Below are 120,401 nucleotides of genomic sequence, written 5' to 3'. Positions count from 1 at the left end.
TCGTCTTTGTTTGACATTTTTTTTTGTAATTTAATAGTTCCAATTAGTTTTTCGTAACAGGAAAAGCAGCATACTAGTTTTTGAAGCATATCTAAGTGAGAATTTGCCCATTAGCATGTGACGATTACAAGGAATATTTGTATTGATACAGTTGTCACACCATCTTACATTTTTTTTTAAACATTTAATGCTATAAACAGAAATAAAATAAAGGCTATCATTGAAACGACGTCTCAATATCCAAGCTGATTATAATTTAACCCTCGGCTCGAGTCGATTGAATCCTACCTATATTTTTATAACAAGGGGTGCTGCAGAAAATCGTATGCTTATTCCGGATAGTCTCTGGCACGTACGCACAGAGTAGTGCTGAGATTAGGAGGGACAGATACTTTTTAAAATAATACGAATGGGCCGTGTGATATGAATGTCACATTTGTACGACGTTTCCTATGGATAATAAATTGACTACGAATATTATCGCATTTGTTATGAAGTACTTTCTACTTAGAACAAATCTTTCACTAACTGTGAGTATTTCATATTTGCTACGAAAACGCAAGTTACAATACATTCTACATTAATTTAATAAGAATACCCCATTTGCAACTAATATCTTATTTACTTCAAACAACCAATTTGCCACGAATGTTTGGTCCGTCTTGCTTCATTAGCAACCATTGTCCCATTTTAACCATTGAACATTTTGATATGAAAATTAATTTGCCAGCATAACCTATTTCTTACGAATATACTTTTTTTAGCTATTTGGCTATACCAATAAACTCAGTTTTAGTTTACGTTGATAATATGAAAATTTTATTCTGTATATTGCAGCCTCTGTTTCGTAAGCTACTCTATTCCGGTTACAGGTGCATATTGGTGCAAATTGAACATACCTGACTCGGGTGTGTATGCCCGGATTTGAGTAGGATTACCGTTCCATGCACTTGATTGTTGGCTTATTTATATTTATTTAAATCTTTGCTTCACCTTTGAGAAAATAAATAGCTTTGTTCTTGGTCCTGTTTTATAAAAAAAACTTTTTGCACAATACCTACATGCTTTGGTTTTCTCTTTGAAAAAGAAAAGATTTTTATGTACCTTTTTTCTGGTTTTGCTGGTGCGTTAACGCCTTTCCTCTTAATGGTTTTCGTTATTTAGTTTATTCATTTTATCATGTCGCACTTCTTAAATAAGCACCTTGGTTCATCTTCTTGTTTACGTTACAAATAAAGTAAAGATGAGGTGCAAAACGAAAAACAGTATTAACTTCTTGCAACTATTTGGTTAGATTTGGAACTCAATCTCGTGTGTAGGTGTAATTAATATCACTAGTTAATAATTATTCCCAGTTCCTTCCTCATGTGGTTGTCACGAAATTTAATAACAGGGACATAGCGTGGGCGAAGTGACCTCTAAGTTCGTTCATATCTCTATATAGGAAATGTCTTTAAACTAGAGTCATTAGTTTGATGGGACTATATATCTGTGTGTCTATTATGTCTCTGTGTGTGTCAATGGGATCGATCGTGATTTTGATTTGGTTTATTTTTTGTTTTTAAGGTAAATTTGTTGGGAGTGTATTTAGCTAGGTTTCATTAAACTTTATCTAGAATCGACTCAACGAAGTGCCACCGAAACAATAATATTTTTTTTTAATTCGTTTTTACTTCCATAATTGTACTTCATTCATATTTACTTCATTAATATTGATATCTAATGGAAACAAGTCCAGGGTGTCGTAGGTTTTTCAAATTCAACGTCGACATGTTTCTCTCTATAATATTCTGTCAACTCTGCATTAGACTATAGTTGTCGGCTAAAGGAGTCCTACGTTGACTCATGAGTGACAATGGTTAAACTGTATTAATTTGGAGTCTGATATGTGTTCATCAAGCAAGAGTAATTGTAATTTCTGTATACTATGTTTTCACATCTGAGTAACAAGTTCTTTAGTTCCCTTTGAAATAAGTTAATGTAAGAGTTTGCCTCATACAATAAGAAAAAAATGCACAAACGAAAACTAAGACAAAACTTGCTTATTGGCACGGTACTAAAGTGCATGAATGAAGTACAATATCCAACAAGAACTTGCTTAATAGATTTCAAAGAAATAATTATGAACGAGAATAATTTCAAACTGAACCAAACTACAAAGACAAACTTCGATTTTTCACATCTTCTGTTTGTCAGCAAAAATTAAAAGCGAAACTACTTTCGCTCGCTTTAAAATTGCTAGTTCGAAGAAGTTTTTCTCTTAGCTCCAAGACTCCCAGCATGCAGAAGAGGCCATCAACGAAGTTATCTTACTTTTATACAAAGAACAAGCAACGCCAACAAATCACAGAACGCCCGTTATTAAGTCCACAACATAATCTTGTTTTATCTTTCCAATAAAAGTTGCTAAGAAAAATACAGAATCATAAGGATAAACACGGTTTTATCGTTCATTAGATCGTTCTGTAACTACCCATTGTTTCCGAGACATTACACTAGCAATAATAAGATAACTGACAAACTGTATTGATCAAACTGCGCGATATAACGTTCTTCTTCGAATTATTGCAATCAATTTCGTTTTAGTGTGAATTGTTTCGTTTTTCCGGAATCGTTTTGTTATTGAGACGCTGTGTTGCTTGAGTTGATTCATTTTTGCACTTCCACTGAACAAATACCACCTTATTTTTTCTGTTTTATACATTATGGGGTTTTCATATAGATAGGTATAATTAGTTGACTTACATAATGAAAATTCAGAGTCTGATCGATTTTTAGTCCCACGCCATCACGACAAGAAAATAAAGAAAACCTTATGATCCTTGTAGGTATTAAAGTTAAGCACTACTCTTGACTACTGCTTACACTGCTTACCTTCCAATTAATTGTCACGGTTGTCTTTTTCACCATAGCAAGGCTGCTCCCATTCAAGCTCCAGTTTCCGCTGCCTGCATTACTCTGAAGTTCACCGTAGCCTTTTTACAACAGGAAAAGTACTACTTCAAAAGATCATATTAGCCGTAGCCGAGTGACATTTTTATAAACTTTCTCGTTGTATAATTCTATAAAGCGGAGACGCTCAAATCTATAGTGATGACCAAAATTTGTAATCTCCATAAATATAAACGTTTGATATTGTCTTAAAAATGTAGAAATTCCACTTGGTTGGACTTGCTTTTCATAGTAATCTCACAGTTCCTTTATCGTCTCACATACCTGCATCCATCTTTCCAGTCCCAGAATCTCTTGGTCCTTAACTCTACGTATGGTCATATAAATTTCCCATACACTTAGCATACGGTAATCGTATTGCCTGGCTTGGCATGGCGCAGCTCCCTGGCGTCGACCACAACCGCTAGCTTGTCACGCCGCGCGCCGCCGCCTTGGAAGCCACAATACCGCGACAGTTTATGCCATGTGATAGCTAACTAAGTTATGTCACACGTAAGTTTTAAGTCTCTGATTTGATGTTATTTAGGCCTATAAATTAGTCTTGTTCACTAAATTAACACGCAAAAGCGTCTGATGTTTAAGATAAGCCTTTAAGATAATCATCATAAGCCTAGCCTTTTTCCTAACAATATTGGGATTGGTTTCTAGTCTAAACCGGTTATAGCTGCACTTCTCACCCCAGTAACTTAGACAACACTTTACCCATTAGACCGGTTGTCAGACTTCATAGCTTCAAACCATCTGTTATGACTGTCAAACATGTATAAATAGCAGCCTGAACTCACAATTTAATAAACTTCCAAAATTCGAAGGAACTCATTATGCCGTAGATTGTCACTCATCGACGCACCGACTGTATCTAGCATTACTTAACCTATCGATCAACTAGTGGAGTTGTAGGTTAAGGTAATCTGAAATTATTTGATTCCCAAGTTGATCGTTACCCGTTGTTTATTAAAAAAAGATGGCTGCAACTTTTTTTACTTCTCCTTTCTCATATCTATACTACGTTCTATTCTATATAAAGTGATGTAAAAACCTAACCTACAAGCACTTATCAAGCTTTACATCGCGGAGGTCCTTGTTTTCGCATCCGCCATTAATTTCACCGGAACACAAAAGGCAGACAGCGATTGGCAAAGTTTGCCTTTTGATCAAACTTTCCATATTAATACTCGTTTGGTGTAGTAAAATGTGTAGTGTCTTTGGCCTTATTCGATTATGCCTTTTTAGCGAACTTAGTGGAGGGTATACGTTATCTTATGTTTGTCTTTTACTGCGTCTTGAGGTTCCTTTAGGAATTGTTCGGTACTATGATTTTCGCGGTTAATTTTGTCAAGTACTCTCTTTCTGTAGATATGTATTTTCTCATACTAAAATGGTTTTGGTGCGTTCTTTTCACGTGTTTGTTAGTAGTATAGTGAAATTCATAATATAATGATGGGTATAGGCCGTATAGCCGTATAGCCTATAGTCGAGTATAGGTCACCACGCCAAACCCACTGATTCTCGCAAAGGACAAGACAAGGATTTGTGTAATCCAAGAATGCATATTGCAAAGTTTGGGAGGTTTTTGCAACTAACTGCAGCGATATTTACGTAAGGCGGGAATAGCATGTTTAGAAAAAAAACTTATTGAAATAAATAGACCAAAAGCGAACAATTTTGCACATTATTTCATAAAAGCTGTACTACTTTTATGACAAAAACGTAAAAAATCTACTCTACTTAAAAATCACCTTACAAAAATACTGACACAAAATTACAATTCCACCATACAATACCTTTCACCATAATTACACCACCAGCACCATGCCAGCACACAAAGCAACGTAAATCGAAGTTGCATGGGGTATAATAAGGCCATTGTAATCTGACCCCATCGCGACAGGTGCCGAAGGACCGCAATGCGCCAATCCTTTTGTCTCGAACCTCCGGCCTGTCATATAAATTGGTATGTTGATTCAATTTCCTCATTACGTTCAATAATTTATTTAAATCTGCTTTTGTTGGATATAATGTGGGAAAAGGAATTATATTTTCACGCCGTGAGCTGTTTTTTTAAGTTTCAGCTACGATCTAAACTCGTTTACGAGTAAACGATCGTGATATTTAAAAATTGGATCGAAATTCCAACTTGTCATGAATTTCTAAAGCACCTAGTCGTACAATTCTTCTTTTGCTGCGTTTACCTTTCCTATATGGAGAGAGGCTTGTGCCCTTCAGTAAGATATTAAAATGATCATGTTATGTTTCGTTATATATAATGTTAGCATAACTTTAAGAAATAAAGTCTACTAGGTACATCCCACAACGTACGCGGAGTTCGAGCATGTATAAAAATTAAAAACAATTGATAAAACATCCATCTAATATTATAAACGCAAAAGTTTGTATGTATGCATGTACGGATGCTTGTTCTTCTTTCACTCAAAAACCTCTGAACGGATTTAGACGAAAGGATAGTTTTTATCCCAATTTTGTGTTCCATTTGTAGCGGACGGGTCCGCGGGCAACAGCTAGTTTCCTTATAAATTTTCCAGTTTTCACCTAACACTAACAATAGTTGAAAGCTGTCTTACCACCTAATCCCTTGTCGACTCACACGATGGTATTTTAGTTTGGAACTAACTCTAGCTCCACTCCTCAGCGTTACGAGGAAGTTTGTCTTAGAAGGCACATAGGAATCTCTCATGTCGTACCTGAGCTGAGGCGAAAACATTATACGAAGAGCACTGTGTTATAGTTTATGTAAGGAGGTTGTCTGTTTATGAAATATCCATTCCTGGGTAAAAAAATGTACGAAAATTATTGCTCTATAAGATTTTAAACCTAATACGATATCTACTATAAAAAAGTTACTGAAATAGAAACAAGGCAAGTTTGGTGCGATTTGGACTCGCGACGAAGAGTGTTCATCCATCACATTTATGATCGGGCCAATCATTGCTTAACCTTTTTTTTTTTTACTATTTCCTATAGAGGCATCTGGTATCGATGTCGATGTATGATTTGCAGTATAATCAATTAGCTATGACAATTCTTGGGCACCTAGTGGCAGAGAGATGGACAGATATTAGAGCCTTTCTTTGGATACCCCAAAAAAGTGGAAAACAAACGACGTCTCCATGTCTCTTTTTCTTTTAAACTGTAATTCGTAAGATTGATATAGTTAGGAAGCCGTACTGCTAGAGAAATGCCTGTCCGTGTAGATAAGTAAGAAATTATAAATATTAAGTTCCATACAAAATAATCCATCAGAGATCCTTTAATACATTTGTGACATATACAATAAGAAACACGTATTACATGTGTGAAGTAAATAAGACGTTGATGCTCTTGGAAATTCTCCAAGCTCTGACGGATCGTATTCCTGAGAAAGCTTATCCGCCTTCATACGTAGGTTTCAGCCATTGTACCATATAGGTATGCACTTTCTTTGATCAGAGAATATAGGGGAAAATTCCCTTACCTACTTTATGTTACTGGCTTATGCTTGAGGCTTTAGGTACCTGAGTTTGTAGCCATAAATACACCATATTCATAAAGTCTTGCATTTGTAATATGAATGTGGTATAGCAAAAATTACCAATTAACGAAATTTCAATCGCTTCTTGGAATCCGATCGAAACGTAATTTTGCGTAGGTTTCCGTTTTTGTTAGGTGAGAATATTACATCACTAGCTCTTGCCCGCGATTTCGTCCACGTGGTTAGAATTTTCCCCGTTTTTTCCACATTTTCCATTGTATCTTCGCTCCTATTAGTCGCAGCGTGATGTTATATAGCCTATAGATTTTTTCAATTCAAACCAGTAGTTCCTGAGATAAGCGTGTTCAAACAAACAAACAAACTCTTCAGCTTTATATATTAGTTATATCATATTACAGTTGAGATTGTCTGATGGAGGAGGTGGCCATAAGAATATGGATTATGACTGGGTTTAAATAAAAAGTTCAAGTAAAAATCTATTTTGTCTCTCAGTGGGGTAGTTAATTAATCCATTATTATGCATTCAACTACAAGACGGATACTGAAAAAAGTTTTCATCCCTTTTCTGTAACGAAACTTGTGGAAAATTTTTGTTTATCTATTCATGTCAAAATAAATATAATAATAATGATGTAACATCACCAATAACTGTTCATTAAAACCCTAATAAAATCAATGATGTATTAATTTAATTACCATGAAAATCAATGTTCTAATATTAGAGGTATATCGTTTAGTATTTAGTTATTCTACTCAAAGTCCCTTTTGTTGTAGAAACCGCAAAGGGGAGCCAGACTTCAGTAACTTCCTTGGGAAATATTAAGATCTAATTTTCGTCTATAAACTAAACGGAGTCTCCACTATATCATAACTTGCAAGACGTAAATTCCCTCATAATTCTACCGTGCGGTGTGAGCTGTAAAGCCTTATTTACTTAACTAATTTTTAATGTAGAATAATTTATAACTGTTCGTTTTTAATTATTGGTTTGAAAGCAGTTTGCCATGACACTTGGAGGGATATTGGAATGAGACAAAAAGTGTGTGTAGTGGTAGAAGGGTGCGAGGGAGATCTTTTTTCAGCAATGGTTCGATATGATGGAAACTGTTCCTGTGCTAGTCGGACTCGCGATATAAGGCTTCCATAGAAAAACAAATTTCCGACTGCATAGATATCCGAGTAGTAGAGGTCGTGAGGCCAAACTCACCGAGCGCGACGTGTCGTGTAAAAATAATATAAAAAGATCTGTATTTTTTTGGAAATAAAGAGTAATTTAAAGCTTGTTTATCAGAAAACCTTAGATATATGTGAAACTTCAGACAGAAAGCGGAACCTTAGTTATGCAAAAACAAATCTTCACTGATAATGTGAATCAAATCTATTCTTCTATACTAATATATAAAGCTGAAGAGTTTGTTTGTTTGAACGCGCTAATCTCAGGAGCTACTGGTTCAAATTGAAAAATTATTTGTGCGTTAAATAGACCATCGAGGAACGTTTTAGGCTATAAACCATCACGCTGCGTCTAATAGGAGTGAAGATACAATGGGAACTGAGAAAAAAACGGGGCAGACATAAATCATAACTTATATCTTCTAACCACGCGGACGAAGTCGCGGGCATCAGCTAGTATCTCAATCTTATTAATATCACAAATAAAATAAATAAACGGTAGCTGATGACGTGAACAACAAATATGCAAATGATGATTCAAAATACTAATATCGTCATTGGATTCATCACCAGACATTTACAACGACACTGAAAACCGAAAACTTTACGAGAGCAATAAACACCATTCTCGTATCCCATCTTAATATCCAGCTAATAATCTTGGAAGTATCTTCCCCGGATAATATCCATGCAGATTTATACCCGGCTTATTCTAGTGCACATATTGCGGCCTATTTTAACCGGGTCGAGATACGTACCGGGTGGATTTCCAAGGCTTACCTACTGCATATCTTGTCTGTATTTCAAGTTGCAGATGTTTCTAAAAGAATATTTAAACGGTTTTAGTTTTAAGGGGTTTTCTTGATCTTAAAATAGTTAATAAATTATATGTGTCAATCTGTTGATAAAGGATTTTTAAATAGAAAAGTAATTTTTCTTTTTTGGTTTCGGTTTGTTTGGCAAGAGGTGTTTTTAATTGGTTACATGAAAGTAACAAGTTATGAAATTTAAATTTACTTTTTATATTGTTGTATTATTTATATTATTCCATTGTTAACTTTACTGTAATACGATTTCATGTTGCAATTTTGACTACATTTACAACAAAAACAACACATAAAACAGAACTACAATTACCTTATAATTAAAACCCAGTAATTTTGATAGCACGGCTATTTCAGGCGTATTTTCAGGAAATAATCATAAAATTCACACAGCCGTAGGTGTGAATACGGGGAAAACGTAGATAATACGGGAGGCTGCATTATATACGTGGAACTACGTATTAACGGCGTCGGCGTGTGATTGCAGGCTATTGAAAACACCCTCCTACGCCCCGAGGTGCGGCGCCGGCTTTTAAATAAAAATAGAAGTTTTGAAATCCCCCTTTTTCATAATTAAAAGATTTTTTGTTTAATAGTGTGAATGTGGTCGTATTTTGTTTATTATAAATAGATAAAATAATCTAGAATGTCCTTTGCACTATTTTGAGCCTAAAATTATAATTATAAACATATTTCGCAAACAAACTAAACAATAAATACAAAATGGAAGTACAAATTTATGATAAGAAAGAGTTGTGGACTGTAAACTATAAATTATTTTATTTCTAGAGTTATAAATCAAAGGAAACTACTTGATCTACAAAACGCAGCACAAATAATTTGAGGAGGTTCCAAAGACAGTACATAATAAATCAATTCATTTAGCAGTTTCAGGCAGCTAAGCAAGCGATGTATAATTTAAAATCAAAACGTTTCGCTTCTTTCAAATTTTGAACTTATTCTTAAGGTACTCGAGTATATAAGCATTTATTTTTTTCCCAGATAATTCACAAGTTATTCTTTCTAATTGAAGTCAAATATTGGCCATAGACATGAATACATGGAAGGAGGACAGGTAACTTTTCTAATGGAACAAAAATCAAGTAAAAATGAAAACTCTTTTTAGTGTCGCAATAAAATATAATGTGTATCATCATTGGCCTAGCCTTTTCCCAACTATGTTGGGGTCGGCTACCAGTCCAACCGGTTTCAGCTAAGTACCAGTGTTTTACAAGGAGTGACTGCCTATCTGACCTCCTCAACCCAGTTACCTGGGTAACACGACACCCCTTGGTTAGACTGGTTGTCAGACTTTTTCAAGCTTCTGACTACCTGTAACGACTGTCAAAGATGTAGGAATAACAGCCGGGACCCACAATTTAACGTGCCTTCGAAACACGGAGGAACTCGTTATGACAAAGATGGTCACCCATCTACAGACCAACCGCGTCAAGCATAGCTTAACCTGTGATCGAATCACTTATGCGGTTATAGCTTAGCCACGAGCTCCTTCAATAAAATATAATGTGTATACATATATTATATACGTAATACAACAAATAATTCATTTTTCAATTCAATTCGAACCATATTAAATGCCTCAAAGATTTATTTTCGCAACACATTCACAGCTTACAGAATTATATAACAAATTAAGTTCGTCAAGTGTCGGTCATATAAGGTAACAGGTGAATTTTCCCACATCTTGAGATCTTGGTAATTACAATTGTTTAATGTGCCACAATAAAGTACAATTGTTGCCTGTCAAAAGGTGTTTTCAAGTTTACGCGGCTTAATTTTGATGAGGGAGGCAGTTGTCAGTTAACATTGCATATGTATTATAATGATATATATATTAGGTACTGTTTTTCGTCATATTTTTGAGTTTAACATTCGTGTAGTTTATGGTTAATTTCATCATTATGTTGTTTTTTCTGAGCCTTGGTGTGTTTGTACGCGTGATTTTAATGTTTGTGAAACCCCCGCGAAAGAAGCATTAAATGCCATAACTCGAGAGCATCCAGAACTTTCGTGATGATCTATTAATTAACGCAATAGAACATCAAAATGTTTTTATTTTTATTACGCCTCAAAAAGCGGTTAATTAGCGATGAATTACAGATCTTTTACCGACTGCCGCTGCACGGTTGTCATTCTCATTGAGAAGAACCAGCAAGAAACTTCATTGTCCAGGTTTCTCTACATTTTATATGGTTAAAAACTAATTGCCATAATTAATTTATTCTTGATCAGACGCGTGAATGAAGAAGTACTTCTATATTCTCTATCGTACTCACTATCTTTATGAAACAAAAGAATTTTCTTTAGGCGAAAATGTGCAAGACAATGAACTCACAACGTTAACTCATAAACAAAATTATAATGAACTTAATTGCAAACATTAAAAAGTATTTTAACTTGTCACTGCTAAAGTCAACTTAAGTGCACACGCCATTTCGTTAATTATATATTAATTTTCTAGTGTTTAGACGGTGAAGTTTTAATTAAATTATCATTCGTTTTTTGTAACGGGTTTTTTGACTTTCGAGACTTGTGCAAGTGTTTTGTTTTAAAAAATTCGTAATGTGAACAGTGTATTTTGCTGTTATTATTAAAAATTGCTACAAAAATGAAGCTTAAATAGATATTTGCTGTAAACCTGAAAAACGACTTATACATACCATAATCGGGTATTTTACTAAATCTAGTAGGTATTTTTAGTACTTACCACAGACAGATTTTCCAAGAATTTAGAATATGCTTTTTACATTTTCACTACATAGTATAAAACAAAGTCGCTTTTTCTGTCATCATGTTGTATGTCCCTATGAACGCTTAAATCTTTAAAACTACGCAACGGATTTTGATGCGGTTTTCAACAATAGATAGAGCAATTCTTGAGGAAGGTTTTAGTGTATAATAAGTTTAGGTTTTGTGTAAACTGACAATATTACAACGATATTAGTTAAACATGTCGAAAAAATTAAGCCATTCCAAAACTATGTATGGCGGGTTTGTACCTCTTTAATAAATCTACAAAAAAGTCCGCGGTGGTATATGTCTATCTTCCAAGGATAACCCACAATAACCATTTTTATGTGTTTTCTTAATACAGTAAAATTATGGGTTATTTACGAACCTATTTTTAACAATACAGTATTAATCCTTATCCAAATAAATAAGTTAGATATATTATACATGTAATATAGAACAAAATTGCCTTTTACACTACACCAAAAAAGTGAATAGGTAATGAGTTATCGTAATATTAAAATCTCCGCGCGAGAAATTAAAAATCGATGAAACGTAGCGAAGATATCGTTGGCATCTATATACTAATATACTTATACTAATATATAAAGCTGAAGAGTTTGTTTGTTTGAACACGCTAATCTCAGGAACTACTGGTTCAAATTGAAAAAATATTTTTGTGTTGAATAGACCATTCATCGAGAGAGGTTTTAGGCTATATATCATCACGCTGCGACCAATAGGAGCGAAGAAAAAGTCATAACTTATAATTATCTTCTAACCACGCAGACGAAGTCGCGGGCAACAGCTAGTATTTAATAAATTAAGGCAGATTGAAAGCACTTAAGATATTGAAAAGTGTGGTTGTGAGAGCTAGAAACACCACTTGCTAGTGAAAAGCTTACTGGTAAGTGACGTCACACGAGATTTGAAATCACTGATCGATAAAAGCAAAAATACGTATCCAATAGTTTTTGCGATTCTGACTGATGGCCTAAACAGTTTTTTTGGCAAATAGTCTATAAGAATTAGTAAGGGAATAATGAGGAAACAGGCTAATCAAAAACAATAAGATCGTGAACATTTTGATTACGCTTCAAATTCGTATAAAAGCAATTTAATTTCGTTTATTACGAACTTCTTATACTTCATAAAGTAACTTTAACGATATACTTTAATAGTGTCTGGTACTGCGAGGCAGGTGTTAGCGGGTAACTGGCAAAGAAACGCTATAAAACATTATTTCAACTGTTTTATATGAATTACCTGTTTATTAAAGTTTTAGAAGCCGCCGTTGAAAGAACTTCGTAGTGTTTCGTTATTTTTCGTAGTAAGAGGTTTCTTGGTAAGACTGTGGTCTGGTCAGTCTTAGGATATTTTTGATTATTTGATCATATTTTTGAACTCCTTTATTTCTAATAATTCTTGTATTATTTAATATAATGAACCAATTTTATTTTTTATTGGAAATAGGCTCTTTTCCAGGCACCTTGAAAACGTTACAGTAAAGGCTCAAGGAGCACAGTTCTAAAATGTCATTCCCATGGAGAAGAAACGGTAATAAACTCCATGAGATTACCTTTAAAAATATATAGTAAATAACTCTATATTTCAGAACCAATTAAGATTTTTTTCTAAACACAAGTATTTCTAGAAACTTTTATTTATTTACTTTCACCAGTGCCTTTGTCTGCAATCAAATCTGGCAAGTTCTGAACATTTCCCAATTTCCTATAAGTTAAAATTTTACATGTGTATGTATATTGCCTGAAAATTTAATATCGATGTCATGAAGCTTACTTAATACTAAATGATGAATCCGAAAGGTGCAGGTGCTCTACTGTAAAATGACTGACCCCTAGAGTTTGACCTCGTTTGAATAAAAACAAACACAAAAACATCCCAAAGACAGGAAGCTAAAAAGGGCCATCTTATAAAATGTTTTTCTTTTTTTATATTCCTTGCTCACCAAGCGTCACTGTGAATCTCTCACTGACCATTAACAAAAAAAAAATTATTCCGTGTATCCGTAAAATAACCAATTCAGATTTTGAATCTGTTCGATCTAGACACTTCTGAACCTGCTTTTATTTGTCTGTTTTTGATGGCGTTTCCGAACAATGAGGTCCCAGCATCGTTGATTGAGGGAAGCGTCTGACCGTCCTCTGTGAATATGGAATATGGAGATTGTTGCACGTTTTTCTGTTTCGGCTTTTATTACGAAAGTTTCAAGCTCCGGTCTATATGATAACTGAGATATCGATTCAAATCGAAATTGTTTTGTTGTATCATCATTGTAAATACTACTTTCTTAACTACAAGTCTGTCAATAAGTGTAACAATGAGTATCTCGCATAGATTTTGTTTACGATTGTCGCATTAAGGTGTTCATCGTCAAAAAGCTGGCCACTTGAAGGAGTAACGTTTTACATCTTCCTTGATCTTGTGCTATCTCTTTCACAATTTTAAACATATTTAAGGGTCCGAAATTAGTTGGGCGGTCCGGATAAATTCGTTAAGTAAACCGTTATCAAATAAATAATTCATTTTACTTTCATCTTGCCACTTTTGCCTTATCTCTTATGAACTTGCCTCTAGGTATTTGAAAATTTAATATAATAGAAGAACGAATAGAGGTTCAAAGAAGAAGAAGAATACCTAAAAAGAAATACAAAGACCAAGAAGTAATAGAGAATACAATTTATCCTAGAGTACAATCAGGATAAAACTATAAGTGTATAGAGCGACAGTCTAGTTTGCTTAGTAACAGACCCGTTGGACGAATCGTTGAACAAATCAAATTATTTGTAGAGGACTTCAAATAAATTAATATTTAAGTAGGAAACAACTAAAACAAATAACTTTGTGAATTGGACAACATATTGATTGGATATTGGTCTTAGTCGTCCCTTTTCGGGTAAAGGCTGCACAGATAAAATGAACATAAGAAGAAAGATACGTTTTCTTGTTATTTTTTAAATAACTGAAATGAAATGAAATGAAATGAAATGAAATGAAATGAAATCATTTATTCTGTAAGTAGGATATATCATCACTTTTACATGTCTTCTTATTTTTTTGAGAACGCTGGAGTCGACATTTCCTATCTGACTACCCTGAGAAGAAATGTCGAAACAAACTCAAGGGGTCACAGTCTCTTTTAAAGTCCAGACAATTTCAATGCGAATAGATATGTATAAACCAATGCACGGTATTTTTTTGGACTGGCGATATTAACTGTCAATCCTGCATTATTTATGATGTTATGTGACGTATTCGTCAGACGTTTGGACTTTGGTTTTTAATTAAGTGGCTTACTTGTTTTAAAATTCAGTGTTCAATCTGATTTTACACGAATTTGCAAAACATTGAATAATTAAATTTTACTCACGGTTTATACAATGGAGTGGTTAAATATTTGTAAGAAGTTTTATCCTTTTTGAATAATACCTGTTTGAGCCATAACTGGTCTATAATAGTTTGCGAATTGGGGTTTCTAATTGTATCGAAAGCTATCTAATACATTAATTAATTAATTATGAAATTAGTTCCTAAACTTTATAGAAGTCTACATATAAATCCGTTTATAGATGATTTGATCACTCATAATAGATTCGAGTTCAAATAATAGTATCTATTCTATAACCACATATACACATACACAGTACCGTTTGCCCTTTCACATCAAACAACGATGGTTGATGGTCCCTTTGACCAATTCATCAGGTCAATATCATATAGCTCCATTGTCCATTCACAATAGCTAATAACTCACACACAGTGGCAGACATGCGAATTCATGCGATAAATACAACTTAACCCGATTAACAGGACCATTACCGGGCGTTTAGACTGGATATAACTGGTTTTGAGCGGCTGTAACCAGTTGTAACCGGTCCTAACCAGCACATGCGACCGTGTTGCATCGTAATTGGATGTGTTCTGTTAATTCAATTGATTTAGGGTTCAGGTAATTGGGGTATTTGTGGTTGTTGTGTTCATAGTGCGAAATATATCCTGTCAATTTTTTAGTAATTTTAAATACATAGTTTACATCTCTTGTCACTAGAACTATTTAAAAAAAAATATAGTGAAAAATTTGAACCAGCAAATTTGCCGATACTACCATCATGCTATTTTGTGAATAACTGGCTACTTACTGGTATTTATAATATTACTCATTTTCCTTACTACCATTTTTCACACTTTCAAATCGAGTTCAACGACCTGGCCATCCACGTTCCGACTTGAAAGTTTTTCAAAAGTATCCAAGCGTCAAAGTCGCAAGTAAAACACTTACCTAGCCGCTAAACCTTTAAAATTCTACCAAACGCCCAATATTTCCTACTAATAGCAACAAACAAACGAACAAACAAACAAGGCACTTAAAAGCCGCGACAAAATAAGCGCTCTACGAAGCCTCTCAAATCTCAAAGACTAAGCTGAAATTATATAAGATGGCGCGCGATATGTTTTGCATGCGAGATGCATAATGTTGCATAATATGCCCATAAAGATCCCGTGAAGTGGCCTTTGCCGGGTGTGGGGAGACATCACACCGAAGCGTCACAATAGGAATGTCGTAGTAAAAAAATAGTCAAGAATTCCGTAAAGTATGTTAAGATGAAAAGTTGTTGAATTTATGTGGGAGTCAAAAAACATTAAAGAAAGTAATGCAATAAAATCATTGGAAAAAGTAGCAGTTTTAATTGATGGTTTTCCTAGCCTGTGCAAGCTGATCTCGGTTTTCCTGTAGAGAACTGGTACCATGAAATAGTATTGTTAAGGACACGCCATTTCTTTGAAAAAAACAAAGAATTCTGTGATAAGACAATAGCTACTGGGTATGAGACATTAAGCTGGCATGAGAATGAAAGGTTTGCGTTTAATAAGTAGGTTTTCGCTCATAAGCACACGAGCACACCACATGAGCACCTCACGACTTACCTCATAAGCATCATCATTCCCCTGTCCTTATCCCAATTATTATTTGGGGTAGCGCAACATGTCTTCTTCTTCCACACCTTTCTATCTGACGTCATTTACAGGAAAAACTCTTTGCAGCCATATCATCTTACCTCTTAACCATCGCACATAAAAAAACACGTCCTATTCCCAAAATTTGGCTGTTACCCTCCGGTGTGATAGACATCCAGTAGTTCCAGTTAAGAGTTCCGAAGCGGCGGCCTAAATGTGTAGTGGCGCAAAGCGGGGAGGTAACGACTTCCCTCAAATTATTTTGGAGCGCTATATTAATATTATGACAGGAACTTTATGACGTAAATGTGTGTTAACTATCGTTTTAATAGCGGTTGCTTTACGGATTCTTTTGCTGTATTTTTTTTAATATTAGCTTTACTTTTCATTTTCAATGGGAAATTTCAGGGGGAAGTTCTTTTGGGATGCTAACCTTTTTTCTACTTTGCTGTATCCACAATTATATATATCAGTACTATAAACAGAAGTACCAGCTATGGGAAAAACTAAGCTTCAACAGTAAAGATGAAAATTGTTGTACTGCATTTTACGAATGCTCTCGAAAATATTAAGCCCGGCCCTGAATCTACGGTAAAACTTTCAAGCCTTCAGATCAGGCTGCCTACTGCCACGTCATAAATGAATACTATTGCGGGTGGGGAAGAGAGATGCCACTCTACACCGTGTATCACTCTATCGCGCTGTCACTCTTCCACAACCATAATGATATTAAATTAAGACGTGGTGGTAGAACTTCAGTAGACCCTCAGGGGGTATGCTACCGCTTTTTAAAGTTCTAGTTGTAGAAGTAAGACGTCGTAATATATCGGATCTCTCGGACAGAACGACTTAAGTAATAATACTACGTTCTCGATATCAGTAATGACCGATGTGTTACCAGACTTGATGGAAAGTGATCTCTATGTTGGGCAAACCCAACACAGTTTTCAGTGATGAAGTAGGATTGTGGTCTGTGTTTTTATTTTCTAGGAACCGTCAAAAAAGTTGAGACTGCTTAAATAAAATGAAATGATTTATTCTCTAAGTATGATATACTTATCAACATCTTTACATACGTCTTATTTTGAGTTCGCTGGAGTCGATATTTCCTTTCTATCTTGAGTCAAAAAGTCATCATGGAATAAATTAATTGTGTTATTTTTACGAGAAATTAAACTGACTCAAGGATCGCTATGAGAATAATACGAGCATAGAATGTCTTAACAGTTCCTTGAGGTCACAAACTCGAATAAATATCAACTACAACTACAAGAGGTACTTCTACCACTGATTACACTACAGTGGAAGTATATATATTTTTTTTATTCAGAGTATGGACAATGCTGAATCTTCTATAAAACGAGTGCCTATCACTACGACACAATCAGGGTGTTATAATTATCATGAATACAGTATCAATTCCCCACACAAAAGTAACTACAGAATGAATTCTGTCATGTAACGGTAGGACATTTTAATCATTCCTTTTATTTCAATCTCGACTCACTCGATACACTTCAATTTGTGACGTAATGACACAAAGGCATATGTTGAATACATTAAACGTAACTTGTAACTCTATACTTGATTACTGATCAAAGGAATTGAGAACAGAAGCTTTTGTTCTATGTTTTATTTGTATACATGGTTTGGTAATGGTTTTTTGGAACAATTGGTATAGAAAACCTTCTCTCTTAACGTGATTTCCTATTTCGTCTATAATATTTATCTAGGTAAAGTATACGAAATTTTGTATCTTCTCAAAAGTGTAACTTATGTTATTCTCTATAAGAATGAGATTTCAGCCACGAAATTGGTTTTGTAAGTTTTTGATTTCTGTTATTTTTAATTGAAAATTATTTTCTACGATCTGAGCTATATAAACAAGTGTTGTGTCTTAAAATGTGCATGCACATCCGCTTGCTGTATGAAAGCGACAAGTCCAATCCATCTCAATTATCAGAAGAAATCCCATAAATCCCATACATGCTTTTTTGTATGGGTCCATCTCCAATTTCAGCAAGAAGCTCTTAGTTGATATTTCTTCCAAGACCATTGCAACAGCGAAGAAAATCTTTGATACTTCCCTTAAGCATACTACCATTTCTTTTCTTCTGTTCAATCTCCAGTTAACCACCTACATCATGAGTTATTCGCGAAAAGATATTTCGGCGTCCCATTCAAATAGCCAATACCATATTACCTTAACAGAAACTTGCATTCGTCTCCAACCACCATGCCTCCATACAAGTCCAAAGCTATTTCGTTTTTAACTCGTCCTTCAAAGCCTCACTCCTTTGTCTCTTACACAGTCTTATTCAGAAAACTTTTGAATTCGACATTTATCCGTAGGTACACGACAGAGAGTAATCGGAGTGAATGCGAACGAACTCACACTATCACTGTTAGTATATATAAGTGTGTAGTGTAATGTTCTTGGGATCGTTGCCGCGGTCGCCCGGTGGTGAGACGTTTCAATTTATTCTGCTAACGTTACCGTTCTAACATGTCGCGACGAGCTACGAAACTTTGGAGCTGGGGCTGATGTTGATGATATTGTTGTAGGCTTGGTGAACAGTTGACGTAACGAATATTACACTGCATGACGGATAAAATGAAGGTACAGGATGTATTTGAAGATGTTTAAGAATCGAAATGTTTTTTATGCAATTAATTTTAAGTTTTATCCAAAGCGTGGCCATGGCCTAAAATAACAACAAAATTAGAAAGCTCTCTAGGTGTCTCAATTTTTTAAAATGAATTCATAGATTGCATTTTAGAACAACAAGCGTTAAAGAATTAACAAAGCCTTATTTCTTTTAAATTTATATCTATCCATGCGGTAGCGTGACGTCAAGCTAAGTTCAAGTCAGAAAGCTGGCTTTTACCAAGATCGATAAATTCAAAATCGTTTATTTGAAATAGTTTTCAGAAAACCACAGACCTGGATTTACAGCAAGATCTCTAAATTTCAATTCCTCACGACTAAGCAAGCAGAAAATTTAAAATATATCGCCTCAAAATGCCGCATCCAAGTACTGGTTCTAATTTATCATTCCATGTGTCCGAGCGGTATACAGTGAAACGTTTGCGTGCGCCAACAGTGTTCTATGTAAGGAGCTCTCTGTTCCCGTACGGCGAATTGAAAATAACTACGAGAAGCTAATGTGGATTCAGTTTAATATCCTTTTAGATTGAAGCCTGGTCCTCGTCCTGAGTTTGTGAACAAGTTTAACACAAGCCTTAGTGCTTTTTTTTCTTTGTGAAATGGTTTTTGGGATTTAAAGTTTTAGGGAAATGGTGAAATGTTTGAGATCTGTTTTGAAAAGAATATACGTGCAGGGTTTGACGCAAGTTGTCTGATTCTTAAATATTATTTTCGTGTGTTAATTTTTTAAGACGATTTGACGTTGAGTATGTTTCCCATAAGTGATGTCATACATTTTTAAATGTAAAACGTTTTATCATTCAAGAATTAATTAGCCTCCCAAAAGTTGTATACAATTTCCTGTTGAATATAGTATATTTATAGCAGATTTTTTCAAAATTTGCAAAATCTCTATCGCCTGGAGTTTGAAGAGTGGTTATTGATTATCACGAAGCAACGTCGTAGAACTGAGCCTAACTTTAATCTCTAAAATACGAACATAAAACTACGAATTAGCTTTACAAAAAGCGAGCAGAAAATAGCACTCAGTCGAAATACTTTACCGCTAAAAGTATCATGACTGCGAAGGGCGTAAGTGAAAACTTTTCAAACATTCTTGCGTGGAGCGTCGTAATGAAAGTCCTTGTGCGAAAGTTTACAAGCCACCAACTTGTGCGAATACAAGCACGCGGGACCCAAGGGTGGGGACACAGTGGATGGATTGGTGGTGAATGGGCTTGGTTTAATAGCAGTCAAATATCAGATTAAAAAAAATGACTCCTGCATTATGAAATTTAAACCTTGTATATTGTTACACAAAATTCCAGTTACATGCTCAAAGTCACTCAGACACAGGACAAGCAGTTGTGGATCACATAAATTCTTGTCCTCAGAGGATTCAACCCGCGGCACGTCGCGCTGAGTGGATTTGACGTGGTTACCCAAACCACTCGTATCAGTGCAGTCAATAGAATAGTTAATAAGAATAGGAGCTAATATCATGGTAATTACATTTATTTGGTCAAGCCGTTTGTTTGTGAAGAGATAACAAAAAAGTTACTGTATTTTACTAATTAAGGTATGATTCGAGGAATACTGCAGAATTCCATCAACTCACAATGTTTATTTCGAGTTAACAAAAATCCATTTTGATTGTGTTTACTATTAGTAACTTAATCAATTATCCTTTGATTCGAGTAATCCTTTTAAATTTAAACAATACTATAATTAATTAATACCCTCCCAATAATTAACAAACATTCCATACTAACAATTTTAAAGAGCGTAACGAACAAAATTACTGCCACACAAATAGGTGAGTTCAATCATAATTTTGCATCTACGAAATAATTCCACAACACAATGAATCCAAAATACCAACGAGTATTAAATCGTTTAATCACGAACGCAATTTATTTAACAATAATATATTTTTATTACAATCCAATTCAATGGATTTACGTTCGGGTACGTTAAACCAATTTACAATTTCCATGGCGTTTACTATTAAGCTAGTGGGGTGAACCAATTTATTGATGCAGTCTTGTTTGGCGATAAACTGACATTAATTGGGTTGTGTAGGATTTTCGGGGATTATGTTATTATTAGTGAGTTGTAATTGTAAATTTGCTGTGAAAACTGTATGTTGTTAATCTCTGTTTGTTGTTGTGACTGTAAGTGGAAGTTAACTGCGAGTTGAACAAGTTGTACCAAGAAATGTTCTTTCATCAAATCGATGACCAAACTAACCGCTGCTCAACCCCGTTGTTTATTTTCAATTTTCCACCTGTTATAGTTTTTGAGATACAGCCTGCTGAAAAGCGGACGGACAGACAACTGAGTCGCAGTAAGAGGGTTCCTTTTGTGGCACGGAAAATCTAAACTAATAAAACCAGAAATATTATATGATTAAAAAGAATCACATCAAAGTATACACAATACACTTAAAAGAAATATAGACTGCTATTTTACTTATGTTTACGCAAACCAAGCATTCCACGTTTACTGTTATCAACTATCACCTTATGTTCTTTATTCTATTTATGCGATGAAAATCTGTTTCTTTTCCAAAACCACTAACCTTAATTAGATCCTCGATACTTCTCCAAAATTAGACTTAAACGGTCAAATAATAAATGTTAAAATCGCTCAGCTCATTACCTAGGTACCTGCTAAGGAATCCGCGAGAGAACAGTACCGATCCAATCAAAATGAACGTATCTTGTTTGAAAATAGTTTACCGTTTGCTTCGACACATCAATGATGAAACACATGTAACTACGTGACTACTAGTAACATTTTAGACCAAATTGTTATTTAGACTGTGTCTAGGTGAAGTTGAAAATCGAATAAGTATTGTACAGGAGCTTTTTTATGTTTTAGAGAAATAGCTTTATTGAAACTTAGTTTAAGAAATTAATACAAGATATTTCATTATGTTCAATAATTTATAGTCAACTAGCTTTTCGCCCGCGGCCTCGCCCGCGTCGAGGTCGGTTATATCGCGTTTCCAAGAGAACTCTTCAAAAGTCCGGGATAAAAACTATCCTATGTTCTTTCTCAAAGTCAACTCTATATCTGTACCAAATTTCATAAAAATCAGTTCAGTGGTTTAGACGTAAAAGCGTAACAGACAGACAGACAGACAGAGTTACTTTCGCATTTATAATATTAAGTTAGTATTAAAGATATAACATTGCTACTCGTAACAACTTATTATGATTTTTAATATCGTATATAGTTACGACGACCTTTTTTGTTTAATTTCGTATTAGTATCGTCTAGATAAAGGACCAAATAAATAAATACACTTTATATTCAGTCTTCATACTGCTTACAACGGAGAATGTGACTACCAAAAACCCATCTGCCATACGCCATAACGTGTACAACACCTACATACCCAGACGTGCGGACACATTCGTGTACTAATGCATTATATTCCTATCTGTCTGTTCGTACCTTTATGTTCTCGCACAGGAATTTCATAACCGGTATTACGCGTTGATAGTTGACGTACAGTTACAGCAACAATATCTCACTGTTACTGTTGTATGAATATGTGTTGTTAATGGGAATTGAGTTTGGAATCAGAAGGCTTATTCCTGAAACTGGTAATGTTCAGTTTTTGATTTTGATTTTTTGTCGATTTGGTAATGAAATAAAACTATAATGAGCAAACCAAGTTTGAATAGCGTTGAGCAGCTTTCAGCGTCGTTAGCTGTCGATTGAGTAGTTGCAACTTGTGCCACAGAAAGAATTGTCCTAAATAAACACCCTAAAGACCTGGTGATCATATCTTAATGGATGATTTATCATGTTAATCTGGGTATGGCACGAGAGTGTTAAAATCATAATATGAATATTTAAATTCGTCAACTCCCTACATATAATTTGGTATTCTTTTGAAGATTTATATTTCTGATAAAAAAAAAAACAATTAAATGTATAATTGTAGTTTTGCATTTGAAATGTACCAGGCTAGGTTAGGTACTAACTTTCTCGAGGATAATTAATTATTAAACTTTTTACAGTTTACTCACGCGTTTAATCGAGATTGCCCGACTAGTTTCACACCCAACCGAAGTCCTTAATCACGGGGGTTCGCAAGATAAAATTGCAACGTTGCATCATTTAAAACTTCGATATCACCTCCAAACCCCGAACCCAAAATGCTAGTCAACAAAACCCCTAAACAAACTACAGGCGATCACTTTAATTACAAATCGAGTGTGACAGTAGCTCAGCTAGTTAATTATGTAAATCAAAAAGTTAGTATCGCTACAAACAGATCAGTTACCGTCGCCGAGTTCTAACAGTCACTGTGGAACAAAATTAAAATGTAAATTTCTTTTCGTGTAGTACAGGAAGATGATACGGTTCACGAATTGGAGACTGACAAACGTCTGTTTAACCAATGTTTAATAAAACCAACAGACAAACTATGTCGATAATTTTGTTGACGTTGCACCAGATGCACGGATATCCGAGTGGTAGAGGTCACCAAGCCAAGCGCGTCGTGTCGCGGGTTCGATCCCCGCGTAGGACAAGCATATGTGTGATCCATGAATGTTTGTTCTGAGTCTGAGTGTCATTGTGCATGGAATCTGCACAAGGAATTAAGTTCCTTACTATGGGAGTTTTTAATAGAAAAAATAAGATTGCCACTGCTTGTTTCATTTCTGCAAGTTGAGCTTTCGCCAAAACCGTAGATCGAATTTATAAAACCCACTTGATTTCCAAGCGACTTCAAAAAGGATTAGGTTCTCTATTCATGTGTATTTTGCTGTTGGTGATAATTATGTCGGACTGAATGAATCGATTTTGTTGGTTTTTTATTTATTTGACGTGAAACAGCTGCTTATTTCATCAAGTTTGATTCAGTGGTTTTTATTTGAAGTCAGTTGTATGTTTATTGTATGTTTTATTGTTTTTTTTTTTTATAAATTAAAAACACAAAATGACTCTTTATTGTTCACTCCCGACAGGAATAATTGTAATCGAATAGCATCTTTGCAAAAGCCTCGAAGCATCAAAGGTTTGTTGAAAACTGTTTATCCCGTTGCCATGACAACTTCAAAGATATATGTGACGTATATTAAACAGACCCAAACTACTTTTGATTGTTCATTGCGTATTCTGATTACGTAATTCAGGCTTGTAATCAGTGTGTTCGTGCAATCAACGCAATGTAAACAACCATTGAATTTTGGCCGCAATATGACATGCCAGTCATTATATGAATACTTACCTATTCATATGCTGTTGTTACAAAAGGCTAGTAGAGTCTGGCTTCAAGTTAAATATTGCTTTAAAATATCGTTTTGAAAGATTTTTTTAAAGATTTAAAAGGTCATAATATTATCTTAATTATTTGCTCAGCATCAGAGATTAAAGACTAAAATTTTCAAAATATATATCAATAAAAGACATATAAATGTATGCCATGTATGTCTGGTGACATTAAGGGATCCGGAGAAATAGGCTACAAACTACTTTGCTAAAACGAATCATTACTCATTAAAATTATGACTGTATCAGCCGTTGCTTAACCTCAATTGGTAACTGCTGTTATAGCACCAACATAACATATTTAAATACATGACTGTGAAAAATTTACTGTCACCGGCAACACAGAGACCGATCGAAGACAGATATTAAATAAAAGGTTTCATAGTAATAGGGTTTAAATTTTTGACGGGCCTGTTGGTCTAGCGGTTAGCAACCCTGACTGCTATACCGGAGGTCGTGGGTTCGATTCCCGCCCAGGACAAATCTTGTGTGATGAGCATGATCATTTGTTCTGGTGTCTGGGTGTAATTTATCTAGAATATGTATGTATTTATGTTACACATGTTTATACAAATAAATATATCTTTATCTTTATCTTTATCTTAGAAATATATAAGTAAGTTTATCAGTTGTCTGGTTACCATAACACAAGCTCTGCTTAGCTTGGGATCAGATAACCGTGTGTGAGTTGTCCCAGGATATATAAAAAAAAAAGATATTCTTTAGTTAAAGCACACTTAAAACTCAACAGAATATAAATAACGAGAATACCGAGTAGTCCGTGTGTTCTTACAGGATCTCCGGTCGCCTCAATTTTCGTACCGCGCGTTTCTTAATTTCAGTCGCAAGATTGCAAAGTCAACGTTTTTATCAAAAAACAAACCCTACGGATAACTGATTGCTTTATTTTGCGTCTTCACCTTCCCAGCTCCTGTTTACGTAAACAAAACTTTTTTTACCGAAACTTTCTAAAGAAGCTTGATTGTTGTTCTTTACTCTATTCTAACTTTTGTCAGATAGATAAATATGTATTTTTAGATGCCATCTGCAAATTGATGGAGATAAAATTTGTAGCAAGTTTCATTTTTTGTGATTTAAGATTACCTATTTACTTTAAGTACAATTTATGATATAGTAAGTTAAAGACATGTAATATTTAAAACATCTATATCATATTTATCGGGAGTGCGATAGCGTCAGCTCATGATTAAGGACAAGCAACTTGTCGGGCACTCCCGATAAATACGCGTGAAAACCTTTACATCATTTAACATCTAACTAACGAAAGTGTTAAAAATAGAATAAACCCTTTTATATCCAAGGCATCGCAAGCTTTCGATATTAGAAGATGTTTGATATCTAAAGGTTCTCAAAGCGACTACTGCCTTGCAATCTCATATAGATCGAACAAAGGCATGCAACGTTGCAACACAAAAAATTGTAGGTCGATTACATTTTATCTGTGGCAGTAGTAGAGTTGCTTATAAGGCAACCTTACTAGAGTAGGCGTGTTTGGGGGTCTTATTGAAATTTAGCGTTTACTTCAAGTGACTTCGTATAGAAAATTGAAAAACGAAAACAAATCTTTTTCTATGAACAAATTTTAATTAGAAAAATAGGAATGGACAAATTAATTTGAGTCGCGGTTGAATAATTTTGTAGCTTCGAGATGTCGCTACCGTCTTTACTGCTGAATGCCTACTTGACGCGCTGTTTCGGTAGATGGCGTTGTGAGTAATACAGCCTGGTTCAATAACGAGGCACTGTAGACGTTTAGCAAATAGGTGACATACCGTCTTTGTAATTGACGATATAGAGAGAATTAGTCATTTTAGAACGTCACTTGGCTTACTAACGAACGTTACTATAAGTCGGGAGGTCGCCATTGGTAGACCCCTACCGTCGCTATGTCCGTTCGGGCGGTCCTCACAATCGTGACGCTACCACACCATACCTATACAGGTATCTTCCAAAATAACGGAGTCCGATAAGAACTTTCGTTTCCACGGAAGGTGAGGATGCGCCTCGGCACCCAATTACTCACTCTTCAAACTAAGGTTAGGTGCTCTGGGTTGCGACAGTCGCTCTTTCCATATCGTCAAGAGATCGCGCCAAAAGTCTGTATGTTCAGCGCCAATTTTCATTTCAGAACTAAGGGGTCAACCCCTTAGGGTTAACCCCTTAGTTCTGCTCAGATGCAAAAAATATTTTTAATGTAATTTATTATAAATATATAAATAAAGCAAATGTAATGGTACAAAAAAAGAAAAGTGGAATCATACGACGTTGAAAAGGAAGTAGGGAAGTCGGCGTGTGATCGCGCGGAAAGCATCCAAGTCAATCAGTTGACTCCCATTTCCTCAGGGGAAATAACTTGTCGAACTGTATAAGAAATCGACGAATTTGCTTATACCGGCACCATATTTATTTATATTTTTGTTTGTTAACATTATTTACGTTCAATTCTCTTAATTTAATGTAGATAGTTTTTTTTAGTAAATCATTTTTACGGCAACTCAAGTGCAACATAAACACCAGAATGGATAGAGCGTTGATGAAAACAGTTTTTTTTTCCATAAGGCAAAAATGTAAGGTACTGTTCACTCAGATTTTTGCTCACTCTACGTGCATGTGACGATGGTGATATCCCAGCTAATTTCGGCAGAGCGGCTACTTCACTCATTAGGTTCCTGTGGCTTTAGTAACGAAACTTCTTAGAGAAGATTTACGCACCGAGCGGGCATTTCAGTTTCCCATATAGTTCACATATAATAAACAATTGCCGATATGAGTGTCTCAGCTGGTATACGCAAAAAAAAAAAATTAAAATGAAACTTACATAAAAAGTCACAGAAGCATTCATATCCAGACATCCTCGTTAAACGATACCCTTGATTTGGAGAACAAATTCGACATTCATTTATTTTAACAATCGTTGTAAAGGAACACTTTCTTAAGAATTATAGCAACATCTACAATGAGAATGTTGTGTCGTCAATTTTAAGCCGACACAGTTTATTTGCATCGCTCTAGCGATGTAAACATCGTCGTACATGACGCTTAAGATTAACGCATTATGGATAAGAAATTTAGTAGAGAACTTTAGGTAATTGATTTTACATCACTTACGGATAAAAAGCTACTCCGTTATTTTTACCTTTGCGCATGTTATTCCATTATAATTTTGAATGTTTGTTAACGACTCCTGCTTTCAGGTTTCCCTAACAAGTCACATGCACAAAGATAAAGATTCAGGAAAAGATTAGAGGATCACACAAACTCTTGTTCTACGCGGGGATCGAACCCGATACCTCGGGCACAGTTTGTACGGCTTGGTGACTTCGACGACTTGACTGATAATTTATAAGCGAAATATAACTTGCCCTAGGTAGAGCATGCAATAATTTTACGCGGTAGAACAGAAATAATATTACACAATATAACACCAAAAAACACAATATATCCATCACAAAGCAACCAAGCACCCAAATACAATATGAAAAACAAAAAACAACCAAAAGGCATCAAAGAAACAATTCCTTATCCAGCTTTCATAAATCCGGGGAAAACGCGACGAGAATCTTCAATTTAAACGCACGACGTTGTTTATACGAGTGTACATACATTTGATCACCTGAGTTTGTTACTCGACATAATATAGTCGAGTTTAATACTCAACCCTTCACTTTCCTTCAACATTTTGTTTTCGAGAACATTTTGATTGAAGTTGCTTTTAGTTGTTTTGTTTTAAGTTATTCATTTGTACTTCTTGTACTTGGAAACATGTGCCAAGGAGGTATAAATGCCTTAGGCCTTCTCTACTAGTCAATTCTAGGTGTAATAAGAAGTAGTTTCATTGGCAAGGTTTGATGTAGGGATGGTTTTTGTGTTAATAATAAAATTGCTAAGAGGATTTGTCTTTTATTGACTTTGAAGTTTATTGGTTATACTACTCAGTCTATAGTTGCTAGTTTATTGAAAGGGATGATTTTTCCGTCCTTTTGGTAGTTAAATAGATGTAGTAGTTATTGAAAACTACCATTGCACATGATTTAATAATTATAAATAGTTACATGGTCTGACAACGTTACGGATTTTTTCAAGAAAAAATATAATTTGAACTTTTAAGCGCATTTCTTTTTTATATATTTTGATGCATCAGGATATGTGCTCTATAGCAAAATCGGCTTACTTAAAAATACGTTTAAAAATAAGACAACAATTTATTTAGCACCCATTCCAACAATTAATTACATTAAACTGCCTAAAAACTCAAAAAATGCCGGAAAAATGTATAATTCAGCTGTACCCGTCGGAATGGACATAATATTACAAAATGTCAATGGCTGACATAAAAAATATTGCTCCCAATCTGTTAGAGTATAAATCATCTGACATCTGCTGTTTCTTTAGCTAGCACTTATGTATAGCCGGGATATTTGGGATTGTTTCCCGCTTTTTTGGTTCATTTTATTCTTCTTAGGTAAAAACGTGTGTAATTTTTGAGCTAAGTTAGTTTTAAGTAACATATACTACTTACATCTTCATTTAAAAACAATATCATAAAAAATGTTAAATGAATTTTGTACAAAATTTCGAAATTCCTTTGGTTTTATAGACATAAAAGCAAATTATTTTCCAAAAATAAATAATTTATTTTGTTAAGCGGAGTCTCGTGGCGTTTAACGCTTTATTACTCGATAATCGTGTTCTTCAAAAAAATACTCGAAAATCGTTAATTGTGACATCGAATTTGTTTATATTATGAAACTTTTCTTACCAAGCCCCTCGTGGAACAGTTTTTTACTCACTTAAAAATAGGGATCAACCTCAATATTGGTGTATTACTGTTCCTTTTTTTATATAATTTCTTCATCCTCCTGATTCGGAAGCTTTCCATTTTACAGTAACCCATTTCTTTAACAATCTCAGTCATTTTTCAATTCCACTTAGGAACAAATGCTCCAGGTACACACCAGTATAAAAGGTCCGCCACCTCAAGAAAAAGGGGTACGGAAAGCCATAAAAAAGCAATATCTCCTTTAAGAAAACGTAATAAAATATAAATTTGCGTAATGAAACGTATCCAAAGTATACAGCCTCGTAAAACGTTATGCACGTTCTGTTTTTAATGAACACATTACAGCATTTATAGTCAATATCGATTTTACTATGTATCCCGGCAGCCATTAAAAATAATGTATAGGTACCTACTCACTTGCGCTCGAAACTGTTTATGCAAACAGGCAGAAATAACAAGGTAGGTACGGAGTGCAAACATGAGTTAAAAGCGGTGACTGTAGCACCTCTTTGGTATACCGTAGCGTATCTTGAATAGAATGTACTAATCGTTAATTGCCGTCTCGATAGCATCTCACCTCAGATAACTGTAATTATTTGTTGTTACTAATTACATATTGTATTATATAATATTGCAGGTGTACTGTGTTCATAGATGTGATTATTAATTTACAGTTTCGTTAATATTAAACATAACTTAATGATGTTGAGTTCACATAAAAAAGTGAGATAGAGCATCACTATAATAGCAGTCCATTCAGCGCAGCACAAATATTTGTATGATCTACATATGTTAGTTTTGAGTTGACTTATTTATTTACGAGTAAATTGAATGTCTGAAAAATCCACAGCTATACAAAAATTTAAAATAAATAGTTTTATCAAAAAACAGATACCTACTGAATCATTACACTATTTAAAATGAGTTTATAAACTTTCCAACCGAAACTACTTTGATAATAGAACAAATAATGTTAAAGCTACACGCTATAGGCTGTGTCTATCAGGGGCCAAGCGTCAAATCTAATAGTAAGACTTTTCAACTGTGGAAGCAAGACAGCGCACTTCACAGCTGATAGTGCCATCTCTTTCCCACATTTGCAACAGAATTCCCCCTCAGAGGTGGTGGTATTCCCCCAGGCCCATTGACCTCACAAAAACACAATCTATTCTAGTATATCTAGTTATTTTTGCAGTTTATTATAGACATAAAGTAAGCTAAAGTTAAATTCAAAAACTTGTTACTATGACGATAATGGATCTCGTGTGAACGAGTTAATTTAAAAAAGATGCTTTTCAGTAGAAAATTAATGTTTATTTGATTTTTAATGGATCTTGAAGATTTCATTATAGATAATAATATTTATAAGCATAGTAGTCCTGTGGTTAGTAATTTTCTGATTTGATGGAAACTTGAATTGTAAACAAATATATTCATCAGTTATTAGCTCTACAATAAATTAAACTAAACTAATATTTACATTTTGAACAAATATAAATAATTAAGCTCATATAAATAAAGTCTATTTCTCGAAAAAAAAACATACGTGATCAAGGTTTTCATAAAAAAGTTAACCGATTTTTACAAAGTGTAACTTTTTTTTTAATTATACTATTTTTTATAATTATACCATACAAGAAAATTTTGTATATATATATTCCTAAAGATAATTTTCAGAACAGGAAACTAAGATGAGTTCGTCTCCCTATCTTTTACGCGACAAAGCAGAGTACACACTATACGCTGTTATAGAACAAACATTGAATCCACGTCTCAATTTCATAGTTCAAACAGAAGCGTGTCGTGTGTTCCAACCTTTATGCATTTGTATAGAAATATTTTTATATTAAATACATAAAAGTATGAAGTATTGGGATTCAGTGAGATCTTTGGGAGAACTTATTTTCGTCGAATTCGTATTTTTCTTTGGATTCCGTACCAAATGGATAAAAAGGGAAAACTGTTAAAAAAAGTTTTATGGAATACATAAAATGTTTGTTGTAACTACATACTTTCTCAGTGAAATCTTTCGAGGAAACGCGAAAGGAAAATTTGAGGTTCTTTTTATTCATCGGCCTAGCCTTTTCCCAAGGAAAAAAAATTGTTTTTTTATTAAAATATATAAATTTTAGTTTCTTTGTAATCGAGGCAATGTCTCCGATGCTAGACTAACGTAGTTTCGAATACTTAAAATCTATTGTTAAACCTTAATATTTAAAAGCCACTTAGAACATGGTCATAAAATCTCAGAAAATGCAAGCGAAATTAAGAAAACCCATTTAACATTTTATGGAATATGAAATCGTTTTCATTTTGATCAGACAATATCCAGTTTACCCCAAAAGGTTGGTGGCGGGAGATATAAAGGGAACCCAAAACTGCTATATTCACAGGCCGTTTCGTCGCCCGCTAAGCCGATGGGCCTGTACAACTGAAAATTTACTTAAGCTCGTATAAACGAACGCATCTTAGGAACTTATTCATAGTCTCTATTTTTCCAAATAGATACTTGTGGTAGACATTTTGATTCAAGACAAGCTTATAAAAAAATGAGTTTGGTTTCTGGACTTTTAAAATATGTGCACTTTAAATTATTATTTATATAAATATTTTTTAGTAATTCAATCAAACACAGTTATTTACATATCTTAAAACATGTATGTTTTTCTTTGACTACACTTTGAATACACAAACGACTTTAATATAAGTCCTTTCACCAACTACTTGACAGACTAATTCTGCAGTCAAAGTTAACATCGCTTCCCAAAGAAATATGTGCAGACTTTCTTTTATTTACATCATCTATACTAATATATAAAGCTGAAGAGTTTGTTTGTTTGAACGCGCTAATCTCATCAACTACTGGTCCAAATTGAAAAAATATTTTTTTGTTGAATAGACCATTCATCGAGGAAGGCTTTAGGCTATAAACCATCACTCTGCGACTAATAAGAGCGATGATACAAAGGAAAATGTGAAAAAAATAGGGCAGGTACAAATCATAACTTATAATCCACTACCCACGGGGACGAAGTCGCGGGAAACAGCTAGTAGAATATAAGACTTTTGAAGTAATTCTGAATGTAGGCCATGACATAAAAACTATACCATGGCATGTTTGCACAACATAAAGGACTGCTTTATGATGTGATAATATAACGGGCGTCAGTTACGTCCTGTAATAACTATTATGTACTCGAGTAACCTATTCTTTAGAAAATTAACATTTACGTGTTAAGTACTTAAGGCAGTAATAATAGTAACAGCGGTAATACTAATGGTTTGTAATTAAACACGCTCAGAAAAAAAAGAAAAGGAAATACGAAACAGTCGTAAATGCGTGCTCTAAGTTGTTGTTTTGAAGCTTGAATTACAATTCAAGCTGTTTACATTCTTTTGAAATTTATACTAGAATATTTTAGTTAAACGCTTGATTTTATTTGTCAAATATAATATTACGTTATCGTGTGGTTAAATGTTTTCCTACTTGTTAATATAAAGAGTTGATTTGTATAACAAAAATATGACAGCCAATTTTTTCATTTATACTGAATTACCCTCTTAAAATTATATGTTTTATTTCAATTTGCAAATAAATTAAATTTTAGGAAGAGTAGCGTTGATTAAATCCCTGAAATGTATGAACGAGAGTTTAATGAAGTTCATTTTCAGATTGTACATTGTTTTTTTAATTTTAGAACTTACAATTCAAACTTGACATAACAAAAATTACAATGCTAATGCAGAAATTTAACTCCAAAGCTGGAAGACCACTCCATTGCTACCTGTAAAGCCCACCACTAGTTCCCTAAGATACCTCTCTTAAGATCAACAAATAGCAGTCAAGACTACACATACGGCCCCAACCGACTCCTATTTATCCGTGGCGCTACTCAGAATTAATTAATCTGAAACCAGAATCACCTTCATTGTGTAAAGTGCGTAACTATTCGAGGACAAGTTTACACATTTGAGAGAAATATGCTGGCGCAACACTATCTTGTGCTTTAGTGATGGGACTATTCGTTTTCGGTGACCCGATATTTGATATTTTTTTATGAGAAAACCATTTTCTGTTATTGTTTCCCGTTGCTTTTTAGAATGGCGTTTGGTGTGTTTTTTGAATAACAATTGTTGAATTTTTTGTTTTAATTCTGGCGATTGACGCACAGATAAATGTGGTCCTTAGGTAATATTTATGTTTTTAATAATTGTCGTGCGACATTCAGACAAGTGTCGTTCTTGCGTATGTAATTTTGAAATATATGCTAAGAAATGTGAAAATGCATCGCTAATGAGTATTGTCAAGTAAATTGTCTAGGAGAAAATAAAATGTTGATGTCTATTTCATAACTTGTCTATCTAACCGCTGGGATAACAGATTGGTTGTGGCCACCACTACATATCCACAGTGCGCGACGTATCGAGGGTTTGATCCTCGCTTGAGACAAGTTTTGTCTGATTTACGAATGCTTGTCCTCAGACAGGGTCCTTGTGCATGGGACTTGAATGATTAAATATTCCCCGAAATACAAGGATTCAAAACCTTAATGCGGAAGTCGTTTTTAAAAAGACTTGTCAAAACCTCAATATATCCATACAAACATAAACAAGGAATCGCTTCGAAGATTCCCATCACTACGGAAGATATTACTTGCAGGTTTAACTAGATAACGCAGTTAGCGTGGAGTTCGCTTCATGCCCCGAAGATATGAAATGGTTCTCAAGATTTGTGAGCACTATATTGTTTGGGGTAACTAACTTGTACCTCGAGTTCCCTATGTGTGGTAACGTGTAACGAGAGTTTTAAAGAGATGCTACTTGCTAATTTCATTTGAAGCTAGACTTGAAAATTTGTTTTTTTCACTAGGTGGTGAATAAAACAACGGAACCGAGAAGGCCCATTTTTTAATAGAGTTTGATTACAAACTCAGAGTTTTATTATTTAGGATGGACGCGGTATGTCTACTTCTTCTATACCAGAAAAAATCCATATCTGACGTCATCTCACAAGTCTTAGCAGCTTTTCATGCATTTCAGCAACATTTCATGTAGCATGGGATCAGGTCTTTTGTTAGGCTAAACCTTTTGATCTATTTAGACCTGCCGTCTGATTTTCAGCTGCAAAGTCTTTTGAGATGTCGTCCGATATGGATTTTTTCTGGTATAGAAGAAGTAGATATTATTATACTGCGTCTATCCCAAACAACAAATAGTGATAAGGACAATGAGGAATATTGGGTAAGGGGTTAAAAATAAACTAAACACGATTCTTTAACTACAGCAAGTATATTTTGACTATTAAAGATACATTTCACACTGAGAAACTGACATAATAGTCAGTTATCCATTCGCGTAAGAAATATATAACCAGGGACGTAATATATATACATGTATGACGTAGTAAACATATCCTAAGCTAGATAATAACCGGTAAGGACGCGTTCGCGGGCGTACAATTTGTTGCTCACAATCCGTTTCCGATTGCTCTGTCATGCGGCTGATTGATGGTGTTTGTGTAAAACGTCTTAGATTAGCGGGGGACACGCACTGGGCCAAGAAAACGCTACAAATATACTGGGTGTCTTTGTGCATGTGATTTGTATATTTGTGAAACAGCCGCGACACAAGGATTAAATTCCTTACTGTGGGAGTCGTTAATTAAAAAATATATATATTAGTGCAATACTTGATTTGCTGTCTTCGAGTCACAATGAGGTATAAAGTTCTTGTGGTTGTCGGAGTTAAGTGTAGCTTAGAAACGAAAGTGAGTTGTAGAAGAGTTGGTGGCCAGATCAGTGCCTGAAAAATCTCATTGAAGTGGTTTTGACTTGAATGTGTAACAGATGGACGAAGTTAGATTTGCATTTATAATAGCTAGTAGAAAACGTTACTACCAAAAGCTTCTTTACTTTAACTTCTTTAAGTAATACAGATAAAAAGAACAATCAGACAAACTGAACAAACCACAATTTGAAAGTAAGCAATCTCTGTACCAAAAAACGATATTACAAAAATCATCATAAACTTTTTCCCATCGACTGTACTAAGCGATTTATGTCGAATATCGAAGCTCACAATCGTTATTTACGTAGCGTTGATTGCGAGGTATTCGGAGCTGCGACACAATTGGCTAATCAGGGCAATCGATGCGGTAATCAGTTGGGCTGCGGCTTCAGCCAGCCGTGATGAATATCAGCCTATTACCTATATTTCTGAAGGTATAAATTATGGCGCTGGCTTAACACTTTTGCGAGTGAATGTACTTTTGGAATCATTTTTGCTTCTGAATGGAATAGTTATGTTATGTTTCTTATTACCTCTGTGTTAATTGGTTTATACATATACTCGTATATACTATGATTGGTAACACTTCGCTAACTAAAAAGTAGCGAGATTTAGGCACAGGTATATTAGGTCCTCAATACAAATAACTGAGAGGTTATTTATTTATTGATCATGACAACAAGAGAGCAACTAAAAAAAAAAAAACGCTCATATTGTTCTCTTCGCAAATTCTTAAAGCAAATTGTATCGTGTAGCGTCGCGTTTTTCCCGCCTAGTGCGTCATCGACAATCGCTTGCAATTTGTCTTGCTCACTCGAATAGAAATCGTTGGCAACACAAACAATAATATAATAACTAGAAATAAATATTTGCCGCGTTCATTGAATATAAGCCGCACTCCATAGCGCTCCATAAAATGTGGTTTAGTTGTTTTATTGCTCAGAGCAGAAAGTTGCTCAGATTTACTTAAGTTATTCAATCGTTTACTCTTTGGCAAGTAAATTATGAACTGATATAGAAAATGCATTATTTAATTTAAATGCTTTCTGAAACTACTTATCTCTTTAAGTTTTAAATCAAGCGTATTCGTTCGTTATGTTTGCAAGTTATTAAGAATAAAAAAAGACTCCACATTGGAATTTAAAATGAATAAAATTGCGTTCGAAAACGACATGGAACGAGTACAATTCTCCCCTAATTAAGGATAATAACAACAGATTAACATATAAAATGAAGGCGTACAGTTCACTAGTAAATATTACGTCCAGTGAGGTGGACACGCGATGGAAATGTGGATATTTTGTCGCGGCACGCAATTCCCAGCCAATCAGCGCTCACACTACACTCACACAGATTTCATAATATTTATTTTATTTTATTCATATTACGTAAAATATTTCCTTTTGAACTGACGTTTTTGATGGAGTTTGATTTTTGTTTTTGCGATCATTTTTGAGCTTTGCTTTCATAATTAAAATATCTGGATATATACCGTTCAGAACCCTTAAAATCGGACCGTGACTTGTGAAAATGAAACGGACTCTGCTATGCATGCATCAGCACCTCGTTCGCAATTTTATTAACATTGCTATATAATTTTTTTAACTATGAGTGAGAATGCTTCGTGTTATTCATTTTTATTTTATTCTTTGATAATAAAATAAAATAAAATAATGTTATAAAGCGAACAACATGACTCTCCCGACCGAAAGACTCTCTCTATCGCACTCTGGAGCGCTGCAGAGATGCTCAGCTTTCTATTTTCTCGTACAAGGTCTGGCCAAAGTTTCGATCTACCGCCTCCGCGATTGTGACTTCTACTCTCCAAACGATCATTCTTATTTTTAATGTGGCCAAAAATTTTGAACCCACCACTTCAATTCCAACTAACATCAATTATTTTAGCTAGAACCTCTAAATATAAATAAAGTTATGTATGAAGGAAATATTACACCAAAGTTGTCACATACATGCCAGCAGTAAGCCGAAGTGTGGAACGAAGACATTATTCTATAAATATCTAAGTCGATCATAATAAAATCTATCGTTTCCTTGGAATATCAACAGGTAGCGCCACCTGTCCCCCCGGGCATGTATTACACGCATGTCTTCGGCGCGATGAGTATCTCTGACATATCCAGACAAACGTGATATTGATCGATTTTCAATGGTGTTATATAAAAACATAGTCCCTAGCGAGGAGTTTGCAAGACATTGTTTACTTGTTTCGGAGTCAATCGAATTGACTTCTTTTTTGGCCTATTTTTTCATAAATGGAAGAAAAAGAATGAAGAATGAATACATGTTTTCACATATTATAACGGTTGAACTGGTTGTCTGTCTACCTTAACAGACTGTTCAATGGTTTTCCCAAATAGATTTTTGGGCTACTGGCGAGTAAAATTCTAGAAAAGGGAATAAGGTCAGCTATGGGTTGAACTGGTGTTCAGAGACCGAGACTTATGTAATATGATGACTAAGGAAGAAGAATAATCGTTTGATCGATAGGTGAAATTGTGAAACATACACAATTATACCTTGCCTAAAATCACACGCTGATATTTGTCATTTTCCAAATCGACTTTTTCCCGACTCAAGCTCATGGGGATTTTGACTTATTTTGTAATTATTATTAAACTAAGCATAATGATTGTAAAGGTGTTAAATTAATCTTATAACTGTAATCCTTTATCTCACGGGAGAGTTAACGTAACACAAACTTTTCCTGCTTGTACAATTAATTCCCGACTTTTGGAACTGGTCTGGTTCACGAAGATTGATGGAGTGCCAACTGTTACGTTTTAATTCCAGATTTATTGAGCCGAAGAATGTTTTGGAATTACAAAGGTTTTGTGTTACAAGAGCGATTATTATGAGCTCTTTTGGAAGGACTATTGTTGTCGTGAGCGAGACAGCACTATATACTTCTTGGAGCGCTTTCTCGTTTCCTCAACAGCGTCAGTCTTAAAAAGAGGTTATTCTTCAGGTAAAGGTTGCTCTGGGAAATAAATATAACGAAATTTCCTAAGGTTTTTGTGACTATTGAGATCTGATTAAGCTAGTTCAAGATTGATTCAAAAAGAATAAATAACAAACTTCATTTTTCTTCTCTGTAAACAGTCCTTAAGATGTGAAAAAAAATGTAACAAACTGTACAATTATTTGTACTAACAGAAATAAACGAATCTTACTCAAAACCAAGCTCCGCAACAGCTCTGTTCAACTTTAATATCAATTTGTCTCTACAAACATAAAATTATACAAAATCCTAACTTCATTTCGTAGAAACCTACCTAACACACATAACCTGCCGAACGTTCTAGAAATTTCATATTGCAGCGAACTTGTTAATTTCACGGAAACATTTATTAAAGTCTCAAGTTTTAAGTTCCGGTCGTGCAAACTGTATTGAATAAGTTTCGGCTTAGTTAACCAATTCCCCGCGAAATGTACTTATAAGTGGATCATTTGAAACTGTATGTGTTTTAGTTTGAAAGTTTTCGAGTGGCCATGTTGTCTGTTGAGAACAAACCCTCTAAAAGACCATGTCTCGGAATGTAGGTGATGTTATCCTAATACGGTGATATTATTTTGATTAGGTTTGAGGTTAGGTTTGTAATGTAGTAGTATGGTGATCAGAATCAAACTAAGACGGTCTGTATCATGTCTTCCAGGATATATAGAGGCATCGATCGTAAGATGAAGACGAGTTGACACTGAAATAGTTTGATTCTCTTCGTCATTTTGGAGTTCATCAGAACTTTTCTAGAAAAAAAGCGACAGATTCATACAATTAGGGGTCCATTATTATTAGTTTTGATGGCTCTTATAAAAGTACAATCTGCTTCCACTGCGTCTCATTGCGGCAAAAATCTATATTTTTTTAATTTATTTTTCAGTTTTTTTTTTCAAAAATCCGTCACACACGAGTGTTACAAAATGTATACCTAAAAATAAAATTGTTTATAAAACCGCACCAGCCGCATAAGTACTTAAGTACATTAATATATCACATGACCCAAGGTAACACAGGTTTCGCTATAAAGTCAGTTGTAAACCTTAATGCATAAAGTTTTGGGGAGGTAGACTGTTGGCGACTGTCACAGAGTAAAGAGTTACTGGAGACTGTTAGGAAGATATTATTATGTTTTTAACGCGTTTAAAATGTTGCTGGGTAGAAGATTGAAGATTGAAAGAAATGTATCTCTTATTTTTATTTGTCTAAAATGATAAGTATTTGCATGGAATGTTTTCTCATAAATTTATTTTTGACAAAACTAAATGTGTTGAAACATAATCTGACTATAGTATTAAAAACTGAAATAATGAATGTTTTTTATTCTGTTTATTTTATTATTACTATTAACCGCGCAAAATACCCGAGGCATTTTAAATTCATACGACAAGTATTCATTTCACCTCATCAACAGTTTTTATTCTTATTTCAAAGAGAAAACTCCATTCGCTACATAATCTATGTCCGTGTATAACCTTTATAATGGGTAAACGTAACCTTGAAGTTTGAACTGTTCAGATAAACGTAGATGGTCTGTCGTTTGTGTTGAGTGGAGATGACGTGAAATTGTCGGATGGTGACATTCTGTGTCGCTATTAAATGTATGTGTGATTTTCACTTTGCATATTTTTTGTAGGTTACATTCGGTGGTGGCGAGATGACTTCGATCCCTTCGAAAGAGTTTTGTGTAAGGTGTTTAAGACGAAACAATCTGAGTTGAAACTGAGCACCAGCAGTGGAAACAAATTATAATTACTTAAAAAAATATATATAAGGAAAATTGTGAAACATACTATGGTAATATATGTATTATCATATAGCATATATTGTATTTTGCATTTTCAGATTTTTTTGCAGCACTCCAAGTGTACAGCGTAAGGTTATGTTGGATTTAGGTCTAAAACAAGTTGATCCGTTGTTCTACCTAGACTGGAGTCGTGGGACACCCGACATTCTATTAATAAATGGATGTCTAAATCTCGTTTTCAGATAGTTTTCATGAGATTTAAACCAAAAACACTGACAGATAGATTATTTTTTTGAATGATAATATTTTTCATATTTATTCTTATAACAAAAATTGATTCGTGACTAAAACTACTATCTACAAAAAATCAAGAAAAAGTATTTGATAAACTATTATGAAAGTAAACGAAACGATAGTGCTGGAAACGAAAGATAATATTTCCATAATTTTACGACCAATTTTCTTTCATTGCTATTTAAAAAGAAAATTAGGGGAAGTTATCTATAATTTGAAATCATAAAGTTCGTGATATTTCCGTAGTAATATCGTGACTAGTAATACCTTTTTATATCCATATCAGTTTGTTTAAAAAGGTTGTATTATAATTTATTTACGTGGAAAATTTAAGTAATCATTTCAATACTATGAAATAACACGTATGTTAATTAATTTTTTGGTCTCTCCATTTTTTCCTTCCCTAAGTAGAGCAGCCAACTACATATACATATCTTCGGAGGTTACGAAAACGTCACTGAAAACTTGTAGAAGTGAATTGTAGTTACCAAAAACTTGTGCGAGTCTAAAATTGCAAGTGTTAACTTTCTGCATCCACCCTCGCGGGTGATGGTGAAGAATGCTTAAAAAGCCTCTCGGAAAACTTTAACTACAATCGCAAACTGTTCTCAAAACTGGAAGTGGTCATAGAGGCTTTTTTACTAATTCCTTTTTTATTTTTTTTTCACTTTTTAGTTATTTTGTCAAATATATGATAGGTTAAGATAGTTGTTTCTTTTTCTCACACATAAGCCGGTGGTATTTGAAAGACAAAGAAGTTTTTATATAGTAAAAATGTTGTATTTTGTGTTGAGTGGATGTTAAAAGATCATATTATTTATACTCACAAACTTGCCAAAATGTGCGCAACGATACAGCGTTTTGATTTTATTCTACAAGGAAAACGTAACAAAATTACCTAAAGTAAGTACGCTCGCAGATGTGATTCTTTACTGATTAAAAGCACTCAATTATACTCATGTAGAAGAATTTCTTATTTTTAACGTTGCCCTAATAAAATGTTTGACAAGAAACCGAATTGAGACACGTTCCGTAGCCGTATTAGCTACGGCGTAGTCTTGATGTAGACTTGTAGAGCCTACGTCGTAGCAACGTAGACCTCACTTTAATATTTATGTTTTTCTTGTGTTGAAGAATTATTTGTAACTATTTAAAACGGTTGCTATTTAATATGGTTACTAAATTGTAAAATACTTGCACTTTCCAGTACCGCGTAGGTCCTAGCTGGAGTGCAGTAATAACGTTTTTTCCCATTTTCAGTCTCTTTATGTCGCCTCCCGTTGTCGCGCGGCATTTTAAATAGTCCAGCTAATTTTATGCTTTCTTCGGTGATATTTTAAAAATGCAAACTCTTTTATAACAATGGACGTTGTTAGTTTACACAGGGCACTCATTAAATGCCGTAGCGTAATTTCTTTGCGGAGTTTCTTGGAATTAATTTTTCTTTGAAATCGCTTTGCTCTTTTGATTGTTTTGCATTTTATTAATTGGGTGAGTATTTAAATTCGAGACTTCATTCTTCCAATGCAGTGAATTCGTTTTTAGGTGTCCGTACCCAAAGGGTAAAAATGGAACTCTATTACTGAGGCTCCGCTATCAGTCCGTCTATCACCACGCTGTAGCTTATGAAATAGCTAAACAGTTAAAATTTTTGGTGTATTGGTACAACGTATATACAACGATTGTTACAGTTACTCACTCTCAAATTTAGTTCTCACTCAACCGGTTTGTTTTTCTTTAATCTATTTGTACGGAACCCTCTTTGTCACGAAATCGACAGGCACTTGACTAATTTCATTATTATTTCTTTAAGCCATTATCAGTATCAGCTAAAAAATAGATCCATGAGTTTAATATCAAAGACATCTCTTTCTGGCGCAAAATAAATCAAATTAATTCAAATAACCTTCACTTTCTCAGACTGTCTGTTCTAAACGTTTCGTAATTAATTCTTAACCCTGATTGGTAGATCCGTCTCCCATCATAATAGAACATATTTTAATGGTACAATTTGTCAAACGCCTCGTCCAATTCCGCCGCTGTTTCAATCAAATGACTGACATTTGTTAGAAGTTTGAACCAATTGTGTAGAAAGATGAAAATAAATTGGTCTTATTTGTAAAAGACATCGTGGTTGTAAAAACTGAATTGATGTTCGCCAATAAAATTGTTTTGATGGATTTTTACGTGATCACTACGGTCATTACGCTTGATGGAGATTCTTGTGATAAAAGTCTTCTTGAATTATTAGAATATCACTTAAAGTGCCGTTTTTTGGTAATGTCATCAGAGATTGAGTTGATGATTGGTTCAAAACAAACATTTGGGAGTTCTTTGTGTCTTTTAAACTCAGAATGACTTTCTCCCTTAGGTATTTTCATGTGAGTGATGATTGATCATTGATATTTCGCAAAAATAGACAGCCTTATGTTAAACACTAACATCCGTAAAAGTTCCTTATTATAAACTAGTTCTGAATACCCACAGAATTTAATATAAATATATAACATTTCCGTCCTAAAATCTAAGCAAGTGAGCTAGCAAAACAGGAAAATAAAAACCATTAAACCAGACCCGACAAACTTATAACGCAAGCAAAAGCGGGAGGAAACAATTTAATTACCAAACCTTACATCTTAATGACCTAAAACGTTGCGAATACACGCTAGAGCTGTGCTTACAACTTGTATAGGTTGTAGAAGTTGTGGTGGTTGTAGGACGACCGGTAGCGCGGGTGGCGGCAAAGTACAGCGGTTACTGTTCGTTTCGCCAGTTGAGCGTGAAATCTGCAAGCTAAGTATGCAAACTTGTTCCGCCGTCGTAGATGTTCCTGTGTCGGCTGCATGAAGAGGCTTGCCTTTTTAAAGGGTTAGACAGGGTTGAGAGAGTTTGTTTTGGTGATGGATTTTTGTGTTGAATGTGAAGTCGTTATTGTAAAAAGTATATAAAAGATAGTTGACTATTGTGTTTCTATGGTGAATTAAAATTAATTTTCAATTTTATTTTTAATTTACAATAAGTTAAAAACGGTTTAAAGATTATTTTTTCTTATCGGTTGAGACAACACCGATTTCTATATTTATAATGAATATTGGTGAATCAATTCACTTAGAAACAATACGATTTTGTAATACGTTGGCAACGGAGAAAATTACATTTACATTTTTGTTTCAAGTTTTCTAGATATATATGACCATATCTTGCAGCTGTAAGTGTGTGTTCGACCATTCTCATTATTTAGGTGAACGTTACGAGTTGGTAGTTCAGCATGCTTTAGACCAACTTGTTAAGGAGAACAATTCTTGTTGGTTTTGTGACCTTTGAAGGCTTAACTTTGAAATACTCAGTCTACTTCAGACTCAATCACAGACCGAGAAACGATAGTGAATTGGTAAGTCAACATTTTAGTAGATTTGACAGATCGACGTGTTTAATTGCAGTATACAGGGAACTTACAAAAATTCTAAAAGGAATTCATTACTACCGAATCCACAGTAAATATAAGTATTTTAAAATTACATTTAAAGGTCAGTATTTCTGAATAAACCGACGGCTACAGACGTTGTTTAATAAAAAAATACAGGTTAAAACTCCTTTCATAATACCAGAGGAAAGCAAATTAAATTTTCAATTTGCCGTATATAATGTTTAAAATGTCAGTGGCGAGATAAATTTGGTGGGAAGCCAGATAACGGCTCGATGTTAAGTATTAGCATCGGCGGCTATTCTGTGCCGGCACCAAGATAGCTTTTATCACGAGCATGACCGCGTGGGGCCATGAAAACGGCGAGATTATTTTAGATGTTAGAATAAAAAGAGTTAGATTATGTCTGTTGGCTGTTGTGATTTTTGAAAGTGTTTATGAATTTTCTTAATTATTCCAATACACTTATAATCCATGAAAGAAGTCGTCGTGAAGATATCTGGATTTCTTAAAATGGAGTCTGAAATTGTGTACTTGTGACTGAGCATGTATAATGAATGATCAATGTTTTTAGTTTTCCTATACGCAGAAAGGCTTTTGGTGGTACTTTTATTTATTTTTCTGTGATGTAAAATACTATGACCATAAATAGTTTCGCTCAATTAATTACAATTAAATTTGATCGCCATTCTCGTGGCTCTCAACTGAAAAATGAGCACAAATATTTGCTTATATCTTTCCCATTTTGCTGCCAACGTAAAAGTGACACGCGACAGGATTTCGAGGGAGATATTAAAAAACCACCAAAAATGTCTCTTGTCCGGGGTTTTTAGTTCAAACCTTTGTTGAAGTAGCGACAATAAGGACACCAAACAATACCCGCTCGTTAATCATAGAATATTTGACGTCATGTCAACTTTTACAAGAATATTAATGGCGGTTAATATGGGCGGCCATGTTGGATTTTTTCGTGCCGTCTTTGTACCACCCCTTCCTGTTTATGCTCTTTGGCGGCGATTCTGATGTTTTATTTTAATTATTATTGCCTTTGAAGTCTGCGTGAAAGAAGTTGGAGGTGCGCCATTAAATTCTTTGTTGATTGCGTAATTAAAGAAAAATATGGTGGTGTTGTTACTGTTTTACAACAGCTGTAGTAGACAATAAAAAAATTTTCAACGATAGGAGTCGTTCAAATGTATATTTTTTCCGTTTAAATTAATTCTTCATGATTTTAACATAACCTCTTTCAATTAAACGAAATAATCTGCGTTAGCTATTGTATTGGAAATAGAATGGCAGATATTGCAAAACACAACTATTTAATCCTGTATTAAATAACACCACTATACTCGTAAGAGACGCAAATATAAAATAATAACAGTGCATATTTAAAGTTCACGTTCAATTTGTAGAGGAATGAACATAATATATGTAAATTCATTTTCCTCTTTACCGCCATACATACAAAAACATTCTCTCAAATCAATAATTACAACTGAACATTTCTTCAATAAGGTTGAGTCCCGGACAGTAACGGACTGTCCTCGAGGCGTCATTAAGATAACGTTACCATTAATCACGTGACAAAGGAAGAGATAGAGAGGTGCTATCCCGTTAATGAATAGAGAACCAGCTTAGAAATGTGGAAATTAATTTCGTGCTCAAGAAAGTGTAACTGAGAACTTTTCAGTGGTTATACAGTGAGCAGGTCACATAATGTAACTATGTGGTTTTTGTAATGATTAACGGTGGCTGAATTTTAAACCATGGCTGCCTCTGTAGCTTTAAGGTCTTTAAAGTTATATTTTTCAAGGGACTTCTAAATTTGCCTGTATTCTTTTTATTCTTTCTGGCCTACGAACTGTATGAACCCATTTTGATCCTTCTTGTTTATAACGTGAAATAGCTGTCTATTGGTCCCATAAAAAAATCACTATGTTCAGCAAATTCAGTAGTTTTTATTTGAAGTTGATTGTGTGATTTCGATAATTTTTGTTTGAAACAACTCAAAAAATACTTTTCTTAAAATGCCGGGTTTTCTGATTCTATTCATTCTTGCGTCACTGTGGAAACAGCAACTGATATTGATTTTCTGCAAAGTAGGTAACATAACAGCATTATTCACAAAAAAGTGTGTCGTCATTGGTATTATTGTCTGAGGGTCTATTATGGCTGTAGAAACGTGACAGCGCAATACATGGCGATGAGGAGATTTCTTTTCTACACCCGTAATAGGAAGTGATAGTAGGCTTCCTGGTCTTTGGCGTGTGGCTTCGCGTGCTAAAGCCATAAAAAGGTCACAGCAAACACAACAGCGATCTGTGATTGTATCCGAAAGAAAGTGTATTTTTTTTATCTAGCCCACTGCTGGGCAAAGGTCTCCCCCAAATCCTTCCACGATTCTCTGTCCTTTGCCTCATGGAACCAGCCCGAGCGTGTTTAATTAACGCTACTATCAGACTTTGCAAAACTGTGGGTTTCATAAAAACCAAAAAAAAGAAATACAAATCCACAAAAAAATGGTCAACCATAGAAACTATTACTTATACTTTGTGATACCGGCTACAGATGTACATACATCGTCTATACAACTAGCTATCACGGTCCATGAGATACAGCTTGGCGACGAACGGATGGAGATATAGATAAACGAACAGACGAGTAATCCTAAAAACTAGGCGTAGAAAATAAATAATTGGTTCACATAAAACCTTTTCACCTTCGTATCGTAATAAGGTTAACTCTTTTCGAAAACACATGGTAATTGCTTTTGACCACAGTTAATAATTCACACTCTTTACATTCCAGCTACGCGTGTCTCCCGAGACTGCTATAATTAACTTTTAAATTAAGCACATTTTGTTTAAGTATTCATTGTATTGCTTTAAGTTGGCTTATTAATATCACGCTTGTTCCCTATGGGGTATGCGTAGATTAACGGTTGCGTTGTTAGGGTAGTGATAATATTTTTTGTTTTAGAGGAATTTGGTTATGGCACTGCACTTTTTTTCTTCTCAATAGTTTGGTGATGGTATGAATGTGATTTCAGTCAATATAATTTTCTATAGGATTTATTGTATAATTGATACTAGTTGTTTTTTATAGCTAAATATTTAAGATTTTCACAGATGGTATATTTATATCGCGGCTATAACGACATAATACAAATCATCATCAATTCAAAAAATCAATGATTATACAAATAATCATTGATTTTTACAAACATACGATCAATGGGAGACCATTTCTTTTTATTTATACAGAGCAAGAAGTGTCGCGAGCTCGAATCGTACTTGAATTTTCACAAAGAGGCAGTACTGAACCTTGTGGTTCTTTTTAGTTAAAAATCATTAGAACTCTTCATGAATTGTTTATAGTAAAGTCATATCATAATCAGTAAAAAGAAATATCCCCCTCTTCTAGTTTCAAATAATAACTAAGTACCTCTCATAGAACTCCTCGTTAATAGTAAGGCCATCAATTACATAGTTATAATCACGGCTGCGGTATAATGATATTCGTAATTATTAGGCGAGATGTTGCTCGTCTGATTGATGCCTCCACATTAGAGGAGTGCCACATACCGCGCCACTGTGATTTGATAACAAGTTGCGTAATCATTTTGGTTACATCATCACATCATGATCATGATGGAATTTGCATGGAGTTCATCATTTATTTATATTGAGTAATTTTATTTGGGGGGTCTGTGGATGTGGTATTTAGCTTGGTTTGGTTGTAGAGGATGCTACGTCATTATGTAGGTATGAGAAGTCATATTATAGGAGTAAAAAAAATCTTTTATGTTCTTAAAAATATCCGTAGACAGATGTCAGCTGCCCTGAGATTTATCTTAAAATCAGTTTATTTTTGTTCTTGATTCCAACAAGATTAAAAAAATTACAGCCATATCATAATGCCACGTAACTTTCAACCCGACCACTGTGAATGGTATGAACGATTTTGATCACACATGCCTTGGAGCACTCACACATTATTCTCCTTTAATAGAAAATAATATTGAAATCACTCAGTCCTTTCAGGAACTATGATGTAACAGACAGACAGACACCTCAAACTTCTAATAAGAATAAATATTCGACCTTCCAAAAAATATACAAGTCTATAAACCACTGCCAACCCTTCAGGGCATTTCCCAAAGTCGTAAACCAAAAGTCCATCATTAAAACTTCGACAATCATCTTACATGTTGACTATAAAATACCTGTCATCAAAAAACTCCGAGAGTCAACCCTAATTATGCGAAAGGTCTAACCCCAAAAAGCAGCAAGTCCCACGATGAACCGCGTAGGGTTGTCAAAACGGGACTTGGAATTAAATTACTGTCGCAGAAGGGGGTGCGTGCCACCGGATAATATGTTAGCCGCGACCTTTTTTTTTAATTTAAAAAGTTCATTAGCGCGATCAATTACAGGATGTTGCGTGAATGGATATGACATGGCGGGGGTTTCTATTTTGATTACTTCATTTAATTTTCTCCAAAAAGTCACAACCCTTATAGGGTTGTGACTTTTTAATGCGTCATATTAATAGTCATAAAATTCACAAAGTCTTATTACATGGTACACTTTTTTGATTATGTCTACGGTCTTATTTGTTACTGTTGCTCACTATTTGACTATATAATAATATAGGCTTGTAGCTTTATCCATCGAACATTTTGAAATAACTCTGAGGTATAACTACTTGTCCCTATTATACAATCATTGATGGTTATTTTTTATTTCGTCAAAGAAACTCGTCTCTTTCCATCCTGTCCTGATACTCGTCGCGCTATCACTAATTCCCTTCTGATTCCTGATGATCAGTTCTCGCACAATATCTATCTTTTCTTTGGCTTTCCAATCACCTTGCATCCAAGGTTAAACTATATTTATTACTATTGTTGCCCGCGACTTCGTCCCCGTGGGTAGAAGATATAACTTAGGATTTATACCTGCCCTGTTTTTTCACATTTTCCATTGTATCTTCGCTCCTATTAGTCGCAGCGTGATGGTTTATAGCCTAAAGCCTTCCTCGATGAATGCTGTATTCAACACAAAAATAATTTTTCAATTAAGCCCAGTAGTTCCTGAGAATAGCGCGTTCAAACAAACAAACTCTTCAGCTTTATATATTAGTATAGAGTATAGATATAGATAATGCCAGTTCCAGTAAAAAGTATACATCTTAGTTTAACCTCCATCAATTTACGTGGACCCACCTCTGTTGATTTCTGTTCGGAGCACAAATTTTGTTTATTACTGTTACACGACCCGTAGCGTTGCACATCGTTAATATAACACCGAGTTTTATGTTATTCAGCCAATGTTATTCCCGGACCTATTAATATGTTAGTGTGAGTTCTTTTTGAATTTGAAAAGGTGTTTAATTTATTTTTGAGGTTGCAGGTTCAAGGTTTGTGAGAGGTTTTCTTTATTTGATGGTTTCATTTATGACCTTATCGAAGTGGGTATTGGGTTTATTTAAATTTACGTTTTTTAATTATATTTCAAGAATTTGTTTAATATTGATTTGATTCATTGATTCACTTATCCTCTTCAGTGATCCTTTCAATTGATACTTCTGCTTATATAATTAAATCATTAATATTTTTTGCAATACCATTCTGAAACGAGTTTATTGAAAAAAAAATTTTATTGTTGTTATCAATCGTAACCTTTATTTGTACGAAATCCTCAGCAGTCCTGAGTCCTAGGCCCTTAAAAAATATCCTTCAAACTCATAAAACCTTCAAATTCTCTAATCTATCACTATAATTAAACATTTTACGCACGGAGAGTGCTTAATATAACTTTCTATGGTCACTATGTTATTCCATTAAAAGTTTCGAATAAAAATGCGTAATTCTGTGCGCAGTACGATGGCGATGGTGTGGGGTAGCTATGCGGTTGTAAACATTTAATATTCAAAGCTTTTAGGTTAATGCCTATAGGAATTCGAAGTGGAAATAAAGGTTTTTGATACTATTATGTTGGTTTGTGGAGTTCTGCAACCAGATGGTATAAATGGAACTCTATTAGTGAACCTCCACTGTCTGTCTGTCTCATGATCTGGCATTCAGTAATTAAAATAACGTCTTAGCTAGGTAGTTTAAATTTTCACAGATTTATACACGGTGATTTTTCAGTCGTCTTACAAAAGCAGCCAACTGGGCTTCTTTTGTAAGTATCCATGTATCCGACGTAAAATACCCCTAGGCGCGATTATTATTTTTTTATTATCAACTAAAATAATAAGTACGAAGTAAAAGTAAACAAGAGAAATCTGAAATATACTCTTAAAAATGATAAAAACGTAAATACCAATTTTTTATCATGAACGTGTTCTAGTGCTTGGATACATGAACTGGGCTGCTTTTGTAAGACGACAAAAAAAATCACGGTGTATGAAATATTTCATTTTTTTTTATATTTGAAATAATGTTGGTACGCTCATAAATTTGAAAGGTGATGTTTATTTGTAGATTATAATTTTTACTCGTATTTGGCCTATTTGAACAGAACCTTTAGCATCGTGACATCGACTCCCACTTAAAGAGTTTTTACTTTAAACTGGACAAATATTGTAAACTACAACCAGTCGACGTGAAACAAATCTCATACTCGAGCGAGCTGGTGAACGAAATAACTGCGAAGCAAACTGACAACCGCATTACTGGTGAGTTTGTACTGACAGGCGACCTGAGGAACCAGGACTATGGAGCGAAGAGAAATTTGCAGTGATAAGATATCAACCTTGCTGTATTGGAATAGAAATCATTTTTGAAGTTGGTCGTTGGTCGATTAGGTGTGTAAAGCAGGCAGATAGGAAGGATTTAGTAACAGGACACCCAACAGTGGCTTATTTAGTCATTTTCATTGCTTTGATTTGTTCTAGTTACAATTTTCTTGTCTTGAACGACTTCATAAAGATAATTATTTATGTAACAGTGATTAGTCACGCGTATCTATCGGGATAAAGGAAGAGTCAATTACATCCTATTTCATCTACCTATCGCTTCATTCTTGTACAATATTTTTTAATATTTTTTTATTTCATTGTAATATTTATTTTATATTTAAAGGATAAAACTTAATTTAAAAAAATCGCGAATACAAATAAAAATAATAAGAAGCACTTTCTCTCAAAAAGTGCTGCGTGCTTTAGGTAGCATTGGAATCATCGCCCACGCTTCACCGTTTCCTGATACCAGAACTGCCACTAGTGGCAGAGAAAACTACTCAGAGTTTGATAGACACAACCACCCAGACCGAGAAGGCAGAAATATTTAAGTTAAAATTTCATTTTTTGATAACGCATTTAAAGGAAATTACAACATTAGGAATAAATTCTAGGAAACGTATATTTAACAGCTTACGGGTCACAATCAATTGTAAAAGAACTAACAATTCAAAAAGAAATAAACTACTGCGATTAACCGGGAAAACGTCGACTTGGTTATCGGATACCTTTTCTTAAGTACCCTTGGAATATCAACTTTACACTTGAACATTTAGGGTTCGAAGTAGCTTAACTCGTGCCCCATTGAAATGGCATTCACCTTGCCCGCGGTGCATTTTGCAAAGAAGTTGAAATATCTTATTTAAAATCGGCATCTTAAGCAATGGACGTATATTTTTAGATCGGCACGTTCAGAAAATGTACTGGCAATTTCTGTTGTATTAAAATATATAGGGCGACTGGTTATACTGCGGACTTACTGATTTCCCGATTCCCGATCCCCTTTTTTCAGAAATATTTAATCAATATTGACTCGCCTATTGGTCTAGTGGTTAGTGGCTCTGACTGCTATATCGGAGGTCGTGGGTTGAGTATCCAGCTAGGACAAATAAAAGGCAGCTGACTTGGGCTGACAACTTCAAGAGACATGTCCATAAGTCGACCAGGATAGGCCGAGTAGATTAATTTTTATTGGTCTTGTTACAACCTCAGTTAGAATCAGTATAAAAGTTTATTTTTAATAATATTTGACTACATATATTCATTGCTTACCTAATCACACTAAACAATTTGCGAACTAAACTTGCATTTGACCGAGTATTTTACGACTTGTATCATAAGTTATTCTTCTAGAGAAATTTCTGGAGCAATGTTTTGGAGGTCAAAAGCACTATAAAGTTGAGAAAATTAATAAAACCCCGATGTGAGGATGAGAGAAAATATTATTTTTTAAATTATATATTTTGTACACTTTATTAAAAATCCCTGTCTTACAGATCGTTTGTTTGCTAGACATATGTTCTGAGTCCGCCTCATAAACATCATATTGGCAAGTGCATGATCAAGTACGAGTCAGAAACGCAACACTGAGGGATCAGCTGGAGAGCTGTGCCTTAGTAACAGGGTTCCGTGCTTAGCCCTTTCGTCACGGATCCTTAATATAACTACATCAGTTGAATTTTAACAGTTGTTGGCTATGCGTTGCGATCTATTTTAAGTTCTGAAGCAAAATGATTCAGTAGAATAACGTTCTTGCAAGTGAAAGCAATGACGGCAAACAGCTTAAGCGAATGGAGATGAAATTTCTAGTCTGAAGATATCTAATTTTGTCTTGACAGAGTGTGTAACCCCCTTAATCTCCCTTTTTATTACCTTTTTTCCAGTTATAAAAGTAGCCTTAGTCCTTTCTCAGGCTTTAACCTATTTTCGTATGTGTACTAATTTCAGTAGTTTTGGCGTAAAAACGTGTCAGACAGACAAAGATTCTTTCACATTTAAATATAAGTTGGTACAAAAACATTTTCAAATTACAACTAATCTCTTTCTTGGTATAATTTCATCCACTATTTATTCAAAGCTACTATGAGTGGTGTTTCATAGCATCCAATGGTCCTTCTCATAATAAGCTAGGTAAGCCTTTCAGCAAAGTAAACAGGCACATGGACTCGCCGCAAGGACGGTTAAAAAATAAAATTTACACAAGAAATGAAGTGCGCGCAAGAAAGCAATTTCCCTGCGAGATCTCTGTAATGGCCACTTTCATGAACAACGATTTGGTATGGATGCGGCAGAGTACAAAAACTGGTTAAGTGAGAGTTCAACTCGTGACTCTAATTTGGTTAAAATTTTCGTTCTTCTATTTGTATGGAGTTTTTATAGAAATAGAAGAACAAACATTTGAAAAATATGGTTACCCATCAAATTGTTGGCTGTACAAATCGTTAAACCAAGTTGTAATTTTCATTGTAATTATTGCGGCAACAGAAATAATATATCACGTGTGAATTTCAACTGTCTGCTATCACGGTGTGGCAGGACAGGCAGCTGAGCCTTGGTAATATTAATAATAGCTCTTATGTATGGAACCGAAAATAATAAACATTTGGAAAAAATATCTACATAGAGAGGCAGTTTTTAGAAACAACAAATACTTATTCCAGAGTACCAACTCGATTTCAATTCGATCGATACAGAGAACTTGAGTTCGTCAGGACTTTTTTTCAAACAGTAAAACAAAAACACATCATAAAACTAATCAGTAACCATAGATGTACTTAATAGCGAATGTTCATTGATAATTGAAATGTTAATTTGATACTCTAATGTTGTTATAATAATTTGTGTTTTTAATATCTAATCCTAATACTGTATTTTTCTCTCATTTTGTCTTAACGTTATTAGTAATCCCTGTTAGCATAAAAAAATTGTCATTGGAAAGAACCCTTACATAAACCCAAATTATGTCACATTGCCGCATCCACGAACGCTTACGCTATGATTCATGGTTCCGCGTTGGTGTGGTCTTGCCACTGGATCCGTTGTAGAAAATTGCGCGCCCTCACTTCCCGTGTTGCTTTAATTTCAAACTACTTTCAAAACTATATTTATGGTCCTTTACTGGATACCACTGATTGTTTATGGAGTGCATTCTGTAGATTTCTTTTCGTCTGTTTAAGTTTGTTCGGTGACGGTAGTGAGATTGACTTTCTAGATTGCGGTTCTATTTTAGCTTTCGCTTCCAACTCATATATGAAACGAAGATTAGTATGATATTGACTGATTTATTCATACTTTATTTCACATAAATACACTTGGAAAATATGTTTTTGGAAAGTTCGTGTACAAAGACATTGTATTTATTGAAAACAAGTTTTTATTATAAAATACAAATGCCGAATCGAATGCGGCCTTTTCTTTTTTATCTAGTCACCTGTATCTGAAATGTTCTGGCAATATTCGTATATATAAAAATGAATTCGTGTCACGAATATTTTATTAGAAAAAAGGAGAGACGATCATCATTCCCCTGTCCTTATCTCCAGTATTTTATTTGTGGATGGCGCAACATGCCTTCTTCTTCCATACCTTCCTATATCACATAAAAGTAAAGAAGATATGTAAATTAAATAAAAAATAATAATATAATAATAATACCACTCTACATATATCCCACTGTCCCACTCTACATATGACACACCTTTTCCTATATGGGGAAGGTTTGCGCATTGATCACCACGCGAACTCATATTTCAGATTCCAATATTTAGAATCCAAGTCTCCTCATCACGTTTTCCCTTCTTGTTTATCAGTGGTGTCTTCGAATAGGTAAGAAATTACAGACAGAAATAGATCGAACCTATATCTCGTGTGAGATGATAGCGACGGAGCTACGTCTTTATATTTTATTTTTCATCTATTTCATACATTCAATTTACCGTGCTCACTTCATAAGTTTAAGTAACGCCTTACCATGCTAATATTATACATGGATAAAATAAATATTTTCATAAAGTATTTTGTTCCTATTTGACTACTTGTGTTACAAGATTTTTTCACTCTGTGCTGCTCTGTTTTACTAGGTATTTAAATAAAGACTATTAGAGTCTAAGTGGCTGACTCGACACTGGGATCGCTGCAATCTAGGTCACTTGTATTTTAGACCGGCTTTAAATTTGTGTGAGCAGTTTCAACCTGGCGTTTTACTGAAGAAGCTGTTTGAGTATGTTTTCGAAACTAATTATGATCGGTTATAAATGTATTCAATCCTAAATTCCGATTTAAAAACAAAAAAAATAATCTTTTGTATACTCAATCAAACTGAAGACAAGACATTTGATACCGTCTAGCTTTCACGGTTCTTAAGATGTTCAGAGGTACAGACAGCGGAGCTTTAGTAATAGGGCTTCATTTTTTCCCTTTCCGTACGGTACCCTGAAATTCGTACAAATATTAATACCATCCTGTACATGTGGCCTAGCCTCCCCGTGCATCAAAAAAGAAGATTACGACTCTTACTCAGGTAACTCTATACTTACACACTTGTAGATAGTAATTTCAAATTCCCCTTGGAAGTCTAGGAACCCTTACTATAAAGTATTTGCTGTAGTGTTTCTTGCCTGCATTTGAACTTGCAAGACAAATCTAATTCAACTTTCTTGAATTTCTTGACAATTCCATGAAAAATACAAACTTAGCTAACTTTCTTCCAAACATTATACTATTAAGAACTTTATGCTAAACTGGCGCGGTTTATGTTTAGAAACGCGACGTCAATTAACTAAAACTCGAAGTAATTTTACTTCAATGGAAAGTTTGTTCTTCTGCGAATTGTACCGAGATCAAAAGTTTATATACAATTACTTCAACAGATAAAGGGATAAACAACTGTTAGTAATTAAATAAATGTTTAACAAGTCTTTAATTGTATGTCGGGACATTATTATTAGTTGTTCCCTTACTGTCTAACACCCACCCATGTTCCATTACGGAAGGCATGTTTTGGCCATAATTGGGAAGCTTTTGTTAGACATTGAATCTAATGGTTAATGCTTGTATTGAAAGATTTTGTAGAAGAATTTCTTTTAAAAAAATGGCTACAATACATTGAGCTACCAGGTATTCAATCTGGTAAAGAATGGCTACATGATATTTTAATGAACTACCGGGTATTCAACATGTATTAATAATACGTAAAAAAAGCATGGCCGAATTCGACTCCCCGATGGAAATAATCACGCGATCCCGAGAAAATCAAAGGTGAACCTGTATTTTATTATTGAAAGAGTTTCTTGTCGTATTTTCTCTATAAAAATAAATTTTAGACTAACTCACTAACAGTAAAGTTTCTAAATTGCTTGCAAAAGGACTACTTGATATATTAAAAAAAAAAATTTGTTGTATTAATATAAGTCTGATGATCTTAAGTCATTATAAAAGGAAGTTAAAAATATTAAAAACAGAATCCTTAATTACATATTCAACAACAAAAATGAACATTACAATGCAATCCATGTCACTTGACAATCCATCCACCCAAAACACCACGTCTCCACTTCAACCACTTTCAAAATTCTCCTTGCACGTGTAAAACCGCTAACCACTTAGCTCTTACTTAAGCAAGTAATTTTTGTATCCTTACCTTGGATTCTATTAAAATTTTCACCTCATTTCCTCCCCTATGTAATTTGCCGTACCGGTGACATTATTAAAACTTGGCACCATCGCTGCTACCATAATTTAGTCCTGTAGATAATGTTAGTCAAGGGCGTTAGTGTACCTCAGGGAGATGCCGGGTACGTTACATTTTGTAAAAACATTGTGTCCGCTATTCAGGGTTAAAATTAGACCTCAGAATTACGAAATTAAGAATCGCATGGATGTAGAGTCAACCATGGGCTTTTGTTATATCGAAACCGTCTAATTGTACTGAGGAGTCTATCCGTATACAGTGTCAATCAATTTGAGGTTACGCAATCAATTTGTGTTTTTTCTAGTCTATTTGTGAATATTCCCATATCAGGAGTCCGAGTCGCACTAGACCGATTTATTATTAAATAAATATTGATTTGTTAATTTTTAGATTCCCCTAGTTTTCCTCTTATACTTCCATTGCAGCAATTCTTAACTAAACATATTAGTACGCCAAAAATAACAGAAATACATATTACAAGGGAGTTTTAAATATCAATACAAACCCCTTCATATACTTCCCTGTATTTATATTAATAATTTAACCTGTAAATAAGATTATCGCCCGTATGTTACGGAAAACATATAAAGCCCGCACGATAGCATTACTTTAAAACTTCATAACAAAAACATTTAAGCCATCCGCTTAAGTGAACCGTTCTAAAAGAAAATGCCCGTTCATATTCTATACACGGTACCAACATCTAAAAACTTACAGCCACTGTAAGCTGCAAAAACAATATCCGAGCGGTAACGAGCTCGCTTTACTAAAAAACTTGTGTACCAACGTAACAGTAAATAGTTTGTGGAGCAAGTCTGAAACGAGCCTATTCTGAGCTTAATACGTTTCGAGAAACTTAAAAAATTAACTGCGGACTCCTTACGTGGGGGCAAGTAATGAAGGTGAAGAATGGGGAAAGAAAGAGGCTTTAAATGTTAGATGCGGAATGAACATTCGGTTGCTCTTTCGTTTTTCTTTGTGAAGCTGAATTTGTAGAGCGCTTTGTTTGAATGACTTTAATTAGAGCTCAAAATATGTTGGGGCCGGTGCACTGCTTTGACTGGAAGTGATTTGTTATTTTGTTAAATAAGATGTGTAAGGTTTTGGTTTACTGTTTGTTAAAATGTTTTAAATTAAGTGGTAGGGAATATTATGGTTTGGTTGAGATGTGTGTTAATATCTCGTCTTTTCTGAACAATGTTATCTTTAGATAATTGTACCTTATTAAGTTAATATATCACGGTTATTGTTTTATTTATATTTCAGTAAAAACGGATCTTTTATTTATTTGAGATTTGAGTTATGAATACGCAGAATAAAATTAAACCAAACGCCCACAACGGAATGTTCAATTAAAAATAAAAGCAAAGTATAAAACAATACCGTTTATTTAAAAATATATCTTTTAATTTCGTATACAGATTGTTTTTCCCCCTATATTTAAATCTATTTCATGTTTACTTTATTATTTCATGAATTTGAATATACATATATACTTAGACCTTACACAAGTTTATATTTGTTAAAAAAGTAAAGATTGCTTTTCTTATTGCTAAGCTGTTTACATATATACAGACTAGGTCTGAATAGATGTTTAGCCAAAAAGTGCAACATTACTCCTCACTGAGGTATTTAATCCTTGTGCTGTGGCTTAACAAGCATTCGGGGGATCAGACGGGGGATCAGCGGGGATCGAACCTGCAATCAGTCAATAATCACACTCATTTTCGAAATCGGAAAAAAACCCATGAGGGATTGAAGATATTTAGGAATCTATATCGTCAAAACGGTGAAGAATAAATGCATTATCCGTAAGCCCGAGCTTATTTTCCAAAATTCTTTCACAACAAACTTCAAACAATTCAAAATTAGGTACACTTGACCAACCCCACGTTAAACCAAAAAATGTGTCAAGCATATTCAAAACATTGAGTGGTGAGATCGCGATCACTAATGGGTGGCTTAACGCCGACAAGAGGCCCTTACATCCCCTAGAGGCCGATAAAACGAGGGTCTTGGCGTCGTCAGCCTCTCTCGCCTCTTAACCGAACAAGAGAGGCTTCGAGCGATCTGGTTATAACCGGTTTGAGATGAGGGCGTTGTGAGCAGAACTCAATGAGGTTTAAGTTTTGATGCTTGTGGTTTTTTTGTTGTAAAATAATAAAAAAATACAGCCAAAATGTGCACCGAAATATATCTTACTATGTAGTTGAAAAGGATCCGACGGGAACATAAAATTGGGATAAATCTATCCTATGTGTTTATCTTGGTTAAAAACTATCGGTGTACTAACTTTCTTCTGAATCCGTAGAGTAGTTTTTGCGTAAAAGAGGAACAAACATCCATATATACATACATACTTTCGTGTTTATAATATAAGTAAAGATGAAAATTGACTATAAGTTTCCTAAAGAAAATAGTTAGTAGATAACATTAGAATACCTGTTAGTACCTATTACATATACAAAGTATTACAATTTTAATCACGATAAGTACCAACATTACTTATACCGCACTCAGATTAACCTCTAATTTTAAAACCAAAACGCCATAAATAATAAATATTGCCCCGTCAAATACGATGGTAATCATCCGACACACGTAACAGGCACATAAATCAGTTCACACGATCTTTCATCAATTTTTAATTAAAACCGCCATCTTGCCGCGATAAACCAAAATGGTGGAGTAATAAATCTGAACATAGAAGCCTACAAGTTAATATTCGCGAGCTTGGCACAGCGCCGTATATATTTGAGAGAACCATATTTTGAGCATGTATCTAATACATATTTGCTATACGGCAAACAATTTGGGGAACTTAGGTAAATCTTAGAAGGTAAGCTTGACTAAATATAACCTCAGGTGGATTTAGAGAAGTTGTAACGATGGCGTGTGCATCGCCTGTATGAACGGTTAATTTTGGTTAAGATTCCTTTATTTACCGACTAACACGGCTAACGTGGCTAACTTTTAGAAGATTGCGCAAAAGGGTAAGTTCAGTACGTTATCTAATGTCTGTCCGTCTATCCGTCCGTCTGCTACCAGCCGGTTTTCAGGCCTTGGGAATTATGCACTATGTAAAATATCATTTTTTTATGGTGGCAGTCATAAAATTTTTGACAGTTGCTTAAGCTGCTTTTATTTTTTTCACAGAAATATTTAATCTGTGATAAATTCAAGTATCGAGATATCACGGTTCATAAGGTACAGCTTGGCACCAGACGAGCTGAATGTAAACAGACGGTCCACCCTCGTAATAGGGATCTGATTTCACTCTTTAAATACGCAATCCTAAAAAATGATTCTATAACCACGTGCTGGTGGTAACACTAAACTAATCTTAAAAGGGAATAAAATCAAACGTCAAGTACGAGTAAATAGCACCCAACATTGTATAGATATTGTATGACAATGTTTCGCGGCAGTAAATATGAAATGGTAAAAGCTAAGACCTTATGTTTTATGGGAGATATGTACTAATGCTGCTGAATACACGGGGAAGTATTGTGCCGAACATGCTGAGAGGATTAAAGAAGACCAATCTATACTAATATATAAAGTTGAAGAGTTTGTTTGCTTGTTTGTTTGTTTGAACGCGCTAATCTCAGGAACTACTGGTTCAAATTGAAAAAATCTTTTTGTGTTGAATAGCCCATTCATCGAGGAAGGTTTTAGCCTATATACCACCACGTTGCGACTAATAGGAGCGAAGATAAAGTCATAACTTATATATTCTAACCACGCAGACGAAGTCGCGGGCAACAGCTAGTATTGAATATACAGGGTATTGAAAATGAATCATTTATTTGCATCCCATGTAACGTTTTAGCTAGAGAGATAATGTTTTTCTTCTGCCTCTATAACCAAAAATAAGAGAAATGAAGTAGATTTAGCAACATTGATTCCTACTATAATTAAATTTGGAAGTTAATTACCTACATTTTTTCAACGTTATATATTTCTCCAGATTATTAGTAAGGGAACTTCAGAGTCACGAAACCGTAATTACTTCGTATATCTAATTTATTAAATTCTAGTTTTTATTATAAAATTGGTTCAAAACGAACCGACCGATTTTCATGAAATTTTGTATGCATATTGGGTAGGTTAGGTTAGGTTGGGTAGGTTTTTTTAGTCATGTATTTAATAAAACTCATGTGTATGGCAAAACAAATGTTTGCTGGAAAAGATTGTGTTTATATGAATATGTTCCCGTATAATTCAATAAATTGTAAATATCTAGCACTTAGAAGTATCTCATACAAGTTAACTTATTATATTACATTATTTATCCGTTGGCTTCGTAACATGATAAATACGATCTTTTCATGGACCTGAAATAATAGTTTACTATTTATTTATATAATAGCAACACAGCTTTGTAGTCTGGTCAAGGATAAATTGAAAATTTGCCAAAATAAAAGACATTTAATATTATATAAAGCATTTGTTAAAAATTAATTTGTAAGTTACAAGCAATAACTGAAAATTGATGTCATGAAATTTATAATTTTATTTGTATGGTTATTTTCGGAGGAATTTAAATGTATGTATTTCTTTCCATTTTCAGTCCTTATTTTAGTTATTCATATATTTATGATATTTTAACTAGCTGTTCGAATTCCTCCCCGCCATTTAAGAACAAAAGAAAACAAAGTTACAAACACATACAAACACACTCACATACTTTCGCATTTATAATATTCGTTTGCTTAGAGCGTCTGCGTGAAACAGTATCTCATAGTAAAACTGTTTCATTGTGATCAAATTTAGGTTTACGATACTGTCATCAATACAGGTTAGTAAATACGATCTAATTCTATGAGTTTCTGTAGACCTGTTAGGTAACTAAATAGGTTTACCACCTACATCATGCGGACAACATCACATACATTGTTCTGAACCATAAGTAAGTTGCTAAAGCACTTGTGGTATGGAATTCAGAAACAACGAAGGTAAGACAAACACCCAGACCCGAGACAATGTAGAAATGTGAATTTTTACATTGACTCGACCGGGGATCGAACCCGGGACCTCAGAGCTAGCGACACCTTGAAACCGGTGCGTACGCCACTCGACCACGGAGGTCGTCATATGTACATTAACCATCAATCACTACATGTTACTGACAATGCTGGCTCTTTGTAACTGTAATTGTTTGAAACGACTTACATTGCTGTCTGTACCATTAAAATAGACAGTATCTACCTTAAATATATAAGTACACTTTAGTACCAAAACCGTGTGTTATACGAAAGGGGCGGAGTACCAAAAATCCAATTATAATGTTTGACCTCGTGCCCCGTGTTGGCTGTACACACATGCATCTAATCAACTTATAAACTCAAGTTATTTAACGGTGCACGTGACGTGGTATAATTATAGAAGATGCTTTATAATATTTAGAATATGTTCGGGTAATAATGATTTGAAAATAGGTGTAAAAGAATGTGGAAAATACCTCATGATTTGCACATGAATTCAGTAAATTTAAAACATAGTTATATAGTTGTTGTTGTTGGGGTAAAGAAGAATATCAATGATGAGCGAACTTTTTTTACGGCTCTTCAATCTTATTAATATTATAAACGTGAACAGTTTTTTGAATGGATGGGTGATTATTTTCTAGGGGATGTTTGATTTGAAATTTGGTACACATATAGTTTATAACTTGGTTTAACACATACCATAGTTTTTATCCCGATTTTATGTTAGTGTCACGTTTGATGTACCGGTGGAACCGCTGGCAACAGCTATTCAATAAGATGATGTCATCGAGCTATAGCTGAATAAACAAATGAAAATTGCAAAACCGATTAGCAAGCCATAACGGGGAGTATAATGCCGCTCAATAGTACTCAAATAATCCAGAAACGGTCACAACGACACTACGGCGGTCACGTGCATCTTGTTAATACTGCTCGCCACTGTAATTGCAACATTTACACTGTCGTGCAAATTGTAAACCGGCTTCCTAACAATCGGATGAACGGCTGCGGCTTGCGTCAGCTGCGCGCCTACACTTCGTGCACTAAAATAGACCCATTTTTGTTTTTCGTTTCGAATTTGTGTGTTAATTTTAGTTTTAAATGTCGAGCTTCTGAATATAGTTGCGAGGATGTGCTGTCAAGCTTTTAATGAGTTTTTGTTGGATGTATTTTACATGGAGAGAGAAATGATGCAAAAATAAAATAGTCGGACCGACGAAAATGGGAACAGACTAGAAAATGTTTCAGGGGGAAAATAATTGGAAGAATTCGGAATGAATGAAGGAAAACGGAAATTAAACAAAACAATGGGTAATATGATTCTTCAATTTTTGGATCCAATGATTTTTGGTTCCGAGTGTATTATAATACTTTTGAACATTTGGTACATAAAATCGAAACACACATTTTGAGATTGTCCCTAATTTTCATTACATAAGAATAAGTTTTATTCTTTTAGCCTTTTCCTCATTTTTTTATTGTCATCGTTGAATTGAGAATATAGACCAAAATTTACCTTTCAAACAAAAGTGAATAAAACGGAACGGAGGAAATAGAAAGTAGGTCAACTTTGGAAACGTCTCGAAAATTGAATAAGGGTGCGAAAGACCAATAAGCATTTCAAAGGACCTCTAATACTATTTCCTGGTCCTTGTTTCCTAAACTTCTATTATTCAAGAATTTAGGAGCAAAACTATCTAATCCCTTCGATTCAATATGCAAATTGATTCAAAATAAACTTGACCCGAAGCGCATCGCAATCTTGCTTCACCACACTATCAGCATTCGCTATTTGTGTCCGTCTTTCTCCTACAATAAGTCTACTATGATAATTCTACTACCCAAATACCTCTAACACTTACATTTTGGCTCTTCATACCTACGTAGTAGAGTACAGTTTGTAATGTTTGCCAAATACCAATTGCAGATTAGGGACAGTTGTGTACAAGTCGACAATTTTGTTTATTCATATCCCCAAATATTACCTGAGTTATTGTCGACCTTATTGCTAAAGGAATAGAAGTTGTAGATTATAGAAAGGTAGTTTTGGCTCGGTGAATGTCATTTGTGTTGTAGGTCCAAGCTGCAGCCTGAATGAGAATTAAATACCTATTCAAGTCTTAGTCTCGTGCAATATTTATGTAAATGGCTGAGCTAAGGGGTTGATCCTGGGAAATTTTAGATTGTTGTGTAAACGCTGTACCTTTAGTTATCAAGGTGTTTTGGTTTATTCATAAGGCTTTGTACGGTGCAGACGGTGGAAAAGTTTTTGAATACTTAGCAGTTCTCGGGATCAATAGTTCTTGACTGTATTCTAGATTAATGTGAATTTTAATTTACTTTAAATCTGCTTCATATATATGTATACAATGTTTTATGAGGTTGCTTTTGCATCAGCGCTGCATCAGGTGAGTTTGGTTAGATGAGGTCAAATTTGAATGCTGTTAGTTTGAAAGTTTTCATTTAGTTTTGTCATTTGAGCTGTGTTTGCTTTATGTTAAAATTTACAAGTGAAAGAAGTAATGGTATATCAGATTTATACACCAAAACACGTCTGTTTTTCTTGGTATCTGTTTTTTAAATTTCATCCCAAACATAACTAGCTACGAGCTACATTCAAAAAACAAAAACATTTAAACTGAAACGAAAACAAAAGCTCAGCCAAACTAAACTTATTTGTGACTTGACGATGTCATATACGCGACAATACAAAGTTTAAGCAATGCAATTCCCTCATAATTCCGTCGGACGTGCCCACGCCGCGTGGTCGCCATAAAAATAGAGGTGGCACGGAATTTTTAATATCTTTTACATTACCGCAACTTGTGAGTAGCGAAATATTAAAATGTCGCCGAAGTTATCCTCGTATGTGCCGGCTTCTATTGAAAGATACGCGATGAAAAGCTAAGCGATTTATTTTTTAAGACAAGGATGGTTATTCCTGGATGCAGGTATTAATTGGAGTTAGTTTCAGCTTTTTATAGACAGTTTTAGAGTTTAGTGTAGTGGCTGTTCAAGGTTAGCTTTATAAAACATCTTCTATGTACTGATAATCAGGTTTTGTCTGTTTGACGGCCGCGTTGCCGTTTTGAATACGCATATTTGTAACTTATTGTATTTCACAGTGGAGAGTCAGATTTCAGAAGAATGAAAATGGTACAAAAGTTTAAAATAGCACAAAAATATCGTCGGTGGACTGTCAACCTTACAGTAAAGATTTTGTTTTTATTATCTTTTAGAGATGCTACGCCTAGTGCACAAAGAATATTTAATATTTGAAACTTAGAAACTTTGTTTTCGTCGTATTTTTAACTGAAAACTGGATATTTGTGGTAAAGGTTTTTGCTTTTTTCCTGTGGGGAATAGACGGATCTTTCTCGACGATCTTAATCCTGGACTCTTAAAAAATGGAATAATAGAAGTCATTACTGGTTTGGATTGGATTTTAAGTTTTCCTTACCAATAAAAAAATGTCCTAGGCCACCCAAGGCCGATACGGAAAGGAAACGAAAAAAGGGTATTCATATTTAATTAAAAATTGCATTAGCCTTATTCTCCATACAAGTGGTTAATGTTTCTTCTCTGCTTTTCGTGTAACATTTCGTAAATACAAAGAAAACACCCCGTCAAAACATCCTTTCATAATTTAATCTTTTTAAAACATGCATAACAACTCATGTAGAAAGATAAAATATTATTATAATACAAAATTCCGTCCCGTGTCAACAGCATTCTAAATGACCTTTAGAAGATAGGGTAAGGACAAATTTATTTTTGCTTTTGCTGTTCAAAAATAGTCTTAATTAGAATGCGGTAAGGTTGTTAAGGGTTGCGTGGAGGTAACTGTCTTTACAACAATAGTCTGTAGAAGTTAGGTAGACCGTGGTCCCTTGCACCTGTTTTGGTCTTTAAAAGGGTTTTGTCTGAGCTTTCTAGCTTACAAGTATGATTTGCGACCACTTGTGGAGATCGATGGCTGTCCTTCATATTCTCTAGCTGTTTTAATTTTGTGTTCGTAATTTTATTCTTGTTTTGGTTTAGATTTTAGTATTTACAATGTCTGATTAAGTTTAATTCAGTTTTATTTAAAGGAACAAGCTTTGCTTCAAGTATAGCTTATCATTTTTTTTATTGTTTATATGACTTTCGCATAATGTCTCACGGGTTTCACGAACATTTTATTCACATGCACAAAGACACCCAGACTCAGAATAAGCATTCCTGGATTACACAAACGATAACGATACGTGCGTATTGGGTTTGGCATGATGACCGTAACACCTCGGCTATCCGTGCAGTTACGGCACAGTACTCATATTGGTTTTCCACACACAATCTATTTGCAATAAAACATCTTCCCTTATCAAATTCAGTAGCTTCCCCATCATCTATGGCTAAAATTCAATAATCCGGACAGCAACCTCCAATAATTCTTAATATCATACTTGGGATACACAAATTGGACAAACACGGTTGGACCCTTAGTAATAACAATTATGAATTCAAGATCCGTCGGTCATAACAAGTTGGTTAATGGTTAGCATATATTGTCTTTGTTAATTAATATGATTGAATACTGATAGTAGGGATTTGATGAATTATTTATCTGATGTCTGGTATACTCTGTTTGGGTCAATATTTAAGCGGTTTGATGAAATGTTTTCTCAAATTTTTGTTTCGTGGAAAAGCAGTCCTTTTATTAAGGCCCCGTTGCGATTGTCCATCTGTCTGCACAAACCTCATTATTTTTTGAAACAGATTATTTTTTCTGTTGCATCTATAAAAACTCTTTAAACATAAATCAAAATGGACGTTAAATATCAGTTGATAAGGTGGGTATGATAAGGCGATTGATGATCATATTTAGCAACATAGAGACATTCAAACTCAGGACAAACATTCGTGGATCAAACACATGATTGTCCTATGCGAGGATCGACCTCGTGGCATGTCGCGCACAGAGTATGTTTGGCGAGACCTCAACACTCAGTAAAATTCAATACAAGATGCGCAAAACTTCAGACATTTCGTATGTAATTATCACTTCTCCCCAAATGTGTCGTAATATCCTAAAAGCTAATCCATCTAAAAGTAAGTTGTCAAATGTGTTTAAGGTTTACTTTGCCCTGTTGCTTTACTCAAGGGAAATGCCATTTTCTGAGGTTCCTAATATTTACTTATGATATTTATTCGCAATCCTGTATGCTCAGAATTTTGTTCCATTGCAGAGGTAAAGATATATTTTTTTTTCGTTCTATTTATAATCATCAAAAGTTTGAAAGTTGGTGCTGGTATGTATGTTGGATTTCCTTTTTTGGTAAAAACACTTATCTAATACTGAAATACTGTACTAGGCGAAGCCAAAACTACGAACCTGAGTTATTTTAGTTAAACTAAAAGTAGAACTAGTTTTTAAATTATTAAATGATGTAACGGTTTACTCACGCGTATTTATCGGAGTAGCCCGACTAGTTTCGGACCCAACCGGAGTCCTTAATCATGAGCAGACGCGGCGGGATCGCGAGTCGAACTGACGTCAGCGGCCGCGCATCTCGCTGCGTAGCGTCGCGCCCGCGCCGTGAGCGGCGGTGGGGCCGGCGACGCCGGTGGCGCGGGTGGGGGGTCTGCTGTCGTCATTGGCATCGTCCGTGCTCCCGTACTGGCTGAGTCAGTGCATACTATGCTGACCGCGTCGCTTTCCAGGCTTGGCTTCGTATGACATAACGTAGCATTCAGTGCTGGTTTCCACGCTGGTGGCAGTGTCCATCCACGATCTCTATTGAAATTCGGGTGACGGCTGATTTCTATAGCCTCACGTACTTTTCGCGGCACGAAGTATTTCTCCTTCGCTAGTACGGAGGCTTTGTCGAAACGTATGTAGTGTGCCGTCCCCGCATTACACACATGTTCTGCCACTGCCGACTTGTCGGTGTCCATGTTCTTCATGCTGCGTATATGTTCGCCAAGTCTGGTTGCTACATTACGCCGGGTTTCCCCAATGTAGCTCAGGCCGCAGTCGCACGGTATTTTGTATACTCCCGGGAAGCCTAAAGGATCCTTGTCCTTGGGAGAGCGGATCATCTGTCGCAGTTGTCCGGGTGGCCGATAGATCGTCTTGATGCTATATCTCCGGCGTAACAAACGACCTATCTTGTCTGTGACACCCTGCACGTATGGTAAGTACGCAGGAGTCCGCTCAGCCTCCGCCGGACGCTTGCGAGCTTCGCCCGCAGATCCCAGGAGACGTCTACACTTGCGCCACTGATATCCATTGCGCTCTAATACGTCACGTACATGCCTCAGTTCCGCATTGACGTATTCATGGTCGCAGAGAGCGAGTGCTCGGTTCAGCAGCGTACGAGGCACCGAAGATAGGTGTGAGGGGTGGTGATGGGAGTCGGCTCGTAGGTACCGGTCTGTGTGCGTTGGCTTCCGGTATACGGTATGAGTCACCCGTCCGTTCGGCTCTCGGATGACCAGTACGTCCAGGAACGGTAACTTTCCTTCTTTTTCCTCCTCTATGGTGACCTCTATCTTCGCGTGCACCCGATTTAGGTGTGACGTCAGGTCCTTCAATGCGTCCCGGGCGACGACAGCAAAGATATCATCTACATATCGCCACCAGTATCGCGGTTTCACGTTTGCAGAGTCTAGTGCTTTTTTCTCAAACCACTCCATGAAGATGTTTGCCACAACGGGCGCCAGTGGTGAGCCCATAGCCACTCCGTCAATTTGGAGGTAAAAGTCCCCTCGCCACAGGAAATATCCACTTTTAAGACAATACGTGATACTCTCAACGTAGCCAGTAGGTAGTGTAGTTCCGCCTAAAAGGGTTGTGATAATTCGTATGACCTCATCTACTGGTACGTTGGTAAACAGCGACGTAATGTCAAAACTAACCATTATATCTGTGTCCTGCAGCTGTATACCCTCTAGCAACTCAACAAAATGACGGGAGTCTCTCACGTAGCTACTCGTTTGGCCCGTGTATGGTTGTAATAGTGTAGCCAGGTGACGCGACAGTTTATAGGTCGGTGCGTCTATCTGGCTAACTATAGGTCGTAGGGGCCAATTTGATTTGTGTATTTTTGGCAAACCATAAATTTTGGGTGGTGTCGGATTGAGTGGACGTAGTTGTGCTACCAGCTCCTTGTCGCCGATGATGTGGAGAAGTTTGTTTATCTTCGTCGTGACTCGGGATGTAGGGTTGTAACTAACTTTAGTTATCGTAGCGTTATCTTGTGTTCGTACGCTTCGGTGTCGACGACTACTGTGGCGTTACCTTTGTCGGCCGGTAGCACTAACAATGACTCATCATTGCGCAACTCCCGCAGGGCACTAACCTCCTTGAGGGTAATATTGCTCTTAGGCAGGGGAGACTTACGCAATAACGTAGACACATCCTGGCGCAGGCAATCAGCATCTCCGTGAGGTATTTTATTTCTGAAGATGGTATTTTCAATATTTGTAATAATATCCTCAACGGGTATTCTGCGCGGTGTTGGTGCAAAGTTGAGTCCACGGGATAACACAGACACAGTGTCCTCGGACAATTCTTTGGATGACAAATTGACGACCGTCACTGCTTCAGTACTTTTTGTCGCGACCTTGAGCGACTTATGCGGGTAGATGTGTTTAATTAGTAATCATGATTAAGGACTCCGGTTGGGTCCGAAACTAGTCGGGCTACCCCGATAAATACGCGTGAGTAAACCGTTACATCATTTAATAATGAATCAGTCTCACGATAGTTATTATAAAAATATAGTTTTTAAATAGTTTAAATAGTTACGCACTCAATAAACTCCTTTCCTGATTTTAACTTTTGAAGAAAAAGTTTTTGAACAATCAGAGAAAACTTCGTAGAATTAAATCGTTTCGATAATTTTCAGGGTACAGAGCAAAAAACTTTAAAACACCAGAAATAATTCAAAGAACTGTTTCCAAGTGAATAAAAGTCTGTTTTAACGAACCCACGTGTCAAAGTTCTGGAGAGCTAAAATGGTAATTTCTCATTTAAGATACTTTTGTCTTGCAAAAAGTAATCATCAAAGTTTAACATTACCATTACATCTGCTCCGATGTCATTGAGCTAGGCCAATAATCACGCGTAAACTGCTAGACCAAATGTGATTCGGTTTTCATCTAGTTAACCTATACTTCTATACTAATATATAAAGCTGAAGAGTTTGTTTGAACGCGCTAATCTCAGGAACTACCGGTTCAAATTGAAAAATTCTTTTTGTATTGAAGAGACCATTCATCGAGGAAGGTTTTAGGCTATAAACCATCACGTTGCGACGAATAGGCGAAGATACGATGGAAAATGTGGACAAGTATAAATCATGTGGGTAGGTATAAATCATAACTTATATCTTCTAACCAAGCGAACGAAGTTGCGGGCAACAGCTAGTAGTCTAATATTTAGAAACGATGTAGATAACTATGTACTACCGATAATGACAGGTTCATCTGGAAAAATAATGATTGATTGGTATAAGAACAATAAACGTAACATACAAAACAAACGTAACATACAAAACCTCTAAAAATAATTCTACGAAAATACAATCTTAGCGCTCCCAGTTTTTCTGGAATTCATATACTGGCCACTGGTTCGCTTCCTGAGGTTCTTGCCAAGTCAGTTCAAAAGTTTCTTAGAAAAACTTGATTTTTTACAAGTTGAATAGAAATTGCTGGGAATATTGAGAAACCTTTGCTATGATATTATTGTCGTTTTATACCAGGAAATGTTTTGAAGTAAAGAGTACGTTATAACATTATTACTTTGAAATATGGTCCCGTATGTCAAGCTGATTTTGCATATTGCAGTATATTGAGGTCTCTTTGATACAAACATGAAATATTTTTGATATGCATTTTAACTATAAGATTCTGACTATTGTGGTTTTCTCTCGAAGGTAGAGTTATTTAATTAAATACATGTAATTATTTTATACAATAATTACTTCTTTGTTGTTAAATCTATCCGGAACAAAAACACATGTAGATGGTAAAAAAAATATTTTACTTGGTTATATGAAAAAAGGCTGAATTTGACATAAGCGTGAACAGGTCCCAAAAAGACATTGCTTGCTAGTGCAGGGATTTTGTTAAATAAAAAACTGCTTACAAGCAATTATTTCATCAATGGTTTGATAATTTCTGTTTCATTATTATTTGTCCCGTAAAACGTAAAAAACTTAGATAATCAGTGTTTCCATTCACCTCATTTTATCGTTTCTGGAGAAAACCCTGAGCAAAGAGTATGTTTTTTCTCTACAAAAAGACACTCATCTTTCCCCACATAGTAATGTGTAAGTAATTACGAGTATAGAACATATAATTTGATGGATTGCGTTTTCAAAGCGTTATTATAAGGCGAAAATTTGCATTATAATAGGCAATGTATCATAACTTGACTTTGAGTGACGGCTGCGGATAAAAAATATTCAACTAAGTAAATTAAGATAATGCTGTGTATCTAATTTAGTGAGGCTTAGGGATGTTAATTTGTTATTTAGGTACAATGTTATCAGGAGCTATGAACTGATATTGTTTTTTAGTGTTATTTTTTTCCAGATTGTATGAATGATGTGGTCAAATAGTAAACTGTAAACTTAAGGTAGTAATAAAAAAAATACTGTTTTTAACAACAAAACTAGATGTTTTATGATGTGATATCGCGGCTCCGTTAAAGAGCAGAAGAAGGGACATAGAGGTTTTGGTCAAGAAAGTTCCCTCACATCACTCTCTTCCGCTCAAGGTAGAGGGGGAAGACTAGTTTAATGATTTCTCTTAAAAAAATTGTTTGTAGAAACCATGACAAGTAAGGCAGAAGAAAACATTTAGCAACATAACCAAAACTCTAGAAAAGTTAGAAATTCCTGCGCTTTATTAAGTAAAAGCTTAATTAATACAAACAGCTTTGCCTAATTAATTCATACTTAGAGTAAATCAATACACTTTAACTCAAGGATGCAGAAAATGTGGTTGTTACGGTAATCTTCGAAGTAACAAATCATAACAGCGGAAAAGGGCTTTATCATCAATGATTTACGAGCAAAGATGAAACTTAATCCCCAAATCCAGACAAAGGGCTAATTATTGCCCTTTGAAGACTTTTGCCAAGTTTCGCGGCTAATTTAAATTGCCTTCATTATTCTTAGTACCCCATATAGCCCCTGTTATAACGATTCTTTGAGCGAAAGTAAAAAGTTTTTAATTTGGAAAACAAGGTGACTGGTTCATTTAAAAATACTTCATTACGAAGGCAGGCTTGACTTTTTTTCTGAGAATTTTAAGATTGTTTTTTTTGTATATTTATTTTGTTATTATATTAACGTGAGTTTGTTCTGTGCGCATTAATTTGACGGTAAGGATAATGTAATTTGTTGGGTTCGTTGTATTTTTTTGCCGCTGGGCATAATCAAGAGTAACAACAAGTTGTGGATTTGATATTAAATATTTTATTGTGAAAAAAAACTTACATTTTTGTAATATTAGGTTAGTAAAAAAAATATTTTTAGTTCAGCTATTTTATCAAAACCATTTGTGTACGATATTATCAAGTAAGAACGATTTGGTAGAAATAAACAAACTTAGATCTAAAACGGTCTCAGATGGCCATTGCATTATGTTTTATAACCGGAGTTTTGTTTCTTGCTTTCATTATATACCTTCTCTTAGTAGACAGTTCCACAAATGTAATAGAGGTAGCCTAGTGGTGTGACCGTTGGACTGTCAAGTCACAGGTCCAAATTCCCTGGCGCGAAGTCTTTTTGAATTCCTGACTTCATGAGCCTATCACTAGGTAATAATCACTTCCTCAAAATGGTGAAGAACAACAACGTCAGGAAATCAGCATACCTGACATCTATTCAAGATGCCTTTCGCAAAAGAAAAAGAAATTCCACAAATAAAAATTTAAAATAAACTAATCGGAAAATATTTACTTACAAAGCATTTACTGACCAATCCAAAACAGGGAAACAGAATATAAAACATTTTTAGTCGTCAAACAAATAGTACGAATTGACCTACAACTAAAATACAAACAGGCAGGAATTTATTTATATGCATGGATTGATTGAGGTGACAATGTCAATTTGAAAACACCATTTTAATCTTATCTGACTGGACCGTGCCCAAAATACAGGATTAGCCCAGTTCCACGCAAAAAAGCAATTCATTCAACGTTAAATATTTTATTATGATTTCAATTTTATTCCAATTTTGTTTCAATCACGGCTATTCAAATTCAAAATAAAGTCATATACATTTCGTGCCTTTGTTACCTACGTTTCATGTATTTTAATTGAATTTTAATGTTTTTTGCAAGTGGAATTTGTCTTTGTTGCTTTTGTCAATGTACAATGACGAAATTATAAGTAACTAGCTGTTACCCGCGACTTCGTCTGCGTGGATAGAAGATGTAAGTTAGGATCTTTTGAAATCGGATTAGTTTTTTAATTAGAGTCCACGCAACTTCTTTCATATTTTTAAGATATTTTATCACTGCTGGGCTCCTATTAATTACAGTGTGATTATAGATTTTATATCCTCTTCAATTAATTAACTATCTAACAATGAAATAGAGAGTGAAATGAAGAATGGTACCACCTCGTGTATCGAATCACTTATGCGGTTATAGCTTAGCCACGAGCTCCATATAATTTCATGGTATCGTAAAAAATAAAATGCATCTACAGTAAAATATTATGCATCTGTACTTACCAGCCAACACCAAGTACTTACCATCCAACACCAAGTGCTTACCATCCAAACTCAAGTACTTACCATCCAACACCAAGTACTTACCATCCAACACCAAGTACTTACCATCCAACACCAAGTACTTACCATCCAACACCAAGTACTTACCATCCAACCCCAAGTACTTACCATCCAACACCAAGCACTTACCAGCCAACACCAAGTACTTACCATCCAACACCAAGTACTTACCACCCAACACCAAGCACTTACCAGCCAACACCAAGTACTTACCATCCAACACCAAGTACTTACCACCCAACACCAAGTACTTACCAGCCAACACCAAGTACTTACCATCCAACACCAAGTACTTACCATCCAACCCCAAGCACTTACCAGCCAACACCAAGTACTTACCATCCAACACCAAGTACTTACCACCCAACACCAAGTACTTACCATCCAAACTCAAGTACTTAACATCCAACACCAAGTACTTACCATCCAACACCAAGTACTTACCATCCAACACCAAGTACTTACCATCCAACACCAAGTACTTACCAACCAACCCCAAGTACTTACCAGCCAACACCAAGTACTTACCATCCAACACCAAGTACTTACCATCCAACCCCAAGTACTTACCATCCAACACCTGCGCTGATAGCCGAAATACAGGCTCAGCCTAGTTCGGTTACAGATGCTAAACTCTCTCTGTTATCAAAAAATATTGTTGCCAAGTTGTTATGTAAACTAGTTTTAAGTTGTTTGTGAAAAAAATAAACATTATTAAACATTATTATTATAACACCAAGTACTTACCATCCAACCCCAAGTACTTACCATCCAACCCCTAGTACTTACCATCCAACCCCAAGTACTTACCATCCAACCCCAAGTACATCATTTTCTTTTGATTTCGTTTTTCTTAAGACTTTTACTAGGCCTATTATTTCTGTAAGTCCTAAATCAGTCCAATCAGTCCTAAATCAACACTGCACTATTGTGTGAACACACTATTTCGCATTTATTAAGAATCTGTAGCCATGTAGATTTTGATTCGACGTTTCACAAAACTATAAACAGCTTAGTAACTTAAGCATAACATTGAATTGTTTCTAGGGCTGTTTTAATTAAAGCAATAAATTGTTCTAAGCACCGGCTTAGCAGGAAATTACTTCATACCAGATCAGTGCCCGAAACAAAAGAACGATTCAGTTCAATCTAGGATTTAATTGAATAGGAACATCAGTTATTTGAAGCAACAATTTGAATACTGAGACTTCAGTCTAGATTGATGTGACACTTACCCTACTTTATTCTTACTAAGTAGAAGTTTTTGATAGGTTGTCAAATTGTCCATCAAGGACTATAATATATTATGTTCCTAACTTCTACGATTTAAAATGACTGGATATTTTTTATTCGACATGATGAAATAATTTATATTGTTTTAATGAAATTATTTGTACGTTACGTGTTTTTTTTATGTTGTATGACATGTGTCAAAAGGTTTTTATTTGATATTGTATATCAAATAAAACCTTTTGCATAGATATTTCTCATTTTTTTTGTACATTGATTGAATAATACGTGTTTTCGTTGTGCAAAAATAGTATCAACGGCCTCGTTATGTACTACGTGTAGTTGTACCTACACAGATGTAATTGGTACTTAATAAAGTATTATATTAATTTAATAATAATGACTACACACAGATAGCCGAGCGGTTGAGGTCACACACACAACACCTTAATGTGGGAGTCGTTTAAAAAATAACTATGCATCTACCAAAGAGCAATATTATTTACTAATTCTAATTTATACTCATCTCAATTTCAAAACCAAGTCCAACAAAAAAATCTAAAAACAATTATGCATATGAGTATGCTTGCAACAAAAATGCAAGCGAAACTAAAGATTGCAGATTGGTTTAAAATAGTCAGCGAATACCAACAATTCATAAATAACTGGAGTCAGCTGCAAATTAAAAATAAACCAGCAGCTGAACGTAGCTACAATAATTATGTGTTAGTACTTGTACTCGTAATACTGTAGGTTTTGCATTCCCACTCTTAATTAAGGGGCTGGAGTCCTGCGGTGGCGTTAGAGCTTGTTTATATGCACCAATGTCGCTAAACTTAAGGCGAAGACTGTTTCTCGAAATAAAAATTGTTTTGGTATTTATTTTAAATCTCATTTTTTTATTTACTGGTCATGTCCATACTTTGGTAATGGTAAAGAATAGCATTATTTTGACAAAACTGCCTTTTTTACTATTTTAATTTTTCATGTTATCTAGAAACCTCAAAAGAAAAAGAAAAATAAAATAAACATGTATCGTATTTTTTTACAAATAAACATTGAAACCTAAATTCCAGAAACAACAAATGATTTCATTTGAAGACCTTTTTTGTTACAAAACAAATACCTTTACGATAAATAGTTTACAGGCTAACCATACGAGAGCGTAATTCCTAAACGTATCTCAAAAAATCCCATTATAGTCGAAAAACAAAAGACGTAAGAATAAGAATACGTTTCCGAGAGTCCATTATCAAAATCCGATATACATAGGTAGGTAAGTTGACCACCCTTGGAACCTCAATGATTATCAAATCAATCAAGTCAATTTACAAAGGTTTCGGTCCAATTACGTTGGGTTGCCCGTTGACCAATCGGATTAGGACCGGGTCAGTATCTTTGTTAAGAGGCAAGGGATCTAACTTACATATCTGTGTGGTTTTGATACCCCTTTCACTTTTCTTTATGGGATAAAAAGTTAAGTTATTTTTCGAGTTTGTTTAGGGTTGTTTTTAACAAAGCGTATTCAAGAGGGGACTTCATTTACTTATGTGTTTCCATTTACGAAAGTCGGAATAATTTGTGTGTCCAATAACCTCTATAACGTTTAAAAAAATACTGCTCCTTGCGACATGAAAGTATAATAAATAACCTGTCAAGTGCGAATTGGATTCTGAAGGTTCTGAAGTAGTTAAACAATTGAGACCCATTCAATTTATAACTATACTATATTAACTTCTATTCGAATTTTTAGTATTAGTTGTTATAGCTGCCTAGCTATAACCGTTTTTGAGATGCAGCCTGGTGGTAGTCGGACGGACAGACAGCGATGCCTCAGTAATAAGGTGACTTAATACGTTTTATCGTAAAATGTATGAAATTTAGTTTGATGTGGTCATCAAAAGTAATTTACCATTTTTTTCCACGAAAATTCCTTCGCCTTAACTAGATGAGTTGTGTGCGGCGTGCAATTAGGCATCTAAATACACCCGGCAATGGGAATTATTTGCTTCTTTCATTATATTACGAGCGGTTCCTTTGAGTGTCTGCAAAATGAATACAAACCCATTTGAACCCCCTTAGTGTGGGTTAGCCTAGATTAAAGCTTAGTTTAAATGAACTAGTTTATTATCAGTGTAATTTAAACGGCTAGACTTAGCATCATACTGTATATAGGTTTGTTTTTTTTTATTATTAGCGGGACCTGAAAACTGAAATAAAAATTCGTGACCTGACTGTTCGTGTAAACATTCGGATGAAGTTTTGAGATCAAACAGACACCATTTTTAACATTTACTTTGTAGAAAAAATAAATAGCAAACTAATTTATGTTCATTTTTTCCTGACTAGCTATCACGGTTTTTAAATACAGCCTGGTGACACACAGAAGGACTGTACAAGTGCCTCTGTAATAGGGTTTCGTTTTTACCCGTTGGTTAAGGAACCCTAAAAAGGACCAACTTACACCTTAAAATAAATAAGATGATCTTTATTAATAAAAGAGGATATTTGTGATGTCATGTGTTGTGATAGATGCAAGCCATCTCACAATGAAAAACTCTACATAAACATTAAAATCTTTAGAAAGCCCAATTTAACAGTACAAAATTAATTAATTAATTAATAATAGTTATAAAATTAAATACCTTTAGTCTATTCATCAAATGAAACCACTTTGCGGTTTACATGCATTTTTAATTTTACGTTTCGGCCTCTTTGCAGGCTCGTGGTCGCGCCCAGATTGGAATTAAATATTAATAGGGAAATTTTAAACGGTAAATCATCCGTAAGTTGGAAATGATTAAATATGTTTCGGAATTTCCGCGAGTTATTTTGGAAAAGAATCGCCTTGATTTGATTGGATCGGAATTTCATTTTGATGTGTGATGAAAATAGGAGGAAAATATTTTTCCTTTTTAGTAGCGTTAAAATTCACAGAAAGCTAGTAATTTTTATTCCGATTGTAATGTACTAAATTAAAAAAACATTCTTATGTGAAACAACGTAAAAATGATTTCAGTTTTTTTTTGTAGTATTTAACCGTCGTTTTCATCTTTGTTTTTCATTTATTACATTTTACATAATAATATCAAGTCAGCAAGAACAAGTTTATTATTTAATACGAAACATGCTTCTTTTGAGTAAATAATTGATAATTTATTCGAGTAAGAAAACGGTGATTAAAGTTTCATACATTTTTAGCGTCTACGAGCTAATCGCTACGAGAGCGTAGGCGGCGTAGCGGCGTTAATCTACACGTAGCAACTTCCTTTGTAATTTTTGCCGTCTTTTATACATTAACCTAAAGTTATGTTTTTAGACAGAATAAGTGATAATAATGTATATTTTTCTTACCTTTAGTATTCTTGATAGGTATACGAAGTAAGAATACGTTTATATTCCCCAAACGTCGTGATGTATGCATGAGACAATAGAGAGTACTAGGCCGAGGAATCAAAAGATTTAGGATCATAAAAACAGATCAAATACATATTTTATGACGCGTATTTTACATGAAGAAAGTAGGATGACCATGAAGGTTTTATTTAAAAATCTTGTCCTAAAGTTACCTAATTATTTTGTATACTGTGTAACTACGTTTTAGTTTACGTTCTACAAACTGATAATAGTGCTAGACTAGTCTCTTTTCTTTAATCTGTTTTACAAATAAATATTCTTGTTTCTTGGTATATCAAAATACTCGTATTACTATTTCTTTCTGTCGCGGGGCAAAACAAAGCCTTAATTCACATGCTCCCAGACCCAGACTCAGAACAAGCATTCGTGGATCTCACAGTCTTGTTTTGCGTCTCTTATCCTACGCGGGGATCGAACCCGCGACACATCGAGCACAGTGGGTTTGGCGTGGTGGTATCACCACTCGGTTATCCGTAGATTCAAATAACTAAATGTATGAAACTTGTCCGCGATGTATATCAACGTGGTCACCCTACCCAGGTGACAGGTTAACACCTTCGTCGTGTCTAGACGTTATAAATTCGAAGATAGATCGAATTCATCCGACATTCTCACGCGAAGTGACTTTTAAATAAGAATATAATTTCATGAGCGTACTCAATGAAAATATGACATTTTAGGTGACATTTTCAACAGTATTTAGGTACGTTTCAAAATGTAGTGTGTTCATAACATAATGCTAACACATTATATTCGCGATTTAGCATGATTACAAAAGCTTTCATTTCATATTTTATTCTATTTTTAGCTGACAATAGTCGTTTTGGGAAATAATGTTATTTTATTTGTAATAAAATGAAAATATTCATTAATTTTAAAGTAGATTGAGTAAGACTGATTCATTATTAAATGATGTAACGGTTTACTCACGCGTATTTATCGGGGTAACCCGACTAGTTTCGGACTGCGAGTCGAACTTCGACTCGCGATCTCGCCGCGTCTGCTCATGATTAAGGACTCCGGTTGGGTCCGAAACTAGTCGGGCTACCCCGATAAATACGCGTGAGTAAACCGTTACATCATTTAATAATAGATTGAGTAAGTTTATAGGGTTTTGTACCCAAAGGGTAAAACCAAATCGCCAGTTGAAATTTCACGAGGATTTATTTCTGTTGTCGTTCTAACGAATAATAGTGACAAAAAAAAAACGATGTAACGATGCTGTTCTTACGGTACTAAAATAAATAAAAAATCAAGTACTCGTTCATGTTATCTTTGCTGGGGCCGAACCAACACTTAATAATAATAAAATAGTTTATTTAATATAAACTTTGTTCACAATGCCAGTAGATGACGACTCCGCTCTTCCCTGATAACACAAAAATATAACTAAGCAATGAATAAGCAAAAATACAACTTATACTTACGCTATTGATTAATAGTTAAAACATAAACAATATACGTGCTTCGTTCCATGATTTTTGTCCAAAAATATAAATGGGTATTGAAGTGAAAGGTTCGTAAGGGTTTTAGTAAGACATTGCTTTCCACTTACCGTCGATAACTTTGGCCGAGATAAAATTTAAACACAACACTTTTAAATGTTTCAAACAATAAAAGTATGAAACTTCAATACTTTTGTAAGGGGGCTTTTATAAAACTTTGCAAATTGAATCCTTTGAAAATTATTTTAGGACAGATATGTTTTCTTTATCCTTATTTAAACTGTGTTCAGTACCCTAGGGGTGCCAACGAAACTCTACTACTAACGTACCGCTGTCTGTCCTTCCATCAGCTACCAGGCTGTATCTCATAAACTTGAAATTGGAAATTCAAGATAGATGTCGAGGTAAAGCAATGACTGCTACGGTCATGAATTTAATAGGTGGCCATTATTTTTGTTCTTTTTTTTCCATTCCTATTATAATGCTAAACCCAATGAGGATTTTTTTTAACATTACTGCCCAAAAAAAATATTTTTATTCCTGATGTTTATAAATGAAAGTTTTAAGAAGGTTGCGCATGGCTGCTGGATTCTTTAACCAGTATGATAGAGAGGGATATATGAGATATTACAATTCTTTAAAACTAATTTTATTTTTCTGTAGATGATTCGTACTTTGATGAACGGTTTACTCAAGTTTTCCTTAATCCGGCCGGACTCTTTCCTTAATCGCGAGCTGATGGGTCAAGAACTTGAAATACGCGTAAATAAACAATTCTATAATTTAAGCTGTTGTACGTTTTCTTCTTCAGAGATTTTCAACTATTTCAATTAAAATTCATTCCAAAATATTAGTTCTAGCGCCTATTGTAAACACTGATATTTAAGGTCCACCATTGTAGTGCCATCTGAAGTGAACGTGAGCTGTCTGTGGCAGCGTCAAGGAAATTAAGTGGGATCTAACTGACGGGATTAGTGAGGGCCGAGCTGTGACGAGGGTAGCAGATGCACCTGCGACGCTGTACATGATAGCCTGGACCTTGCGGAGATGGAAGAGGCAGTTATAGGTACGGTAAGTTTCATCGCGAGAAAAAGAAGAGATGGAAGGAGGCTAAGGAAAGCAAGACAAAGCAAAGGAAAGGAAGCTGGTTAAGGAACATCGGGAATTGTACCAGGATAGCTAGCGTAGAAGAACTGTTCCACCGAGTTACTGATAAGGAAGACTAGAAGAATCTAACCTTCACTACTTGGAGATCCACCGCTAGAAGAAGAAGGTTTATATGGTACAGTATTGTTCAGGTAGCTGAAAGACAGAAAATTGTATCTTGGAGGATATTGAAGCAATAACGTAACTGACTATGTTAATTATAAGCTACTTTAGATAATTCATCATCCCAGAAAATATTATGGATAGAAGACAATGGTAAGAGAATATTTTCTTTTGAAAGGATATGCATTTGGATCGATGGTAGTTTGTCTGTTGGATTAAATCAACTGTAGAAATTCAATAAATAGTCAATATAACTGACTATTTATTGAATTTCTAAATATAATTTCTATATATACATATTTCTATATAATATAAAAATAGTCAATATAATTGACGACCTCCATGTTCGAGTGGCGGCACCGGTTTCAAGGTGTCGCTAGCTCTGAGGTCCCGGGTTCGAACCCCGGTCGGGTCAATGTAAAAATTCACATTTCTACATTGTCTCGGGTCTGGGTGTTTGTGGTACCTTCGTTGTATCTGAATTCCATAACACAAGTGCTTTAGCAACTTACTTTGGGTTCAGAACAATGTATGTGATGATGTCCGCATTTATTTATAATTTATTCAAATAATTTAGTCCATACATTTGATTTTATTATCGTAACGCTTCCAGTACTTTTAACTCCGCCGTCACAAGTACGTATGCTTGACCCATATTTCCATACTCAGTGAATCAGTTAACATACTGCGTGCGTTTAAAATGGACCTGTTTTATTTTAATTAACAAATAATTCGTTTTATAATTTTACACAAATGTTTTCACACTCAATTTATTTTTAAGGGTTAAATTTCATTTTTAATTTTCCGCACTCGGGTTAAGACAAAACGTGAATTTTATTACAATAAGGGCTTTATCAAGTTTATTAAAGTATTAATAAGTTGTCTTTGGACTCTTTGCTTTAATATTTATTCATGACTTTATTGTATTTCTGCTGAGTTTTTTGACACGATCTGTCATAGTTCTTTGTTCAATACAATGTTTGTAAAACACACATTTGAAATATTCGAATAAGATATCTTTTAGACTTCTGGGCTAGACTAACTGCTAGAAGAAATGGATCTTGTATCCAAGCTCTGGAAAAGAGTAGGTATATCTTTGAATAAAACAAAAAATTCTCAGTTCCGCATAAATTTCGAAAATGATATTCTACAGCGCAAATAAATAAAAAATAAAACCCTTAAAATTCAAAACAAACAATTTAATTCTGAATTATTTATAACATTTCCACAATATTCCTAGATACAAATGTACTGGCGCTGTGCCAAAGTAGAAGCTAAAAACGTGGCTTATTCCGTGCAAATGTCCACAGCAAATTGGGAGCGACGCTGTGAGCCGGTGTGATTGATACCGCAGGGAGCACAATAATTCTCGCTTTTATAAAGAATTAGAGAAGACTTTTAATATAAAAACAGATTGTTTTAGTCAGTTTGTTGGTATCTGTAGAATATGCTTACAGAAGGTCTGAAGGCATAATACTTAAAACTTGCTTATCGTTTTTATAGTTACCATCGTGAGACTGATTCATTATTAGATAGTACAACGATTTAGTTTATTGAACGACTAGTTTTGGATCCAACCGGAGTGGTTAATAATTAGCTAACGCGTCCGTCTAGCAGGCTAACTAGTTGGGCATTCCCGATAAATATGCGTGTAAACCGTTGTATTTAATAACTGTTTTTCATTACCAATCAGACAAAGTAAGCAATAGTTAAATGTTTTTCGTCGAAAACGAAATAAAAAGTCTAAGATGATTTTACAAAATTGACCAATAACAGATTTTACCTATATCTATCATGACTATCATCAGAAGTACTTTTTTGTTATTGTGAAAAGCTATCAATCAATTAGCGACCGGGCAGTCTGGATTGCATGTTTTGTTATATTTCCCGCGTAAATGATTGCCATAAATACTCTAGAATGACAGCTGTCAAAGTTTGTTTTTACAATGTTCATTTTTTTTGTAACGATTTGAATAGATTGATGATGACAGTTTTCAGTACAGTGCCACAACGAGTTTTAGGATGTATTTAAGTTGATTTATAGATATTTTTGTCTACTGCTATCTTTTTTTAAAAAGGTAATTATATAATTCATCGAAAATAATTTGCTCGCTACCCACTCTTAGGAACCAGCCTAAGACTTCGTTTAAGCAAGAACTTAGATTGTTTATTCTATAACCAATTAAACTGAACACAAGCTAAAATTAACTTGACTACAAATTCACTATTATTTGGATTAACTGCATCAAGCCTTTTAACTCGAAAACATATCAGGCGCAGAAAGCAAAAATCCCGATTCGGAACCGGCCCAGCACTTGCCAAAACCGGAATGGGCTCGACAAAAGCGGATTATACCGGATGATACCGGTTTAAAACCGGACACTGAACTAGAATAAACCGGTAAATGTTTTGCAAATCGTTGTTACGCTCTGCACCGCGGAATGAATAGCGAAGTGTTAAGTAGTTGCAATGGCAGGAGATAGCGTATCTGATCGGAACTTTTGGAGTAAAGGCGTACTGGAGCAAATTTCGCTCAGAAAGTTTTTAAAAAGACAAATTACTAGCAGTGTTCAGTTCCTCAACAAAGAAGAAACTAAGAGTTACTGAAAATATTTGTGAAGCAACAGTCTTTACAGTTCAGAATGTATTAATTAACAATAATTTTCTCCTTGATTTTCGCATAGAAACGGGCCGTTAGCAACATAGTAGTTAACCAACTCAACAACCCAAAATAGCTAGGTTCATGGCTCTCCTCATTATAACACCATATTTGAAGCCTTTCAAACACTTTTGTTAAGTACGGAGGCATTTACCGACGGAATTGGCTAAAACGAGTTCACATTATGAGGTTGTTGTTCTGTTTGTTGAGTCGGAAGGACATTATTATGTGGTTGGTAAGTGGTACTAGTATGTACAATAACTGGACTTTACCTGGCCATTTTGTCCCGCTATAGGGTTGAGCGTAAGCCATGCGATAAAGAAATAAGGTTTAAAGGGTAGAGTTAATTTTCTAATAGAGAAGTGAGGAGAATAACTCAATTTGCAATAGCATGTACAATTTCGGGCTTCGTAATACTGTTTTCATTTAAGGTATACCAACAAATATGATCTTATAAAAGGAAATAGAGTTTAAATTCGTTCTTAAAAAAGGTTGAAGTTTGAAACACATAAAATAAATTCAAGGTTGAACCTATCAATTTTAAGTCTATTAAGCTAGGCTCCTAAACAAGGAACCCGTTGTGAAAAGGATCTCATCTCCCCAAAAATAGAAATAAACTTGAATCACAAAGTTACCTAAGCCTTCTACCTGTAAATAACAATACATTGGGATCAAAGGTTGCCATTCAAGAAGCTTGTTTATACATTTCTCGTCAAATCCTTTTGTTGTCAAATCAATAAGACCCTATAGCAAAGGCTCTACTTGAGCACAAAAATGCCAGCGTACCGAAAACAGATCAAAAATATTAATATCCAGTTTGGTTTACTTGTAGTGATCCATCAAAGAGCAGGACACTCAAAGAAATCATAAATCCAGGCAAAGTACGCCGTCTTCCATTTAGGCAGGGAATGCATAAGTGATTGGTTTAAGATGTAAACTTTCGAACAGAAATTACTCTAAATGGTTCTTTGTTTTTGGGACATGACTATAGCTGTCTTTTTTACAACAGTGTAAAGATTATTGCATACTACTTAAAAACGTTTTGTGCAATTTACCTACTTATACCAATAAGTCACTTTATGATCAGTTATGTTATGTTAACACATAACATAACAAGTAAGGATGCTTGAATATCAGTTAACTGACATGACTGTCAGTTAACTGATATTCAAGCATCAAAGTTTTAGTCTGCGTGCTACTACCATCATTGTTCCCTCGTCAGAACATCAAGCTAATAGTGAGCAACATAATACCTTCAGCTAGTTCCTTTTTATTAGTTGAGAGTTAAATGTTTGTGGTTCCGCTACCGCTTAAGACTTGTACGTAAAAAATGTAATTTGAAATCGTTCTCGAAGCGATTCGGGCCGAACGATTGCTTTGTCTCGCACATGTGCTGTGCCCATAAAATGCAAAGGTTTGCTTGTGTTCCCAACTTTATAACATCTATATTGTGCATTTTCAAAGCCTCGAATCGTTTCAATTTTGTTCAAACTTCTCTTTGAAACTTGCGGTGTAGTTGTCTTTAGATTAAAGTTTTGATTTAAGATTTATTTTTATGTCGGTAAAGTTCGATTTGGTTTGTTTCTTTTAAATGCTTTAGCTGCAGCGAATCGTTTATTTTGTAACGGTTTACGAAATAGTAATATAAGTCTTTAGCGATAAGACCCCCTGTGGCACCATGTAATTTTATTATTCATTTGTATAAAATCCTGTATTTATGTGGTGTGCAATAATGTTCTATCGATGTATCTATCAATATCTGTGGCATTTTCCTTGTCTTCACGGATAGCTGAGTAGTAAAGGTCACCAAACCATAGTTGCTTGACTATAATTATCTGAGTGTCTTGTGCTTGTGATCTGAATGTTTGTGAAACCACCGCCAAACAAGGTAGAAGGCCAGAAATCCCTAGTCCAAGAGATGACATGAAATTAACGACACATTTTAAAAAAATACGAAGTTATTAAAGAAAATAACTTTGTTAGCTACTATCTAGATGTCGTTGTTGTTAAAACTTTTCGTCAGTCATCCAACCGTAACTCGTGGACCGTTTTTAATTTTCCGGAATGAAGTGTTACTGTGCCACCAGTTTTTAACTATTGTTTTATCTTTATTTAACTTTACAACTTTAACTTAGGAATTTTAAGAAGTTAAAAATTAAAATAGTATTATTATTAACCAAAAGCTACTTAAACAGAAAATTTATATTTACTCAAAAACATTTTATTTCAAGTAGGTCTTTTTCGGCTGTTATGCAAGAATGCAACAATAAACTAAAAAACCATATTAAGTAATAATAGGAGATACTACTTTTCACTCCACCTATTTGGCTTTTTCCGTTCTTAGTCCACTTGCGAGGGCCAGTGGCCAGTGAAGACTGGTTGCAAAATCAGGCCATTTAGGGTAATGTGTGTGTTTATTTTTCAACAATAATATTCATAATTGAAAAAAAAATCAATCCAGTCATGGAATGGAAAAACTAAATAATAAATGAATAAACAAACGTCGTATAATATCATTATTGTATTTAATTTGACAGAAACACGTTGCTTCCCTAATTGCGATTCGCAGGATTCAATAATTACGTTGAGTTTCGAGTTTAATTAGTAACTTGCTATAGTTCAGTTGAAGACTTGGTATCTACCATTAAAAGGCAAATACATACAGTCTCTAGTCATCAATTAATGTAATCGGGTTTCGGCTAAATCTATTAATAAAAGTCTGTGTAGCCTCTCAGAAAGGTTTAAAAAAAATATTGAGTATTTTTTATTAATTATCAGTTAAATAGTAAAAAAGCTTAAAAGCACTTAAGTATAGAGGTTAGTAACATTATTAGAAAGCTAGTTAAAAGCGTACTTGTAAGTGACGTCACACGAGATTTGAAATCACTGTATCCCCTTCAGTTTTTGTTTACAAGATGAAAGAAGTAAACGTATCCAGTATTTTTTGGAAATCTGTCTGTCGGTCTAATCTGATTTATTCTGTTAAATATCCTTCTCACCTTAATTTCGTACGCTCAATTTTTCGACTCGAATACTAATTTGCGAGATATAATAGCTTCCAACGCTAACATGTTTTATGACTTCATAATGGACCTCTTTACTTAAACCCTACAGCCACCAGAAGCCAAGGCCGTATTTAATTGGCCCGCAAAAGTACGACTACTAAAACTTAATAGTGAATTAAATTTATTTTTGCTATCATTTGCGGATTTGCTAAGCCGTGTAACACGACAGGTGCGAATGCGGCGCTCGGTGTCAGATAAGTGTAAATTTCAGAGTTGAAATTATATTTGTAGCGGCAATTTTCAGTTTAAATTTGCCTAGTGTTGGCTGTGGATTTAGTGAAAGGTATTTAGTGAATTTACTGTAGATGATAATTAATAAATTCGTGAAATTTAAACGAAGTATCCAAGGTTTAACGTTTCTTTGGGACAGGGTGATTTTAAATTTAAACCATCGGCTTCGCTGAAGGCTTTTGTTATTATATTACAGAAGGATTTAATTGGATACGCGTCTGAATTTGGCGTTGTTTTAGAGAATTTGACTTTTTGAAATTAAATATCAAGTTCTTCACATCTACGTCTCATTGGTACAATACAATATTCTTTAAATAGATTTCTTCCCGGGTACCGTTCATCAAAAAATATTTTTTTGACTAGTTTGAAACATTTTACGTAAGATAAGTGACCTGGTACATATTACCGTCATCCTCTTTGCCAAACGAACTTGTTCCATCTTAGGCGCTGTCTTTAACGTTGTCGCTTTATAATCCTATGCAGTCATAACCTCAACAACGTCTGCCCTTAATTGGTGTTACACCGAGAATTACTAATCTTGAGGTTTGATACCGTTGTTAAAAGTCAGCCTTTTTGCCAGCCCTGCGCAATAAAAAAGCAATCCAGTTAGAATTGTTACCCTTAATTGTTTTATTTTCTCATCTGGTGTTTTTGATTGGCGATTTAAGGGTGATCGTTTTGATGTTGTGTTGTTATAGCCTTTTTATTTGTTTGGTTAGTTTATGGTTTTTCTATTAAGTCTCTTCTTTGCATTTTATTAATAGCATCCTGGTTGAGAATGATTGTGTCATAAAATGTCAAGAAGTGCATTGGCTGTGTTTTATGTCTCATAACTTTTGATGTCGACGAATAGTAAGCCCATTGTATTCTAGCGGGGTTGTTAGAATTTTTCGACTATTTGTAGTACTGAAATAGCTAGCCAAGTGGAAATCTAATTATATCAAGGAATTGTACTCCTTTATCTTGCAATTTGTTTGGTATTTTATAAAGAAAACCAGATGTACTCGCGATAAAGTCAATTCGAATATTTCTGTTTTTTTTGGATGAATTTATTGCAAAATATATTATCCTTAAATTAAAGATTATTTTCTGAAAAGTAGCCAAATGTGCTTATTTCATTAGTTACCTGCTGATAAAACCCCATTAGAATCTGATCAGCCATTTCAGAGATTAGCCGAAACAAACAGAGAGACAGACAATAATTGTAAAAAATCTTATTTTGTTGTATGTACCTTAGTCATCTGCAGGTAGTATAAAGACGGCTATTTCAATATTACACACATATGCTACAATGATATTTACATATACATATGTACCTGATATATACGCCATAAGAAAATGGTTACATAGAAAATAAATATTATCATTTTCAAAGTTGCCAGTTTGTTTTTTGGCCCATTGTACACCATCAAAAATTTCCAGCCTTCGCTACAAATCAACATAATTTATATCATTACCTTTGTTACAATACAGTTTATAGCTTTATGGGGTTAATATCTCCCAGGACATGCACACTTCCTCTCCAACATATTGGGTAATAAAGTGTAACATGAGGAAAATAGGACCACAAATAAATAGCCAAATAAAAGTGCCATTGGATAGGTCCCTTACATGCAATCTTGAAGATTCATGTCGACGGATTGGCTTAATCTTGATCTTAAAGCAGCCTATTTTAATCGAGAAAGTGAGACGGTAAACTAAACTGTAAGTAGCCGTGTCTTGCTCGACGCTGCTGAAAGTAACGGTTACAAGTTGACCTGTGCAACGATTTTTTTTTTTGTAACTATCGTGAGAATGATTAATTATAAAATGATGCATCAACTCGCGACCCCACCGTGTCACCTTATGATAGATGACTCCGGTTGGGACTGGTTACTGGTCGGGCAATCCCAATAAATACGCGTGAGTGAACCGTCACATCATTTAAGCCGCTTCAGCTCATGATTAGGGACTCCGGTTGAATCCGAAACTAGTCGGGTGAACTAGTGAACCGTTACATCATTTAATACTGTACAGCCATCTTTCACACAGCAATTTTCTTCTGTAGAGCCTTTCTAGACGTACCTCAGTCGCATTAACTATCTGATTTGCTTAAGAGTGATTTCCGGTACCCGTTACGCTATTGCTTATTAATTTCGCTGAGGGTTTCAAGAAAATCTATCGACTGTCTGAGATACACCGAGAAGTGTATCCTGGCATAGGAGTAGCAAATGAAGTGAGCTTGAGTACGCTTAATAATTGAAATCTGTAAAGAATTTTTTGAAGTTTCTTGCCGGTTCTTCTCCAAAAGAATGACACTTTGGAACCGTGCAACTAGAGTCAGTAATTTAACGTTTTAACGTTTTTTTAGTGACTGAGAAACGGCCTATTTGAAATAAAAACTTTTTGATTTTGATTAATAAATTTCTGTAATAAAATATCGGAATCCTTTTTATAACACCTAATATTCAGTCACTAAAAATATTTGTTTAAATACTATTTATTATTCTTAATAACTAAGTCATCATTTTGTTCAAGGCAAGTACTCACTCAGGTGACTAAAAATATGCTGGACATCAAAACTGGTCCATACAAAAGTAACCATCTACTCATGCAAGTGTGAAAATGAATCGAATTCAATTGCCATTCCTCTCCAGAACTCTACTGTTATTACTTCAGAATCTCGTCAAAGCAACAAATCAAAACAAAAGAATGCCTTTGAAAAAGGGAATTGTGAAGCAGTTAATATTATTTGAAAGAAGCATTCCGATTTGTAATTCGATCACGTCTCAGTAGCGCAACAGATGACTGTGAAATAGAGGAAGCTACAGCATAAAATAGAAAGTATTATTTCCGATAGACAATTCTGACTTCATTGTACTTTGAAAGTGAGTTATGAGTGAAATGCTAGCAATCTGATTTTTTGGAAAGGAGTATATTGTAAACATTCTCTTTTATAATATGGCCTTGAAAGTTTGAAAGAATCAAATAGTGTTGAAGTGTAAAACTAATTCGCTTTTTTGTTTGGACCCGATGTTTTGAGCACGAATTATTTCAAAATTAATTGAACTAATTGCCTTACACATGTAATTATTTTCAATAATTTATTAGAAAATACTTTAACAATATACGTGGTTACTTGGCGTCTACAATTACTTCTTCCGTACCTCTAGATAATAATGAAATTCCATCTAACATCATTCCTTCTCAGAACCTTAAATTGAATAACTTGAAATATTCCAATATTCCCGAGTCAGCTACGTCACTAGTTCCTGAAATCCTGATTTCCTCTCTCAAAAACATTTTCCTTAATTCCCCAAAAATTTTTGTTGAAGATTACGGGCTACATCAGTAGAAGAATCTTCATTTTAATCAGGAAAAAATAATATGGGACCGTGTTCCTGGGCAATTACTTAAATAATTACGGTCTTTGTAATTTCGTAGTTATTAAGTCTACGCCGTAGTCCGTCCTCTAATTACATTAGGACTGTCATAGTCGTAGCACGTATGAGAGAAATAAACGACCTGAATTTTGGCCGGGATTTTAAACAATTATCACACAAGTTGTGCTTAGGATGTCTGGACCACAATTGTTAGGTACTGGGTAGCTAGCTCTAGCTTTTGGCACCAAGACCAAATCTCATTCGCTCGACTTTACGTTACTTATTTTTAGGGTTCCATGCCCAAAGGATAAAAACGGCAACGGTTTTATCTCATATACCTACAATGTGATAGGTAGACATTTGTAGTTTTCAAAATTACCTATTAGTTTGTAGCTGAAACTGAAAAATTATGAAACTAAAATCGAGCACGGGAAAGAACTGTTTTAAGTTTGTTGTGTAATAAAACATATGGATTTTGATTTGCCCTCAATTGATAAACCACCTAAACCCTTTATTTTAACTATTGCCTATTTGTACAGAACCCTTACGTCCAATTGATAAGATTTTCCAAAACATTTTTACAATCTCTTAAAACCGGTTCAAACTAAACAGTTGAACTGGTCTAAAGATCATAACTTTTAACGACACAACTGGCTATAATTGCTTAAGTATTCCAATATTCATTAGCAATATGCTCGTTAGTCATCAATCAATTTGGTTCCCACCCTACATTATAGGAGGAACTTCCAAACTATATTTCGATCCAAATATTTACCAGCACTCATGATCTTAAAGCTCGAGAGATACTCTTGACGGCAGTACAAGCAATTTCGTCGCTATATTCGACTAAAACTCGGTTCCACCATGCAACATGCAAATGTATGCAAAGTACTTTAAGTTACGTGCAGGCTAAAAAGGCGTCTAAATACTAAATGCAAACGAGAACACACGAGGATTTTTTTTGGATGAAAACAATTTGCTACTCGTCTATTTTAAATTATGATTTTCTGGGATAACATTTTAGAAAATTGTTTTGCGAAATAATCACTCTTAAAATTATTCAAAACTATTTTCGTTTGATGTCCAATTAATCAAACTGTCCACTCAACTTCGGCTAAGATTAATCCATTGCTGGATTCGATATTTGATGTAACAAAACTGATGAAAAAGATGTTTAATTAAATTCTATATCCATACTAATATATAAAGCTGAAGAGTTGGTTTGTTTGTTTGAACGCGCTTATATCAGGAACTACCGGTTCAAATTGAAAAAAAAATGTGTTGAATAGATCATTCATCGACGAAGGTTTTAGGCTATAAACCATCACGCTGCGACTAATAGGGGCGAAGATACAATGGAAAATGTTTAAAAAACAGCATGATTTATATCTCATAAATCATAACTTATATCTGCTAACCACGTGGACGAAGTCGCAGAACAGCTAGTAATTATTATAATAATGCTCGCCAGCTTCACGTTTCCAATGCCTATTGTAAAATATCGTGTTTAAAAATTTGTCGATTGGAAAGTAGGTTTAGTTCTTCCTCCTACAATGAGTAGTGAAATTTGAACATATCTGAGGGACAAGTTTTGACAGAACGGTCTGTAATTTGAATGAATTGTTCAAAAGGGGTCAACTAATAAAATGTTTATAGAATATTTCCCCATAGCAGGAAGTAACCCTCAAATAAAACCAAATTACAAATACTCCTGAAATATAACCCTCGCGACGTCCATTGCACACAATGGGGGTATAAAGTACCCGCATCCTAAAACAAAACTAACACTGCCCACCTGTTTTCAATTACTCTAACCCTCCAATGCCTGGTCACATTCGTGGCACATTCCCGTTGTGATTACGGAATCTTGATGGTCGGTTAGACCCACGGCATTGTTCACGAATATTTTTACATGCTTATATTAAGGTTTAATGATACGTTTGCAGATTATGGTTGCCATTAATGCGAATGAGCAATATCTTTTTATGTGCTGTTGCTTTATTTAAAATGTTTTCGTTAACAATTTGAGATAAATTGGGATCTCTTTCGTTGTTGTTTAGATCTAATAACCTTTTGTGTATTTCTAGGACTCGTTAGTTTTCGATTCGGTTTATGAAAAAAATCTAGATAATAAAACTAATTTTACTTGCTTATTTTTTCAAAAGAACGTTGCTTTTGTTATTTATAAATCTTGTTTCCATTTTTCTGTCTTAATTTATGCCTTCAAATTGCTGTAAAGAACAGCTGTTTTTCATTCGAGAAAAGTTCAATAGTTTTTCACCTTTTAAAGTTTAAGGACTTTCAAAGTACTCAAGAGTTTAGGTTTTACCGTAATATCGCCGAGTAGTTATTTAAAAGGCAATAAATTTAAGTTTCTGTTTGTGTTATTTTTCTTGGAAAGATTTTTCAAAGACTTTTGAATATAACCCAGTATTATATTTATAAATGAAATTATTTGCGTTAAAATTTCATTACGAATCATGAAGAAGGCTTAAACCTGGTGTGGAAACAATCCACACCAGGTTTAAGCCTTCTTCATGATTCGGGGACATGAAAATGAATTCAAAAATACATTCTTCTAAGGTTGAAATTAGGTTCAAAATGAAACATCGTGCTTATTCTCATTTCCTTGAGAATAGAATCCTAGACAATAAAATATGTTGCAGTCAAGTAAATGGCAAAATAATTCACAAAACTGGTTTCGTTCTGGACACTAATGTGTTAAAATTATTTAGGTTTACTTCCATAAAAATGTTAAGGAAATATTTTTCCGTAAGTAGGTACGGGACCTAAGTAAGTTATAACTAAATTAAATGAAAATTATTATTAAAATACACGTCAAAACCGAGTAGGATTAGCGTCACTGAGCTTTCGAATTCTATTGAAATACTCTGCATTAGTTTATACACTTAACTCGAATTTTAAAATCGTCTGGACTTTAAAAGAGACTGCGACCCCTGAGTTTGTGTCGACATTTCTTCTCAGGTTAGTCAGCTAGGAAATGTCGGCTCCAGCGTTCTCAAAAAAGACATGTAAAGTGATAAAGTATCCTATTTGTAGAATAAATAATTTCATTTCATTTCCTTACAAATAGATTAAATAAAACAATATATGAAAAATATTAGCCATCAAATTTTCAAACGTACCAACGCCTTAACATTTATTTTTTTATTCGTTATTAGCGGCACCAGAAACTGGTCATCTATAAAAAATCAACTATGTAGCTATAACGATTCATAAAATGCAGCTTGGGGGTACACAACACTTGAAATACCGCATTGAATTTGTGAAGTCAAATACACAAAATCAATTAAACTGAATTACATATCTAAATTTCAATCCAAAAATTAACATAATATTCGCAACTTTCACACAACGCCAACTAGTCTCCAAAGCTTTTTTTGATAGTAACTGTCGTGAGAATGATTCATTATTAAATGATGCAACGGTTTACTCACGCGTATTTATCGGGGTAGCCCGACTAGTTTCGGACCCAACCGGAGTCCTTTATCATGAGCAGACGCGGCGGAATCGCGAGTCGAACTAGTCGGGCTACCCCGATAAATACGCGTGAGTAAACCGTTACATCATCCAAAGCTTTTATTATGAGCACTAGACAACTGATAAACATATGTACTTATATATCTCTAAATACATACATAATATAGCTAAATAGCACCCAGACATAGTCCAAATGATCGTGCTCATCACACAAACATTTACCCTGGGTGGGAATCGAACCCACGACCTTCAATATAGCAGTCAGGGCCACTAACCACCAGACCAACAGGCCAGTAAAATTTAGTTCAAAGTGTTAGATAACATACATCAACAACCACAACTAATAGAAAAGCTACAACCTCTACAACCTTGAGCGGTCCGTAATCTATTCCCCAATAGGTACCATAACCCCAAATGTGGATTAACGTGGACATAACATCTTCCGGATCGCTTCTCAGAGTGACTAGACTGAGTTGCGGTGCATTCCGGATTACAGACTGATGGACAGACATTCAGCTGTGGTCGAATCGACCCCCGCCCGCTATCTCAGTGTTAAGAGGAGCGGATGAATAAATTAAATTACAAGAACAAAATTTTAATTTTAGTGTTATCTTTTAAAGAACTGTGAGAAAAAAGATATCTCTTCATGTCCATTCTCCAGTTTTACTCGTAACTTAAATAAGAAAAATGTGTTGGCTGACATCCTTTTAAAATATTTCAATTGAACAGAAAAAAATATTTTATTTTATTTCCCTTATCCCATTATTTTGTCTTTCTTTTTTCAGTCTATGCTAGTTAAATAAAAATATTCCAACATTTTAACGAATAATATTTATCAACCGTGTCATCCAAACATAGGAATCACTCGATCATCCAACTTCTTATTAATACTTTCGTTCGATATCCAATTTCGAAGTTTATCAAATAACTTGTGATATATTTATTTGCGATCGGACGCTACAGCGTATTACCGATCGCCGGCCGATGTCTCGATCACTGCGGTTTCTAATTACGGGCAATGTTCGTTACATTATTAGCAGAGAGTCTGATATATTGAAACTTTAGACCTATGTATGTATGTTGTCTTGCGGTCAAAATCGAATCTCGATAGACGCTTAAGTGCGATTAAATTGTATTAGTGTAAGTGGATTTCAGGAATAGATTGCGAGAATGTGTTATAACGTAGGATAATTACCTAAATAGGATTGAGGAGTTGTAGTAAGCGCTTTATGTTTTAATTTTTCCATGCGTAGGTATTTGATGAGAAGCATAAGAGCAAACCGTCAGGTTGATTTCAAAAAAATATCAGTATCGTTTATTTATCATTTTAAATGAATAAAAAATATTAAGGTAAAACGCATCAAAGATAACGTTTCAAGTATTATGCCTGCAATTTGGTTACATCTCATTATTAACAAATTAAATGTAACAATAAAATGCATTAAAATAGTTTTTACCCAATATCTACATAAATCACATAAATCTTAAAGACACAAAAAACCGGCTTTTCAAAATAGGACCTATTTATAAATCACCAAGACGTCACTCAATGAACACTGGCTAAAGAAAAATAAAATAGTCTAAAACCAAGATAGGTTTTCATTATAGTCTGGACTGGCTTTTAAGTCTAGCCCCCAATAAAACAAGAATCTTGAAGACGGTAAGATGATACCATATTCTTAGCGAACTGTTAGCGCTGATATTAATTAGAGCCAACCAATGGTTATTAAGGCTTACACAAAAATTTACTTGACTTGTATTGTCGGGTTAAGGTGTTGGCGGTAGCGAAGCTCGGAGGAAAACAGGTTTTTTTCTTATTTAAGAGAAGATACTTTTAAAATTAGTATTATTACAGCTGCGAAAGAGAGATCCAGTCAAAGTGACACAGAACATGCGCGAGCGAACTCGTGGCTCTAACTCAGGCAGTAGCGGGGAACGGGGTGTATTTAGTCGGCAAGAGTCCAACGTATTTGTACGCCATGCAATTCTTGCTTGAGTTGAAATAATTAGCTTATTAAATAAGAAAAATGCTCTTTTGACAATTCTGGTTACTTAACTTGGAGCCTTGATTTTAATAAGAAGTCGTAAAAGTTGATAACCAAACCCACTGAGCGCGTGACTTTTAAAGTCTATAATAAGGCAGGCATATAAAAAATAAATAGTTTTCCGCTACAGTACATGATATGACGACGATACAGCCGCAAATAAGTCTAGAATATATCGAGTTATGTATTTGCTAACGTTATTAATATTTAATAAATATCTTGAGTAATTAAAGCTCTAAAAGCGTTGAAAGAAATAACCAATCCTAAAAACTTACAAATACTTAATACTAAAATAAGAAGTTGAGTAAATGTAGGACAGATCAGAAAAAAACAAATAACATTCTGTGGACGTCTTCTGCAGCTTAGATACATCAAAATTTCAGGCGTGTGACATCATCAAGTAGCATAAGCACAATAGTTGCCAAGCATAGCTATGTGAGAAAATCTTTTTTAATTTAATGCCCCTTTTGAAATCCTATTATTCCTTTCATCGCAATACAGTTCAAACTCAATTCAAAATAATGTAGAGACTAGTATTTGCGCTACGAAACCCGTGTTATTCTAGCACAAACAGGTCAAACATTAGACTGCATCCAATTCGTTAGCAAGTTTAGGACTCAATTAAACTTGCAACGTGACTCAACATCAAAATTTGAATAAAACTACAGCTTTTAAATCGTAAAAACACCGCAAAATAAAATATCCTTGTCAAGTTTAATATAAAACGTGTCTCCAGTGTTGCAGACAATTATTGTACAGAAGAAAAAGTGAGCCATGATTTATGTCGTATGTTTTCCATTATTATGACAAAAACATGATAAATGATGACACGACAAGAACAGTTACGAATCTTTTCATGTTTAACTACAATCGAAATGAATTTAAACTCTCTTTTGTGACGTTAAGGTCCAGTTTCACCATACTCTGTTTGTTAAATCATAATCGGTCATTTACTAATGGATTGTTAATAGTTAACGGTCTGTTATGTCGTCATGTGTCCCACGGCAAAAATTTAACAAGGCATTAGTAAATCTGCCATTTAACTGAATGACGGGCAAGTCATTCGCTCTTATTTTAAGCAACCAGATTGAAGTGCTCGCTTCCGACGTGTATTTATATGGAATTGGACGACATTTTACATAGTCGTATAATACGTCGTTTGATATGCTATGCGATCAATTTCAAACGTCGTTTGCTCCAAGAGGTTTCAATGAAAGCAACCTCTCTTGATTTTAGCCGAATGAAATGTCAAGGTATCTAGGTGTTGTTTACGTTTTGATTAGTTGTGTTCGGTTTGTTGCGGTGTAATTTTTTCGCGATTTTTTGAAATAAAAAAATGTCGAAGAAGACACGTGGACCGAATTTTACCACACACGAAAAAGAACTCCTGATAGAATTAATTTCACGGCATAAGGATATCGTGGAAAATAAAAAAACGGATGCCGTGACCAGTGCAACGAAAAATGAAGGGTGGAAGAAACTGGCAGAAGAATTTAATTGTTTAAGTTCTTTTCACGTGCGTCACGTTGAGCAATTAAAAACCTGCTGGGACAACATCAAACGCACCACACGGAAAGACAAAGCCGCTGCCAAAAAAAATATTTTTTTAACTGGTAGGTGACACAGCTATTTGTTTTAAAACATGAACTAGCTAGGCCTGAAAACAAGAAGAACACAATATGCTACAGCTAGGCACATCCAATGCTTGTACGGTATAGCCGAGTGGTTAAGGTCATCACGCCAAACCCACTGTGCGCCGCATGTCGTGGGTTCGATTCCCGCGTAGTACAAGCATTATTTTGAGTGATTCACAAATGCTTGTTCTGAGTCTGGGCGTCTTTTTGCATGTGAATTGTATGTTTGTGAAACCCAACGACACAGGGATTAAATTCCTTAGAGCAATAGTCGTTTTTAAAAAGAAAAGTGTATAGATTTATTCCGAGAAGTCGTGCTAAGTATTGTGTTTCTTTGCAGGAGGAGGCAAGCCTGACATTCCACCACCAGGACCACTTCAAGGACAAGTGGAAATGTTACTTGGCCCAACTTTGGATGGACTTGATAATCCTTATGACTCTGATATACATTTCTCAGATCAGGAACTTCGTAATTCAAATACTGAAATTGAAGTTCTTAATAAAAAAGTATATTTATGTGTTATATTTTTATAGTAACTTTAATTAACATAATATTATACGAGGTAATTTTTTTATTTATTTACCAGGATGATATCGAGTCTGGGGTCGTTCTGGGATCACAGACAGTACTCAATGCCAATGCGCCTTCTTCACCAATATTTAAAGATTCCAGTATGTCTCAGAAAAACAAAGGCATTATTCCAACTGAGGTGGGTAAAAATATTTATGTAGGTACTGGCAGACAAGTGGCTTTTATGGCCATTATAATTATGAAATAATTAATTACAATAATTTTTCTATTTTTTTTTAGAAAGTGGAAAATAAAAAGTGGAGCAGTTGGACTCCAAGAGATTTGAAAACTAAAGTGTCGACTACACTTTCCGGCAATAAAGAACTTTCGACATCAACATGGCTGCACCGAAGAAGGCCAAAGACTTCTTTGCAGGACAAAGTCCTGCAAAGCAAATTATTACTTATTGAGAACATGTTGAAAAATACCCAAAAAGAAGCTGCCCTAAAGGAAGAAATTTTACGAGAACAGTTAAAACAAGAAAAAATTAGAACGGAGAAATTGGAAATGGAACTTGAAATGTTAAAAAAATATATATGATTTTCGACTTTTTATTTTATTTTACAAACGAATTTAATTAAACTAATACACCACATTATGTTTTTATTCTTTAGTTACATTTATGAATCATGTTTTTATTTGTACTTAAGATTTTTTCATTTGTACTTAAGGTACTAACTGTTTTCGGTCTATAAAATTTAATGCAGTTAAAATAAAGACATCATAACAACTAATAATTATAAATCAATTATGAGATGCATTTAAATGTAAACTTTTAAAATAATTATTTATTAGCTCTCTTCGCTTAGGATTTATATCTCTCATAACTCCATTATTTCTTTGTTCCCTGATATGGCCCTGACGGAACAAATCTTCCCATGGCATAATTAACTCAAGTTCAGGATCATCTGGTGGTAACTCTTCCTTTCCCTTTATTGCAATATTGTGCAGTATTCCCGTTGCAACAATAACAGCAAGACATTTTTTCACTTGTATCTGCATCCCCAAGGCAAGTACAGGGAATCTTCGTTTCCACACCCCAAACATGCGTTCAACAGGATTTCTGCTTCTGATTTGAGCCTCATTATATAGTATATCCTCTGGGGTTTGTGGATTGTCCAGTGGCATCATGATATAAGGCCGATTCATGTACCCACTATCAGCCAATAATACAGCATCCCTATACTTGCCGCTTTCGAACAAAGCATTCCTGTAGGAAGCGTTCCAAATAGTTTGGTCTTGGCTACTGCCAGGCCATCTTGCCACCAAATCTAAAATTTCTAAATTTGCACTGCAAATCGCTTGCACATTTATGGACATGTAGCCTTTCCGGTTCCTAAAATATTCTGCATTTACCCCACCAGGGGAACGAATCCGTACATGTGTACAATCTAGAGCACCCAAAGCTTTTGGAAATTTTGCAATATTATAAAAATTCAACTGAGTTTTCCTTATCTCTTCCACTGTGTCTGGGAACTTGATACAATTGCGGCTTAATGAGGCTATTGCAGCAGTGACTCTGTGTATGATTCTGTGAGATGACGATTTACTTATACCGCAATAATCACCAACTGATATTTGTTGGGAGCCAGTCGCATAGTATCTCAAAGTCAAAAGAAGCTGATTTATGGGTGAAATTGATTCGTTTCTGAAACAAAATAAATGATTAATTTTATAAAACATTCATGTATTGAATAAGCCTTATTTATAAATCTTACCTGTATTATGTAAATCTGTGTTCGTAAAGTTATAAGGTTGTAGGTGGATATAATCAAAATATCACACACGATAAGATGGGTTGTATAAGTGCATAAAAATACTACTCAATGATTTCTTGCATTTCATAACGTACATGATGGTCTTAATTAATTAATAGACGACTTACCGATCTGATGGATATTCTAATTTATCTTCGATCAACTGGAGAATATCAAGGGTCATATCTTTTGATAAACGAAACCTGGTACAAAAATCGACATCATCGTATTCTTCGAAATAGCAATGACGATCTTTAAAAATTCTGAGACGTCGTACAATTCCATCTAAGCAATCTAAATTTTCTAAAATGTTATTTGCAAAAATAAAATTATATGCAGCGTCCATTTTGACGTGACTTTGACAATCTGTTAGTGTCTAACAGACGTCTTGACCGGTGATTAGATTTAATGCCTTGTTAAGCGAAGTTAACAGACGTTTAGTCGTGGTGGGACACTCGATAACTTTAACAGTCCGTTATCTGTCTTAACAGACCGTTAAATATTTAACAGAGTATGGTGAAACTGGACCTAAGCGTTTTTATTGTAATTATACAACCTTCTTGCTGTTTGGGTTGGGTTTGGGACTGAAAAATGACGTTGTGTTATGAGTTTTTATGCGGATGAATTATAATCGTTTTAATTGATAAGATTGGTCAAGTGAGAGTCCAATTTGCCGTACTGAGGGTTTCATATGAATAGGCTGCTGAAAAGCAAATCGTCACCCATGACATTTATTACCGTACCAGGCTTTGCTTAAACACAATCTTTACATTTGTTATGGCGGATACAGAAAAACATTATCTGTATTTATTCTAATTATCTTTTCGTTTCAAACTTTAAAAATGACAGTGCGTATGGAGAGAAGAATAATCATTATGACAAAAAAATAATATTTGTAATCATCACCGTTTGGAAGATTTTTAATAAACAGATCCTTTTAAAAAAATTAAGAGGATGTTTTGGGATTACCAATGATTCTGAAAGCTATTCCATTTATACGCAAACACTTTTTAATTTACTTTCATTCATGAAAACGGAGAGAGAGATTTGACTATTCCACCTGTTTAGTTTAAATTGCAGAAATTAATATTCCGTTTATGAATACAGCGGAATTGAATACTTAAATAGCAAATTATTAGAGATAGTTGCTAAACATTCTAATCATCAAAATTCAAGCTTTGTAAATTATGCCAAATCGGAAATTTTGCATGTCCGTTTGAAACGAAATCTGGTTCAGTTATAATGTCAGGGATTATATTTATTGCAAAATTTTGAATATCATGTATAGTGATTTATTGAATTATCATTTTAACCTGATCCAAAAATACCAGAAAGTTTAAGCTTTTACTCCTTCACCCCTGAAAGAACAGTCACACCTCTTTAATTTCCAACCATAACCCTTAGGAACAGCAGCACTGTATGTCTCCCATACTCGAGGGTTCCCATCAAGACAAATGAGTGTCATATTTCTACCCACCCTTCTTCTTATTGCTGCCGTTATATAAGCAAACCAGTAAGTCAGATCAGCTCTTGATGTATTAGCTCAATTTGGGGTCGTAAGCCATTTGTGATGAATAGGTATCATGATCCTTTAACCTTCCTGTTTTTGTACTGTGTGCTCTATGGACGTTTGAAGGGGTAAAGCCAAGTGGACTGCTCCATGTTAGAGCGAGAGCGCGCTCTACTTTTCGGTTAGCGGTGTCCCGCTTTCACAATGGCGGTAGTCCTAGTTTGAGCAGTCGTGATAAAAGTGATGGTATTGTCAAACCCTTCATAGGCTTAATTATTTCGCCCTATGTGTGCCAAAATATGAGATGGAATGCCGTTATGGTAAAGTGAGGCGATTAACAAGGCTGTAGTTATTTACAGTAAGTAGATATTTTCAGGGAAAATATCTTTCTCGACGATGACGATGTATGTGTATTTTATCTAGCTCACTATGTCCCAATGCTCAGTAAAGACTTCCCCTAAGTCATTCCACGATTCTCTATCCTAGGCCGCAATGCATTATGTTTGCGAAGATTTAAATTACAGAAATATATTTTTTCAGTATCAGTCATTTCTAGTACCAACAAAAAATCCTAATTGCTAAATAATATAAAATTTGTAATATTTACCAAGCAGTTGCCGAAATCGGTATTTTTTGTGCATACTTTGCCAAAAATTCTTAAAATGGAATCGTCAAACAATCCAAAGAAGAAATAAAAGATGAAAACATTTTAAACAAGACCAGCTTAAAAAGTACAAACAGGCTTACTGGAAACTTTCTCCACAATACCACATGGAAACATTAAGCTGACACTCCGACAGTTATCCCTCTTAATAGGCGACGTAAAAGTTAATGGGGCCGACTGTACTTCACAACGAAACGCATTGATAAATCAATTAACATTATCACGCGTGTTACTCGTTAAAACTTCCCCTTAAATATATTCCAGTAATGTCGCTTTAAAGGGATTTTGAAGAAGATTTTATGATTATTACTAATGATTATTCCTGTTCTGTTTTTGGGTTCATTTTCTTAAGATTTGTTTGAGTCCAACTGCAATACAAATGAATACTGTTTTATTAAACTTTTGTAGTTTTTAAAAAAGATCAAGACAAATAAAGACTAAAAAAATATTCGTTGAAATTGGAAGTTTTGAAAGGGGAGAGATAGAGCATATACAGAAAGAATGAACAGAATACGATTGATATTGTGTGGTTCAGTCATTTAAAAAAAAATGTTTTGTAATATTCAGGATTTATAATTATCGGCTTATTCATAAAACCATTGCTGTCCATCTCTGTAGATCACAAATTGTAGACGTATCATAAGTTTAATACGTAATCCTAAAGTTTATGGTGTGTACCTGAGATTACTTGTAGTACCGCAGTTAATATAGCCTAGTATACAGCCCTCATCCATCTAAATCGATATTGGCAACCAATCTCATCGGAGAGAAGTGTTCTATTACCTCACCGATATGATATGAATACCTACCAGATATTATGAGTATCATCGGTTGATAACGTGAAGGAAATATACTCTGTGAGGTAGTTGCCAGGTTTGTTTTTGGAGACAATCTTATATATTTTTTTTACAAATCCTCGAGAGTTTTAAAGCTACAAATTAAAATAATTTTGTGTTTTTGCAATCTCTTATTGAACTAAAATGCCCCCTGACTTTGTACATCATAAGCCATCTGAGCATAAATCTAAAATGTTAAATCCGCAAGTAGAATTGAAATAAACACAAAATATTTTTTATAGTAACTATTGTAAAATTGATTCATTATTAAATGATGCAACGGTTTACTCAATCGTATTTATCGGGATTGCCCGACGAGTTTCAGACCCAACCGGAGTTCTTAATCTCGATTTGACACGCGGTGTTCGACTCGCGACCCCGCCGCGTCAGCTCATGATTAAGGTTTTCGGTTGGTTCCGAAACTAGTCGGGCACTTAGAGTCTAGTATTATTATAATTTTTAAACCGAGTACCTTTTTATACCTATCACGGCACATTCTGATTGAGTACAAATACTGCACAAGCTTAACCTTTATTTTCTTTGGAATGTACCAACAAACAAATATTATATCCTGCCTTATATCGGCCGATGATTTGTTTCTGCGGTTGTAAATAATAGGGAACGTAATAATACCTGTACCTGCGCCGGGCTCAGCGTGACACAGTGACGGAAAATTTGGAAAATATAATAAAACTTAATACTTAACTATAAATAAGGTTGGTTATGTTATAAATTGAATTGTTAATTATTGTACTTTTATCAGTGAGTGATTTAAGGAATCTTTTGAGGAAAATAAATGTTTCTATCCGTTAGATATAAAAAAAAAATTATAGGAAAGATTTTCACACTATTTTATGAGACTGTTGGTAGGATGCTTAGGAAATCTTAGGTTTTAACTTTTGGGTATAGAAAAATTTGAAAAAAAAAACAAATTGAAATTACTGGTTTTGGTGGTAGCACTGGAATGGGATGCCATCAATGTTTGTTAACAACGTTTTTTATTTTTTCTTAAAAAAACGACTCGTCACACACAGTGTGTCTGGAGTAGTGGCCAATACCTACTACCCGGCTATCTGTGCAGTCACAACGCAATTATTAGTTAAAAATTAATACAATTTTGCTACCCAAGCCTTGCTAACTTAACATCCGTATGTCCCCCACATCCCGCTCATAGGATTATTGTTTGTGACGGTCGGATCTACGTACATTACGGATTTACGTGGCGCGACGTTTTTATTGACGTTACCGTAACGTGTGACGTATGTGTGTGTTATATTGGTTTTATGCTTATTTCAGTAAATAATGTCGACTTAATAACCTTATTTTTGCTTTTTCTGAAGTATATTGTAGCTGTAAGTTTTTATTAGGTAGCGATTTTTTCTGAGGATGTTTTTGATTGAGTTGCAGTTGAGTTGAGTTTGATTTGGGCAGCAATTTATTAAAGACTAGCGACCCACCCCGGTTTCGCACGGGAGCAATGCTAATATACCTATACTACGGAATTATTTTTACGTTCTTTATTTTGATAAGGATTCGTACCATCGCTGCATCGTAAGAAATCAAACGCGAAATGAGCGTTGTTGAGGAAAAGGCGTCATTTTTTTTTTATGTCATGCTTAAATCTCTCACGTTTCTACTCAGCTGTTTCAGTTTTAAATGCATGAATAGTTATTTTTTTTACAAATCTACGTTTTTCTTTATTATCACCATTGTTTACTCACAATCTTACGGTAAAGATATTACCGTAATGAAATAATGACTACAGGGAATTCCGCCTTTCTTTTATCTTTTAAAAGATGTCTCAAGGAAAGGACGTCCTTGACATTGTTCATTGTTAATGGAAAGCTTTTTCGTGAATTTGATTTGTATTGTTTTCTCTAAACAATGAAATTAATTAGTTTTTGTTATTTAAGGTGAAAGTATTTTTTAATAGAACAATTGGGTCTTGTTCTAATGGAATACGATAGCCATTTTTTTTTTGTTTTTTCGTGGTCTAGTTTTCCAAAACGCGATTACTGAGAACTGGTGTTTAATGCGAGTCTTAATTCAACATAACTAGTTACAGAGCTTTTCCGTTCAAACGCACTTATTCAAGGCGGTCACATCATATAGGTAGTAAAATACTTATGAAATTGTGAAAGAGATAAGTCGTTCTTCGACGTCTAGTGCTGTAATAATGCTATCTAAAAAGGCGGTACTTTTTCTGGCCCACTGATGCCGCAGTCCTAACCAAACGAATAATAAATTAAATCTCATGGATTTATCGTTTTTCCTTATTGATCAGAGGTAATCTTACATTCAAAATTCTCGTGCCACTATCTCCGTTTCCATACTCCTCCAAGATTCGATTTAAATATTATTTTTTCGTTTGTTAATTTTCATTCTTATATAATGTTATTTTTCGATTTGTTGACAAGGCAAATCGAAGTTAATATATTGTGCCTATCGCCTACTAATATTAGAAACGCGAAAGTTTGTATGCTTTGATGTATAAATATCTGGATGTTTGTTACTCTTTTACGCAAAAACCTAAACGAAACTTGGCACAGAGATAGTTTATAACCTGGATTAGCACATAAGATAATTTTTATCTCAATTTCATGTTTCCGCGGGATCATTTTTGATATGTAGGACCTATATTTGCAGCTAGCATTATTATAAGATTGTTTCTAAAGATAACATTAAAGGTTAAAATATGCTTAATTTAAGAGTCGCCGGAGATAAATACATAAAATGTCTTGTGAATTATTAAAATATAATCATATTTAACTACCTATGTAAAACGTGTTTTCAGAGAAAAATGCCTCGAATAAACTCTTACTTATTTTTAATATAAAGTTATTGCGATACTCTTTGATAGGTATTTAACGACGTCTAGACTGCAAATTACTTTTAAAAAAGAATATTTTGAATTTCATTTTTTAAACGATAAAGTTTATTATAACATTGATTTTATGGACCATATATTTGATGGCTAGGATAAAATTTATCGGCAATGAATTTTAAAATAGGAACAACTATAGTATTATTCTTATGTTTTATCTTGATCCAAAGATCACACTCCGAAATTTTTGTAAACTAATTTTCTGCACGTTCTAATTTAGTGTTAGTAATTAATTTTAAGGGGTAGAGGAGCTCGTGGCTAAGCTATAACCGCATAAGTGATTCGATCACAGGTTAAGCTATGCTTGACGCGGTTGGTCCGTAGAAGGGTGACCAACTGACCATCTTTGTCATAACGAGTTTCTCCGTGTTTCGGAAGGCACGTTAAATTGTGGGTCCCGGCTGTTATTCCCACATCTTTGACAGTCATTACAGGTAGTCAGAAGCTTGAAAAAGTCTGACAGCCAGTCTAACCAAGGGGTATCGTGTTGCCTAGGTAATTGGGTTAAGGAGGTCAGATAGGCAGTCGCTCCTTGTAAAACACTGGTACTTAGCTGAAACTGGTTGGACTGGTAGCCGACCCCAACATAGTTGGGAAAAGGCTAGGCCAATGATGAATTTATTTTAAGGTGTAGTACTTCGTTACAAAGTCGAGAAGGCCCCGCAGCAGTGCTAAGTAACTTTTAACATATAAATAAAACAAAACAAAAGCGACCATTTTATAAACATACTATTAGAATAGTTATGGATAAAAGAACTTGAATATACCTCATAAATTCCAGTTCATCATCATCATTAGGGTTCCGTAAATACAAAGTATATTACATGCATAGTAAACTCGGTTACCTAATAAAACCTCCGTGTTTTTACGCACGGTCAAATCTTACGATTTTCGCCTTTTCACTAGCAGAACAAACGGCTGAGATTTATGACTATCCTCTTTATTCACTAGATGTACTCTACGTCTTGTTAGCTCAACTTCCTCAAAGAAATTTATGTTTAGGGAGAATTTACATTTCGCCTGATGACCTCTCAAATGCGAGAATTTTTCCTTTTATCAAACAAAGTTGTGAATGCTGGTGGTGAAATTCGGAACTAATTCGTGGTAGAGCATTTTAATGTCTAGTTGATAGCGGTTAATAGATTGAGTGCGATGCTAGCGCCGTGCTTGACGGCAATATAAATTCGCAGAATTCTTAATAGGAGCGAGAATTACAAGTTTTATATTTTCTTATAACAGTCTTCGTTTAGTTAGCTTGTAAAAATATACAGCTTAAGATTCTTTGCAAACTTCACATATTTTAAAAATATATAATTGACGCAGAATCAAAACTTTTTTCAAGTTACTTAATTATTTGCAAAAAAAGTTTCGAGACAATATATATAGTATATGTTTATAAAAATGTCAATATTTCCTATTGAAATTAACTAAGTAACGCTGAATTAATGCGAGTAAGCCCTTTATCTTTATTACGTACTTACAAAAACATCAAAAACATTGAATAAAAATCTCCTTCTAACAATAGCATTACAAGCCTTAACATAATATCCAAGTGCCATTGACATTTCGATATAACATTATTGTGCTACCAATTGACACAATCCGGCCAATACCGTCTATTTATAAGCAAATCTAAACGTCAACAAAAAACGAACAATTTCGACTACAGGATCATGAATGAGACGTCTGAAACATTCCATTCATGACAATAAAGTGTTAAGTGTGTGACTAGCTTCGATAATATAATTCCGTACTTTTTTTTTCTTCAGAAGTTCATTTATTGTTGTTTTTGTTTAAAAACGGTTTACTCACGGGTATTTTTTAGTCTAGTGGCTGCTTGACGTTGCGTCTCCAAATCCGTGACAGCTTATGATTAAGGAACTAGCCGGGCAATCCGACTAGTTCGACGTAAAGTCTAGGTTCCTTATGATGAAAAAAATCAAAAATTAAGGAAAGGTATTAAGTATATTGAAATCTGATGATCGATGAATATGATTCTATTGAAATTGAAAATTTTTATTTTTGTAAGCTATTTTAACAGATTAATAAATGTAAAGATATTCCAAAATAATACATAACATTTATTCATAAGTTGATAAGGCGTCAAAATCGCAACGAAAATCTCGGAATAATCTGATTTTTTACTAAAATAAATGTGATTTTTTAGATAAGACTCTTCAAAAATACCCTTTAGCGGGCTTATAAATCAAACCCATTCAAATATACCAAACAAAACACCAACATGAAAAAATAAGAAACGTACTTAACGCTGTCAAAACGTAACCCTAAAAGCGGTGTCACGATCAGAAAACTTTACGTCTCGTGACAAAATACAACTCGGTGACATTATCAATGAAATCTTTAAGAAAACAAGTGAATTTATTTATAGAAACCTTCTCTGAAGTCACATGCAGACGGGATTCAATGGAAAGATAATGAGATTCGAATGAAAATAAATTTAGGCAATCGTATTTCCATTGGGAAGGCTATTTTCGTGACGTCATGTTTGTTCAACGAACTTTGTCGTAATTCTTAGAAATATCTGAAAGGTTCAATGTTGACCTATTTTTGTTACCTTATCTGAATCTCGTGTCATGTCAGGTTCAGATCAAGCTTTGGAATGTCTGGTAATTGTGAATATATTACAATTGTCAAATGTATGAGTTTCAGGATAACTTGTCATGACTAGACTTATTACATTTTTGGGAATTAAAAATAGATTAATTTAGATATTAAATGTCGTTCACTGATTAAATGATACAGTAGAAAGTTAAAAATCAAGGTTTTGTGTTAGCTTCTTCATGTAAACATGTTTATTATATTCAGCGAACTTCTAGTTTTATGTACAATTAAACGTAAATTTCCAGTAAGAACTATGTCACAACTATACCTAGCCTGAGAGCACAGAATATCTACCCATAACACGCCTACCGCTAATACTTTCCACGCAAAACCACGCTCAAAAACAAAACAAGGACCCAAACCTTTCAAAAACACTTTCGAAAAACAAAAATATGGCTGAAAAATCCTTTTCGCACAATAATTACCAAAGAGTCACCATAAATTCTGGCCGCAAATATTAACAAAGCGTCGTATGCTCTCGTAAAATCTGTTAGCCATATTATATGACAGTTCAATAGGAAAATGTAAGCCATTAAAAACACATTAGGGAACGAATCACTGAAGGTTTATAGGTCATTAACCCGCTATGTATTGTTACTTAGCTTAAAGGGTTGACTTGCGTGTGTGTAAAATGAAGTCCAAAGATTTGCTGAGCGAGCAAGACCAAGGGAATGAGTGACAGATATCGGTTGTCGAATTTGAATGGTAGATGTTAAGAATTTTTAGATTTTACTGTAATTGGTATAGTAATTAGATGTAGCCTTTTAAGTATTGTGGAGAAAAAGTGGGAATAAAAACGGGTACACACTGTAAAGATAGTTTCACGATAAAAACAGTGTGTTAAAATCAACCACCACCGGTCACATTTTCCTAATACCGGATTTAGAGCACCTCAGCACCCTGTCCATGTAAATACAGCGGGGCTAATTAAAAGTAAAAAAAGGATAAATAATTCGACTATTAATATTATTCTTACATGATAACGAAGCACCAGAAAACACGAACTTATTATTATCTCTTTATTTTCACAGGACAACTTCATGGGAAGAGACCTGGTCCTTTTTAAAGGCATCCACGGGAACACCGGATCAACATGCAGAGTATTGCAGAGGCCTTGTTCAGAACTTTAATCTAAAATGTGAGAAGTATCTAATTATTACTAGCCTGTAATGTCCTACTGTTGGGAAAGGCTTCCCCACTTTTCTTACAATTGTTTTTCTTGGGCGTAATTGTTTTAATTTGTTGTTAGGTGTAATCCAGATCCCACCATCTCTATCTGTGTTTGCCTTGCTGACGTCAGTTTTGTATTAGAGAAACACAAACTTACTATGACTATATTCAAATACATCTTCAGTTCATTCAGTATATCATGTTTCTTGACCGGTCTCATGCTGTTTCCATTTTACAAATAAGTCAACCCATATTACGTATAGTGTTTTCCCAACATAATGCGGTGACGTCACGCAAATATTGGGTTTCATTGCATCAGAATGTTTGCGGTTCTCCCCAGAGATGATTGAATGTCACCGGATCAATACAGATCAAGCTGTATGTACAGACATGCAATTTATTTTTGGTAGTGTATATTTATTTTATGTTTCATTTAATTTTGTAGGTGAAGAATGCTTAGTTTTTGTCGTACGTATCTTGCTATATTCGTTTTGTTGCAACTTTGTTTTTTTGTGAAACCTAACTTGTCTTTTTGTTCAATCTCTCTCAATTTAACAAGTAGATTGTTTTCAGTCTTCTTAATTTCAGATAAAACAGCATCTGTTATGAATGGAGCTTCTAATGAGACTTGGTTAGTCCAAATTAACAGTACTATATAACTAATTGCATATTTCGTTTCAGAAACTACTAGTTAAGTTAGGATAAATCTATTTTATCGTTTTCTTGTAACTAAATACTTATTTTCTATATTATACAATCAAAAATCAATATGAGAAGATTCATATCAAATTCAAAATCAAAACCTCAATGATAGATTCCAGACAGATTTCTCAACCAGCAAAAATCTCAAAGACATTTCTCAAATTCTTAACAAAAGTGATGAGCTAGAAACAACTAATAAAATAGCTGCTAAAACATCAAGTAATACACCATAAAAACAATGCTGTCCAAACAAACCGATATTCCGAACAAATTTATTCGGACCAGTCTATTTTTAAAGTCGAATCTCACTTTTCGTTTCTGCGGTACCGAGCGACCTAACTACCGTTTGATAGCTACCTCCTTGCTTCACATCGTTTCCTCGTTTGCCCACCGCAGATGCCGAACTGCAGTATTTATGATTTATATGTTTTGTGTTTGTATTTCTCGTTTTGTATTGGGAGTTTTATAGGGTTTGGTTGTTGTATTTCTGATACATATACGTCTAGTCTAGAAAGGTCACAGTATGGATAGTAATTTTAATTAAAAGTGAGTTCTGAGTTTCGTCAATCAGCGAATCAAATGAGGTCACTAGTTAAGTGTGAGCCGGACTTGCGAAACTGGGGCTTCTGTAAAAATAGGTGATAATTAACAAAATCTCATCCAAAATTGGTCATCCGTCAATCTGACCGTAGCAATCGTTGCTTAACTTCTGTGTTTGTTGTCATTGGCAACCTAAATACATATTTAATAAAAATTTGAAATCTCTAACCTCGAGTATCATAGTTCCATACGAGACAGCCCAGTGACAAACAGACAGTTCTTAGTTACAGGTATAGGGTTTACCTAAGAGGAACTGTAAAAAAGGAGACACGAGGTGTGACTGCAAGGATCTCTACATAAGTAATACTGAAATGCTAGGAGAGGGTTGCACCAGAAGACTTCGATCGACTAGTTCCTGAGCTAATCAAAGCTAACATAATCCATCGAAACAAAAAGAAGACATCGAATTGATGGACATAATTTTGCACTTAACGAATAAATAGCTTCCGTAATACACAGTTAGATTGACTGAGACCTTATCAGGTTGTTTGTAATTCAAACAAGACGCCTACTGTTATTGCCGCACTTAGAAACGTTAATGATATCCATTTAACTAAGCCTACTCTCTGAAGTCTGAATCGGCTTACTTGAATCGATACTAGAGAATCCCTAGTCATTAACGAGTTTGAGTGTGCCCGAATATTTGCTGTAGGAAAATAATAAACAGTATATTGTTAAGGAGTGGCGAAAAATCTTCGTTATTAAATTAAACTCAAATGTATTCAGCATTAAGACTTGATTTAAATACAGATTAAATTATTATTCGCCTGCTCAAAGGGCTTACTTAACGTTTTAAATATACCTATAGTTATGGAAGAAAAACGCTGTGTAGGGTGCTATATTGCTTTCGATGCTTAGTACAGAATTTCCACGACACAGGGATTAATTTGCCGTAGTCTTTTTCTTATATTTAAGTGTTATTTCCCTTTCCCTTCAGAGTTCAGGAATAATTTAACTTTAACCTTCGACAAAGTAATTTTTTACGCTGTTAAACCTGGCAAAATTTCTAGATAAAGTAAAGCAAACCTCAAAAGCTTTGTTTTAACGTTTACGCTTATGCATTCAACCGTTAAAAAGTAACTATTTATCCTTTTCCCTGCCAGTCCAGTTGTCGTTACTTTAGCTAACAAACTACACGTCCTGAAACTCGTCAGTTGTGCAGTCGAATTTATGACCGAGTTCCAAACAAACTTGGACCTGGCAAGCAATACCGTAACACGTGCCAGCGGCTAAGGAAAGGATTGAGGAACTTCGTGATCTAACATTTTTACCAATCACATTATTGACTACCTATTGTTAAAGATTTTAGTCGTAGAAAGATTTTTAGGTATATCTCGTGGAAACAAAACAACAAACTAATTTGACACAAAAGATTTCCTTTTTTTAAATTTGATAGTTTTAAATTTCAGAATTATCTAAGTGGCCAGTATCCTAACATTGTTTTAAGTCCAAGGAGTTTCCAAACCTAACAAAATAAACTATTCCAAGTATGTGTCAGTTACGTAACTAATAATTACGGTTACAAAAAATAAAAACAGTGGGTCCAACCGTCCAACAAACTCCACAATAATTTACAAACTTTTGACAAATGGCCAGTGTAACAGGCAACAGGATTGTTACAATTGAGCCTTGTATCATCGGCTTTATATAAATGACAAAAGTTTTTCTCGGCTACAGCTCGTTTATAGAGATATTAGGACAAATTGGTATTGTTTGTGGAACTCGGTCGCGGCACAGAGTAGTGAACGCGTGGAGAGCCGTGCTGACGTCAGAAGCGCACTGCGCACAAGATGGACGTTTTGGAGGTATGCTTCTATGGTAAGACTTAAGATCGTAAACAAAGATAATTAACATATCAAAACTTCTACCACTATTTTATGTCTTGAATATTTTAGCCTTGCTTATTCGGCAACATTAAATATTTCAACTGAGGAGCAATTGGATTTAGTAACGTGAACTCTCTAGCGTGCACATACATCTTTGGATTCACTATAAACAGCATAGAAGGTATCTTGGGAAATAACAAGAAACTAACTTTTTTATTCACTCCACTTGCTTATTACTCTTTGTCTTTTGAGGTTAGTCGTAAAATATGTTGTAAGTCATGGGCATAGTCGTTGGTTATACGTTTACTGCGAAAACTGTTTAGATAGTACAGTTTGGCAATGTTATGTTATTGTTTTGTGGACTGTAGTGGATTTATATAACTGTCCCACAATATAAAGAGAGCTTTTTATGTGCATGACTATTTCAATTTTGATATATTTTTGCTATGCTTCAAAACGTTCGGTGTTTTGAATTTGTATAAATGGTGTTTCTAAAATTAAGTTATTATACCTACCCAGCTTAAAGATGGATGCTCGGTGATGAATAGGATTACATTATCTTTTCATAAGTCACCAAAGAGACCTTCATACAAAATAACCTAAAGCAACATCCACGGCGAGAATGTTTTAACACTGGAACCGCTATAACCAACCAAAAATAACGAACAAATACAAATTTCATAAGACCAGTAATCGAGTAAGCCCCAAACTAAACATTCTTACTATACCCAAGACTTCCTCTTACAAAATGGGCTTTTATGGCCGAAGGATCCCACCTCAGGTCTGCGTAGATTGTATAGAGCCTTCATGACGTCATTTGATGGCATCCGTATCCCGGGCGATCTGTGGAACCCGCCAGGCGTGTCGAGCCTCCTAATATCCGCTGTTACACAGGCGCACCTCACAGTACACTACACTTTAATAAATGTACCGTGTTTTCTTTGGGTTGAACATTGTTTGGAGAGCTTTTGTCGGGTTTTACATGACCAAATTGTGTATGACGATGTATTATAATATTTGGGGGTTGGATAACAGTGAAGGTTTATTGAAACTACCTACATGTTACAAAAGAAAGGTAAGGAGAGAAAATTAATCAAATTAGGCATAGAAGGCTAATACATTATAGGAAGCAACAACTTTGAGAAGGTATAGAAAATCATGAGTGTCTATTTATTTATATAGAAATTGTTGTACGTCAATCGCATCAAAATAAAAAAGAAGGTTTAGTTTTAATACACAAGAAAAAACACATTCTTAGTACATATTAAGCAACGTTAAAGGTACAATACAAGTTTTGTAATAGATTCATTTATCAACACACACTGTAGGTTCAGCCTGAAATTTTCAGCTTTACTTAAGTGGATGTAGAACACACAGACACTCCAACGTCTTAAGGATATTTACTTATCTACTTTTGTCGTATTTACGAGGGAACGAACTCGTTTTTTGAGTTTACTTATGGGACAACTTACCTTATTTATTTTCTCTCTTTATACAAAAATGAGCACATTTATATTCGGATAATTAGACGAATTTATGTTCAAAGTAAAGTTTATTTACTAACATTAGGTTTCGTAAGATAAGTATGTATTTTTGTCTTATTTTTGTTGGTGGAAATGGTCGTCTGTTAAACGCCATAAAAACAATTAAAATAAACGACAGTTTCCACACAGTGGTTCTCAATCCTACGCAAAACGAACACATTAAACTTAGCAAACTTTTCTCAGATTAACTTTCTTAACCCAATCCCTTAAGCACGATTTGAACCGCAGAAGTAACATCTCATCCGCTCCGGGTTTCCTTCCGAAACATTTCAGAATACCCTACGAACTTTAAGCTTTCCAAATTATAAGTTTAAGTTTTAGAACCGCAGCCTTTTCAATGGGAAATGCTTGTAGGATTTAATTGAGTATTTCTGCTTTTGTCACTTGATTGGCTAGTATAATAGAAGCTAGTCTTAGACAACCAGTCTTATTGAGTGGTATCGTGTTTCCCAGGTTGAGGATTGAGGAGCTCAGATAGGCAGTTGCTCCTTGTAAAACACTGGTACTTAGCTGCATCCGGTTAGACCAGGAACCGTCCCCGACATAACTGCGAAAAGAATAGGACGATAGGCGACCCCTAAGAAGACCATGTATATCGTTTTTTGTATTAGCATAAAAGAAACGATGGATTGAGTGCTAAATTTCTACTTCCAATAAAAGCATCACTTCTAGCCTTCTCTCATAGTTATATATCGCAAAACAAATGAGCGGGATGTCCAATTTAATTTAAATTAAACAATTGCGTGCTAGAATGTGAACTGTCTGGCAGACAGCCTGAGCAGGGTCCAATTATTGTCGTTATCGTAAACTTAATGTATTACGTGTGGACATAAGCCCTTTTAATAATTAAGGCTCGTCGCTTCATTCCAAAAAGGTTAAAAAGGACTTATAAATAGAGCCATTAGTATGCAACTGTTTATGTTAATACCGTTTCGATATTATTTTTTGTTTAGTAATTTATGTTTTTTTCACTAAATGTTTGCTTTTGCCACGCGTCGCATTTCGAATTTAAATTCGTATGTTGTTTTATTTTGTTATAGTATTTTATTATTTCTTTTTTCTTTTTAAACATAGTTGAAGTTTATGTGATTAACTTATGCTACTCTTCTGCTTATCAAATATAAAAAAAATGAATATGAAGACGAGTTAAACTTTCAAACAATCCACTACATTTATTTCTATTTCAATTTGAACTCAGATTTTTCATATCTTTGGAAAACAGAACAAACTTATTTAATCCCTTTCTGAGATGAATCAAGCTAAATGTAGGCTTAATAGACATTAAAAAAGTTTTACAAAAAAGGATTTAATCCATATTGTGATACTAGGTCTGCAAGTGTAAAAATATCGTAGTCTCGTAGGTGTTAGAGTTAATATGTATGTTATGATAGCGCTCTTAAGCCTGCGTAGGCAGTACTAGTGGTTATCTGACAAACAAGATGAGAGCAAACATTATCACTATTTTTTTATATCCATGAGAAACTGAAACGTGATCCTTTCAGGCGTTAGCTGATGAGTATTGTTTTCATCGAAGACTAAGAGAAAAACACGTGGGTAAAGACTATTGTTTGGAGCAATGAAATATTAAAGCATGCTTAGATATAAATAAAGTAAGATTTATTAACAGTGAGTCGTAATTTTTAGGCTGAAATGTCTACAATTTTTAATACGGAGTGCTACGGCGTAGCATGCGTGGGGGCTACAAACGCTACATCGAGTTTATTTATAACTTTTCACGACGAAATTTTTAATTTCATTATATTAGATAAATACTTTCTTGGTATTTCATAACAAAAACAAATAATGATTACTAAATAGAATAAAACTAAGTCTAGACATCTATTTGCTAATATTGCTAATGTAAATACCATCCCTTGATATTTTGTTTCTGAAGTTGGCTATTTACTTAGTTTTAAGTCCGTCTTGAGCTCTGGCTAAGTTCTCAGGCCACGTAGAAACCTTTTATAACAAGAGACCTAATAAATCTAGGCGGCGTGGCTAACATTTTTATGTTGGGAATGAAATGTTGGTGTTAGGTTATTAAATAACTTTTTATTATGTGGGTAGACATTGTAGGCTGAATTTCAGATGAAAATATTACAAAGTATGTCAGTAGTAAATGTAAACAAAAAACTTTTCAAGCTTAATAAATAATAAAAAATGGAGTATTCGATTACAGCTAGAAAACTATAGTTATTAATTTTGATTAATTTTAAACAACATTCCAAAGTAACTATAGGAACGGTGAAGTGATGCTTTGCAAACATTACATAATATTTTGTTATTTTGATGTTATAAAATGTACCTACTGATTTGTGAATTTTCCTAAAGTGTAAATTATTAAATTATTGACTCTTGCTCGACGACCTCTTATAGATCTCGGAAAAGCGAATAGTGCGTTTGGCTTGCGTCCTAACTGTTATTTCGGGTGGGAAAGTATCAAAAGGCTCCTCCGCTTTGGGTTGAGCGACAGAAGTGTCACATTGTTACTAACTCTGACCAACCCATGTTGCTTCCTTTGCCCGCTGTGTACAAAGGCCACGGAGACCCTCTCGAACTATCCAGCTTTAGTTCTAGCTTAAGTCAAAATCTTGCCTTTCCAGTTTTAGTATTTATTTAAATAGAAATACATTGGAAATGAATAATTAATAATGACAAAACACACATAAACAATCGTCGGCATTGAACATGATTGTCAAGAGGCACTCCAGATCAAACGCTTTTGTTATAGAATTAATCTCACCAATTCTGAGCTCAGTAAAGTTACACTATCACCCGTGTAAAGTGCCATAAACCTGTGGCGTAGAGAATAAGTTAACAGCGGGTTTAAAGAAAGGGTTCATCCTTCAAATTATATTAGTAAACTAGCTGAATGAAAGTGTATAATGCTTATCTATATCTATACTAATACATAAACCTGAAGAGTTTGTTTGTTTGTTTGTTTGAACGCGCTAATCTCAGGAACTACTGGTCCAAATTGAAAAATTCTTTTTGTGTTGAGTAGACAATTAATCGAGGAAGGCTTTAGGCTATAAACCATCACGCTGCGACTAATAGGAGCGAAGATACAATGGAAAATGTGAAAAAAAAACAGGAGGGGTATAAATCATAACTTACATCTTCTTCCACCCACGGGAACGAAGTCGCGGGCAACAGCTAGTACGGTATATAACAATACGATTGTGAATCTAAACTACCTAAACGAATACTTAAAAAAACTTAAATCGGTCCAGCCGTTTAGGAGGAATTCAGTGATTCAAAATATATAGAACGCAATGCTTTTATAAAAGTGAGAAAATTAGTTTTAAATTTAAAATGCGGACAACATCACATACATTGTTCTGAACCCAAAGTAAGTTGCTAAAGCACTTGTGTTATGGAATTCAATGTAGAAATGTGAATTTTTACATTGACCCGACCGGGGATCGAACCCGGGACCTCAAAGATAGCGACACCTTGAAACCAGTGCGTACGCCACTCGACCACGGAGGTCGTCTTACTAGTTTTTACGCACGTGTATCGATTCCTTTACTAGGTTTTTGAAATATGAAAGACAAAAATATATAAGACACACGAGATGAATTAGTATCTTCATGCACTTTTATTCATTTCAATGTTGTCTAAAATTTGTCTGAAGTAATTTATAACTCTGCAAAAGTGTCTTGTAAAAATCAGTACAAAAAAAACTGACAAATGAACTTCAAACAAAGCAATACGAATTAACTTTACAAAATAAATTTAAATTCATAATCATCGCTCCGCTTGTGACTTGCCCCGTGTCCGCCCACTTTACCGGCACGGAGTAGAAATTAATTAGAAGACGTTGGCAAACTTGGTCATGGCTTCGCTTATTGAGCTCCCGGCAAAAATATGGGACAGCCCTAACGGCGGCCCCCACGCGCGAACGTATCTTTGGTCGCATATTTCTGAGCTAAGAGCCTTAAGTGCCAAAATAGTTTATAATAGTTTGAGTTGAAGTTAGGATGGTTTGACTGCTTGGTGATGATTGGTCGATGCTATAATTAAATAAAAACAACGATTAAAATTAATTATGTAGTGATTTTACTTGAATAAAAAAATTAAAGTCACCAAAAAATGCAGGACATTTCTGTATAATTTTCAATTTTATTACAGAGAAAATCTATTGATTACTGGTAAAAAAACACACTTGACACACAAATGAATGTATAATTCTTGATATCCGCACGTAGGTCTCATTCAAGGCACATTTTCATTTCACATTAATTGAAATTCAGCCAAGCTATATCATCACCGCCCTTAATAAGTATCCCTTCTATAATATTTTCTTATAAACATCCAGATGATAAAAATGTAGCGGCCATGAGAGCAGCTTACTTACTTCAGATAATATTTTTACTGCATAGAGTACGCCTACGCGGACCTCTTACGCGTGGGTACAGCGGTGAGAACCGCAATTTTCTTGTATTAACGCTTGTTCTTGGAGCAGGCAGTTTCCTAAGTGGTGTCTGTTTTGATGTTAAATTAACTGAGTTATTTTTAACCGTGTTCAAAAAGGAGGATCTGAATTCCTTTTTTTTTTGTATGTTTTTGTTACATTAATCTTCGGACTGGGTTAGCAGATTTTGATGATTTTTTTCACCTTAACTTCAGTCAATTTGAAGTAAAATAGCGCAAATAGCCACCTGCGTCTTTCAAGAAAAACCTAAACGGATTTAGACGAAACTTGGTACGCAGCTAGTTTATAACCAAGATCAACACATAGGGTAGGTTTTATCCCACTTTTATAGATTTGGATAATTTTAGATTTGGAGATGGTCTGCCCTATTTTTTTACTATAACGACATTACACCAGTAAAATGCAAAGGTAAAATTTTATTCCAGCAGACCTGCGATAGGATAAATTACAAATAATTTAAATTGACGTCTTGATAAATAATTCAAGCACTATAAACGTTAAACTTAAACCAATCGATACTCTAACCTCAGTTATCTTCTCAGGCATGCAGTAATACATCTCAGACTAGAGATCACATCATTAATTCAGGCAGCCTAACAATGACCTTAAGACAATTACAAAGTTAATGAACGCTTACTGTATCAATCTGTAACTAATATAATATGACGTTAATCTGGTCTTAACTGTCGAAGTAATTATATTTGATATTATTATCGTATTAAGGGTATTGAGTTCCCAGTGAATCGCGTTTGGAGGTCAGATTGACTGCACGGATAGCCGAGTGGTTGAGGTCACCACGCCAAACCCACTGAGTGCGTCGTTTCGCGGGTTCATCCCGAGACGAGCATTTGTGTGATCTACTAATGCATGCCCTTAATCTATCACGGTTATGAGGTAAAACCTGGTGACGAAAAATAGGACAGACATCGCAGCCTCAGTAAGAGCATTACGTTTTTAACCTTTGCGAACGAAACCCAAACAACCGACAAACCGGACCAATAGAAAGTGTGGAACCAGCTGATAGACCGTAACAAAAACCATATACGAATATAGCCTAGAAACTAGTACACTCACGTTCGCGGAGATTAGCTTGTCATTTACAGGCTACTTGGTACTAAAGTCATTATGATAATTTTATCGGAAAATTTTCGCCTGCACCGCTTAAGTTGTTCACGTGAGACACACGGCGGCTTTGAGTAGCTACGAAAGAAGTCTTAAATAATAATAAATATACTGGTGGGCACAGACCTTTACAGGGAAGGGCTGAGTATTGATAACTACTAGCTCACTGCGTCTTGATATTCTTAATCTATACTAATATATAAAGCTGAAGAGTTTGTCTGTTTGATTGTTTGTTTGAACGCGCTTGTTTGAACGCGTTTATTTAATATCGGGAAATACTGGTTCAAATTGAAAAAATCTCTTTTTGTGTTGAATAAACCATTCATCGAGGAAGGTTTTAGGCTATATAACATCACGCTGCAACTAATAGAAGCAAAGATACAATGGAAAATGTGGCAAAAACGGGGAAAAATATTATTCCTCGAAGGCACGCGGACGAAGTCGCGGGCAACAGCTAGTTATTTATATGATGTCAAGTATGTATGATTTCTTCAAGCAGGTATGAACCCTTCTTTAAAGCAATGTACACCAAACAGTGGTGAGCTGATTGTTAGTAATAAGAAAAATATATTTTAGTGTTTAGTTCAAAAATATTTATAACTTAATGTAAGAGCTATATGCTTTGATAGTGACAGAAGAAAAAGACAAGTATGTATTTTCTTACTTTAAGAGTTCGTTTCCCAAAAATTAAAAACTTGCCAATCCAAAAAAAACATGTTTGCCAACAAGTTAACCAACTAATCCGCCATTTTGTCTAACAGTGAGTACTCCATCCAATATTAATGCTCCTGATAGCTCTCTTAAGGTATATTGAAGAGCTCATTAATGGGGACATCTTCAAGAATCGCTGACCAGAGAAACACCCTGAGTGTAGGCGTGTGTTGTGGCCATAAAACCAGCTATCAATTCACCTTTAATACTGTAATAACGAGTTTTGGCGGAATTTAGTTTAATTGGCGATTTCGTGGTAATTTACGAGTGTGTGTCGCCGTTACGTCGATAGATGGCGGTGTCCGAAGTGTTTAGAGGTCACGTTTGATAACTTCGGTATTGGATCGATATTATCTATTGTCTCTGCAGATACATAAAGGTTGCTAGTTGTTGATAGGGTATATAGGTTGCCATGGTAATCGGAATGCCATTATTATGATGTATCATGGAAATGTTTATCGTTCATCATCTTTAGCTTGTACTGTCTTTGTTTTGCTTGCTAATTTTAGTTCGCATTTCTGTCTGCTAACGTATGAATTCTTAAAAAGAGCAACGCAGTTCGGTTGTTGCCGGTCATGTAGATAGCCCTATTATAATATTAGATTACACAAGAAAGGCAAGTTACTAAAATTAAGTGCATAAACGACTGGTCTTCTGGTCTAGCGCCTAATGGCACTGGCTGCTATACCGGAGGTAGTCGCTTCAATTCCCACCCAGACTAAATGTTTGGGTGTTTTATCTATTATTAGGTGTGTATTAAGAAATATATATGTATGTTTACCACTTATCTAGCACTCATAATAAAAGCTTTACTTAGATTCAGATTTAAACAGCTTCCCTATATTTGACTTGACACAGGTATGCATACCGTGGACTAAAACGAATAACTTTATTTCAAAGTTATTATTTTTGTTATTTGTATATCTTTTTATATTTACGGACCTTAAACCTACCATGGAGTTACCATGGGAGGTTTAAGGCATTTCACGGGGACATAGTTCCAACATGCAGAGGTCCTATTGAGAACTTTAATCTAAAATTTAATGGGGCATCTAGAAGGATCATTGTCACTCATTATATGGGAGAACAAATGTAAATAATCTAAAAGTAACCCTGGTGGAAGAATGAACCCCGAGGCATTCAGGTTCCGTTGTATCGCCACTCAAAACATCTCGCCACAAGCTGCCGTGC

At 34.7% G+C, this 120,401-nt stretch overlaps 1 protein-coding gene across 1 annotated transcript; it reads right to left on the bottom strand.

Annotated features, from left to right (window-relative positions):
• Positions 1-3,290: 3,290 nt before the first annotated feature.
• On the bottom strand, positions 3,291-117,935 carry LOC113503109. Its single transcript, XM_026884927.1, has 4 exons — positions 117,903-117,935; positions 67,882-68,215; positions 66,894-67,651; positions 3,291-3,428 (listed from the first exon to the last, which is right to left on the bottom strand). Exons 1-4 carry the CDS (start codon positions 117,933-117,935, stop codon positions 3,291-3,293), a joined length of 1,263 nt encoding a protein of 420 aa, XP_026740728.1.
• Between the last annotated feature and the right edge of the window lie 2,466 nt (positions 117,936-120,401).

This window comes from Trichoplusia ni, chromosome 18, assembly GCF_003590095.1.
Source record: "Trichoplusia ni isolate ovarian cell line Hi5 chromosome 18, tn1, whole genome shotgun sequence".
Lineage (NCBI taxonomy): Eukaryota > Metazoa > Arthropoda > Insecta > Lepidoptera > Noctuidae > Trichoplusia > Trichoplusia ni.
The sequence above is the reverse complement of the archived record's forward strand: the minus strand, read 5'-3'. Positions and strand labels throughout refer to the sequence as shown.

What these genes read in the sequence shown, in the direction of transcription:
- LOC113503109 (XM_026884927.1), bottom strand. Translation starts at nt 117,935, where the DNA reads ATGTATTACTGCATGCCTGAGAAGATAACTGAG. An exon ending in AGTGCTACCGGCCGACAAAG is followed by an intron (nt 67,652 to 67,881) that starts GTAACGCCACAG and finishes TACGACCTATAG; the next exon opens with TTAGCCAGATAGACGCACCG. An exon ending in TCAATGCGGAACTGAGGCAT is followed by an intron (nt 3,429 to 66,893) that starts GTACGTGACGTA and finishes GACATAACTTAG; the next exon opens with TTAGCTATCACATGGCATAA.